Source organism: Convolutriloba macropyga, chromosome 12 (assembly GCF_964194025.1).
Source record: "Convolutriloba macropyga chromosome 12, txConMacr16.3, whole genome shotgun sequence".
Lineage (NCBI taxonomy): Eukaryota > Metazoa > Xenacoelomorpha > Acoela > Convolutidae > Convolutriloba > Convolutriloba macropyga.
In genome coordinates, this window is record NC_134479.1 from 56,907,152 (window position 1) to 57,051,330 (window position 144,179).

The window sequence follows — 144,179 nt, forward strand, 5'->3', positions numbered from 1 at the left end:
ATCTTATCTCTAGTTTCTTCAGTGTTTGATCCTCTTGGACTGTTTGCACCATTCAGTGTCCATATGAGACGACTCCTGAAGAGCATCTGGACCAAAAATGGACAATATTGGGACAACTCAGTAGAACCTAACGAAGAAGAAGAGTTTCTGAAGTGGAAGGCGCAGCTTCCAGAAGTAGCAGAAACCAGAATTGATAGAAGATACTTCAGCACAGCCAAGGACAAATGGGAACTTCATGTGTTTGCCGACGCATCTGAAGACACAATGTGCGCAGTGGCATACCTACGTTCAAAGCCCAAAGAATACTCAGCAGACTTAGCATTTGTAATCGGAAAGTGCCGAGCCGCACCGATGCGACACCTTTCCATACCACGCTTAGAACTACAAGCAGCAGTGATGGCGGTGAGACTTAAAGAACAGATAGTGAAGGAACACGAATCGAAGATTCAGAGTTGCAACTTTTGGTCAGACTCCACTACTGTTCTGCAATGGATTCATAGCTCCCACCGTACGCAACAGGTGTTTGTTGCAAACAGAGTGGCTGAGATTTTGGATACAACTAATGTTTCACAGTGGAATCATGTGAGTAGTATTAACAATCCAGCTGACATCGGGACACGAGCGATCAATGTTGACGAACTTAAGAGAAGTGAATGGCTCACTGGGCCGGCCTGGTTGAAGCAACGAGAGAACGAATGGCCTGAACAGTTGAATTTAACATTTGCTTCAGACGAACAAAACGACGAAATGGTCTTCTCAGCTAAGGTTGAAGAGAAGAAGCCGATGATTCAGTGGGAACGATTCAGCAATTACAATCGACTAGTAAATACAATGGCATACATAAAGCGTGTATTCAAAAAACACAAACCGGCAACAAAAACACTAAGTGTTGAAGAAAGAGAGGATGCACAAGCAAGCATCTTCAGACTACTGCAGCAAGAACAGTTTACTGAAGAGATGAAATCTCTCAGAGCTGAAAAGGAAATTCCAAAAAACAGCAAAATCCTCCAGTTTTCACCATTCATAGATCAGCAAGGACTTATTCGTGCTCAAGGCAGAATAGGTAAAAGTCATCTGAACTTCGAAACCAAGCATCCAATACTGTTACATTGGAAGCACCATGTAGTTGAATTATTCTTGCAAAATGAACATAAGAATAATCATCACGAAGGTACTGAACATGTCAGAAACATAGTCCAGCAAAAATTCTGGATCCTAGGCATACGAAATGCTTTGAGATCAATCAAAAACAAATGCATTAGATGTCGACAGGGAAAAGCCCAAACAAAGGCACCAGTAATGGCAAATCTACCTGAAGAACGATTAGTGGCATCAACAGTGTTCTCGAATGTGGGCGTAGACTATTTTGGACCATTCACAGTAAAGATTGGTCGAAGAAACGAAAAGCGTTGGTGTTGTCTATTCACATGCCTTACTGTACGTGCGGTACATATAGAGATTGTACCAAGATTAGACACTGATAGTTGTCTGAACGCAATCATGCGATTCATTGCACGAAGAGGCAAACCGGTCAAAATGATTAGCGATAACGGGACAAACTTCGTTGGAGCTGAAAAGGAACTGGCAGAGTATATAGCAGCATGGAACAAGGTGCGAATTGGAGAACATCTGATTCAACAAGGTATCAGATGGAAGTTCAACCCACCTGCAGCACCACACTTTGGAGGAGTGTGGGAAAGACTGGTTAGGAGTTGCAAGAAGGCAATGTACGCAGTGCTGGGCAATCGATCAGTCACGGAGGACGTTCTGTCAACCACGATGTGTATTGTTGAACAGACGCTGAATGCTAGACCGCTGACCCAGGTCAGTTCTGATGCTGCCGATTTAGAAGCTATTACTCCGAACCATTTCCTACTTGGCAACAAGAACCTTTGTTTACCGTATCTAGCAGGTGCAGAGCAATTTGTTGATCATAGAAAGCTCTTCCGACAAACACAAGCTTACGCAGACCTCATCTGGGACAGATTCCGTAAAGAATACTTGCCAACGTTGAACAGTCGTAAGAAATGGCAGACCACAACGGACAGAAGTCTTCAGCAGGGTGATCTTGTGTGGTTAGTGGAAGACAGTGACAAACGTGGATATTACAATCTGGGTCGAATAACCGAAACATTTGAAGGTTCCGATGGAGTGATTCGATCAGCGAAAATCCGAACAAAAGATGGATACTACAAGAGGCCCGTAGTGAAGCTCGCTCCAGTACTTCCAACTGACGATGATGTTTTCACGAAGGAAAACAGGGCCGGCGATGTTGGAGCTGAGCTTAAGGAATAACAAGCTTGCATAGGCGGGGAAAATAGAAACAAAACACTTTCTGATGTCTTAGTCATTTAATAGTTATAGTTATAGTTCTAGTTCTAGTTACAGTTTGTCACGTGAGAAAAAAGAGAAAAGGGGGAAATAACAAAAGGCAACACAAAGAACTCAACGTAGTAGCCGCAGAAAACGGCTGAAAGTATAACTCAGCAAAATATTGCAAAACAAATTGTCTTGAGCAGTGAATAACGTGTTACTGTGTCTTGAACTAGAAATATTCCTGAGCAGTAAATTGTTACTGTGTCTTGTATTCAAAATATTATTCTTGAGCAGTAAATTCTGTTACTGTGTCTTGCATCAACGAATTATTGGAGCTGAAATTCAACTGTTACAACCCCAACTTCTGGTATTCTCAACTTGTGAGTACAAACAGCAAAAGCCAACTTAAGTTTAAATTTAAATATTTTTGCACAAACAGGTCTTAGACATATATCTTTGTCTTCGATTTGTTTTTTCTATCGGATTGAACTGGTATACATAAAGAGATCCCGTATTGTGTGATCTGTAGCAATCCAGTTCAAATTGATAGTTGAAAAAACTAAGATCAACGAATAGTTACGAACTAAAATAGTTAATGCAACGGTAAGTACAGCAGAGCGGATATACAGTTACAAAAGCGAACTGCATAAACGAAGTATCCGGACAGATTTTGTAACCACTCAGAACGAACTGGGCGGTGTAAAACTTTCTTTGTGCAACACAAGGAGAGCAGCCGTTACATTGCGAGTTGCATGAACAACTGCTAAATTTTGCGATAAAAGTTGGAAAGTAATCCATGGCCGAAAAAAAATTTCTGGTACCTCACTATCAAACCCTAAGTGAGATTTTTTGTTAGGCTGAAAAACCTGAATAATGACAATAAACGTCAAAAAATTGCAAGTTTTTTTTTAAAAAAATGCTAAAATTCGTGGTATTGAAAACTTGAGAAACATTCAATTACATTTAGAACCTGTACAGAAACCTATGGTCCTCAACTCTTGAGGCGGCAGAAACCTAAAAACCGAAAAAAAATTTTCAAACGATTTGAAAAAAATTGAAAATTTTATTGAACAACTGTTAAAATTTGTGACAAAAAAAACTTAAAACTTTTCCATGGCCAAAAAAGTTTTACATAGACTTATTATTAAACCCTAAAGGAGGTTTTCTGGCCCCTGGGTCTGTAAAACTTGAACAATGAAAAATAAATGTCAAAAAAAAATTTGCGCGTTTTCTCAAAGAAATGCTAAAATTCGTGATGTTAAAAGGTTGAAACCATTCCACTACCACTAAAAACTATGCAGTGACCAATTATTAAAAACAAGAGGAAGTTCCTTGACACCTAAGGCTGAAAAACTCAAAAAATGACAAAAATTTTCAAAAAGCATGAAAAAATTGTTAAAATTAGTATAAAATTGCGTGTTTTTAGCGATCGGTTGTTCGAACGTAGCCACGGTGGGGGGGGGGGGGGTGCACAAGGGGGGCTGATGGAGAGGGAGGGTGGTGGGCAACAGGGGTGGGGGCAACAGCGCGGTGGGGTGGGGGCAATAAGGGCAGTGGGGTCAACAGTGGGGGTGTCTTCAACCTCTCTCCCGCCCTTCACAGCATAAGTATAAGTCTCCAAAACCCTTTTTAGCTGAAACAGAGCTGAAAATGAACACTTAATGCCCGCTGGGCGCTACCTGTTTATCCCGTTTTTGAGGACAAAACGTCAAAAGCGTCAGACAAAAAATCGGTCAAGCGAAAAATCGCATAAAAAAGACCGACAGGACTAATATAATTGCTACAAAGTTCGCTTGAGAGCAATTAAAAAGACCCCAAAATTTGCCTAGAAAATGAAACGCGTTCTTACTGGTTCGGCAAACTGTTTCAGGTTCAGAGAGGAGACTACTTGTGGACAATAGTTAGCATTACCACAGACATGAGATCCCATTAAAGGACCCAAATATAGAACATTCTGGATATTTGCCCTTGGCTAATTTCGCCCTCGTGGAAATCAGTTATATTAAATTGCGGAACTAAGGCTCAATCCTTTGTATCCGGAATTCCGAAAAAAAATTCCTTATTTTTGCGAAATTGCGTTACGTTCAGAAACAGATTCCGTTTGCCTAATCCGATATCTGAATTCCACAATTTGAATAATCAATTTCCATAATGTTAAAATTCAAATTATTTTTTACTGGATCTATTCTGTTTTGGACCCCCAGTTTAGTGAGCATAAATCTTTTAAGACCCCAGGCGCACGTGCTATTTTCTTACATAGTAACGTGCTATATAACAACACATAATTTGTAAATGGGGGTCATAAAAAACACTGGGGGGAAAACAGAATAGATCCGTTTTACTAAATTCCACAATTTTTTTTAGCTAATTATGCACTTAATTGAACTTAATTGTAATGGGATTAAATTGTCTCTTAACAATGGTCATTAAACTTGAGTTAAAATTTTGATGAGTTTTATTTTTTATTGATGCACTCCCTCCAGTTACAGAGCACGTGTCATTACATAGTAAACCATTCTGTAAAATTATGGCACGTTCCTCTGTGGTGCAAATAATATGCACCCACTAAGCTGGTGGAGGGGACAAAGCGAAAAGATCCTAAACTTAGTTCGCAGATTTCGGAGAAAGGAATTGCGTTACGTTCAAAACAAATTTCAAAATTCCAAATTTTGCGGACTTGGGTTTCTAAATTCCATTCAAAATAGCCTAGCTTGTGAATGTAACCCAATTCGGAGAGTTTATGTAAACACTGTGCATTAACATAGCAAAACAGAATTAAGTTACATCATCGGACAAATTTGACCGAGTTAACTCAGGCCAGCCTCTGCGGTCTAATGAAGAATCTTGATCAAGTCGATTGAAAAATTGGGGTCTTTCCTTTTATTGCCCCCCCCCCGTGAAAATATAGCCCCCCATTATGGCATATTTACCATGATTGGGGGGCTATAGGTTCCACTAAGCTCGGGGGGGGGCTATAATGGGAAAGACCCAGAGATTGATATTAAAAATCAAGAATCGAATATTAATATTGGACTTAAATGAAACCGCGATTGATATTAATTAACCCCGTGAATTTACAATTATTCTTTGTGTCAAGTTTAAATTCTTCCAGGGTAATGATAAAAAGCGGGGAAAAATGTTCGGATATTTCTTACCTTGTTTCGTTTATTTTTCATCAACCCGAAGAACGAGAGTCGTTTTTTCTTCTCCTTCGTGCCATATAAGGGGGTGGAGGGTGCTGACATCTCCATTCTCCTGTTTCCAGTATTGGTGGCCGTGGGGGGACCAGAGCCAGCTGGGATTGCCACAGAATGGGTACTGGTCGCACCCCTGGGTGTTGGGGTAGGGGTGGAGTAGTGGTTGTGTTGTTTACGTGCAGCATTTGGTGAGGAAGATAGGTGTGCTGAAAACAAACAAATTGTTTGTGTTTTCAAAAATCAAATAATATGGAGTCTTTGCATAAAGAATTTAGCTAGTAATTGAAATTTTGATAAAATTTTGATGAAAAAGTCAACTAGTCAAAAAGTTAATAACCAGTATAATAACTGAACTTTAATTCATGTTCGATTTAAAATTTTGTGTTTCTTGCTCTCTAACTTGTCTTGATTAAAAGCAGGGATAGTTTTTAATCAATCACAAAATCAGAACTTTAATTTCTCTCTTGGTCAAAAACAGAAGCTGATGTACTAATATCCTTGCAGAAAACATCTAATCTTGCACGATCATGCAAGATCTTGAAAGACAAATTTAATCTTTCAAGATCTTTCACGACAACGTTAATCTTGAAAGAATTTTGCGAAATTCTTGGAAAATTAACTTTTGTTTTCGACTCGAGTCTCTCCAATTTTTCCATCTTAAATGACCCGATGAAAAATTTTAACTCGCGCGATTTAGTACACAGTATGGAACCTTATTAACCTTGGTAAGGCCTTAGTATGATGCCTTTAACATCTTAATGTGGCCGTGTACGGCGCCATAGTAAACTTGACATGAACTTACTTCGGTTTTCTTCTAAGACTTTTGCGGTTCCGTACTACGGTCTTACCAAGTTTCCCAAGGTCGGTCAAGCTGGGGTTCCAAAAAATCTTGAAGTATTGAGGAAATGGTTGCTTACCCTGGCATACAACAAACGATTGCCCGACTGTCACAACCAGTCTGGTGTTATCAAGAATAGACTGGCTACTGGAAGCTACATTGGGAGGGTTCCCAGTAGCCAGTCTAATTTCCCTCTGGCTCCGGTCCAGTTTCTTGTTATGACACACTATGTTGAGCAGATCTCTGCATGTTAAAAGTGGACTAATCCGGATCACCATTTTGTTGTTCAGTTCTGGAATCGTAACGTCCACTTTCACCTGAACAAATTGGGAACAAGTTTCAGAAAATTGAAATAGTAAAGAAAAAATTTAAACTTATCGCATTCAGAAATTTCAAGAATCACTGTACGCCTCAAATTTAAATTTCTCTAAATTTTGATATCTACAATTATCTAAATATCTATTATCTAATTATCTAAAAGATGAATTCTTTCATTACTTTTACAAACTATCCTAAGACCGCGTCAGCTTTTTCAAGAACAGCTTGGAAAAAATCCATTTAGCCAGACTTAGCAGTCTATCTTTCGAAAACTGAACGACAGTATCGTGATCTCAACCCTATTTTGATCCTCTGAGCAGAATTTTTCGTGGTCCTCAAAAATGGTAAACTTGGATTATAATTTCAGATAAAGGTGTTCCGCAAGGTAAACCGCTGTAAAACATCCAGGTGTTCCTCAGGGAATAGAGATATAAAAGTTGTAACATTACCTGTTGAGGTGGTCCGCTAGGTTCACTCGGCACTTCACCACTTGACGCCCCTTTTGCATGTTTGGAGCTCTTCTCTGTTGAAAAACCATGCTGGTTGTTGTTCAGCTCCTGATGTTGAAGATGCTAAAAATCAACAGCCATAATTCTGACACTAAAAACCCGATTTTCTGCTTTTTCTCAAATAACATTTTTATATTTAGGCGCAGTGCAAGTCAAACCAGAAACAAAAACTTGAAAAAAAAATCGTCAAAGATTAAATAGTTACAAGTCCAGAAGTTAAATTTCCCGCATACTAATTGTAATCCATCTTCAAACTTAGTTATAGAGATCAAAGTACACTATATATTAGCTTATCTTGAATTAAAACAGTAATGTTAGCTCGAAATGCAACTTTATCGCAGCAGAAAAACTGATTGCTCGTGAACGTTAAAAAATAAGAACCAATTTCATTGCTTCAAACACTACTTCTGGTTATTGTTCCGACCCCTCTTGCAGGGGGAAGGAACTATATACTCATATGGGTTTTTTTTCAGACAATTTTGACCAATCGATATATTAATCGTACAGAGTTGTGAGTCAAATCATTAAGAAGCCCCTCCAGCGTAGAATATCAAAAATAAAATGTTTTCTTGAATTTCTTATTTTACAGGGAGTTACCGAGGTTTGAACTTTTGTGAATAATAGAGGGATTTCCGTTGTTTTTATTCACCTTTTCCGGAATTTCGCCTAAAATATCGTCAATATTGCGAAAAACTGCAAAAATTGTTAACAATAGTACTGTTGATTTTATTTTGAAAAACAAGAAAGTTTTCTTGTCTATTTTGACTTAATTTTTCTGGCTAAAATTTTTCTAAAAAATTTCAAAATTCAGCCTGTTTCATCAAAAAATGTCCGAAATAAGGTTTTTAGTTCACTTTGATCAAATTTGCCGGAAGTACACACCCAAAAACAACCAACACATTGTTTGCTAACTACAAAGGGAACTATTCCTATTTTCACTTTCATTGAGAGTAGTCGGGAATTAAAATTTTTTCGATTTTTGCTAACTATATTCTATGACTATCAAAAACACAGCATTGATTTTTGATCTTTTAAATAACAAACTATCTGGATCTAAAACAATCGAAGCAATTGAGTGTTTTTACTGGACAAACAGCAATAGCAAGGCTGGTGTTGGTCCAATCTTGTCTGCTACAACCCAAAAATAATTTAGATTTTAACCAGTCGGTCTTTAAAAAAAATTTTCTATCTTTTTTATGATAATTAAAGAACAGAACAATTCAAAATCCAAGCTCCATGTAGATAGTTCCAATTGGATTCTTAAACAGTTCCAGATTAGGGTATCTAGTCTCTTTACTCGAAAGATTATGGTAGCTTTGCCTTTTAAAAATGTTTGCTTTTTAAATAAACAATGGCTTATTGAGTTCTGCCACTATTTTTTTTAAATGTGTACCTCAAATTTAACTCAAATTTTAAAATTATTTGAGTTAAATTTTTACCCTCTTTGAGGTTTTACGCGTTAGGTAATGGTTTTCTGTCTTTGATACTACCAGATTTCACATTTTTTTTATTTTTAGGCATTTTGCGCGTTTTTCAAGTTTTTTTCTCATTTTGTCAAATTAATGCAATATTGAAAGTTCGCATATTACATTACTTACATTACTGACGTTCAAAATAATTGAACATAAAAATGTCTTTAAAGGCATAGACTATGGTTTTAACGGTTTCGACAATCCTTTCTTGAAGAAACTAATTGAACCTTTCTCATTTGTCTTTAAATGTAATTTTCACTGTGTCTTTTTAGACGTAAGAATTTTTCTGGATATTGAAAGGTCTCATTGGAAATTCACGAAGGATAAAATAAAATTTTATTCTGCTTTGAGTTGATAGCTCATGGCTTTCATGACTTTGAAAACAAATATTTTCAAAGATTAAAAAACTCTTTTTAACGTTTTTTAACTTCGCACTTTTGTTCGTTTTCGTTTATTTGTTACCTAGTCTCGTTGATGACAGGTCACAAATGATTGTGGTTATCAAGGGAAGATGCAAATGTGTAAAATGTAAATGTTTTTAAAGAATTCATTGCTAATTTACTGGCTTCGACACGGATATTTCGCACAAAAATTAAACTAATAGAGATTTATGTCTATAACTAACTTTCTTTTTGTAGACGTAAAACCTAATTTGAATAAATACAGGTCTCAAGTGCTTCCTTTCGACGAAGAGTCGAACCCATTTAATTATTTCATTTTGTAGCTAATGACTTTCATGACATTGAAAACAATTGTTTCCGAGCAAAAACTAAAGTATTAATTATTTTTTGCACTTTTTCTCTTTTTTGGTCAATTTGCTAACAATTTCAATAAAGCGGAGGCCTATAACAAATTTCTAGCGTTCGCGGAAATCTCATTTAAACATATCTTGAGGTGCCAAATATGGTTTTATGGTTTTAATTGAATTTTTTTGTTGTCTCTATTTGTTGTTCTTTTTGTAACCGCAAAAAAATTAATCAATGACAGGTCTAGATGCCCTCATATAGAGGCTTATGTGTTCATAAACACATTGGATGTTTTCAAATGCCATCTATAGAGGCTAATGTGATCATAAACATGTATTTCCTTACTTTGAAATGAATTGGTTTTAGAAATATAAGCCAATCTTTGCAGTTTTTTTGTTCTTTTTGTCCAATTGTTACCGAGCCATTTTATAGGTTGGTCCCATATCTTTTCTAGTGAATTACAAGTTATTTTGTTTAGTTTCAGTTTTATCCGACGCTTGTTAGTAAGTTTTTTAAAATGACATAAAGTTTTAGATGTAATTAATGTTTATTGTTATTGTTTATTGATTTTGTTGTCAGCCTTGACTTGCTTTCTCAAAAATTACTCATCTCATCAGTCCATTGCGGCATTTAATACTCTACTGAGTTATTTGCTTTGAAGGCAATCTTTGTTCTTTTTTAAAAAAAATTTTTAATTTAACTTAATATTTAAATTTAATTTAATTTAATATTCAATTAATATTACAATTTTTTTTTTAATATTAATTGAATTTTTTGGGTTTTCTATCTGCTCCTCATTTGGTAGACATTTATGCCAAAATGTGGATGAACAGGGTCGGATCTTTATGCGCGAACGCACATTAACGAGCCTCCTTGTTTGAAATTTAAAGAGTGACGCCTATGTAAATAAAGCTGTCAAAACGGCTGTGCATTTTTTTGCAAATAATGCCTTTTTGAGATTTCGCTGTTATAAGATTGAACAGAAACACCAAATGCAAGTTTTTTCTAGGTTTTTTCCATGTGAGAGTTAAGGTAAACGTTCACAAAGATATTAATCATTCGTCGCTTAATTTTTCAAGTCGTTTTAGCTATCTGCTCCTCGGAGATCATGTCACTATTTTGTCGCTAAATTTATATATTTGAATTTTAGCAACCGTTCAGAGCAACGTTTTAAAATAAAGTTTATCGAGGACAAATTTTCATAAAATCGTCCCTTGTTCCTCTCAAAGTTTGACAGCTGACTATGAAGGAAATGTTTGGTTCAATCCTGTTTTTTACTTTGATATTCGGCTGTTTTTTATTTGAACTAAGGGCAGAAAACAAAATAATTGCCACATAAGGATTGTTATTTTAAAATGACCTGCGCTTGAAAAGAGGCTTGAACAGTAAAAAAACTGATGCCCGTAAATAACCAATGAGAATGTAAGTCAATCTAGTCAATACAACATAATATCTTCAGAGTCCTTAAGATCTTTCTTAAATGGGTATTAAAATAAAATGTCGGCAGTTCTTGTCATCTTTGAAAGTTATTATATTGTTTTTGTAACATGTTGAACAACAAAAAAGTCTTGTTATTGGCTTTATCTGGCCGTTTCTGTGTTAAAAATTGTTTTATGTGCACTTTCAAAGTGTATCATAAATAATTCTTCAATATCATAAATTTCAATAACCATAAATTTAATCATGTTAATGGAGTGGACTTCATAAAAAAGTTCAATTCAGTATGCACTTTGAACGCAATAAATCTCCGGGTTAAGCAAGATTCTCCATGAAACAAATTTCACTGCATAGTAGATTTTGCTTTAATATTGCAATTCGGCTGAGATTAAAATTACAATACTTTTCTGATGGCATAGAATTTGCGAATAGTATTTTTTCACCGATCTTATCGTCATTTTACAAATAGTGTCATTTTAAACCTAAATGTGAATTAAGATTAATGAAACTTATAATATTTGTAGCAAAGCAAAACAACGAGCAGGCGACTACGGCAAGTTACAAAAAAAACTAAGTACAAAATCTTGAGAGATAGCAACATTTCTAGAAAAATTTTTACAAAGTCAGGAACCTGTTAGATTTAATTGTTTGTACGGTACAATGTACACCCTCGACAAAAAAATTAATGTGAAAATTCTAAACATAACACAGAGTTCAAAGTTTTATAGAAACGCAAAAACCTTACTGCAGTAATAGCAAAACGTGAATACATTTACATTTAGTGCAAAGACGAAAATGCAACTAGCAGACAAAAAAAAACTAGTCAACAAGCAGGAAATCTCAAATTTTTATTGAATCAATTATTTTGTTCAATTGAAACATGGAAACTACAGATATTTTATAACTTGCTTTTGCAAATCAAAAGAAATCCGTTATTGTGTTAGCAAGTAAAGTAAGTGAACGCGGGTGAACATATTTTTCATCAAATCTTGCATTATATGCACTATTGTACCAAAAAGCTACGTACAGCATGATTTCAGCTTTTAAAGCATGATTCGAAAAGCAAGTGTTCTCGGTCAAAATGGCGAATGAATGTGCTCAAGAAACCTTTCTATTCCTGGTAGAATCTTGTTTTTACTGATGAAACAAGGTTGCGCATCTCCAGCGACGGAATTGTTAGAGTTTCTCGAAGAGATGGAACGAGATTTCTTGAAAAAAATACAAAAAAATGAGTTCGGAAAAATGATCACCTATTTTGTGGGAAGCAATACAATTAGATGGATAGAAATTGCTTGTTAAGTGTCCAAAAAATTTAAAGCCTGTCGGTTATTTGGAAAGTTTTAAAAATTACGAAGAAAAATGCTTTTCTTGGACATTATTTTTCTACAACAGACTGCTCCTGTGCATAAATCGAAGATTATTCGCTATTTTTTCCGAGAAAACGAGTGGAAGGTACTGTAATGGCCAGCATACAGTCCAAATTTGAGTCCTACTAAAAATTTGTGGGAGATTTTGAAGCAACGATTCCGAAAGCAGACAGTTTTTTGGGAAAATTTAGAAAAAAAATTGTATGAAATTTGGAATGAAATTGACGCAGACGTCGTGAGAAACCTGTATAAAAGCTATACAAACCGTCTACTAGACGATAAAAAAGCAAAAGGTGTAATGACGCGTTATTAGAGAGCACGTTTGAACTCAAAATGTTATATTGTTTGATGTTTGTACGGCTTTTTTTTAAAATCTTCAGGTGTACGTAGCTTTTTCGTACCATAGTGTATTTTATTAAGATGAAGTGGAAATGTCGAGTAAAAGTTTGCGCAATTGTTTTTTTTCGAAATTTGAAAACTGAAATATAGGCTTGGCTTGGCTCTTTGATTGTCTTCAAATATTATATACGAGCTACTACTCGTCATTTTTTTCGAGCAAACGCTTTCAAAACTGAAAAATTATATAAATACACAATATTCTTTTTAATAACTACTCACAAATAAATTTAACTACTCACCCCAGATTTGAGTTTCATTTTCTGAGAGGGTTGAAATTGTCACTGTCAGTTTGAAAAATTGGGAGCTTTTCACATTTTATAATGAAATAAAGAATAGCCAACTCATTTTGAACCACAAACAACCCATTAACTAATTGCGTTTACCAACAACGTTAGTAATGAATCATCGCAAATATTTTTGTAAACAAAGTTATGATAACCGCCAAAGTTATAACCAGCTTTAGTTCATTATTACTAAATACAGTTTGAACAAACAAATTGTTTATCAACGAGATATCGGTAGATGAAAACAAAAGGTAATCATATTAAGGATCATAAAAGTCGCTTAAAAAGCTCAAAAATTTGAAAAACGAAACAACTTTTAACATTACATTAGCTAGATTAAGCTCAGTTTTGATCAAAATTTGACAGAAAAACGACAAAAGCTGCTGCAAAAATACAATTGAATAAAAGTAAATTAACAAATTTAAAAGAACAGAAGGTGATGATTTTTCTGTCAATATTTTTGAAAGATGAGAGAGTTTTTCTTTATTATTGACAAACATTACATGTATATATGTAATATGGATGCGTGTATGTGTTTATTTACACGAGAGTAGAAATGAAAAATATGCAGATAGATATTTGAACAGACCTTCTCGGTTGAAATTAATACGTTTTAATCCGATTAATGGTGTCTTAGCCGACTGTTTATCAAAAAAACTGTTTATTATTGAACGGTTTTCGCAACGATATTTCGTCGGATTTTTCTTAAAGCCATCATAAACCTGAATTTTATGCATTATAACGTTAACGGATTTTTCGAATTGAAATCTGAAATTGAATTTTGGTTAACAAAATGTCGAATTTTTTTTTAAAAAAATTGTAGCAATCCAAGCCGATATGATTATTTTATGGAGAAGCAAAGCAGCCGACAGTTGGGGGGACGGGGTAAGAGAGGGGGGGGGGGGGGGGGGTTGAATTAAACAGTAAAGTGAGATTTTGATAAAAAATTGATTAAGAGCCAAAGCTTATCAATTCAAGCATTTCAAATTTTTCGGCTAAATTCTATATCGGCTAAATTCTATATGAATTGACCAAACAGAAAAGGTGAACTGAAAATGTACATTTTATCTAAAGAAGTGTTTATCGATTTGATTACAGACAGAATAGAACAAACAGCTTTTGTTTTTTAACCGTGGTCTCGTTATTCGAGATTTTTAACATGGTTAATCAATAATAAACCGGTTTAACACAACACATAACCAGCCAGGTTACAACAAGAGAAAACCATAAACATTGGTATGAAAAAAAAAGATTTTGTAGGAAAATATTTTAGAAATGAACGAAGGTTCATTTCGAGTTGATTTTTCTTAAAAATGACCCAAGTTGCCCACCTTAAAAAAACTTCGAAAATGTACCAAAGAGTACAAGAGTACAGTCACCTCAAAAATCTATCAAACTTCAATCTTTCAAGACACCGTAATAAAAAAATTTGTTTGTTGATCTCAAAAATGGTAAAGTAAAATTCAGCAAATCTTTTTGGAGACTTTTCACCGCTTTTCATCGGTGGATACCAAAATCAGCTCGTAAAAATTACTAAACTTAGTAATAGGAACCACATGAGGGCTGAAGGCCGCGACAGATTCCAAGATTTCTAATTTAAATTTCTTCGAGATTATCACAGACTTTTTTCTTCAAAGAAATTATTACCAATTCAGATTATCTAAAATCATTCTAGTTTATTGCTTTCAACAGCAAATTGACATACATCAGTATTTTCATTCTGGCGTCTAGTCGCAAATTTTATAGTTGGTTTTTGTGTCTCAAAATAATCTCCAGTTCCAAAACAAATTTTGATGATTTTAGATATTTCCTCGGACAGGAAACAGTTTGATATTCAAAGTTGCCAAAAATAATTCTTGGTTCTTTGACTGTCTTGACCAACATAGAAGAGGAGAAGGCAACTTTGACAATGGTGTAAAAAGAAGTCCACTTGAATTTTTATTTATTTCGAGCCGCTACGTATTGGCCTGCGTTTAGAATCGCGGAAGGATAGAAAAAAGAGCAGGAAATTCCTAAAGAGAAAAAGAATTGAACTTCCGAAAGTGAATTAGGATCGGATTTCGCAAAACATAAGTTTAGTCAAATTGAGCCCACCTTGACTGAAAATTAAATGATTGATTGACAGAGCATCAATTTGAACTAATGTTTAAGCTGACAAACAAACAAGCTTTCTTAAATTTAATTTTAAATCGGAAAAACTGTTTTTGAATGCTGCGATCGTCTTTTGAACTTGTGAGTTAAAAAACTTAACATTGAAGGCTAAACAAACAACCAACCTAAAAATTTTATGATATTCTTTTTTAGAATAAATATTACAAACTTTGTGAAACAATACAGGACAAAAATTTAAACTATAACCATAGACGTGTAACTAGAGACCTTCTCCGTTATCGTCCCTCAAGACAAGAAAATCTATTAAAATAACTCCTCCCGCATTGAGTGTAGTATTGATAAACAGCACTAAAACAGGAAAAGGTTAAACAACTGAGGTAATTTCAAATTTGATTACTCTAAGACCTAATAAGCATGCAATAGTTACGGTGCATAATCTTTGCAATTTTGAAAATCGCTTTTGTGCAAAAACCCTAATAGACAAAAAAAAATTTGAGCCGCAATGAAAGCAGTAATAGACAAAAAAAATTGGATTGCAATGATTTCCAGTTTGAGTTGTTCATAAACTGATTTCGATATCAAAAGAAATGTGTGAGCCCAAACAGTTCAAGTTTTCTTGTAAAAATCACTTCCGACTACCTATTAGTATGAACAACTTAGTTCACAAAAGCAAATGCCAAAAACTTTTTAATATCTTAGCTATCCAATTCTCAACTGTCGAACAACAACACATGTTTTGAAGTAAAACCTAATAAAGGCCAAAAATAATGTGTACTTGTATATATATTTAAAAAATGAAACGAAATGAACAATTAAGATGGAGCTCGGTTTGGTTTAGTTTTGTTAAAGTTTTGGAAAAGTAACTTGTCTGGTGTAGAGGTTTAACACATGAAACTCATTTTCAAAAAAATTCATTTGAAGCCAGCGCGCCTACCAATTAAAGTGAACGGTTGATGTAAAGTGATGTAAAAGGCGCTTACGGTAAGGAAATGGCGCCAAACGAGCGATTTCACTAATAAGTAAAAAAAAAAACATTATAATGAGTTATACTATAAAAAAACATTATAATTACTGTTGTATTGGATTTTTTCCGTTTGTGCCCCCAGCTTAGTGGGTGCATATTATCTGCACTTCCCAGACGCACGTGCCATTTTTTGAAATAATGGCTTCATATGTAATGGCACGTGCTCTTTAACTGTGGGTAACCCAACTGGTGGTGGGAGAACAAACGGAAAAGATCCGTTATATTTCACAGTGCCTTTGTCTCAAAATTCATCAAAAACTGCAATATTAAGTTAGAGCCGTTAATTGGGCCTCTGGCTCGTAATGTCCCATATTTTAGCACGACAATCAGACATATGTTTTGAAATATATCGATAAAATTGCTTCCATTAACCTAAAATTTGATTAATTGTGTGTTTTTATCAAATTACTAAGCTACGAATCAGAATCCAAACTTCCTTAAGAGCCATCACATGAATGATTAAAAATCTGAAATTTGTCTCAAGCGATTAGTAAAATGAGGGGCGGTTATGCCATTTTTTAATCAATAAAACTTTCCTTCTTTTCTAGCTAATTGACACGTCTTTAGCTTCTATGGTTGAAAATAGTGGCAAAATTGAGTAAATTTCCTTGAGAAAATGTACGTTTTGCAGGGTAAGGAAAACCGTTTTTTAAGTATCTCTATCCTGCAAGCTCTGATAAAAACTTTTTGGATCTATTCTGTTTCGGCCCCCAGCTTAGTGGGCATATTACTTTTCAGCCCCCAGGCGCACGTTCAATTTTTCAAGTATTAACATGCACTGCAACAACAAATAATTTTAAAGTGCGGGTGAAACAAAACACTGGGGAAAACAGAATGGATCAAACTTTATAGTCTGGCCTTGAGGTTTGTGTTCATTTTAGAAAACAACTGACCTTTTGTGGGGCTGTGTTGTACTTGTGTTGAGAACTGCTGTTGCTTCTTTGATGGGCATTGGCCCTCTGTTTCCTGGGAAAAAAAGAAACTTCTTCAATCACTTGAATCGTAACTATGACAAAAATTTGAAAAATTTTGTTCACTTTAGAAACCTTGTATGATCAGGTTTGGTTTAAAAAAAGCTCAAAGAACTGCTTCTTGATACACATTGAAAAGAACCATGCTAAAACGTAGTAAATCTTGCCAAGATCTTGATATGGTACGAAAATATGAAAATATCAAATTGTACGAATTTGCAAGATATTTGTAATGGCCAAGAAACAAAGGAATTAAAATCTGTAAAAATTTTTACTTGAAGTGTTATTCTATCCCCGCAACTAATTTCAATCAAGCTTTGTTTCAGTGGCTGAGCAAATGTGACTGGCCTAATAATTTTTGTGCACGTTTGTGCCCTCCTCGCCGGCCACCTATTTGACAACTTTATCTATAATTGTCAACTTTACGATGCTATATACAATCTATATCAGCTACTAGTCCTATCTTTAGATAGGTTACACAACCCCACTGCAGAATTAAGTAGTATTCGTTTCTTCTCAAAAGTTTATATAAAAACTTTTGTTGACGGGGAAGAAAAATAAACGAATAAAAAAGAAAAAAAAGAAAAAGTTAGGAAAATTTGTCTCCAGGCTATCACATTTTTCCTGTTCTGACCCACCTGAATGACAACCGGATAGTACCATCGGGTGAAATATCAGCCAGAAGGACAGCTGCGGGGGGTAGTTCGTCTCCCTTGTGGGTTACCAGCACCCGAGTGGGGTCAAAATCATACTCACTCGCAAGTTTAGACACCACTTCGTACACTGAAGTGCTGAAACACAGGAGGAAAAAATAAAACTAAAGCCGTGTGAACATACAAACAATCGACTAATGTTGTCAAAAAGGTTGCCCAGTTTTCACCCCCAATTATCTTTACCCCTCTATCACTTCACCATGACTTCAGTTTATATCATTTATATATTATATAATTATATAAGATGTCATATTGTCAATCAAAATAAGAGAGTGGTAATAAAGTTTAGGAACCAACAATCAAAATTAGAGATTTTGAGGGTTAAGGGGAAAAAATTTGGGGTGAAAAGTTTGTCACGTGAAATAATATATGACATTATGAGGCAAATTATTCTTTTGATCGTGTAGATTTCCACAACCCCCTAGTCAAGAAGACCAAAAAAAACGAGGCAAGAAATGTTTGTTATGTTCAGATTTCCTCGTCAGAAACTGTTGGTATGTTCGGTTCGTTCGGAATGTTTGGTTTCGAACGTAAGAAATTGTCGGTATGTTCAGTTTCTTAGATTCAATATGTTTGTTTACAACATAGACATGATCTCTTCTATTTTTTCTCACCGTCACTGCTGGCTTACCAACAACATTCTCTAAGGCTGCACTATTTAATTTCCACGATAGTTAAAAAAGAGTCTATTACATCGAACTGAAATGAAACGTAATCACTGATTAATTTCTGATAAGTCCCTAAAGATAATTGCGAATCATGAAGCCAATTAGCGGTTTTTTTGCGACAAGTAAATTAAAGTTAAATATACGGTTAAATATACTTGAAACAAAAAATATTTCAAATCATTCAAACAAAATAAAATAATAATCAACAAATTTCTTAAGGAATCACAATATAAAATATAAAACTTTCTTCCTATTGTTTTCTTCCTAAAAATAAAATTAACTTTTAAAACAACCCATATCACGGATGAAAATAACAATCGAGTCTTGGGAGTTAATTTGCTCTCGAGTCATTAGTAAACAATTTAGAGAAAAAATATTTTTGGCTAATTGTTTATATAACTTCGGTCGTCAAAGTATAATAAGCGCATTTTTCAGTTCATATCTCATAGTAGAATGTTTTGCCATCAAATGGGATCATTTTTGCAGGAATTATATCAGAACATTGGTGTGATTATAAGGAAACGTTAATTCAAGTTACAGTCTACGGAAAGCGTGGGCAATTGGCAGCACACCTTGGAAAAGCTTGAACATCTTTTTTTAGTTTTGTTTGAACACACTAACTGTTCGTACACCAGTTCAGGAGTAAGAAAAAGATCTATCGACCACGGTGCAATTGGAAACACCGCAACATCCATTCAAATCAAAAAATGTATTGACCTCCATATGAAGTTGGCACAAAAATATATAGATATAATTTAATGAGACTTTATAATCAGAGCCATTAAAATAACAAAACGTTGAGAAAAACTGTTAAATAATTCTCCCGGGCCTTAAACAACCAAACCTTTAAAAAATGAAATTCTCTCCTAAAAATTCAAATTTTATTCTCTTTTATGTTTAGCTTTGTTTTTTAAGACAATCGCGCTCACGAAATTAAACAACTAATCAAACAGAATCATTTATCTTCCTAATATTAAAATTTTTTACGCGATTTTTCTTGCTTTTCTGCTACCGATGTTTATTACAAAATTTAGATTTATTACACAATTCGGACCAAGAATCCACTCACATTGAACCACATCCATTATTAACTGATTAGGTGGAAAAATGCGAAAAAGCAGTAACCCAAAAAGCAAAACAAACTTGGGACTTACAAACAAACTTACGAGCAAAATTCATTTAACTGTTAATGTAGTCATCTATCTCTCTATCAATTATTAGTTATTGTTACGGAAATCAGGTTCCAAAAACACCTTTATTTGAATGCAGAAATGACGTTCAAAACAGCTATCAATTTCATTTAGTGGTATTAATTTGTAAATTGGTAACAAGTTTTACTTTTTCTTTTTTGACTTTTCTATTTCCCTTATCGTTCAAACCTTTTGGGGTTTTTGCCCCAAAAGACAACAGTTTTTTCCTATAATCAACCAAATTGTCCAGATTTTATTGCTATGTTCTGGAAAAAATACAAAACTTCTTTCTAACTCTTTTGTTTATATTCAAATTTCATTAATATCAAATTTTATTGATATGAACCAGGAGAAACAATTGCAACAAAAATTGAAAATATTTTATTGAAGACGGACAATTAATTGAAGGAAAATTAACTCACTTTGAATGCTGATAAAACAGAACTACTTTATTTTTCTACCAGGGACGAATTAGAACCAAAAATTACTTTTTATGGAACTTTAATAAAATCTGCTGACAGTTGCCGTTATCCAGGAATACACCTTGTCTTGGCTCAAAATTGAATTTTGACGCAGATCTAAATGTAGTTTTTAAAAAAATGACGGCCACCATTCGCTGACTATATATGGTAAGGAACCATAAATCTTTGGAAGTAAGCTGCAAATTTTCAAACTTTTAGTCCTGTCTCATTTGTCATTCAGTGGAGTTTATTTACAAACATTGTCAGCAAAAAACATACAGCGTATACATTGACAGATTAATTGGGGCATAAAAGTGTGCTATATTCGTCGTCAATTCAATCATTGTCGTGATATACCTCGCAAATTGCATGTCCAACCAGCTGAATTAATTATTTCAAAGTTTAGTATATTGAAGCTTCACACAGACTTTAATCAGAGGATAGTATCAGAAACATTTTTAAAAAATGTGCAAACCGCCTACAGTTAAAACAGAACAAACGGAAAAAACAGCTGTTAAAAAACGCAAAATTATACTGAGCAGAGTAAAAGATCTTTGATTTTAACGAGCATACAAAAAAGGAATAAGTTACCCTTTAAAGTAAGAGCGGCGGAGAACAAAACTCTTTTCATAAGAACTTTAACAGAGTTTTTGAAACGTTCGCATGAAATTATTCCATTAGATAGACAGTTAGGATAATTCGTGTCTTATTTTTATATGTAGTGGAACAAACATCTTAATGGGTAACATCAATTATTAACCAGCAGATTAATGTATAATTTTGATTGTTTCAAAAAACAATCCTGATTATTCTGAAGGCATGTAAACTTTAACCTTAAAGGTGATAAAACACTCTTTCGGATGCTCAATTTAACTGATTCGAATGATATATAAAGCAAAGCAAAGTACAATCCAATAACGTATAAGCATCATTAACGTATTAAGATTACGACGATCATAGCAACAAGTGGTTTTTTAGACGGCAATTTTTGATGCTCATTTGGCCGGTATTTTGTCTAATAACGCATTAGTTCAATGCCAGTCACCATTTTGTACCAATGAATTCAAAAAGCCGAAAAATATTGAGCCGAATCATGTCTTATTTGATAGGTCTTATGATTAGATTTACTTGAAATTATGTTAATTGCACTTTTTCCGAGCTTTGTACGTAAATTAGAACGATTTCTATGCGTATTTAAATACTCGATTCTGATTGGTTAATAATCTCTCGCTTTAAATCTATTTAGTTACTAACATCCTCCGGCCCAGAAGAAAATGCTGGGAGAATTGGTACTAATTTTACAAGCGGACGAACGAGCGATCCGGAGGGCGTGCGCAATACGGCGGAGCGTGCGACGCTGTCGGAACCGTAACGAAGTTCAGTGATCCGAGCAGTTGGGTAGTAACCCCTCGGGTTGGTCTCTTCAACTACCCAGACCAAGTCGCCGGTCTTAAGGCGTTGCTCGGCAGGCGTCTGCCACTTGGAACGTCGGTTCAGCGCCGGTACGTATTCTTTGATCCAACGAGACCAAATAGCGTTAGCGTAAGACTGCGCGCGTGCGTAACGTTTACGATGATCAAACTCATCTACGCCGATGATGGACGGGAGACTACGTGCTTGGTTACCGAGGAGAAAGTGATTAGGTGTTAATGCGCCTAGGTCGGACGGGTCGGCGCTTACGGGCGTTATCGGACGTGAATTAAGTGCATGTTCGACCAGACAAAAAGTGGTACTTAAAACCTCATCTGTGAGGCGATGTGTTCCAAGGATTGTGTAAAGTACGCGCTTGAAGCTACGTACTAGCCTCTCCCAGATGCCACCTTGGTGTGGCGCACTGGGCGGGTTGAACCTCCACTTGATGCCTTTGTGGGCAAGTTCCACTGCGATGTTGATGGTGTTCCACTTTTCGATGTTCTCGCGTAGTTCTTTTTCCGCGCCAACAAAGTTAGTGCCATTGTCTGACCAAATAATGGCTGGTGTACCCCGACGGGAGACGAACCGCTCCACTCCCATTATACACGAACTGGCGTCCATGGACGGAACGATTTCAACATGAACGGCACGAGTAGTTAAGCATGTGAAGAGGAAACCCCACCTCTTCTCGGTAGTCCTACGTACAGTAACGTAAAACGGGCCGAAGTAGTCGACCCCGGTGTTCGTGAAGGGAGGAGACATGTATGCGAGTCTTTCTACTGGGAGGTCAGCCATGATGGGTTGAATAGTGGCAGCGCGGAACATCCTGCACGTAAGACAGTTAGATTTAATGGAACGTAGTGAGGAACGTAATTTAAGGATGGTATAACGTTCTTGTACTTTTGCCCGCAGGTAATCAATACCCTGATGATGATGTTTAACGTGCGTGTGCCTGAGGAACAACTTTACAAATGCATGGCGTGCGTCCAGAACGATAGGGTGTTTTACATCAAAGTCAACTTCGACCAACCGCTTGATGCGGCCTGCCGATCGGATTAGACGGTTTGGCCCAATAAAGGGAGAAAACGGGGCAATACGGCTACTCCGTTTAACGGGTTTGTTTTCGAGAAGATCTTTTCTATCTGCATTGAATGACTCCCCTTGCACAAGATACTGGAGATGACGCTCGGCTTCGTCAAGCTCCATGGGGTCTATGATGCTACCATCGACATTACGGTAACATTCGTGAGAAGGTAACAAGCGGAGTACGTACGCTGTTATCCGTAGCAACTTCTGATAAGAACTGTACTTATCGAAGGGAATTAGTTGCGGGGGCGGTTCCTTAGTTGACTTGGTTACGGATGCGGCCAACGATGTATTGGTTTCGTCAGTTTCCTTAGTTACTATACCGAGTTTGATGTTTTTAACTACTTCAGTGCTTGGTTCGAACGGGAATTGCTTGGTTCTTAAGAAATCTGGACCTCTCACCCAGCTACTTGATTGCAAAACCTCAGCGGACATACCACGAGTGCCAGCATCTGCCGGATTATCGCTTGAGGCAACGTGATTCCATTCGTCAACGCTAGTGTGTTCTAAGATTTCGCAAACACGGTTTGCAATAAATATTGGGTGCTTGGTTGCAGAGTTAAGCCATTGCAAGACAGTAGTGCTGTCGGTCCACATGAAAACCCTGTTGACGTTTACTGTGAGAGCTCGACAGATATCTTGTTTCAATCGAGCGGCCAGAAGCGCTGCCTGTAATTCCAGCTTTGGAACAGTCATGACCTTCATAGGTGCTACGCGAGCTTTACCCAGGACAAACGCAAGCTCCGTTTGGGGCCCACTCGAAGTAGTTACTTGAGCTCGGAGAAATGCAACGGCACTGAAAACTTCTTGTGAACTATCGCCAAACATGTGTAGTTCCAGGTGTTCAAAGTTTCCGGAAAAGTAGCTCCTTGGTATAGTGATTGCGGCAAGCTTGGGTAGTTCTACACTCCATTCGAGGAACCTTTCAACAGTGTCTTTTGGTAATTCTTCATCCCAGTGCTGCCCGCTGACACGCCAGATGTCCTTTAGTAACAATCGGGCACCAACAGTAAATGGTGCTACTAGGCCGATGGGATCAAACACCTTAGACACTAGGCTCAATACCAAGCGTTGTGTTAAAGACTTAGTTACTGTACTGGAGGTACCCCGACTCACAACTAGAGTATCATTGTTGTGATCCCATTTCAACCCAAGCACGTGCGAAGATTCCTCCTTAGATGAGGCAATTACTTTTGGTTCGGTGGACTGAGGTGACCCATCAATTCGATCAGCCAGATCTGGTACATTGCTTACAAACTTAGTAAGCTTGAACCCACCGAGATGGAGAAGATGCACCAACTCCTTCGATCTTTTGAGAGCCCTCTCAGGTGACTCCACCGAATCCAAGTAATCGTCCATGTAGAAGTTTTCTAGGACGGCTTTGGTTGCTTCCGGGTACTGATTGGCATTGTCTCGGGCCGTGCGTTGCAGTGCATAGTTAGCGCATGTGGGCGAGTCTTTAGCCCCGAATATATGGCGCGTGTATTGATACACTACAACATTTGTTGTGGGGTCCTCCCGCCACAAAAAACGCAGTGATGACTGGTCCCAATCAGGGACACCCACTTGGAGGAACATACCCTCGATATCTGCGGACACGGCAAACTGGTGCTGACGGAATCTAAGTAGTACGTGGATTAGGTTTTGGAGGAGGTCGGGCCCAGTGAGCAAAGATTTATTCAAAGAAGTACCGTGAAACTTTGCTGCACCATTTAATACCCTACGCACTTTCCCCGGTTTGTTCGGATTGATTACGGGATGATGTGGTAGGTACCACTCTCTATCCGACCGCTGCTCTACTTTGTGAGCATCAGGGACTGTGATCAAGTAACCTTTTTCCAAGTCTTCACGGATGGTATTAGCATAAGTTTCTTTCAATGATGTATCTCTCGATAGCCGCTTTTCGAGAGACTTGAGCTGTACTAGTGACGAAAAGTAGTTATTCGGGAGCTGGATGTTGTCATCAGCCCATAACATACCGACATCGTATCTTTGGCCGTTATGGAAAGTTGTTGCTTCAAGTATTTCCTGCGCGCGAGCATCCGCTGCGGATCGTGGGTCAACTTGCTTCAACGCGCCGTACGATTCCATATCGTACCAAGATTTAACCTGACAAGCTAATTCAAAATCCTGTTCAATATTGGCATTGAAACACACCGAGACTAAACTTGAACTTGACGGGAGTGGGCCACTTAAAACCCAACCTATGGGCAAGCGGACAGCGAACGGTGAGCACTTTTCGTCGGCTGAAAAATACTCTAACGGGCGGATGGCATGGTAGACATCCTGTCCAAGTATCATCTCAATTTCTCCATAGCTATATCTTACTGGATCCAGAACTGCCAAATGTGGGTAAATTTCTTGCATGGACTTGACGTCAATGATGTCGGAACCTACATTTAATGTTTCCCTCACGTAGGGACGCACAGTGAATGCTTCAAAGTCTTGATCTTTATGAGGCGTCACGGTCAATTGAACCACCTTTGTGTCTATGAGTTCTTCCGTGTTTATACCCTTGACTGTCAGTTTTAATGCGGTACCCTGCAAACCGAGTCTAGCTGCGAGACTATCGGACACCCAAGAGTTACTGCAAGCGGTATCGCATAAAACCAACGCCGTAGTACTAGTGCCAGAAGAATTAGTAAGTTTCAGCTCCGTGACCTGAAGGAGGCCTTTGACATCCGTCACGGAAGACAAAGTGGTTGTTTTGCTTGGTTGTTGTTGACCAGTAGATGGCCTACTTGTACCTGCGTTCGACTTCGAAGTATCGATGTTGTTGTTTGTTGAGGGTTTAGCTGGAAAAACCTTTTCAGCTCCATGAAGTAAGGTGTTATGGGAGCTGTTGCAACCATCTTTCCTACACTTACGGGGACTTGGGCATTGCCTAAACATGTGTTTATCACGCAAACAAGAGAAACAGAGCTTTGCCTCAGCCACGACCTTGGCTCTCTGTGTGGGGGTCTTTTCCTTAAAGACACGGCATTCCCACAGCCGGTGGCTGCCTTTGCATACAATACAACTAGAGATTGATGTTGACGGAGATCTCTGTTGCGGCTTGAAGTTACTCTTCTGTTGCGTATTTGCAGCAAATGCCTTTGAAGCAACTTTTGATCTGGTTACTGAGTTGTTGGTATCCTCAGTCCTTGCTTTAAGTGCGGTAGTCTTCATTAAATCGTGCGCTTCGGCCTTCTCTTTTAACCAATCGTTGAAATCAAGAAGAGTAGGTTTCACCCAATGCTTTTTGACCGTGAAGAGTGACCATGACTCCTTCATATTGGGTGGTAGCTTCTGTACGGCGGTGTTGAGAAGCGCAGCGCTCTTTAAATCCGAATCGTATGACAGCGATTTAAATACCCCGACAAGACTTGAAATGCACCCCGAGTAGTTAATGATGTTATCGCTATTGTGCATCTTCAATGGTGGAAAGCTGTTGAGTTTGTCCAAATGTGCACTTACGACCGCCTGTGGTTGGCCAAATTTACGTTCTAAGGTCCTCAGTGCGTCTTTGTACATTGCGCCGCAGTAGGCGAACTCAGCTATAGCTGTTTTAGCTTTACCTGTAACGAGGGTCTTAAGGTATGTCAGTTTTACATCATCAGTTAAGGACTGAGAGTCAATTGCGCTTTTAAATTGACCATACCATTCGTGCCACTGTAGGGGATCCCCATTGTATTGGGACAACTTCCATTCGGGTAGCGGGTCATTCCTCTTGCTAGTTAAGGCGTCAGTGAATGCCTTAATCAAGCTTGCATTTTCAGATACTGACGTTGGAGGCGTGGGATGCGGTGGACCACTCCAGCACAATGGTATTGGAGCAGTATGCCCGTATGTTGGATGTATAACCGGCGTGACGAAGGGTGGCACGATGTTAGTAGTTGTACTAAAGGGGTTAACAGGGATGCTACAGTTAGCTGCGTAGTTGCTTTTTGGATTATGTTGTGCACTCATTTGCAAGATGGGATGGCTGATGGTGGGGTTAGCTGTGCTTGGGGGTAGGTACGGTTGAACATTTTTGTAGGCGGTAGCATTATTTGTCGCCTGGTTTACGTTTGGGGGTTTATTCTGTGGAAAACTCCACAAGTTTAGATCAAGGTTACAGTTCTGGGGAGGTCTTTGTGCTGTAGGACACGGTACCAGGCGGTTTTGAGGTGAATGGACAATGTTTTGTTGTGGAATGTTGGGGATGGGTAAGTATGTTGCTGTGCTCGCTGGAATGGGCGACGGAATCACGGGAGGCTGAGGATTTAATAATTGTTGAGGCGGGATTACGGGTGGCGGGTTCACGAGTGGGTTTAGAGGTGGAGGGACATTATGCGGGGAATGGGCAATAGGGACTTGTGTTTGGTGTTGAATGTTACTTTGAGGTGGATTCTGTTGTTGCGGAACATGAGGCATTGACATATGTAATTGACAAGGCACACTGGAGCTTTTTGGACCCAAGAATTGATTTATTTGTGGGTTTGTTGAAAAATCAGGTACAAAGATGGCGTTCGTTGGTGCAATAGCGGGTGACGGTGGCCGGGGAGGTTGCATAGGTGGCTGAAGTGGTGGAAGTGCAACATTTTGTACGTCGACTGATACTTGGTTCACCTTACCACTGCCTGAGGGACTATGTGCCTGCTCGACTCTTTGATCAATGAGTGATTGCTGCAGTTGAGCCTGGAGATATTCCCGATATAAAGCTTCCTGCTGGGCAACAGAAATTGCAACTCCTGGCCGTGTGTACTGAGAAAGCATTTCAAGATGATGTAAGTTATCGGCAACATCACTTGGGTTTTCTGGAGGATTACTAGGGGAAGTATCTTTAACAGGAGGGTCGGCGGTTGCTGAACCAGGACGAGAAAAGTTTAACTCACTTGAATTACCTGCTGGAAACGAATTTACCCAATCCTGAACAAGTCCCTGACTTCTATCTGATCCCCTATCTTTAAACAAATTCAGTTCACTTGAGTGGTGACTAAACAATGAATGGTTATCCATTAAATCAGCCTCATCTAATTTAGCTGCTGCAACACGCTGGCGGTGGTCTTCCTCCAATTCTTCAAGTGCCATCTGTTCCATTTGTATTTCAAGCTCCTTTTTTCTCATGGCAATTTCGTGTTTTTGTTTAGCGAGGCGCATGGCAGCTTGTTCTTGTTTCTCGGCCTCTTCGCGTTTTAGTTTTGCCATGAGAAATTCATGTTTACGCTGGCTAGACATTGATGATGTTGTTCGGCGTGAACTTCTCTTAGATTGGCCTTGAAGATTAGCGCCCTCACATACGGTGTCTCGGTCAGCAACTGAGTCAATATAGCTTCTAGCCGCAAGCAAGAATTTATCGTTGTTCTTGGTTACATCATCCAACCATTGCTCAAGGACAGGGTAAATTGAATCTGGGTTCTCCGCTTTACTGGCTAAGTCAAATAGTTCTTCATTCTTATGCACCAGTTTACTGAAGACATCCTTTAACTTAGAAACCAAGCGTTCAACCTTAACCCTCCTGTCTTGACGATCTATGGCATCTGTGATGTCCTTGTGGATGTTATATAACTCAGATTCTAAATTAGATCTTGCATTAAAGAGCTTTTTCAATTTATGCTGTTGTTCGGCCATGATATTGAAATGGCTAGTTTATCAAGGTAGAGTAACCATCAACCAACCACGTGGAATGCGGGTTATACCGAACCCAAATGACGACGACTTGATAATCAAGACGTCGAAGAGCAGAAAAGAAGTTACCGAGTAATGAATTACTCGGCGAAAGTGAGTAAGAAATTATAGAGTGCGTCTAACGTGCTTGAAAGCAACGTGAGACTAAACAGGAACACAGGCAACCGGGTAAAGAGGACTGGGTGGACGAAGCACGACGAAACGGGAAACAAAGCGGACGGGGCGGGAAGGACGGGCGAACGGCGGGCAACGCAACAGGGAACGGAACGGAACTGGCGAAAACGCGGGTAGTAAACGGGCGACGCAACGGACGGGACGGAAACGCTGAACGAGCGACGCACGAAGAAACGGGAAACGAGACGGACAGAACGGAGGCGTTGAGCGAGTAGTACGCAACGAAACGGAAAGGCGGGTCGGAACGGGCGGGGGACGATTACGCAGCGAGCGGGGAGGTCGGGAACCACTATGCTAGCAGACCACAGCCACAAACTCAACCACACAAACTAGCCGTAACTCCAGAACAAACTTAAGTCACACCCTAGGAAGGAGGAGAGATGCTACTGCAAGAGACAAACTAGAACAAGTCATTATGGGGCTTAATATATACAAATAACGAACTAATTTACGGCAAAGCTGTAGTATACTAAATGGATGAAAAGAGCAAGAAATTTACTAGCCGTAACTCTAGAATAAACTTAAGTCACACCCTAGCAGTATTCAAACCTAAACAACCGATCAGCATACCAACAATATTAAACAAACTACAGCAAAAGTTAAGTAATATGCAGCGCTTTTGTAGTCTATGAAAGCTGGAAGAGTGAAGAAACTATCTAGCCGTAACTCCAGAATAAACTTAAGTCACACCCTAGAAGTCAAAATACCAAACCAACTAACAAGCATACGGTTACACGCAAACATACAGCATCAAAAATTAATGTACTACAACAGGAAGGCTAGTAAATTAGTAAAGTTGAAAAGTCAAAGGACAATCCAGCCGTAACTCGAGAATAAACTTAAGTCACACCCTAGAAAGCTATAGGACCTAAACAACAAACCAGCATACTAGCATACTCAACATACTACAGCAAAAACAACAATATACTTCATCACATATGACATACTACATAGAAAATCGGAAAAAATAGCGAAGAAAACGAAAAGCGACGTTTTGGGAGAGCGACGTTATTGAAAAAAAAAGTGGAACACGGACAATTGACGAGTGAAAGAACAAAAAGGACGCGTACGAAACGTTGCATAAAAGGGCGACGAGAAAAATTTCTTTGAATTGGAAAGTTTTTTTTTTTTTTTTTTTAGGCCGGAGGTTGTGGATTTTTTTCCACAAGTTTTCTGTGTGTATTGAGTTTCACTCAATTAGCGAACCTTCTACTTGAAAAACTAAAATTTTGACGAATTTGTCAAAAATTTATGCTTTTGTCCAAATTTTTCAAGTTTTGGTCAATTTTTTCTGCAAATTCTTGATTACGGAACGGTAATCCAGTGAACTGGACAAAAATACGGTTTATCAATATTCGGTATTGATTTTCTAATTTTTTTTTTGCCTCAAAATTGACCAAAAATTTTCAAATTTGAACAATTTAGCATTATGTTCTCACATTTTTCTCTTTATCTGAGGTAATTTTTTGATATACGGAACGACTTGATCTTTTTTTACAAGTTTTCGACAATTCGACCAAAAATTTTCAAAATCGATGTTTTTGCGTCTCAAAAATTATATTTGTGAGGTTAATGGTTACCGGTTACGAATATTTTTCACAGTAATTGTTTGATATTAATACCCCTGAATTATCGGGTTGGGTCTCTTGCCGTCTAAATCAATATTTACTTTAATTTACTGCCACAAAAATAGTTGTTTTGTTCTTACAGTTTTTGATACAGCGGAGTTTGCTTAATAGCAGTGTTTGAGACTGTTCCTACTTCCGCTATCACTCATTTGAATAATTTGCTGTTTGTGGAACCAGACTCCACAGTTCTTCGGGTTGATCTCAATGATTTCCTTGAAAAATTGGAATCCTTCATCCAGGTCACACTTCGACTCTCTTTCTTGCACACATGGCGCGGCTAATTGGATTACGTCCAGTATTGCAAACTCATCGTTTGTCCTTCAATCTGTTCACGTCGCAGATCCTGGGACATGCACGGCAAGAACGCAGCTCTCGTTTGCCCATGTCTAATTTTTGCTGCATAACTTCTGGATGTTGCAACATTGCGTTTGTGATGTAATTAAATACAAGAAATGGCGGTGCCAAATGTAAATTTCTTCCCACACGTTTCGAGGTGATGCCTCCGAGCACAAACTTAGCTTCTGACAGGACATGTCAATTCGTTTTGCGCTTCATATCGTAATTATTTTGCCCTAACGAACTTCATTCAACAAGCCGGGAGCGGCATCAAAATAAAGGTGATAAAACACTCTTTCGGATGCTCAATTTAACTGATTCGAATGATATATAAAGCAAAGCAAAGTACAATCCAATAACGTATAAGCATCATTAACGTATTAAGATTACGACGATCATAGCAACAAGTGGTTTTTTAGACGGCAATTTTTGATGCTCATTTGGCCGGTATTTTGTCTAATAACGCATTAGTTCAATGCCAGTCACCATTTTGTACCAATGAATTCAAAAAGCCGAAAAATATTGAGCCGAATCATGTCTTATTTGATAGGTCTTATGATTAGATTTACTTGAAATTATGTTAATTGCACTTTTTCCGAGCTTTGTACGTAAATTAGAACGATTTCTATGCGTATTTAAATACTCGATTCTGATTGGTTAATAATCTCTCGCTTTAAATCTATTTAGTTACTAACAAACCTTTTGGTTTGATTATTAATTTACATATTTGAAAAAAGTTTAGATGATTAAAAAAAAACTGTATTTTGCCAACGATTAATTATCAATTATTGGAAAAAATCTCAGTTTGCTTCTCGAACAAGTTGGCATCAATTTGTTATTCAGGAGCAGATAAGGTTTAATTAATACTTTTAACTTATGCAGTAAACTCTTTCCCACTATTTATTTCTCTGTTGAATCTTCCTATCGTGTTCTGGTAATGCAACAAGAAAAACAGATATATGTTTATATATATATATATATATATATATATATATATACATATATATATATATATATATATATATATATATATATATATACATAAATAATATATAAACGTATATATATATATATATATAAATATATATATACATAAATAATATATAAACGTATATATATATATATATATATATATATATATATATATATATATATATATATTTATATATATATAAATATATATATATATATATATATATAACACACAATTCTTTCATTCTGTACAGTTGCTTCTTGACCTTCATTTTTTAAACACTTTCTTATGCATTGCTAGTTTTAAACGTTAGCACAATAGTTCTTTTTAAGCAACAGATTCTGTAACATAGTTCTAATTGTAAATATCAATAATTGTAAATTACTCCTGTAAATATCCTCCTGTAATATATTCCAATCATGATGATGACTGCAGAAAAGTTTAATAGTTATTCAAAAGCGGATCTTTATAAAATTTATTGCGAACTTTATCAAAAATTAGAGGAGAAGGACAGTCTCATCGCCGAGCATGTGGTAACCGTGAGTGAATTCCTTAAAAAATCGACACAGGTAACAACTAATTCAGCTATTATAACACCAACGATTAACACGAGTGCAAAAAATGACGTTTTTATTCGAAAGTTTGAAACATTAGAGATCGAGGAGAAAACAGAAAATTTTTTAATTGGTAGTAGTATAATCAAACACCTGGCAAGAGATCGGACATTTCCTCAGGACTGCAGTATACATGCTTACCCAGGCTCGACAACAAAGGAGAAATTGCAATTATTACAGGGTTACGATCAAAAAAAGATGAAAACAGTTATTTTACAGGATGGGACCAATGCTATTCTAAAACAAAAAAGTGATCATTTAGAAACATTATTCTCAGATTACAAAGATCTTGTCTCTGCAATACAGGAAAAGTTCAGCCCAGAATCATTGGTATTGATGGAAGTGCCTCCTTTAAAAAAATTGCCGAAAAACGAACAGACAAACAACAAAATTTATGAATTCAATGAAAAACTGCGAGAGTATATTACACAAGAAAACACTGAAAAAATCAAAATACTTCCTGTGTGCAACATGTTGAGTCAAATGGCAAATTACAACGCTCTCTTTTACGATGACATACATTTTAATTTTCAGCAGGGAATTCCGTTTATTAAAAACGCAGTTTTAAGTCATTTTCTTTTAACTTCTTGTAATCTTGTTCGATTACAACCTTTGCAATATTCTCAAAGTGCATACGTGAGTAGGGCTAACACTTACAAACCATGGAGACAAACATATCGTTATACAAATGGATTTTAGCTGCAGTTTCTGTTGTTTTTAAGCTATTTTGCAACGTGTAATGATTTATAATCAGATATAACCAAAAATGGCAGGTATTCGACTCATAGTTATACTATGTGTACTACTCACATCCTCCGATAGTATTTCAGAATGTTTTTACAGTCTTCCTTATGCATCTCGAATACCTTCATTCAAAGGAATCTGTAACAGCAAACAATGTGCTTCACCATCCAAATTCAACTTTTCCTTTTTCTTGGTTGTTATATGGTATCTTCTACTAAAAAGTGGTGATATCGAAATAAACCCTGGACCAGTTCTGACATATGCACTTATGATGAAAAAGTTAAAATTATTTGATTCCAGAATAAAAATTCTACATCAAAACGCCAGAAGTTTAGCAGGACAACATCTGCTGTTGAAAGAACTCATTCAAGACATTGGTTACAACTGCATATATGCGTTTAGTGAAACATGGTTAACACAAAACCATCCGGAAGAATTTTGGCATATAGATAAGCAAAACTTTGACTGTTTTCGAAAAGATCGCATCCAAACAACAAAAACAAAAGGTGGTGGTATTATCATGTACATTCCAAAATTATTAAAACCTCGTCTCCGCGATGATCTCAACTGCTTTCCGGATACAATTTTTGAAAGTTTATGGGTTGAGTTGAGCATACAAAAAAAGAAATGCGTTTTGAATTTATCATACTGTCCGGAAAAAAAACTTGTTAAGATGTTTTTGGAAAAATTGGTCCTGGGAATTGATCTTGCTATGGCTGAAGGAAAATCTGTCATACTTGCTGGAGACTACAATTTAATCTATTTTGCAAAGCGCGACAGAAGTCTGCTGCAATCTGTAATTTCTCCATATGACCTTAAACCAACGAATAATGACACAGCTACAAGAATGATTAACTCTTCTTCAACACTTATCGATTATATCATAACAGACGATTTCGAAACTGGCATAGTAGCGGATACGATTTTGAAAACTGATCATTTTGCAACAGTCACAGTTCTTAAATCCGTGATGCTAAAATCAAAAACAACAAAGAAAAAGTTTTTTGACAAAAAAAAAATTCAGCCATAGCATTCCAAAATTTTATTAAAAATTCAGACTGGAGACACTTTTACGGTGCAGTGACAGGAGATATGATGTTATTAGAATTTCAAAGAATTATTGAAAGAGCATTAGCACTACATGCTCCAATTAAAACCTGTTATATTAGAACAGATAAACCAAAATTCTTGCTTCAAGAAAAATGGTTATGTGAGGAAACAAAAAGACAGTTTTCAAGAATTAGCGATGATGAAACTAAAAATGATTTAATCCGTCAAAAAGAAAAACAACTTCTTTCAAGTTTTATGGAGTTAAACAGTGAAAAAGTCAGATGGAAATTCATTCAAGATCTTCGTAATAAAGAAAAGACTCAAGCAAGAATTCAATCTTTATTAAACAGTTTTGGTGATAAGATAACAAAGCCCATGGAAATCGCAAATCTTCTAAATTACAAATTTTCGACTCTGGGAGAGTTTATTGGCTTGCAACAAACAAACAACATTCCTCCTAAAACTGCTCCGAGAAAGTGTTTCAATTTCCGATATATAACAACCAAGGAAACAAATGTGCTCATAGATTCTTTGAATACAAGTAAACCAGTCGGTCCTTCAAAAATACCAGCTTGGGCAATAAAAGATGCTAAAGCAGCGCTAGCGGAACCACTATGTTATCTCATTAATCAATTCATTACAGAAGGAAAATTTCCAGAAGATCTTAAAAAAGCTTGTGTAACTCCACTCTTCAAAAAAGGGAATCCCGAAGACCCACTCAATTATAGACCTATTTCTGTCACTTCTGCTTTGTCAAAAATTTTTGAAAAGGCGTTCAGTTCACAAATCACAAGTTTCCTCGAAAGAGAGCAATTATTGTCGGCTAGTCAATTTGGTTATAGAAAACAAATTTCAACAATTGATGCTATCCTGAAATCGACAGAACAAATAAGATTAGAACTCAACAAGAAAAAAAATGTTACAGGGGCGTTTTTAGATCTTTCAAAGGCTTTTGATTCTATAAACCACAAAATACTGTTACGGAGACTAGAAAATATAGGTTTCGATGAACATGCTACCAATTTAGTAGAGAATTATTTGAGTAAAAGAACGCAAAGAGTTGTTCTGAATGGAATTGAATCGGACTGGATAAATTTGAAGAGAGGAGTTCCACAAGGTACTATTTTAGGACCTCTATTATTTAACATTTACGTCAACGATTTAGCAAAGATTGTTGAAGAGGATTGCACGGTTGTACAGTACGCAGACGACACTTTTCTTTTTACATCCGACACTGATGAAATATCGGCAAAAACAAAACTTGAACATAACATCTCAAAAATTATTGATTTTTTTGCAAAGTCCCAGTTAGTAATGAACAAACAAAAAACAGAATATATTGTGTTCAGCACCAGGAAGAGGTTAACAAATACTGTTCTGAATGTTGACAATGAAAGAATAGCAGAATCAAATAGTGTGAAGTATCTTGGCGTAATTATAGACAGCAAACTAATATTTGATGGAGAAGTGAAAAAGATTCTTCAGAGAATGGCTTGTGGAATAAAAGTTTTGAATACACTAAGTAAAAGTTTACCACAGAAAACGAAAGTCTTATTACTTAATGCAATAGTAATAAGTCATCTACATTATTCCGCTCTAATTCTGATAGGGTTGCAAAAGTCATTAATCACAACTTTAGAAAAACAATTGAATTGGGGAATAAAATCCATTTTTAATAGGAGAAAATACGATCGGTCTACAGATCTCAAACTTCGCAACAAAATACTACCAGTTTCTTTTCTCTTGAAATATCGTTGCTCAAAATATTTTATTCGCTTACTCAGCAACGATCTTCCAGCGTATAAAATTGAACCTCTCTCTACCATGAGAATAAAACAACATGACAGGTCAAAAAAAGTAACTTTCGATATAAGAAAGAACAATAAGTTTTTAACTGATTCTTTTATTGCACAAGCCATTCCAATTTATAATAGTCTGCCTTCTAATATTAGACTGAAAACAACATCGAAAGCTTCCTTAAAAAAACAACTGGAAGAATATTTTTGGAAAGAATTTTTGAAGAAACCAAAAGTAACTGATATTAAAGATGATATTGAGAGCATTAGATTTCAATTTTAATTTTTAATCTTCACGATGTACATATAAAATTGTGAGAACATTTTATGTTCGCATTTTAGGCCATTTTTTAATAATGTAAGGTCAAATTTTTAGTTAAGTAATTTAATGATTTTATAATTTTACATAATGTTATATTCTTAACTTTACATTGCCTCTTTTACCATTTGCTTTTTATACTTATGTGTACCAGAGGAAATTAACAATGTTCTTTTTTTTTATATGCTTTTCTTGCATTCTTAAGAATCTGTCAAGCATTAGCAAAATGTTGATAATCTTCTTCAGAAATTAAAGTTAAGAAAATAAGCTTTTTTCAGTCGCCAGTTGTGCGAGTCAGCAAGGGTTTTACAAGTATTAAGCGGTCCTAGTCAAAAAATTGACCCGAAATAATGTACAACTAAAAGAAAAGTCAACAATATCAATTCTGACTTTTCTGATTTCCAATGTCGTACATGTTGTTAAGACAAATTTCACTACCAATTTGTATGACTCAATTTGTAGCGCTGAGAAAATCATTCGGTACAAAAGAACCCCAAATATTGATTTGATATTGCATTAAAATACCTTTCATACCCCCAGAAAAGGTTAACACTAGTCGCAAGGGCGAACCGATCACCCGTCCAAGATATTAACTACAAATACCTTATATTAAACCCACATGTCTGTACCCTCTATTAGAAACTCAAGGTGGGGGGATTAATCTACATATGCACCCCATAAAAGACGTGCGGTCGTACCCCTATAAAAGCAGTGTGGGGGGTATTACTCTATTATTTTGACGCTTTCTTGTCGGTAACAGTGGTTTAATAACAGACCCAAGTTGAGTTGCAATCAAAACGCGACAACACAACCCCCCTCCCCCTCCCCCCTGCCTTTATTCTTAACGTTCCCGGGTAAAAACAAACCTATTCCTTAGTAACATAAGTGACCATTTAGTCATATGAAACCTTTCTGGAAATAACATAGGACAGTTTAACTTTAATAAAAAAGGTTTTAGTCACTATCCTGGCACGTTTAGTGGTTTTACAGGCACTAATTTCGGATTTTGAACAATTGTTTGTGTTCTGAAACATGTTATGTTGTGGTTATATATCAATCAGTTGTTCAATAATACTGCGAAATTAGTTTTCCCGTATTTTAGTCTGAATAAATCACCTGTTCAGATTACTTCATAATGAAGAATAAGCAGGTTTTTCATGCTTTGCATATTTTGTTCACCCTAGATTCTTGATTAAATTTTTTCAATCATACCTGACATATAGAACATAATTCGACATATTAAATTAGACCCAATGTTTTGTAACTATCTCCGCTGCCTGAAATTTGCTCGAGCAAACTTTGTTATTAATTAGTTAAGTTTTGTTTAAGGAACCATATTTTTTGCAGGAGTCGAAATATGATTCAACGCCATCATGCTTTAACTCTCAATTAGTGATCCAAATGAATTTTATGCATTTAGTTACCAATTAGGTTTTCTTTCATTAATTTACCCTAGAAATTTTGTTTGCCGTATGTCGTGGTAAACAGCGTCAAGTCCAATAAATGTATAAAGTCAAATGACCCAAATGTCACCAAATGATTAATTAAACGTTAATTACGCAATTCAACAAAACTTGTAACACAAGTGGTCTGTACATAATTTGTGCGGAATTGATTTTTTTACCAGGAACCATTTGAAAAAAATGGGTCTTTCCCATTATAGCCCCCCCCCCCCCCAGCTTAGTGGTCAGATAACCTATAGCCCCCCCCCCCCCCCAATCATGGTAATTATACCATAATGGGGGGGCTATATTTTCATGGGGGGGCTATAATGGGAAAGACCCAAAAAAATATAAAAGGTTAAAATGGAAACTTAGTTCTGTTATTATTTTCTGAACGAATTTAGTATCCTGTTACTAACTGCAGCGTTCCATTGAATGAAAAAATGCTCACAAAGCTAGATAAACCTTGAAAACGTAACTAGGTCTTCCAGTAGTTTAAAGAGTGCGTTGAGTTTCTAACTTCAAAATTAACTCATTTAAAAAAAATGAGGGTCCTGATAAAACGATCAGAATAACACTACAGATCATTAGCCATTGCTGAGTTATCTGGTATCAAATTTCACGATGAGTTGGAAAATTTGATCTTAGGATTAAAAAAATCTAAGCAGCAAGATCAATTTATCTCCATAGCGAAACGCAGACTAGAAAAAAAACAAGATAGTTTAGTGCTGGTTCACCACATTTAATGAACCCTTGCCATGAAAGAATTGACGCAATCTTCTACATGACAAGATACTCAATTCCGTTTTATCCAATGCCATTATAATCAACCCTCCATTTTCCCCGTGTAATTAAAACCATTTGTACCCAACCTGTCATTTTACCTAATGCCAAATTACCCAATGCCATTTTACCCAATACTATTTTACCCCGCTGCCCTTTGATCTTTTTGCTCAATAACCTCATTACAAATTAGCAGTCGCTATTACAATGATGTTTCAACATACTTAAGCGGAAAACAAAATTCTAAGCTCGGTCGTGATAATTTCATATCAGGTTCCACGAACCATTTTATGCTAAATATTTGTTCTGAAAAATTTAACTATAGGATAAAACTAAGTTGGCATTGAATCTAATGGCAGATTGGGCATAATGGCTTTGCATGTAATTAAGTTGGCCAAATTGTTCTGACATCTCTGCACAAAGATAACAAAAGTAATTGTTTGGGAACAGTTAAAGAAAAAAATTTTATAATCTTCACATTTCCTGTTTTTGAGCAATTATTTTCTATTATAAGTATTAATATAATAGAGAATGACTAGAGAATATTCTTTTCAGGCTATGCAAATCCAAACACCATGCGTCTAGCAGAATTAAAATGAAAATAGTTTTAAACTTTCTGTGAAAAATACAATATCCTTCAAATCTCCATTTCATACATGATTCGTAATGTAAGTTAAACAGAAATAATTAGAAATATTATTATTATCATTATTATTATTATTATTATTATTATTATTATTATTATTATTATTATTTTTATTATTATTATTATTAATATTATTATTATTATTACTATTATTATTATTATTATTATTATTATTATTATTATTATTATTATTATTATTATTATTATAATTATTATTATTAATAATATTATTATTATCAATATTATTATTATTATTATTATTATTATTATTATTATTATTATTATTATTATTATTATTATTATTATTATTATTATTATTATTATTATTATTATTATTATTATTATTATTATTGGTTTAAGCACTATTTAAAATCTCAACAGTGCATGAAAATTAAAACAGATATGTTTTGAGTTTTCGCCTGAACAAAATTTTAGATGGTATCAGTTTCAAATAAAATAAGAGTTTATTCCACTCAACAGCGACAGCATGCAAGAACGAACACCTTCCAAAGTTAGAGCGAAATTAGGGAACAAGTAAATTGTAAAAAATATTGAGAAGTCGTAACCATTGTGTTTCGTTTCATTAGTTCCGATAAATATAGTGGGAGTTTGCCAGGTTGATGTATAAGAAATAATATAACGGTTTAGTGTGAAAACGATGTCAAATGCAGTTCAACTACCCGTACCGAACTCCAGGTGTAAATCAGTACTGGGCAATTGTAAATGCAAGTCTCCCATATTTTGCTCGCTTTCTCGAAATTTGCTTCTTTCAAGAGTATATTACGGCGCAAAAGACAATCTCTCAACAGTAATTGTGGCGTAGTACGAGCATCTGAGGCACGGGAGAGCGAGGGTTCATTTTTTTTTACACATGGCCCAAGTCTGAACATTGTAAAACCAGACTGAACGCAAGTCTAAAAAGTCAAAAAAGTGACGTAAATCAGTCTCTGATTCAATAATAGTGAGGAATTGCATTTATATTGGCCCAGTACTGAAACGCACTTGGAGTTAGGTACGGGTAGATGATACAAGTGTTTTAGATTTCTTCTTAATTTATCTAACAAATTGCAGTTATGGAAGAGTTCTATAAAATCAAGAGTCTGTCTATTTCAAAAAAGGTTAATAATTATATTGAAATAATTTTGCTCTTCTCTTGGCGTAATGTCTATGTTATGATAAGATTCATTATAAACGAAAAAGAAGCTCTCAAAATTTAGTAACAGAATATTTAACTAAAAAGAGAACTAATTTTTTGTCACATCTTTCGGCTACAAAATTTGCTCTTGCGATTTCTCAAAATAACAACTTAAGATCTAATTCAGATACTACCTGCCGAAAAATTTCTAAATATGCTTAATATCTCTTAGCGTTAATCTGCTATTCGACCTTTCTTCCCAAAATTATTAATACATTGGAGCTTCCTAAACTTTACGAAGAGAACAAATATTGTGGGTGTATGTATGTATATGTTTGTATGTGCGCGGGTGTGTAATTTGTATTTGTGTGTGTGGGTGTGTGTGTGAGTGCGCGTGGGTGTATGTTGTGTGTAGGTGTGTGTCTGGGTGTATGTGTGTGTGTCTGTCTGTGTGTGTGTGTCAGTGTGTGCATGCGTGTGGGGGCGTGCGCGGGTGTGTGTATATATGCTTGTAGGTGCGTGCGTGTTTATGTGTATGTGTGCGCGTGTGCGGGCGTGCGTGTGCACGTGTGTGTGTGTGTGTGTGTGTAAGTGTGTGTGTGTCTGTGTGTATTTGTAAGTGTGTGGTTCAGTGTGTATGTGTGTGTTTGTGCGCGTGAATGCGTGATTGAGTGTGGGTGAGTGTGTGTATGTATGTATGTGAGTGCGTGAGTGAGTGTGAGTGATTGTGTGTATGTATGCTTGTATGTGAGCCTTTGGTTGTGATTACGTGTTAGCCAAATGACGATATTCCGTATATTTGATCATAAACTAGATTGCAACAGTTGGCGTGCTTTTTTCCACAATTATTATAACATTGGAGCTTCTTGAGCTTTCCAAATAGAACAAATATGGTGGGTGTATGTGCGAATATGTTTTTATGTGCGCGTGTGTGTGATATGTTTACGTGTATGTCAGTTTGTGTGTTGGTGTGTGTGTGTGTGCGTGCGTGCTTGTGTGTGTATATATGAATGTGCGTGTGCGTGCGTGCGTGGGTGTGGGTGCATGTGCCTGTGTGTGTGCGTGTGTGTGTCTAATTGTGTGCAATCGTGCGTGGGTGCGTATGCGCACGCTGGCGTGTATTTATGTATGTGCGTGCGCGCGTGCGTGCGTGTTTATGCGTATGTGTGCACGTATGCGAGCGTGCATGTGTATGTGTTTGTGTTTGTCTGTGTGTATGTGTAAGTGTGCTTGTCTGTGTGTGTGTTTATGTGTGTGTGTGTGTGTCTGTGTATATGTGTGAGTGAGTTTGTGTGTGTTTGTATGTGTGTATGTGTTTGTCTGTGTGTATGTGTTAGTGTGTGGGTCTGTGTGTATGTGTGTGTTTGTGTGCGTGCATGGGTGAATGCGTGAGTGAGTGTGGGTGAGTGTGTGTGAGTGTATATATATGTAAACATTTGATTGTGATTGCGTGTTAGCCAAATGATGATAATCCGTATATTTGATCAAAAACTAGATTGCAACAGTCGGCATGCTTTTTTCCACAATTATTAATACAATGGAGCTTCTTAAATTTTCCAAATAGAACAAATATGGTGTGTGTATGTTTGGATATGTTTGTGTGTGCGCGTGTGTGCGATTTGTTTACGTGTGTGTGTGTGTTTGCGCGCGTGTGTGTGTGTTTGTGTGTGTGGTGTGGGTGTGTGTGTGTGCTGTGTGTGTGTGTGGTGTGTGTGTGTGTGTGTGTGTGTGTGTGTGTGTGTGCGCGCGTGTGTGTGTGCGAGTGTGTGTATGTGTATATGTATGTGTGTGATTGTGTGTGTGTATATATGTATGTGTGTGTATATGTGTGTGTGCGTGTGTGTGTGTATGTATGAGTGTGTTTGTTTGTGACTGCGTGTTAGCCAAATGATGATAGTCTGCACATTTGATCAAAAAGTAGATTTCAACAACAGTTACCATGTTTTTCACATAATACACCTGTTCCCCTGATTGCTATCATTCTTAAGGACTGATAAGAAACAGTTTATATTGTGAATGTATTTTTCAGACAATAAAAAGGCCAAACTCTATCTGCTTTTTACAATTTGTCCTTTCTTTAAAACTCAAAACTAACGCAAAATAAAATGAGACCTACTTGTTAGGGAAAGATCTAGAAATCAACTGTCCACTAGGCAATGCAATACGAAATGTTTTCGGCAGTTCCATAACCGGTGTGAAATCCTGATCCAGGCGTGAAAAGAATACATTTCTGTAATTTGGGTAAAGTGCTGCCAAGGGTTCACTTTTGTCGTGCTTTCCATGTTTTCCTCGCCCTGTTAGTGTTGGAGTGTCGAAATAGTTGATTTCCGCCCCCTTGTCACCTTTGGACCTGAAATTAAAAAAATTGTTTGCGCTAACTTGACTTTAATTCTTGACTCTACTTTTTGACGCAATTTTAAATTTCTTAGTGCAATTAATATATCATTTTTAAAATATCTATTTTCGTAATTAAGATTTCGGGAAAAATAATCTTTCGATAAGGAATGATCTTAGTGGACTTCGAAAGCAGTAACTGTTTGCTTTTACTCTATCGGGTGACTGGCGGCCATCAACTCTCAGCAATCACAGCCAAAATTTTAAGACAGTGGCAATAAGGGCCTTTTCCGCTTTCATTCCCCCCGTACGGTATGCACCCCCTCCCACAGTTAAAGAGCACGTGCCATTATATAATGAATCATAATGTAAAAATATAGCACGTGCGTCTAGAGGATGTAAACTATATGAACCCACTAACAAGGGAGGGGGGGGCAAAATCGGAAAAGATCCTTTAACAACATAGCTAGTTGGTTGAAAACATCAGATTCAATTGAGTTTATGTGTTACTAATGAAGCTCTGCTTCGACGCTTTATGGTTTATGTATACGTTCAGATTCCGAACAGAAACAAACTTGACGAGATGAAAAAAATAAGACTTGGTACACGTGGTACATGCTGGTTGCCATATTTGTTTAAATAGTTATGGCCTTAAAACTTTTTTGGCCTTGAACAGAAGTGGTTCACAATTAAAAAAAACTATTTATTGCTGTTAGAAAATTAACAAAAACTGTTTGATACAACTTTAAACTGGATCAATTCTGTACCTCTTCCCAACCCTCTGGGTGGGAATATTCTTTTTAAGCCCCCGGGAGGACGTGCTATATTTACATAGTATTGAGCTACATAAAAACACTTAAAATGTAACGAAGGTGGCAAAACAGAATCTTGCAAACCTTGATCAATTATTGCAGGGCGTTTAAAAGCTGACTTTTAAGAATATCGCAGATCAAGTATCATAGCGCTTTTCTTAATTTGATCTTGGCATCGAATCCAGGAGATCAAATTTGACACATGTCTAAAGTTCAATAGAAAAGGTATGACAGCATGTCGCAACGAAATGGCGTCCAATTTCAAAAAATCGGGACATCAAAAACTTTTTGCGTCATAACAAATTAATTAAGCTGTCCAAACTTTTCACTTTTGAAAAAGATTTTAGAATACCCAAAATACATACAACAGATTTGAGTTGTCGGAAAATTTGTTCCGAAACTGTATTAAAAATTGGGATCTTTTCCGTTTGTGCCCCCCCCCCCAGCTTAGTGGGCGCATATTATTTGCACCCCCCAGACGCACGTGCAATTTTTTTACATAATGATTTACTATGTAATGGCACGTGCTCTGTAACGTGGGGGCGCACAACGTACTGGGGGGGGGGCACAAACGGAAAAGATCCAAAAATTTCAAGTAAAAATGAAAAGATCTATTATTTCTGTCCGTTTACTGACATAACAATGAGATCCCTATTTTTTCCGACTAACATAAGCTCTCACCGTAGAACTCAAATTTTGTCGATCTCCATGGCATTTCTAACTCTTTCTACAATTTCATGTATAATGAAAAGCATTTTTTGTTACGTTAAAATTTTCGCCAAAATTATAACTTTATTAGTTTTTTGTAAAACATAGGCATATCGACTGAAAAATTTTATAATTCATGTTTTCAAACTGCCAAGAATCAGAAGAATGAAAACGTCTCAATTCTCAATCCTGCGTGTCAGCTTGTTGGATATACTAGCGGTTTTACAAAGACTCAGTGCAAAAAAATAAGAAAAATTAAGGAACTATTACCAAAGAGTTAAATAAAAACAAAGAGTGATAATGCGTTTTCGCGGGCCAGGATTCGCTTGATTGCAATACGCAAATTGAGTAACATTAATTTTTTTTTGTTAGATCAAACAACGGTTATTTTTCAGAAACTTTTGACAGATGTTCAAGTTGTATTATAAAAGATCTCTATACTATCTATTTCGTTCGTTTTCAGTTAAATGAACAGTGATAGTGGAACAGAACGCACGCAAGAACGAGAGTTTAGCTTGATTGTCTTTTCATTGGAACAGCAATTGCGAAATAACTATTTTTTACCTAGACCATTCTTTTCTTCGTAGGAAATTTGTAGGAGTTCTATATATTTTGTGTTACTAGCATTTCGGCCTCATGTTTCAACCTTTCATTAACCTTTTTTTTTCGTTTTTTTCACGATGCATTTATTTTCCTGCCGATAATTGGAATATGGACAAGTAGAGTTTTATGTTTTCTCAAGTTCTACTTGTGTTCTCAAACTCTTCAGCCCCTTAAGCATTTTTTGGATTTAATCATGGCCTGGTGGAGACCAATTGGTTAACTTGCAAGAACTCTCAATTTTTGCAGACTCTTACAGAGCGATCCATGCCCTAAACTTGTCGCAAAATCTTACAAGCCAACCCCTCGACCTCTATGTTCTTACATAACAGTTATTTGTCTTACAATGAATTTAAAAGATACCCGTTCGCCTGACTAGCTACTATTGAAAAAAAATCGACACATTTCTGATTGAAAACTTGTAAGTCATTCAAATAAGAATACGAGAAAAAACGTAACCTCCAAATTATCATTTTTTCTAAATAAAAGCAGCAGCCAATTGTATTTTACAGTTGGGGTGAAAAACTTGGAATTTTACAGGAATATGTTTGCGTTGGTTGACAACCATATGGCTTCCGGCAAAAATCGGAGTACAATTTTTGATCAGCTAATAGGCTCCAATTTCATGTTCTGAACCGTAAATCTGACAAGATATTACCAAATCTGAAAAACCTACGCATTGTCATTTCTTGGAATATGAAAGATGATGTTCAACACAGACATTGATGCAAAAGAGTTTTTTTAGCTCACAGAGACTAGGAAAGCAATTTTCGACAGATTATAGTGCTTAAAACTTTACGCGTAACACGCCGATAAAGCTTGATGATTAGCTTAAGAGATTAGGCAAACTAGAAACAAAAATTAAAGGTTTCTCAATTTGGTGAATTCTCACACCTATTTCGAGTATGCTATACCAGTTAAATCCTTAACAATCACTGTTAATAAGATTCTACTTCAAAAAGGACATCAGCTAGAAGCTGATGGGAAACCATCAATACTAAAAGTTGAAGTTCAGTCAATTTTTTGTGATTTTTGCAGGAAGTTTTATTCTTAAATGCCTTCTCTCTTATCGTATAACTGTGTAAACAATTTTGTAGAAGTTCAATCGCACCGAACATAAAACCTCAAGGACAATATTTTCAAAGCCACCGTGAGAAATTGAAGAAAACACAAGAAAATGAATTTTTCTTAACTGAATTGCCCAATATAAAATGCTGGCGGTGGATCTAATGGGTTATCACATTGATCAAATTCTGAGCGCGACAATATAAAAAAAATCCAGTGACGACTACGTATGCATCAGCAAAGAAGACGGAAACAGAGCTGGAAAATACTTTTTTGTCTTATTCCGTATATTTTTTCTTCTTTTAACAAACATTGCATACTTAGTTAGTAACATATTTGAAATTCTACCTAAATGTAACTGAAAGCAGCAACTGTTTGCGTTTTTGTAAATAATTAAGCAGAACAATTTTAATTTTTTGACACAATTAGAAGAATTATGACTGCCTCTACTATTTGAAGAGAAAAGTTATATTAGGCCTCTGTAGTGTTTCGCCTTTTGTTCAAGTGATCACGAGTAGTTTAGATTTGAATATCCCCTAAGGGATAGCATTTGATGATTGATAGTCATATAAAATATGCCATATCCCTTAGTAATGCAGAAAACCTGGTTTTCATGCTTAGCTTGAACTTCCTCAGAAACTCACAGGAATACTTTTTTCTAATTCCTTTTATTTTTAATTATTTTCTTCTGTTTTGAAGATCAAAATTACAAGATGATCCTATAACAGTTTGTTTCGCTGACACCGTTTCCTATCATCAATAAGTCGAAAAACTAAAAAAAAAATGTTACAGTCTCTTCCTCAGGAAAGTTGCAATTTTTTGAATTAAAAAGTGAACTACTTTCATAACCAGTCTGTTGAAGTTTCTACGTCAATTATAATATATACATTCTATTTCTCTAGTAAACTTTTGATATCAAAATTAAGGGTTTCTTGTTGCGTTAAATATAAAATATAATAAAATACTCACAAGCACATTTGAAAATGCCGAAAATCTACAATGCCGGAAGTTAAAAAGCCAGAAGTTCCAATGTAGACAGAAGTTGACTTCCGTTCAATTTAATCATTTTAAAACGTGTGCATTTCGTGTTTAAAGCAATGGTTAAGTGACGCTGTTTAAAGTCACTGAGAAGTTCTGGCGTTTATCGAGAACCGCGAAGTGGTTCGAGATATTAAGTCAGAATTTCGAACTAACTTCTGCAGAGTCACTTAACCATGCTTAAAACACGAAACGCGCACGTTCTAAAATGACGAAAAACATCGAAATTCAACTTCTGGCTATGTAGCAACTTCTGGCATTTTGACTTCTAGCACTGCAGACTTTCGGCATTTTAAAATGTGCCGTGTGTTTTAAGCATGGTTACGTGATTCTGCAGAAGTCACTTCGAAATTCTGACTTCGAAATATCTCGAACCGCTTCGCTGCTCTCGATAATCGCCGGAAGTTTCCACTGACTTCAAGCAGAGTAGCGTAACCAAAACTTAAAAAATAAAAATAATTTCTACAAAATTTCCGTCCAGTATCACTTCGTTGTATTGTGAATCAGTTACATGAAATAATTATACGTCGTCTATTGATTAGTGAGGGTATTTTTGAAATCGTCAAAACTGGTAAATAAATTTTTGATGTTCAATTAAGATCACTTACCTTTTAACCAGGCGCCTGAAGAATGCCATTTTCGATTCTGATTGTAGAACTGGTATTAGCTGGTTATAACTGATAATAACTGACAAACACACTTCCCCCTAGTTATTACTTAACATGAGGTTATTAGCACCGTTAATGTAATTAAGTAAAACGCTTACAATAAAATACAAAAACTGAAAAACATAACTTCTACAAAATGATACAAAATAATGAATAATGATTATTTAAAAGCAAGAATGTTGAAATTGGTAACTAAAGGAATGTAATATTGCGAACAGGAAATCTTAAACTGAACCAAAATTATTCGAATAAAAATTAAATTGTAACCGAATAAATTACTTATTTGCCGTCGTTAAAATCGTTTTTGTTGTTAAAAACGATACAAGTTATCAGAATGTTGTGAATTCGATATCAAGTTATTTCGTCAATTTCTGCAAATTTTTGGTTTTTGTGACATTAAATTGGCGTTAAAATTGCACCGTTTCTTTGAAAGACTTAGCAAACAATTTGAAATCTCGTTTATTGTTGCAAAAGAGATTGAACGGCAGACTTCTTGAATGAACGAAATTGAATTTTGGTTTCAAAATCGGGTAAAGTTTGGAGCCTAAAGGAATTAGCGATCGGTTTAAAATTGGGTCGCCGAAGTTTTCGGTCTGAGATTGTGGGTTTAAAGAATTAGGGTTTCATTTAGGTAGCTTCTAATCCGGTTAGAAGGTTTGAACAATATACATGTATTTCAAATAATAGTTTTAGTTTAACTGAATCAAATTAGTTAAACTGAGAAGCTGAACAAAGAAATGATTTTGATCTGAATAAGTTCAAAATTAACAGATGGTCAAGTACGTAAATCCTATTTTTCAAACGATTTGATATCCGGAACTTTGACAGCCCCCCCCCCCCCCCCCACTTACACACACATACGAACAAACACACAGGCATACACACACACACACAGTCACACACACACACACACACACACACACACACAGTCACACACACACACACAGTCACACACACACACACACACAGTCACACACACACACACACACACACACACACACACACACACACACACACACACACACACACACACACACACAAACACAAATATATATTCATCTGTATACTATCAGAAAAATGTTTACAAAAAAGTTTTGCAAATTTGTGAGGAGTAGCTGAAAAGATTTATGATTTTGAGAAATCGCAGGGGGAATTTGAAACAAAGCTTTTACAGTTGTTTTTCTGCTCAGTGTTTGCCCAGACAAAACGTCACGTCTCAATCAGAAATTAATCACTAAAGCTGAACAACTTTAATCAATACAGAATCAAAGTTCTCTGATCATGTCAGTTTTACTAAGTGACATGTTTGAAACCTAGCAAATTCATCGGATATGAAGTCGCAAACCGTGAGTCAAGTCTCAGCAAATCTTTAATGAGATTCTAAACTTTGTCTTCGATCGTCAATTTATGTGTACAAAAAATTTTCTTGGGCTGTTTAACAAATAGCGAAAGCTAACAATTGTTTGCATTGAGACGCCAAAAAACGAAGATAACAGCTCGTGAAAAGTAAAAACTTGTCTGAGATTTATCAAAAATTTGGACTCGGTAACAATTTTCATTAGGTGGCCAATATCCTAAATCGAGTACTCGATTTTTTCGAGGGTTTTGACGACGCAAGTTTTAAGATCAAAGTTCTAAGCGTGTGTCGTAACGAGTTACATGCTCAAAATGGTGAACATTTATCCGTGAAAACTTGTGAAAAAATGTAAGCGCTTTTCCACGTTTCGCGCAACTAAATTCCATCGTTGAAAATATGTGAATGGTGAAAAGTGGAGAAAAGTAAGAACATGCAATTGTTACATGCAAAAGATGCTCAATTTATAAGATTCCACAAAACGCCCGATTTACTGAAAAATGCTTTTTTAGACATTGACCACGTAATAGACAGTAGACTCCCTTGAAAAACTTATTTAGAAGAAAATTGTAATCTAGAGCTAGAATTTTCCGAAAACCAGTTATAAATTAAAGCTTATGTAACGCGGGGATTCGAGGCATGGACCTCCCGATCCCTCAAGAAAAGCAATGCCCACTCGGCTATCTGGCCCTCATTTAAAACGAAAGCGTGAAAAATTCACTTGAGATGTCAAAGAATGCTCTAGAAGAAAAGCGCAAAAACGGTCAAGCAAAAAAAATGCATAAAAAAAGACCAACACGTTTACAGTAATTAGATCAGTTATGAGATTATGAGATTCTGTAATGAGTTTTAAATCTGGCTATGACTCCTCTTGTTCTAACTCAGGGTTGAACTTAGGTGCTAAGTGGTGAAATATTCCAATTCTCTTGAAAGGTTGCGGAATCCAAAACCGAGCTGTAATAAACGACAAAACTCTTTTAAAGATGTGATTCATAGCTGCTAGACAAAAATTTTGGTGGCTACGCACAACACCATTGCAGTTTTTCGTAAGACATCTAAAAATAGCAAAAAAAGAGAAACATTAAGAATAATGTTTGAAAAATTTATCAATACGTACATGTTTTTTAAAACTGTAATTTGAGGTCATATGTGACAAATCATAAGAGCGATGACAGATCAAAAGTGTTCTCTAATTACTTTGTTAAGTTTTTGTTAAACACATTTCTACCGTCTGAAAACCGCCATATATTTTGTATTTAATACAAGGTGAAAAATTTGTTATAAATATCTTTAATTAAAGTCGTTGCACAATTAAAAGGACAAGTGAGTAGTACTAAAGTTTTTCTAGACCAATGTCGGAAGAATTGCTCACAAATTACAGGCGAGGCAATTTAATCAGCAGCTGTAGCCTAGATAAATTTTTTTTATATGTGCAAGATTTGTTGACCACGCCGGGATTCGAAGCATGGACCTCCCGATACCTCAAGAAAAGCAAAGCCCGCTCATCTATCTGGCCCTTATTTAGAACGAAAGCGTGAAAAATTCACTTGAGATGTCAAAGAATGCTCTAGAAGAAAAGTGCAAAAACGGTCAAGCAAAAAATTTGCTTAAAAAAGACCAACACGTTTACAGTACTCTACAGTAATTACAAACTTCGTTCGAGAGCAATTAATAAAAACTGAACTATACTAATATCCCATATGGGCTCACGTTCACATTTGATTTGGCTTAATTGGTTTCTTCTTTTTGAGCTAAATTTATATTATCAATAAAAAAAATATCAGCTTGAAAGTATTTTGCAATATAACAAATTTGTTGAAGCAACAGTTAAGGGAGAGCTTAGCGACAAATCTCCGATTTTTTCAGATTTTCTTTTTAACGTATGAGCAATAAAAACTACTAGGCCAACATAAGTTTGTACTATTTTTTTGGAAAACATTTTTGTAATTCATTGGTAGAATAAGCGGTTTCAGTCATGATTGATTTTTTTACACTTCGCGATGAACAGAGTGAGCGAAAGATCCAAAAAAATTGGCACGTTTATTGAGCCATATTAAATTTAATTAATGATCGCTTGATACCATTTCGCAAAAATTCAAAAACAAGCAAAAAAGTACGCACAAAAGATAAAAAATAGAAAAATTTTTAACAACATGTTTCATCAACAACCCGATCAAATTAAGACAACGAAACGAAAAGTAGAAAGACAATTTCTATCAACATGAATGAGAAAAACCACAAAATCTCGAGTGAAAACAAATTTGTCTTGAGAATTTCAATCTTTATTAATACATGATCTATTTTTGTAAACTATAGACCTAGAAACAGTTATTAAATTGGTTTTTGTCTAATAGCGACAGCTCCTATGAAGGTGCAATTTTTGCAAACCACTATAAATAATCAGGACAATGAGATAAAGACAGAATAAGGTATGAAAAGAATATTAAATCTCATTTCGAGGTAAACTTCCGGAGAACTTGAAAATGTCTGAAACGAATAAAGTTCAGTCAAAGAATGAAATTTGAAAATTTGATAGCGAAAACCTGGCTCACATTAAGCAAGCCGTAAGTTTCCGAACGGTAGGTAAGTTAATCTCAAGCAATGTTTCAACTTGAAGTTTTATGCCTATAATGGTAAAGCGTTTTAGACCAGGTTTATAATAAGTCTGTTAACTAAAGCGGGTTTTGTATTAACTCACAATCAACAAGAATTTAAAAGCTTGAACAACAAAATTAACCAGATTTCTGTTTATTCTCAGACAACTTTTAAACGAAAGCCTCCATTGCCGTGAAACTTAAAGACACGAGATAAGAGTTATAACTTTCTTATAACCAGTAATAACTGGATAGCTTAAGACACTTTTATGCACCTCAATTCTCAACAGGTAATTCCTGGATAGACATATCGCCCAAACTCAGGGAACAATTCCGGTGTGGGGGGAGGGGGGGGGGGGTACTCAAAATAATACCAGAATATGTATCGTAAAATATAAGGGATATTTCACATAAATAATAACTGTACTCTCAAAAGTACGTTTAATAAAAACAAGTATGAACTAAGTATTCGAAATCTTACTTAGAACAGTTGGGAGGCGCGCGGGGGAGGGGGGGGGGGGAGGGGGGGGGGGGGGTTGGGTTCGTGGGTTTCAGTTTTTATTATATAATAAATGGCTGCTCTTTGATTGAAACTTTGGGTGAATTGGGCAAACTTTAGGTGGGGTGCTGGGGTGCTTGGGAGGGGGGGGGGGGGGGGGGGGGTGGTTATAGGTAATATCAATGATTGGAGAGATTTAAAACACAAAAGTTAGGTTGGAAGTTACAGCTGCTGTATTTGAGTTAAATTTCTCAAACTTAGCTTGACATTCAAACTTTTGGTGTCTTTACCTGGGCTGTGGTTTAAACTCAGCTAACTTATAAATACCGAACCTGGTTATAAGGATTGGTTAGTAGCTGCGTATGGTTAGATCCTAAGGAAAGCGGGTAATAGCAAAGTGTAAGTTATAAATAGTTATGAGTTATAACTTCGGAGACCAGGTGTTTTAAACAGCGTGTTAATCTAGCAGCTTCGCTACATGTGAGTTATAATAACAATTATAAATTGTTCCTAAATTTTGGGAGCGCTTCTTTATATATTATCTCAAAATTTACATGACAATGTTACAAAATGAAATATAGAGATATTATATCTAAATTAACTTGGTTTAAAATAATGTTTAACTTTAATAAAGCTTCATCTAATAATTGCGATGGCTCAATTTTTAATATTTTAAAATCTTTGATGTTAATTCTTTACAAAATTTGGAAATTTTTTAATTGACAATTGAAATAATTTTAATCAAATAATTTCATAAAACGTTAATTTTTGAAAGAGAAACATTAATTGAAAAGTCGACTGTTCGAATTTTCGGTTTCAACAAAAAAACAAGAGAAAACTTTAAGAAAAATTTCTGGAAAAAATTATTTGTCACAATGATACGTCGGTTAATTGGGCTGAAATCATTTCAAGCACAGATTGCTACAGCCCAGGTGAGTTTGGGGGGCTTGTATTCCCCACACGTGTCAGTTTAGCATTTGTTTTGGGTAAACAAAAGGAGAAAACCCACCACAACCAAACCCAAATTCGAGCTAAAATCCAACTTTGAATTGAAACCCGAGTTTCCATTGGCATAGCAGTCACTTGAAGTATTAACTATTTAACTATTTATAACTAAACTGTACTTTTTCTGTTTCAGAGTAAATACCTTATAACCAGTGAGACGACGGCGTATTAAATAGATTATTAAAATAGCCAAATTAAATTTAGAGAACTTTTTTCTATTTATTTATATATTTATATTCTACCTAAAATACTTGAATATACTTATGTAAATAAAGATCATGGGTTCATTTTCTTGAGTAACTTTCGAAGAAAAAGATTTCTGTAAAGTTTGAAAAATTTTTAAAGTTCCTGAAAGAAAAAAGAACTGAAATCATTGTATTTTTAAACAAAATTTGTTGAAATATAACTAAATTTTTTCTTCATTTTTCATATGAAAAATACTTCCAATTTTTTCAATTTTCTGCTAATTGATAAGTATGCTTGAAATGAACCATCGTTACACCTTGCAATTAACACTACAACAGAAGAACCGACGCTCGCTTAATTGGCCGACAGGGAGTTAAGCCGACCATCAAAAAATAAGAACTTAAGCCGACAACCCGACCGCACTTTGTGTAATCATTGGACAAACTAGCCGTACTTTGACCATAATCAGATTTTTCCGCCAATCAGAATTGTTGTCGGCCAAATTTCTGTTTTTTTTTTACTTATCGGAATTTTTCATTTTTTTCCTTTATGTCGGCTAAACATCTTGTCGGCCAATACCCCTAGCACCATTACAAAACACGTGAACTTTGGGCTAAGCGTGAACTAACGAACAGAAGAGCGAGGGGTGATCAAACTGAGAATTTAGTGTATGATTTCACCCCCTAATCACAATCACCTGTAAACGAATACATGAAATGAACAGGAGCTGAAAACTTTGGTCACCTTATGGTCAGCGGGTATTAAGGGTGAAATTTATGCACCATTAGAAAACCATAAGAACAGTCAATAAATATTGGTTGGAAATTTTCCTGAATATCAAAAAAAGGTTGATTAGAAATTAGTCACAAAAATTTTAAAGCGGGCGGCTTGAAAACAGACAATTTTTTTGAAAAAAAAATTAATTAAAAATTGTCTCGAAATTCAGTTCAAAGGCTGATAGAAAATTAGTCTCAAATTTCAGACAAGTAATTGAAAATTAATTTTGTGAAAATTCTATCAATTGACGTATAGTTACTTTTTTGATGGAGTGATGAAATAACATGATCAGATCTAAGTTAGTTGAAAGAAGAATTATATCAAAATTTTAGCATGCTGAATGAAACAAACATGAGGCAAAAATTAGACGGAAGTCAGATAGGGGGAAATCACGGGCAGTTCGTGAACAATTCAATAATTCACCCCTTCATCAATTGGGTCAAAGCTCTTCAAAAACTGCTTCAATTGTTGTTCGATCTCATCAGAAATTTCTGATGGTCGAAAATATCAATTTTTCATAGAAAAAATGCGATGACAAAAACCAAATGTTTCTCGTTTAACAATTTGGTTGAATTATTTACAAACAAGATAAAACTGAGATCGAAAAACATATCTGTATGAAGCCAGAACGGGTCGCTGAGAGGTATGTCGCGGGGTGAAAACTTTTGCATTCTGGAACAACATTTAGCCCTAAAAAGCACTCTAGGATCGTTGGTTGGATCGTTGACCGTTTTTCTGAAAAAATGAAGATTTTGATCAAATGAAATTCTCTGTCATCTCTGTAATCGTTGGTTGTCTAATGCGTCGTATCTTTTTTCGTTATCGGATTCCTTTTTCGTCATATTCTTTCAAACATTTTCTCAGATTCGGATAGTCTATTGGTTCTATATTATTACATAAAACTTGTTTTTGAAATGTTGGAAACATTTGCTTCTGCTATCGGTTTGCAAGTAGCCAAGCTCTCAGTTTTTGAACATTTCTGTCCTCGCATACTGTTCTTTACCCAGATAAAAAGGGCCTCAAAATTTGGGGGTTGCGGGATGCCAAAAAGTTAGATGCCAACTCTTTAAAAAAGCAAAGCTAATTACTTGCTCATTTCGTGGCAGAACCTGCCAAAACTGTTCTTTTTCTGCACTTTGTGCACAAATAGCAATTTGACCCTTATTTTTATTTCTTCCGTAAAACGTATCTTCAAACGAAATTTGATTAAATAAAATTATAAATTTTGATCCACTGCCATTGAATTTAAAAACAGTCCTGAAATAGCTATCTATTCCGTAACTTAAGGTAAGTTCCGCGACCAGTGTAGTTGTGATTATCATTCCTGGCCACTACCATAATCATATTACCAAAAAAAACTTTTCCTCCGAGAACAGCAGACAATTTTTGTTTTTAAAAAATCAGTTCAACAATTAGGGCTTTAATAAACTTCATTTTATGGCTCCTAAAACATATATTAAACACATGCACTTCAAATTTTTCCACGCAATGAACAATTTCCAGTAATATTTCGACAGGTTGAAATCTACAAATATTTATGTTGAGTAATTATTCTGGTGTAATTTTGTATTGCGATAGATGGCGCAATGAAGTTCTCAAGCTGAGCAGATGTGGCCTGCTTCATCTGCAATTGCTTTGATTCCTTCTCATTTTTTATAAAATTAGGTTTTACAGACTTACTCTCATCTGATACTGTTGTCCAATTCACCATTATTTCTTGACCTAATCGTTTTGCACAAATTGCTTTTTCTCATAATTATGAATGTTTCATGTAATGGATTGTGATTATCCGTTGTTAGTATGTTAATAGAAAACTCAAAATTAAAAAAGGAGTCTAAATTTGACAAAAATTGACAGCAGATATTCTTTTGATTAAACATTTGCAGTAAAAATTTTTTAATTCTCTTACTTTTTAGAAAATAACATTCAATTTGAATAGCCATCCTTTCCTTCATTTCTTATATCAGTGATCCTCTTATATAGAAGTTCTTGTATTTGTTCTGTTAAGCTTCCGTTCTACCTCGTTGACTAATTTCCCCGAAAAACAAATAAATTAAATATTTTTTTCTATTATAAAAATGTGGGGAGAAAACGCGAATTGCGAAACGGCTGAAAGTTAGAAAAATGCTAGCCCGTATGAAGTGCGGAGCAGAAAACCGCAGTCTAAATATTAATAAATATTTTTTGATTTGTAAAAAAAAACAGTTTCAGAAAAAAAATTGTTTCAGCCTGATGCATTCAGACGACATGGCAACTATACCGTCTTCAATTCGGTTTCAAAACCCGTCATTTCCAAAATTTAACAATCAAACCGATCAAAAACAATCAAAAATGATGGTTGACTAAAATTATCGTTCAAAACCGCTCAAAACCTATCATAAACTGTCAGTTCCTACAAATTCTGACCGTTTTTATTCGGCTGGTCAACAGAGGAGGTTTATCATTTTTGCAGTGGGATGCAATTTTTTGATGCCCGTTGGGCGGTTTTGTTGAACATATCGAAATAATTGTATTTTATTTTTTATCTCCAATTTGTCGACTATTTTTCCGTTGAAAATTTTAAGATTTCTTATTTTGAAGTTGATGCTCAATTAAGTTTCATAACTTTTCTGCGTAATTCAATAGAATTGGTTTTGCTCCTGAGTTTAAGCTTCACAAAAAAAATTTTTTTGCTTAAATCATTTCTCTGACCTTACGAACACGGCTGGACTTTAAAATGGCGGAGTCAAAAAAAGATTTGCAAAAGCCACATTGCCGAATCTCCTTGTTAGACTTTGACCTTATAAGTGTGAAAAATGTGCTGGTCAAACTAAGAAAGGATATCAGCAATTTGGTGACAAAATTATGGGCGTATACAGCGTTCTTCTCTTTATAATGTTTTGCCCACGTTTGCGCATCGCAATATTTGAAACCGTCAGTAGGAAATAAATCTTGAAAGCATAATGATTCAGACATTCTATAATGCGAGTCCTTCTCTCGTGAAGGTCAACAGTGTGCTCATGAAAGTTTAGATATAAAATGTATCTTGAGCCTACTATGGTCTCGGTCAATTTCTTTTTTAGTAATCACTACAAAAATCCTGCTAAGTTTTCGCCAGAGGGCTGAAATTATTGATATTTTTTCCAATTAAAAGTTCCATTTACTGCTTAGAGGTTTTCATTTCAGCTTCTTGAATTTTTTGAAATGCCACATTTTTAAGAATTAGAAATTGATATGTCTTAAACGTGCCAAAAATTTGATTTTTTTTTCAACAAGCAACATGTGTCGTTCTAATTTAAGAGCGAAAGCAGAAGTTCAAACAACAAAATAGGCTAGTTTACAGTGAAGTGGTGGTACTGTTAGTCTGCAAGACACAATTACTGTGTTAGGTACCAAAAAATTGGTTTTGAATCAACATTTATAAACTGTCAAAGTCATTGTGCCACAGAATTAAACCAACTGCTCTGCTGGGACCTATGAAATTTCCTCCTCAATTATAACGCCCTTTTCCCGCTCCTCAATGCTACATTTTTAAATGAACCTTAATAAATAAAAATTGGGTCTTAAAAAAACAAGAAAAAGCTGATAAAATAATAAATCAATTAACTTCTTTGAGAAAAAACCCATTGTATCGTTTCTTTTGCAGAAAAGGTCAATCAGCATTAGTTTTTGATTTCAATATGCCCTTGAGGTCACAAAAGTTGTCAAAACACATTCAGATTTAATCCAAGAAACAAAAATCTGAAAAAATATTATAAATCAAATGACTAGTAATTTTGCTCTCAAAATTACCAAACCTCACTTTAGCGCTAATTGAATTGTTTTCAACATATGGGCACAACAAATGGAGAAAATGAATTATATAGCAAAACCATCATGCCTAACTAGTTAAATGCTAAACATAGATAGATTCGATAAAACTTTTGTCGTCCTCGAGATTGTTTTTTCAGGACATTAAAATCAAAAACAAACAAACTATTCGAAAATCAGCCTTTTAGAAAACCTCTCACGGGCACAACCAGTGCATTTAGTCTTAGTCGAGAAAAATTTGAAATCTACAAAGTCTTAAAAAATACCAACAGGGCAACCGCACTCTTTGGATGAAAAAAAATCCATCTGAAAAAACGTTTGAAGAAAAATTGCATTTCTGACAACAGAGTTTTCAGATAGTTTCAAAAACTGCTTGTGATTCATTTAGAGGGAAAATGTTGAGAATATAAGGGCACTATTAGAACCGCCATTTGGTTAAATTTTGCTGACCTCAAATATCTTTTTCTCAAAATTATAAGTTTTATGATGAATTTTAATTATTCGCTGTTAGTATGTCAATAAAAACTAAAAATTGTTGAGGGTCTAAAATTGGCAAAAACAACAGCAGATATTCTTATTGATAGAACACTTGCACTAGCAACTTTTTTGTACTTGTCCTAATGAACATTCATTTTAATAATCTCGTCCTTTCCTACATTTGGTATCTCAATGATCCCATTGTATAGAAATTCTGGTAATTTTGGATTTTTGTAAGCTTACGTTCTGTTTATTGATATCTAATTTCCCAGAAAGACAAACAAAATAATTTATTTTTTCGATTGGAAAAATGTGACAAGAAAATGCAAACTGAGAAACGGCTGAAAAATAAGAAAAAGCTACCCTAGGTGAAGTTGGGACCAGATAAACCCCTGGCTAATTATTAAGAAATATTTCTTGTTGCTACAGAAAAAAAAATCAGCTTTAGGCCTCCAGAGAACATAACAACTATAACGTCTTTAGTCCGGTTTCTTCTTGATTTTTGCAATAAACTTCCCAAACGAACAATCAAGAAATACAGCCTCCTAAAAAGCGTTCAATAACGGCAGTATACTGAAAAATGATCAAAAACGATCGAAAACTGTCAGAAACGATTATTTCCTAAAATCACCGGTCAAAAACGGTCAGAACTGGTCAAAAACGGTCATTTCCCACTATATTTTGACCGTTTTTGACCGGTCTGTTCAATAAGGGCGAGGTTTATCAATTTTGTAGTGGGGTGCAATTTTTGGTGCGCTTTGTATGGAATTGTTAATTATCTTATCAAACATTGCGAAATACTTGTATATTATAATTTTATCAACAATTTGTCCAACATTTGATCACTAAAATTTCCAGCACTTCTTATTTTGAATTTTATGCTCAAATTTTGGTAGTTTCGTAATTTTTGCCAGTTATTTAAATAGACGTGGTTTTAGCTTCACAAAAAATTTTCTTGCTAAAAATCTTTCTCCCTAACCCTACGGACCCGGCTGGACTATAAAATGGGAGGGTCAAATTTATATTTGCAAACCGACATTGCAGAGGATCCTTGCCAAACTTTGACTTAAAGCGTGAAAACTTTAAATGCTCAAAATAACTTTAAATGCCAAGGATTATAAGTTCGGCAAAATAATAAATGTATGAAATTTAATGAACAATTTTGGATAAGCGAACTAATACAATAATTTTCAATGAATTTTGAGTTTGGGCAACAAGGTACGGCAGTTTAAAACTCTAGACACAATCAATCTAAAATTACTTTTGATTAACTGGAGGTCATTTACAAACTTTAAAACCCGATGGGACATATGCCCAAAATTGGCCCAAAATTTGCCCAATTATTAACAACCAATTAAGAATTTGACAGACTGAAGAGCAAATATACCCCCATTATCATTGTCTCTCTCTAGAAAGTAATCACAAAAGTGGTAGTTATGATTTGCGAACTTAACTACAAAGTTTCGAAATTGATGCTTGATGCAACTATGAAACATCTGAATTCTATATCATAACATCAGTTATCTTTCCATTGTTACCGGCGCCTAGGGCATTTATAAACTGATAATAACAAAATCATACCCAGCAAGTTATAACCAATGTTGCTGAATAACAAGAAGTTTACTAATAAATGCCTAAATTAGAATTCAATGCAACAAATTCGTCCATTCTCGGTTATAAAGTACTGCCGGTTAGTGAGGATATAACTGATAAGTTTAAACAAAACTCGAAATTTGAGTATTTAGAACAATGCATCTTTTTATTACAAGTTGTCGCCATTATAAACTGATAATGGGCTGTTTGGATCGTCATTTTGATCCCATCATTTAGGTCGCTGGTGCCCTATCGTCATAACTATTGAACAAAACCAGCTTTGACTACGTCCGGTGTGATCAAGTTTCAAAAGGATTAATTCTATTGTTAATATGTCTAAAACAGCGGAAGTCCATTAAGAGGAGAAATGTTTTTCAAATTAAAAGTTCGTGATGAAACAAATCGTTCAGGCGCGAATAAAGATTTTTGATTGTGAATATTTTCACACAAAAACATAGCCGGAAGAATTCCGGAAGCGACTCGCAGTCGTAATGCCCGAAAAAACTAACTTTTCAAATAGCTAATATTTATTTGCAGAACGCATCAATGCAGAGAAAACAGCAGTGTTAAATCAAACAACACAATAAAATTTCGCCAAAATAAATTAACATGAAAAACTATGAAAACTCAATTTTCTTTTCATATAGTGCAAAAACAAAAACAAACGGAAAACGTTGATTCATGCAATGAAAACAAAAACTGACAATCTAACCATAAAACATCGGTCAAGCCTCAATGAGCTAACAAACATATCTATTTTTGAAGAAGAGGAGAAAAAATAAAAAAAACTGTGTAAAATTTCTCAATTTTTTCGTCAAATTTCATAGAAAGAGACAACCTTATAGCAAAAGAAACTTGTATCCTGTGTAGTAAACAGAAACTAGAGGCACGAGGCCTGACTCATTTACCCCAAAACCAAAAGCTTCGAAAAGAAGCAGGTGAACAAAAAATTCACTTGATTAGCGAAAATTTTTTTCACAACTACATTTCTTGCTCTCTTTCAAAAGAAGGTAGGTACAAAGTAACCACACGCTTTCTTCTCCGCTCTTTGAATTTGATCACTGAAAAAAATTTCAAACATTACTCACTCCCTGCACTTCCAGTTTATTTGCTTGTTCACTTATTTAAAAAAAGCACATAATCATAACGCCTCTTCGAGTCGTAAAAAAAGATGCAACAACAATTCTACTCGGTGTACTTGGTGAGTATATAAGCTTCACTGATCGTGGAATTAAGAATGGGAGTATTGTCCAGCAAGATGAAGAAAATCCGTTTATTTGGAAGAAGGAGTATTGATTGAATATGAGTATCCATCAGTTGGTTTTCTTTAAGGTTTTTTTGTTAAAAGTTGAAACGATTACTTTGTGTTGTTGATTTTTATATTTAAAATGAACAAGGCTGTCAAATGTAATAGAGTGCTGATGAAAATGTTATTGTTTTTGTCAAACCTTAAGATAAAGAGTTATGGCAGCTTGAGTATATTACCACATTAGTTTATTCAATGAAACGAGTTAGCTTAAGTGTATTGGTCCTAGTCCTATTAGCCATGACAAAACTTTGGCGATTTTCAGTTTCTTTTCCCTTTCAAAGTTATGAGCTAACTTTTTTTAAAGTTACTGCAGATTTTTAAGGGATTTGTTGTTGTTCTGAATCGCAAAAGATGAAGAAGCTACATGCTGACTACGTTATATGCAATATTGCACGTAAAATTTTAATGGCAAAAAAGCAGACTTATGAAAAGACCAATGATGGACCCATAAGAAGTCTTTAACTTAACTTTGTTTCCAAACATTTTATCGAGCCTAAGTCCAGCCAAAATTTTGGGTCGAACCAGAGTCTTTTGTAAAATTTTGGATCCATCTAATGTCTTTTGTAAAAAATCTGAGTCGAGCTAAATTCCAGAATGTCCTAAAGTCCAGATAAAATCTTTCCATAGCTCAAATCTTTGAGTTTGGTCTTTTTATAGTAAATTATGGTCGAGCATTGTCTTTCCATATGTCCGTACCTAGACCTGGGGACTTGTTTTGTCATTGTATTGAATTACTCAGTTTAAAGTTATTAATTACTCGGTTTCGCCATGGAGTTTGATAACTTCTCTACCGCGATAGGAATTATGGGGTAAAATTCAATACTGCCGTCAGCGCATGCAGTCCAAGTAAAGAAGAGAGCGCTTTGCGATAAAATCGTTTTTCACCAATTGAAATCATTCAATTGAAAACTTTAACAACGGTACGAAATCTTCTAGTACCTGTAAACAAAAATACCTTGCCGAGTTACCCAAGAAACGGATTGCATCAACGAGTAAACGTACGACTCGGTCAAATTCGGGATCGATCAAGAGTTTTAAAAAAACTGCATTATAGACGGGCCAATTCCACAAGATAGACGAAAAGCATTATGCATAACCTTATAATTTTCCTCTGGTAACAGATTTTCTCGTTCTCAATTGTCTTCTGAGCCAAATTTTCTATGGTTGGTGGCAATTTTTCTGAGTGAATTGGCATTGAAAGACCTAATGTACTTTCTTCTTGAAATCTTCAGTTTCAAGTTCCAGCGTATTTCGTAACTATGATTCTTGATTATTTGTAATTGTAAACATGAGCATTGCTGAGACTGTTCAAGACGGGTTAACAATACAACAATCTGCCCTTTCTATTGAAAAAAAGACCTTGTATTTCTCTTTTGTTTTTAATCTCAAAGAACAGCTTCCAAATCAAGCAAGTTTTTTTTTTTCATAACGTTTTTGCTGTATTCGATACAAAAGTATCGTGCCTCAATTCACCCAACAAATTTTATCCAAGAATTACTCCAATCATTTTTCATTACAATGCCATTTTTAGTGTAAATTCAAATTCATTTTTCTTTGACGACTTACTACAAAAAGAGCAGAGTACTGGAGTTTTTTTGATGTCAAACTGCATTCTATTTTCTACACATGGCATTGCATTTCACATAGCATACGAACGTCTATCTGTGCCAAATTTAACATACTTACAAAGAAATCAATTTAAAACCTATTGCGTTATAAAGCAAAATCAATTGCAGTCCACATTTTGAATAAGTTAGTTTATCTTTTCGCCTCAACAAAGGATCAGAAATCAAAAAAGGGAAAAAATGGATGGTACAAAGTTGTTCAGGCTATATTTCGGCAAACTGTAAATTGTGTCATACGCCAGATAAATTCCTTTACATTGACCTTCTGCTTTCTTATACGGTAAGTTTTAAAAAAGCATTGAATTCTGTTATTTTTCTTAAAAATTTTTTGATCTCTTCCCATACTGGTTAAAAAATAAAATAGGTTTTTAAATGAAAAAAGTTTTTATGAGAGCTAAGCGGATTGAATTTTTGTCAGCTGTTTGTTGGCCTGCATTTTCTCAAACAAACAGAAATATGATGTGTTTGCTGTATTGCAAACTATCTCAGAACTGTTTGTTTCAATTTCAGCTGCTGCCTCATTTGCAGTTTTGCTCCTTTTGAAAAATAGAACTCATTTGTGCAAAAGAGTTCTAATGTATAAAATTAAGTTTCAATGCATTTTGAATGCATGACAAACTTGTTATCAGTCAAAATGTGAAGTCAAAATTTTCATTAGAAAAGAATTTTCTTTGTACGCCCTTAGTCAAAATATTTTGTTCACGTGAAAAAGTCTTGTTGCTTCATCAGTAGAACCTTTTTTTGTTTTATCGGAAAATGTATAGCTGGGTATTTTACACTGATATCATTTCTGATTGTAAGTAAGGAGGAAGGCATTGATTACGTGTAACCCCACCAAATCATCGAAATCTCCAAATATCGTCTTAAAACAACATACTGAGTAATTATAATTTTGCTGCTCTCTGATTTGCGTAATTTATATGAAAGTTTTTATCAAAATTGTTAGAATCAGTTATACCTGTTTCTTGGTTTTCTGCATGATTAGCAGAGTCTATATTTTAGGTTTTTGATGCATTTTGCGGTTGCTCTTCTGTTTTTCGTCGTAAAATATTTAGATTGTGGCTTTGCGAATTTTTATAATTTTTGCGAATGATGTTGAGGAACGATAGTTATTTTGAATTTGCGGAGAAAGGCTTTTTGTTGCCATTCTAATTGATCCTTTTGCTCTGTTTCTTGTTACAAGAATGTTGTCGTGGATATTTTTCCAGCTCATATTAAATCTGCAATGTGTTTTGTTCCCATTCCTAATATTACCTCTAAATCTTAAAAATTTCGAAGTGCTCTTCCTATTGTACTGTTAGATACTACATATTCGATTGAAATTTTTTCTCGTTTTTGTGGCATGGTTAAATGTATAATTACAGTATTGAAGTTCATGAATTGTACAATGCTCTTCAAATTAGCGTATGTCGAGATATTTTGTCCTGACTTAGAACGCTTTCTATAGAAACTTGAAAAAAGTGATGTTTATGTGATATTTTTGTTAGCTTGAATAGCATTTTTGTTTAACAGAATTACAAGCAAAAAACAAATTCCATTGATTTGAAGTTATCTACTGCAAGATTACTATACTATTAAACATATGTTATCAACTCCTAAATGATGAAATTTTTAGTTGTTTAATATCAATGAACATCTGCTTAGTGATATCTTATTGTTGGTTTTTTTTTCAACCAGCTGTAAAAGAGATCATGTCTTGCAATACCACAAATTTGCTTTAAGAAAATCTTATGCTCTGTGAGCAAGTTGTTATGTCCCGTAACTTTGTGTTGCATTGCAACAAAAATAAATTTGCAAGTATATGCTATAATGGACTATCAACTTTCTTCAGACCTGCGCAAACAATTCGCCGATATTTTTTTTGTCATGGTAAAACTGAATACCAATGTTGGGCTGGACCAATTATAGCAATTTTTGTATTGTTACTAAAACATTAAAAGTCAATAAAACATTAATAAAAAATGGTCAACCCGCAATATTTTTCCATGTTTGCTGTCGGGTCATTTACAGGAGCTGTTGCAGTATATATGGCGTCAGTACCATCCAGTTGCCGTAAGGAATGGTTCATAGGAACTCATCCTTCTATGTAAGGATGCTTTAGATGAAGGTTATTTCTTCTGACAACTAAAGAAATACTTTTTGTTCTTGCAGCTCAATTGTAGAACGGAGGGCATACACTTATTTCTGGTGGTTCACTTTGCTATTGAGTCCTACAATTGTAAAAACCAGTTTTTTTTCGTGAGTTCCGCATTTTGTGAAGAAATAGTTTTTTTTGGTTTGTTTAGTGTTTACTGCGTATAACTAGCGATTGAAATTGAAAATGTACTGAAATTTTAAGCTAACCCTCGGCAAGGACGCGCTTATATTTGGCGAACTTGAGGGAAGATATTTAAATCTTGATTCTATCGAGTCAACGGTTACCCTGCTGAGTTAATTGCTTGTGCTGAAAAAGAATTTTAAAAAAAATGCATTTTTAAATGAAAAGCGCAACAACTTCATGAATCTAATGAGCTCTCATTGAAATAAAATTAGTTTAATCAGTAACAGCGGCGATAAAAGAGTGTGATAAACTCGTCGTCTAAAGACGAAGCAAATTTCGTAGCGTTAATTGGGCGTTAGGGTGTCATTTCACCCGTAAGTTAGGCAGCTGTTGTCATCGCAATGAGAGTTGAATAAAAACATCATCACACGCTTGTTATTACCCTCTGGAAGTTATTAATTATTCGGTTTCGCCTTGGGGTGTGATAACTTCTCGATCGCGATAAGAATCTTGGGGCAAAATTTATTACAACCCCAGCGCATTCAGTCTGCATGAAGAAGCAACCACTTTGCGAAAATATTGTCTTAGAAATTTTTCCGATTAAACATCGGACCGTATGTTCTAGTTACTGTAAAAAAAGTTCCTTAGTGAGTTACCCACAAAACGGGTTGCATCAACGAGTCAACGAACGATTCGATTCGCGATCGATCAAGAGTAAAAAAAGTCTGCATTATGGACGGGCCAATTCCACATGATAGACAAAAAGAATTATGCATATCACTATAACTTTCTTCTGGTACCAAACTAAACATACATACATAGATTTTCTTGTTCTTAATTATATACTGCAAGCCAAATTTGCATTGAAATACTTAATTTGTTTTCTTAAAATCTTTAGTTTCAAAATCCAGCGTATTTCGTAACAAATATTCTAGATTATTTGCAATAGCAAAAATGAGCATGGTTGAGATTGTTCAACACGCGTTAACAATACAAATGATCTGCCGTATCCATTTAAAAAAGACCTGGTGTTTCTGTACCCTATCTAATCCAATCGAAAACAGTTCTCAAAACAATATTTTTGTTCAAAGCTTTTGCTGTGTTCGAGACGAAAGTATAAAGCTTCAAGTTGCCCCATAAATTTCAGTCCCGAACTACTGCGTTCACCAGCACAATTTTTAGAGTAAATTCTTTTTTTTGGTGACTAACTTCGAAGAGAGCATAACACTTCTTTTAAATGTTAAATGCATTCTGTTTTCTGCATATAACATTGAATTTCGCAAAGCATTACGAACGTCTATCGGTACAAAATTTAACATATCTACATAGAAGATGACTCCGTAATGTGCAATTGCGCATAATTTTCTGACCCCTCTCATCCACATTTTTGTCTTAATTGTCATTGTCTACCAAAAGAAGAACAGATAGAAAACTCTCGAAATTCAAATTTTATTCAAAAATAATTGGTATGAACAGAAAAGTGCTCGAATCACAACTCAAATCACCTAGTAAAGTAAATAATTCCACATATGATACCTGCCATTAAGACCATGAGACAAGAGAAACAAATTTATATAAGAACACCATCACTTTACAAAAAATCCCCTTTTTTACAAGGTCAACTTTATTGAAACAACAAACTTAGTAAAAGATTCGAAATAGCATCAAACACAAGCTTAACTAAACAAAATAATATGTACTTCACTAGAAAAAAAATATTAAACCAGTCCTTAATCAGACTCGGCAACAAGTAGAGAAAAGAAAGAAAACGACAAACTTAAAAATTATAAAAACAAATAATTTCAAATAGAAAAAGACCATTATATGTCAACTAAAAATAAAATCTGTGTCGAAGTCATTCAAAGTCATGAGCACAAAGTTAGCTATTAACTGAAATCAGTAAACAGATTTCTTTGTTTATCCATAAGATGCCACCTAGACCTGCAGCAATCCATAATTCTTCAAACGACTACAAAAAGAGCAAGTAAAGACCAAAATAAATAAGTCTATTCAATTCTGCTAGAAGACAGTGTTAAAGCCGCTAAAATTATTATGTACACTGAAATTCTGTTTGTCCAATTGTGCTTTCTTTTTAAACGCATAAAATCTAATATCTGACCTGTCACAATAATGTCGCAAGACAAAAAGAACCTCAATGATGTGATAACGTCCAAAAATCAAAAATAAATTGTGAAACTAAAACTAGCCTCGCTATTGCTGTTCGTTCATTAGTAACATGCTATTGTTTTAAATAATATGAAAATTTGGAAGTCAATATATCAAAAAAATGATGCATTTTGGATAATTATCGAGTTAAATTAGCGAAAAACCTGCAAAAGTTTTATATAAGAACACTCTCTAAGGAAGCCCGAATAAACCAGCCCTCTTTTGATATAGCGAAAAGAGTTAATCTGGCAAAGTTAAACAAAGTGGACTAGAAAAAATTATTTGCCAGTTTTGATAAGAAGGCCGAATTTTGAAAAAAAGCTGTATTATTAACTAAGCTACTGTTAAAGTCCATTGTTCGAAAGCAGAAATCAACAAAAGCAAAAAGGTAAGTGGGTTTGGGGTATGTCAGATAGGAAGGGCGGAATACTTGAGGTAACCTTTTCACCTTGAATATTACCAAAGTTCCAAATTTTTATATATTAGAAACAAAGCTACAGTTAAATTTCAACGTTCTAAACAAAGTCAAAGTTCTAAAACAGAAGTCAACGATCTAAAAACAGAAGCCAATGTTCGAAAACAACATCAAAAGTTCAAGTCATAAACAAGGCTGGAACAGCTTAAAAAAACCTGTATAATCTCAATACTTGTCTTCGAGTCGTAAAAAGACCAACACATTTACAATAGTACTTGAACCTTTGTTCAAAATCAATTAAAAATCAAAATAACGGCTAGTGCCCTCCCCGTTTTAATCAGGTAACGAAGTAACAATTTAGTCTGAAAAGTCTCAGCAGTTATTCTCAGAAGTATATCTGCCTGACTATTTGCATAGCAAATTACTTCTCAAAGTTAGTGAAGTTTGTGAGTTATCAGTGTTGAATACATTCATTTTCACAAAAAATTAAGACCAGGAAAGTTTGAATTTGAATTAAAGTCTACGGATTTTATGTAACAGAAATATCGAAAATCAGAACAGAGAAAAAGATAAGAAATTACATAATTACAATATATACATTTTATTCAATTTCTGAAAAAAGGTTTTCTGAAATGACGAAATTAACTTTATAAAGGCGAACAGTTCTGATTACAAAAACATGGAATATAGCATTGATTGAAAAGCATACTCACTGACAACAAGCAGTAACACGGTTGATCAAAAAGCTTAAGAGCACCAAATTAACTTAACGATATCTATATAGATCTATTATGTTTTACCAACACCAACCCCCCCCCCCCCCCACTTGGCATTCTGTGATAATGGGTACAAAAAACGATGTTCTCCGATAGTGAACTATCTCAATTTTTTATGACATCGAGAAAGTTGAGTATGCATCCAACTATTATGCCGCGGTGGTTATTAGGGGGGGGGGGGGGAGGGGGGACATAAAACACATAGTGAGACAGCACTGTAAATTAAAACACTGAACTAAAACAGTGAGATAGACTTTAAAAATCATAATACGAATTTTGATTCAAGAAAGTATAGATACTTAACACTTCAAAATTGGATCTTTTCCGTTTGTGCCCCCCCCCAAAAAAAAAAATACGTTATGCACCCCCAGTTACACCGCTATGCACCCCCAGTTACAAAGCACGTGTCATTACATAAATCATTATCAAAAACACGGCACGTGCGTCTGGGGGTGCAAATAATAAGCACCCACTAAGCTGGGGGGCACAAACGGAAAATATCCTTGGATTCGGTAAAAACTGAAATTGACATTGAACAATAACCATATAATAATCAACAGGATCTATTCTATTTTGCCCCCCCCCCCCCCCCCCAGCTTAGTGAGTTTATATTTTTAAACCCCCCCCCCCAGGCGCACGTGTTTTTTTAATAGTAGCGTGCTATATAAAAACATATAATTTGTAACGGGGGGGGGGGGGGGGGGTCGAAACAAAATAAATCCAATCAACAATTAAAAGAAATCTATGAAATATTAGACATAGATTGATAGAATGGAGAACTGGTCAATATCAAAATAATAATTTGACATTAACACATGCATAGGTTACTCTCTCTGATGACGTCACAGATAAAACGTGGCAAGGATCGGGTAGCGGTTTGAGATTTCGAGTTGACTTCAGTAATCAAGTAACCTTTAATGAGACATTCAGTTATGGACGCTGGAATCCGGCACTGCAGACATCTGACATTTGAGAACTTGCACGCGAGTGTTTCAATTTTCGGATCTTTTCCGTTTGTGCCCCCCCCCCCCCCCAGTACGTTATGCGCCCCCCAGTTACAGAGCACGTGCCATTACATAGTAAATTACTATGTAAAAATATTGCACGTGCGTCTGGGGGGTGCAAATAAAATGCGCCCACTAAGCTGGGGGGGGGGGGCACAAACGGAAAAGATCCCAATTTTCTTTAAACGATAGAAAAAATTGCAAAACATTTTTTTGGTCAAAATTGAAGAATTTTGGAGCTAGAACGAATAATAAATTGCTTCAAACTTCTCATGTATAGTTTCTGAAAAGATTATTTAGTATTTTTTTTTAAAATGTCATTATTCACTAAATAAAAAACTCAATTTAATTTGCATAAAGCTTTGACAGGCCATTTTATGTCACCTAATTATGCTCAGCGAACTTTTAATGTACTAATGCTAGAATTTGTTCGAAGTAATGAAAATTTCTAGCCCCGACCAAAATTGTCACATTCTATTGTTTACGGATGTATGGGTTCTCGATCACTCAAAAATATCGCGTAATAGCGTTTTCGGAATTATAATCTCGCAGTTTCTGTAAACTCCTGTGCCACTTTCGACCAAAGCGTCCACATACACTTTAGAATTGTCGTGATGCTCTTTTTGTTTGACCAACACAAGTTCGCCCTTCATAATTTCAGTGAGACGGTCGCGTTCGACATTTGCAAAGAAACCCGCTTGCAAGAAGGCGATAGATTTGTAAGTATGTCTGTCCAATGAGTCATTCTTAATCATTAAACCCTCTTGCAGAGACAGAATTAATCGAGTCTTAATAGCAGGAAACGAAGTTTCGAGGCTGTGTTGCCTAAAATGATTCACGAGGGCTGGAATGGAGGCAAAAAACTGCTGCTTTGAGATGTAGAACTGTTTGCGAGTCTTGTCAAAATAGATTTTCAGATTTTGCACACCGTTGTACTTTATCATTATTGCTCCACCCTCAGGATCTTCTAAACATGGAAAACATTATTAGAACATAGTTGAGAGATTGCTAAAAAAGAGCTGTAATAGCTTTACAGATATGCAGTCCCAAAAAATCTCTTTTTAATAATTGCCGAGAAGTTATATTTTTATTGAGAATCTGTAAAACTTCAAAATGCCTCTATTAGACACTCTCAAATAATTTTCAAAGAGTGTAACATACACTCAATTGAGTGTGCTCCTTGCATTAAAGCAAGGCAAAGTCATTTTGGAAGTGAGGAAAAAGTCACGTGACCAAACCTTAAAAACGCGAATGATCAAAAAACTTACTCAACAAGATAAAAAAAATGACGTCACGTACGCAACTCAAACAAAATTGCATGGATGGATAAACAAAAACCATATTCAAACTGATCATGACACCATATGTTCGTAGCAAAAATCTTGCAGAAATAAAAAACAGCCGGCAAAATTAGCCGGAGGAATTGGCATCCGCAGTAACCTATCGATTATTGAAATACGTGATGGAAAACCTAAATCGAATGAGCACTCATTTCATTTTCCAAACCTTAGCTGAACATAAAACATAATTATAAAAAAAGACCGACTAAGATCAGACACACTGCTCACGAACAACAGGCGGGGCCATTTAATAAAAAGGATGTAGCCTAGATAAATTTCTGGTTATGGATGCAAAAAACATCCAGCTAGGGTAGTATTCAAATCTGCGACCTCCAGAGTCACTTATAAAGCCATTCAACCCTCGACTATTAGGTCATGCTACTTGCTTGTGCTACAATCGTTTTTAATTTAGCAACAACAAACTTTACTTCGGAGTGATAGCAATTGTGATCACTCAAAAATGAAGAAGAGAAACATGACAATGTCAATTCAGAAGCCAACGAATGTTCTAGAACAAAAGCGCAAAAACTGTCTAGCAAGCCTTTTGCATAAAAAAGACCAACACGTTTCCAATAATTTCTTCCAACTTCGTTAGAGAGCAATTAAAAATATCCCTTCAAATTGAAAGGGAAAATTTTGAGACCGCATAAAATGTCATTATCGTACCCGTACAATTTCGTAACCATGAAAAATGAACTAAAAATAAAATGGTCTCAAACTGAGAAACTCGATCCGCACACCAGTCTATTAATTCTCGCGAAAGAAAAACAGTTTAAACTTTATATTATTATAATTTGAACCGCGACATTAAAAGACAAATAGGAAAAATATTGTAAAGAAGACTTAGACATTGAACTGAAATTATACAAAAGTTGAAACTGAAAAAAGTATGTATCACAGAGAACAAAACTTCCTGAATTTGGCAACAACATTTAAAACAATTTAAAGATGGTTTCTCTATTTTCAGAAAACTTTGATGAAATAAGCTTTAATTCTCTTGCAACAACGAATTTTTAAACCAAAGTGAAAAAAATAGCTGAAGTTCAAAAACTACAAAATCCCTCAACAGAAAAATTTAGCCCCGAGAAGCTTCTCAGAAAATGATGTCAGATTTGATATCAGATTCTCAGAAAACACAAAGTAAGTAAAATCAACAAATAGAGAAATTGAAAAAATGAAAAGGCGAAAAATTTGAGAAAAAAATGAACACTGATTAAAATAGAGCAGAAAAGCACAACCTATTGTAGATATTCAACAGAAAAAGTTCCTGGAAATGTTTCTGTTAAACAAATGTTTCTGTTAAAGCTCCCCAGACATCAGTCTCGCCAGCTCAAAGAGAAATTAACGTCAACTGGCGCACGGAGTAGGAATTAGGCTCAGATCATCTAACAAGGTTTTACCATCACTTGTCACCTCACACAATCAACACCACCAAAAGCGCTAAAAAAATTTCGACATAGCTGATTGGAAAAGTTTTTAAGGACGACAATGAACTAAAACTGAAGAAACAAGAAAAGACAACAAATTCCTACCTCGAAGAAAAGACCACAAGGAAAGCTAACAATGGCACGGCTGGCAGTCATATACCACATGGACGAATTATATATTTCTGAATTGAGATAGAACTCGAAAAATCTCCAGGAAACCCAAAATTACACAACTAAATCATGAAATAATTAAACTTGTGCAAAGTCAAAAGCGCAAAAAAGCCTTCGAATTTGTACGAATACTTAACAACATAGGTAACTGCTCTAAACTCTGGAGCGCAGTAAAAGGACTCTCATCAGGTAACGCTAAAACATCTGCAAATAGAGAAATCTACTATGACGAGAAGAAAGACAATACACTCCAAGCCCAAAGCAAAATCAAACAAAGAAAAAATACTAAGAACAACACGGAAATTGGAAGTGGAGGGCAGAATAATTAGGAGTCACACAGTGAAAGAAGATAAAAGAGACAATGACAAGTAAGACGACAGGCCCAGACAGAATAGCGCCTATCCATCTACACCATGTAGGCAACATAGCACTTGGATACCTCACTGACACTATAAACCGTTCTGCAAAGTGCAGAAATCCCAAACATCTTGACAGTTCGTCTGCTAATACTCCTGCAAGAGCCAGAAAAACCCATAGACAAATCTATAAGCTTCAAGCCAGTTGCACTTCTCTCGACCATTGCAAAACTAACAGAAATCTCTCACATGAACCTACAGAATATCGACTAAAATAACAGCACGGCTTTGAACCTAAGCACGGCTTTTAACAACAGCTCGCAATATTGTCAACAGAGAAATCCAATAAGGCCTTAATCGAAAGATACCTTGCAACCGTACTCTATTAGTAGCCTTAGATCTCATTACGGCCGCTAAGAACATGATTGATTAGAACTTCCTACAGAAACGTGGTTGCGAGGACGCTACCGAATATCAGAAAATACTGGGTGGCTTCATACTTACAGGGTATGCTTTCTTAAGTGGACTATAAACAAATTAAAGAGGAGAAAAGTCAATTAGGATATCCAGCCAATGTCGTTCATTATCGCCAATGCTCTTCAATATGTACCTGAGCATGCTGCCTCTGACTATAAGGTATAACAATTACGTTTACCTTGGTGATATACCTTTAACAATTAAATGTTGGCCTTTGCGAATCACCACATTCACAGAGATATCTTTGTGTAAAAGCAGAACACTGATAAAATGAGATGAAATATTAAAACAATGAAAAATTTTACGCGAAAGAAAAATTCAAAATTGTAATTACGAATCAATTTTTCATTGAGAGCGAAACATTAGACGCCAAAAATAACCGAATAGTCAAACACTTGAACTTCAAATTATTGACATGGCACGAAAATGCTTATTCCTTTAAACCAAACCAAAATCCATAGATAGACTCAAAAAAGGGACAATACTGCGCAAAATTGATTTCGTATGTACACAGAATGAATACTTCAATTCAAAAATCGAGCAAGGGATTGTATGAGCTCAAAGTGCGTTAACAATAATCACAAGAAATTCCGCTCAATTTTAAAAGTGGTTGATTTGGTCTGTAGATTCTTCTTATTCGGTTAGATTATTCTGAAATTACGCTTACTTCAGCCTCTAAACAAAAGGCTTTTAAGCATAATACTGATACTAGCTAGCAATCACTTTAATGAACTTTGATAACCTAATGTACGAAGACATAATGACAGGGCTTTACATGTTTATCCCGCTTCTTTTGATTTCGCTCTTGACCTTAACCGTATTCACTACATTACGCAATTCAATACGTGATACATAACAAAATCCAGTCAGTTGAAACAATGAGAGAAGTAAGTCAGAAGTCAAGCAACCGTGAAAATTGTGATTTATACAAAACGAAAAACTTGATCAAAATGTAAAGCGAATTAAAAAACAAAGCAGGACAATTCCTGACGTACAATTCAAAGAATTTTCATTGACTAAACAAACAACTAGACCTAGAATAGACTATGAGTGAATTGAGAGAAAAATCTCCAAAAAATTAGATAAAAAAGTTTTTTAAATAGAAAATCAATATCAAATGCCGCATGTCAACAAAAAACCACTAGCGAGAAAATGAAATTTTGGTTCAAGCAATAACTTAGGCCTAGAGTGAACTCTGAATGGATTGGGAAAACCATTTAGAAAAAATCCAATCCGCAAAAAAATCGAAAAAAGTAAACATCAAGGTGAAATTGCCGCATGTGAACAGAAAATTGTGATTTATACAAAACGAAAAACTTGATCAAAATGTAAAGCGAATTAAAAAACAAAGCAGGACAATTCCTGACGTACAATTCAAAGAATTTTCATTGACTAAACAAACAACTAGACCTAGAATAGACTATGAGTGAATTGAGAGAAAAATCTCCAAAAAATTAGATAAAAAAGTTTTTTAAATAGAAAATCAATATCAAATGCCGCATGTCAAGAAAAAACCACTAGCGAGAAAATGAAATTTTGGTTCAAGCAATAACTTAGGCCTAGAGTGAACTCTGAATGGATTGGGAAAACCATTTAGAAAAAATCCAATCCGCAAAAAAATCGAAAAAAGTAAACATCACGGTGAAATTGCCGCATGTGAACAAAAAACCACTAGCGAGAAAGCGAATTTTCGCTCAGACGCCGTTTTCTCTCTTTACATCAAAATTAGAGTTAAATAATTTACGCCGCAAAACCACTCGCTTTTTCGCTCCACTTCCTGTTTCCAAAATCACTACTCCAAATTGACTTCAAAAATCATGAAAATGTGTGAACAGGTCTTAAAAAAAAGACAGCGCCTCATAAAATTCAAATTTTTTGAATTGTAAAAATTCTTTGAATTGTAAAAAAAAGGGAGAGCGACTAAATAATAGCCATTGAGAGGTTATTAAACAACGTAAGTGATCTATAGATACAACATATGTTTTTGTCACGGCGGAACTTCTGGCTGCCATTTCACTTAGGGTGAAGCCAGGGGAGGAGAAGGAGGAAGAATCATTTGCTCGATTGTGTTTTTACTGTCTAAGAATTGAAGAATTGGGTTGTATCAGAGGGCAGCCTTGTCTTTTTTTCGATGGGGGGATTGTACTCAGGACTTGTTAAAAGTTTAAAAATTGTTAAGAGAGTAGTTTAACAGTTGTTGACACTAACGCTCACTCCGCCTGACAAGGAAGGTGTTGTCGGGTAATTGGCTGCAGATTCGATACGAGGCATTTCGATTGGCCACGGAGGAGAACCAATCATATCTTGACAAAGCTTCACTTGATATATGAGGCAGAGATACCTTCCGTCGACCTGTTTGAATATTAGCCAAATCTAAAAAACAGAAACATAACCCGCCACAGCTATTCTTTGGTTGCGAGGTTATATTTTCCGGTAATCGCTTAAATTATAGAAAACAAATTGTCGGTTATTATGGTTATTGCTACCTTTAAATTATTTAAATATTGAAGTTTCGGGTCTTTCACATTATAGCTCCCCCCATTATAGTATATTTACTGTAATTGGAGAGGGTAAATGTTATATGACTACTAAGCCGGGGTAGGGGGAGGGGGTGGTAATGGAAAAGACCCGAACTTTCTTCGATTCATTGCTCTTTAACGAGTGAACGGTTTTTTTAGCAATATTATGCCAGCATTGGAAAGAAACTCAGACGTGGAAGCGTAACAATAAGTTCAGACCTATAGTTCAGGCAAAAAAATGCATTGGTAAGAAAAAAGATGGGGGTCAGGTAAAAAAGTTTCACGCCTGATTTTCTCGTTCACTCGTCAAACAGCAACGAGTCCAAGAAAGTTCGGGTCTTTCCCACGGGTTATAATTCACCCGCCCTCATCCAAATATTCGCAACCAACGAAGATTTATTCAGCATTTGGATAATAAATTTTGATAGGCTTTGCAAACGGGCATTGGATTCAGTAGAGCTACAAGCAATCAATTTCAGGAAACGCTCATTAACAAATTCTATTCTAAGACAGTTGAGCGCTCTTGGTTACGGGTGGAACAATGTGCAGGGAGTGAGGATTGAGAGGTAAAACGGCGAGAGGAGTAGTATATAGAGGGACCGAGCTGCCCGGGGGGGGGGGGGGGGGTAGCGACCCACATGTATTAAGATTGGTTATAGCAACTTATTTAGGTCATCTTTGAATTAGTGAGACAATGTACAAAGATAGGTAATAGATTTTACAAGTATTAACATTAGAGTTATTGGAACAACGTATAAAGATAGGTTATAGATTTTACATGTATTAAGATTTCATTTTTGACAGTAATGTATAAAGATAGGTAATAGATTTTACATGTATTAACATTAGAGTTAAGAGAACAACCTATAAAGATATGTAATAGATTTTACATGTATTAAGATTGGATTTTTGACAATAATGTATAAAGATAGGTAATCGATTTTACATGTATCAGGATTGATTACATATTACCAATTTGCTAATGAATCATCGATACTTTTAATATTGACATTTGTTATCTAACTGTAGGCGAACATAAATAGAGATTATTTCTAACTATTTCATAGCGTTCAGTACATTATCTGATTGATATTCTACATTGTTATATTGTACCAATGTACGAAGATAGCTAATAGGTTACAAGTAACTGGAGTAGTACTTGGCACACGTAATATGACTGATAAAGACGACCAGTCTTCTAGTCGCTGATGAGTCATCGAATCTTGTTATAACATGTTAAGATTTTCAACTGTGGTTATTATTGTGTATCATATCTGGTTATGGTGGGATAGGAAAATGGTATAAAAACGCCCTAATTATAGATATTATTAGGCATTAAGATTTTTGGTTTAACTAGTTCAAGAACTTCAATTTCCTCGTACTTACAATTAATGACGTCAATATAAATTTTGGGTCCCTAGCAGCACATGAAAAGAGGAAAATATCATACCGATAGGATGATGCCTTTTGCTAACAGAAAATCAAATTAGGCAATCTGAACTCTGGGGCAACGAGAAGTAAAATGAATCAGAGCAGACTTCTAAAGGTTCGGCAAGATCATAGTTTATAATTGATTTCCTTAAAAGGAAATTTCGTGCATCTAGCCAGAAAATAATGCTAAAAAGGAAACGGGAAAGATGCTTGTCCAATCAGATTGCTAGAGCAAAATGTTAAGAATTCCGAGAATGTTCCAGGTTACGGTTACTGTTTATCAGCGGGAAAGTGTTGAATAACAAAGACGCTTATTCATTATCTAGGGTTTACACCGAACTCTCCCAAGAAATTGAGGAATCTGCTTAGAAAGAACTATGCTAGCTCAACTCCGAAAAAAAGACTAAAATTATGCTGAAAATCTGCTGTTATTTCTATCTATTAGTTTCAACGAAAACAACGACTGGGACTAATTATACAATACACTTACTAGGTTGACAAATTAATATCACAATCTTATCAAGTGTTCAAAAGAGATCAATTTAGATAGATTAAAAGTTCTGGAAGCAAATAGATTGTCAGTTTAGATCAGTAAAGGTTTTGTGTGAATTCCATCTCTATCCACAATTCGTTTCGGGTAGAAAAATGAAAGTCCCCTTTTAGTCTGTTCATAGGTGAAAACCCGATGATTTACGGTTTTGAACCCTCTGTTAGTTGAGGATACATTTACTGCATCATCCAGGACTCTTCTGTACTTCTGTAACGGTCCATTACTGTTTTCTTCCAGAACATTCTTGTTGAGTCCTTTGCTGCTGAACTTAGTTTTGTTCGTTAATGAATTATAACAGCAATATGTCTTGCTGCCTATACACGGAAACTCTTCCTTGAATAAACCAGGTTCACGCTTGTCATGCTTCACATGTTCATGACAGCAAGTTCTTGGAAAAAAATTGCACGTACTGTCAGCGCGAAAAGTTTCTGTACAGTCATCTCTTCTTATCTCGTTCCAAATGCTTCTCATTTCGGGTCGAATGCAGTCATATAGATTTTCATGAGCCAGCGCCAGATACAAGGAAGCGGTGTCCATTTCAAGCTCTTCAAATTTCTGAAAATCACAGAACTTGTCAAAAAAGTTATAGTAAAGCTCCAACATTCTCAATTTTGCGTACTGCAAGATGAAAAATCCCACAATTATCGGCTCACGATGTTCAACAGTACTCTTCACTAGCTCAACCTCATATATACCTCTCCCGACATTGTTCAATCTCCTGAAAAGACGGTTATTGATAGCTTTGTGAGTATTTTCATCGCTGAGATAAAGTGTTTGCGTATGTCGGCTTCGATCCATGATCTGATAACCATAAGAGCTATTTCCAAGTAATTTCATAGTTTCAGCAACAACGGTAGAGTCCGGATTTTCATCACCTTCTCGTCTTGCATCAACGACAGATTGTACGAAACCGTTGAAACATTTTTGCGGGGTATACTAAACGAATCTGTGGATTTTGGTACAGCGTAGACCCAGCTTCAAATAAAACTTTAATAATGGCGTTATGACTATTCCATTGTTTAAATTGTAACTCGAAATCAACATTCGTTGTGGTTTTAACAATAACGCGTTTTTTCAGCATATTCCAGCATGAATTTACCAATATTCTCTCTTCCAACATCACAGTTTTTGAAAATTGGAGGAAAGTTTGCAAATCGTTCACGAAGCTCCTCGGGAACTTCTAAATCGCATTGAACATATCCGAATAATTTATCTTCGTGTATCCGCGTCAACAGCGTCTCACTGCTCAAAGGTAACTTGTAGGGAAAATTTTTTCGAACATGATCTTTCAAAATAGAGCTCTTCTGAACCTGATCCCACCATTCACATTCTCTCATCTCAACAATTTTATATCCTTTCTTTTCCAGATGAAGTCTTCGTAAGATATCAGACTCACGCTTCCGGATACCATTTTCAAATTCGTCTTTATGAAGAATTGGTTGAGTTTCTCTACAGGGACAGAAGTGGTAGTAGCATCCGAGAGCTTCAAAAATTGTTTGAAAATGACCACAAAAGCCATCCACACTAAAGGAATCAATTTTTTCTGTTTTCCAGTTGTATAGATACTTTCAATAGTATATTCGGGTCTGTTTGCTTGATAGAAAGACATTACCATGTTCTCAAACTTCCTGATTTTGTTTTGACGAGCTTTGAACTTTTGAAGATTGGTATCAAACTCCCATCTAGTGTAGAGTCCAGTTGGCATCGCTTGACACATGGAGAAAGGATATAATTTGCTAGCATCTATTCCAACTATTGTTTTACAGACATTGTTTGACCTCCGGATGAATGTTACGTCTACAACAGCTTTCCTCGTAAACACTATTGATGGACCACCAGTCATTTCACTTCGTATTTTCTCATGCAAGTCCTTGTCAGCTTCAATGAAAGGGTAAAACTTTCTATCCATCGATTTATGAAGACAGATATTTGCTAAATTGGTTAGCGTGCACCCGAGCTTTAACATGTCAACTTTCTGACCATGATAAAACTCCATCATTTTCACCATTGCCTTCAACGTTGATACAACATCTTTGTTATTATACCAACGAAGGAAATCTCGAAAAGTTTTCATTTTCTCCATCTTCCACAAATCTTCTAGGAGAGCATAGTTTTCTATTCCAATTCTAGGCTTTTCTTTCAGTCCCATTTCCCGGAGAACTACCGACTGCTCTTTTCCAGATTGAATCAACTTTTCGAACTGAGTGAAATCTTTTTCCAGTGGATTCAAGTTTTTCAGTTTGCTGAAGAAGGAATCGTAAGGTGGAAGATGGCTACAGTCATATTTCGATGGCGAATCAAACCATTCATATGGGAAATAACCTTTTGTTTCTTTCGATTGATATGCTTTCAGAAAGGAGTCCAGAGTTGTTGCTCCACCGAGAAAATTTACAATATCCAGAAATTGAATATCCTTAAATTAATTTGAAGGAGATGAACTGATTTGTCTTCTTGATTACCGTAGGTGTAATAGCTTTGTCGTTAAGGAGATGAGGAATGAGATAGCTTTTGATCAAATTCAGATCAAACTTTCCACTGTTGAATCCAAAAACTGGTAGAGTGTCAAAATAATTATTGAAATGACACTGGAGATCAAGGAGCTGCTTTTGTTGGTATCGTAAAAAATTCTTAGAAGCATTACTATCTTCTGCTTTGATACTATTTTCCAACTGACTTTCGGAAATAATCTCCAGTCTAGAGGAAATATCACTCAACCTGGTTTCGATCTCAGCTTCCACCTCCAAGAACTTGGGTCTCAAATCCGCTTTGTTTTTTGCTGATAAGGTTTCAAGTTGCGCTACAAACGATATGATGAGACGATTGGGATCCTTTTCGCATAAGAAAATTGGTTCTTTCAACAGATTTGAAGAAATTGATACCGATACAGGTACATGAGTACCAATCCACGATGTTGTAGCTGTGTTACTGATATCCACTGAATGAACACATATTGCTTCGAAGTCGAAGACGGCTAAATTATTGAAGAGGGTATAATCTTCTGGATACGCGATTGAGGAGTTGTCAAGCTTCTCAAATAGTGTTTCCCGCAAAGAATAAACACCTCGCGGATAGACATTTTTCACTCGTTCTTTACAAGTTTTCAAGTGACGGTTGAAATGACCCGAATGGTTGAAAAAGACATCACAGCTGGGACAACGAAAATTCTTGAAGAATTTGTTGATATCATTAACATAACATATATGGTTGTTGTATCGAAGCAGTTTAATGTTTTCGTCATATCGTTCAACGCTGCGACGAACAAGTTCACCACTAATTTCACCGTCTCCAATGTCAAAATCATAGATGAAAATGTTTTGTTTGATTAGTTCTTCAATTATTGGAATTTGATCAAAGGAAACACCTGTAAAACTTTCAGGGTCGCAACCACTTCCAGTAACAAAACTGTGAAAAATTTTTGTTGCATTTGGTTCAACATCTACTGATCCAAATAAATGAATAGCAATTGCACGGAATAAACACAAATTATCGTTATATGGTTCATTGTGTCCAATTGAAACGAGACAATTTACTTCAGGATTCCTTAACAATGGCTCTGGAAGAGGAGAATCAGTACAACCCATAGGTATATTCGTAAGAAGCGCTACAAGAACGGTAACATTTGTAATTACTGTGAATCGCCATTTTGAGTTTTGACGTTCTTTTGTACATGTTTCAATCAAGTCAAGTTTCTCAATTTCGTTCTGCAGGTTCAATAAATCCTTTTTATTGCTTAGCAGAAAAGCTCGATCCAGGAGTAAGTTATTTTCATGCGGATAATAATATCAGTATTCGTTTGTCTCTAAATTTTGCAAAATAAACCCAATGCGAGGTTAACTTTTGCTGCACATTTCAGGTTTGCAAAAACTTGATCGAGTTTTTCATTGATCTTTTTGGTGTCCAAATTCGATAAACTGAAGTTGAAAACTTCAAGTAAATGCTGACACGCTGCTAGTTCTTCTTTCAATGACTCGCTATCGTTATCAACTTTCTCCATAATCTCACGAACACGGATTGTGCTTGAGGACCCAATTTTTGTGCTAGCTTGATGTACTTTTCTGCGATGAAGTTGAAGTGAGTAGAAACTTGGGAACTGTTTCTGACAGACAACACACTTGTTCAGTGCATTACGAACTTTTGCACCGTGAGCCTTCGCAATATGGTATGACAATTCTGCAGAATTTTTTGTAGCAAAATTACAATTCCTTTTCTTACAGTAAAGCGTGCCCATCATACATGTCTTCCGGTGGCGAGCAATATTGTATTTTGCAGTAGATTATCCACATTTTTCACAGTTAACGGGTAGGTTTCGATCTTTTGCAGGCATTTCGTTATAACTGGGTAAGTTAACTATGGAATGAGCAAAGAGATTTTTTATTTTTGTAAGGAATTGTCAACTGAGCCGTAAAATATGAATAAACAAATGTCTCTCAAGTTCTGCAGAAATTCAAGGTGTATTCATGACTACATGCGAACAATGAAGTTGAAATTTCTTTGTTACTAAAAGTAGATTTTATTTCGAGTCGTCAACCAATCACAGCAAAGTTTGCAAAACTTCGGGAAATTGCGACAGCCATTATTCGTGTACACAACTTCGACCACCCTGATTTGTTTACTTAATGTCTAGACAGAATTTGTTCACAAGCAATGAAAACAACCAAAGTTTACCACAGGTTTAAGATCGTAGAACTACGGGAAAATTCGACAGCTTTGATTTAATTGCGGTGCTTTGGAAAAACCAGACAGCCTTGATTTGTTTACTTATTGTCTAGACAGAATTTGTTTACTAATAGTTTTGTAGTACAAATGCTTGTTGTCAATTGTTGACATTGGTGTACCGGCTGTAGCGAAACCGTTTCGGAACACTGTAATCTCACGCAGCCCAAATTTTCGATAGTTGAAGGGATTTACTGTGTTAGTTCCAATGAAAGCATCACCAGCACACAATGCAATTATAAGTCGTCTTATGGGTTCTTTTGTAAAAATATCTTTGTGCTTCCAACTTTGCTGCCCCGTTGTTGCAAGAAAAGTTTTTGTTATCACTTCATTGTATCGATATATTGCAGGTGTTCTCAAAAGTGTTTTCTCAATGGCTCCGACTACGTTGTCTGATACAGTCATCTTTCTAACAAAAAGATTGGCTTCGTCAATTTTTACTTTGTAGTTTTTGCCAGCTGCTTCACTTATAGTGGCAAAATCATCTTGTGACCTTCGGAAAGAAACTCTCAGGGTAACTCCGCTTACTAATTGTTTTTCGCACGAGAAAAAATCAACAGCTAGTTTTCCATAAAAAGTAATTTGAGCTGATTCTCTCGCAGCCTGCTTTCTTGCATCTTTTAGTGCATTAGCAATTGCGCTAGGGTTTGCTTCATCCTCATAACCTTGACACTTTAACCAAGTCTTCTTTGCATCTGTCCCGTGCGAGAATTCTGTTTCTATGAAACTTTTGTGAGCATAGTGTCCATTGGCAGAAGAGATTTTTATTCCATTTGCAGAAACAGTGCAGTCAGCAAATAGGGAATGAAGGACATTCTTCACAAAAAATGCGGCATCAGTATTAGCGGGATCACCTGCGTCATATCGTAAATCAGTTCCATCGACATTTTGTATTCGGCATTTGATTTCCAAATAAATTTTTTGCAAGTCTATGAAATTGTTGCGATCACCTACCACTTCAAATTCAAGTGATGATCCGGAGGGAGAATAAAGTGGCCCAGTTTTTTGTTCAAATGATTGATCAAAGGTAACAAGCAAAGGCGGTTTTTCAAATAAGTCTAATGAGCTGTGAGTGGCTTCGGAAGGTATTACAATATTAGTTCGCATTTCTGACTCGAGAGAAAAAATCCAGTCGACTCCTTCTTGGCTTTGGTTTTCGAGAAATGATTTTTTTAGTGGAACGTTTTTTGTACTGTCGAGGTTTAGCAAAGTGTTGTCTTCGACGTCTAATAGCTTGCCGGCCTCGTGTTATGCGTGAATGGAGAGAACCACCAATTTGTTTGCGGGCTGTTTTTACAACCGTGCTTTTCAACGCCTGCTTTGCTGACTTTCGTTTCGTTACTACTTCTACCAACTCAGGTGCACCCTCGACCAATTCTTTTGGCAGCGGGCCATATAGACTTTCTTGCCAGTGGTAGAGCAACTCTTCCAATACCTGCAGCGAGGGCTCCAAAGCCACTACCTCTTTGACGATAATGACAGGAGAAATGTGGCATTGACTGTGATGCTTGGTTGCTGTAGTAAGCTTCCATTTCACTTGATTTTTTGAAACTTTAAGCTTACTATCACTTTTCCTGTTCCAGTAAATGGAATGAGTTTTCCGGCTTCGTTCCTCAACTCCACTTTAATGTTTTGAATATTGTTAGAAAGTATGGGCTTGTAATCCAGAATTGTAAATGACTTGTGATGGATGGGTGTAACGATGTTTATGCTGCCGTTTCTCAAACGTCTTTCAGACTCAATGATTTTAATTACAGGAGCTCTCACGTCACCTATATTCTGATAATCTATGATGTCTATGTAGACAAATATTAATTGTGAGCCACAGGTTATATCGACTGGGAAATCGTCTGCTTTGTATCCAATATGAATGTATCCATCATGCGAGTTGTCTTTTATACCCTTGAAGCCGAGAATACTTGGAACTTCTTTGTTTTCAAATGATAAACCCTCATTTGCTCCGAATTGCAAAACCAGTTTATGAGTAATTTTGTCGAAAGTAAAATCAAACTGTTTCAAATGAGCAGTTCGCCTAAGTTCATCCATGAGTTGATCCAAACTAGTGTAAATGCCTTTGCGAATTTTTCTAAGGTGTCCACTTCGATTATTTGAGGCATCGAGTTCGGCTCCCGAGTTTACATAAACGACCAACAGGTTTGAATTGACGTTGTTAATGTTTGATGGGAAGGATATTGAAGATAAAGCTACTTGCCATTCTCCTTCCAACATAAGTGGTTGAGCTAACTGGTTACGAAAATTTGCCATTGTGTTTTCACCGAAAATTTCCATTGATGCGTTGGATATTAAGTCGATTGTGAATTCTTTAGCGGCATTCATTTTATTCGTCTAACACGTTTACTTTCGTCTGTATTTCGTGTAGGGGGCTTTCGACTGAAGATAGCGAACAATTTTACCTCTGGTATGGCCACTAGCCTTCTTTAAATTAGCAATACTACCAAATGCAGCACTGCCTTTAGTGTACAACTTGTCTAACTGTTTAACTTGGTAGGAAGTAATTTTCCCAGAAGCTGGTTGGTTTGATTTCTTCTTCTGCTTCTTCAAAGCTTCCCTTGTCCTTGTCAGAAGCTTTTGCTTTTTTCTGCGGGATTTTGAAGCAACTTCCTTGTCTGACTCATATTCCAAAAATTGCAGCTTCTCTTCAGATGATAAATTTAGAAACTTTTTGGCGTATGTGTTACAAGTCAAATGTGAACCAATATCGAGAAGTGCTAATATACTAAATTGTTCAAAAGATAGTTTACAAGTGGTTTGCTGTAGATTGTAAAGAAATGTAGCAGCAAGAACTTCCGTATTTGAACCTTTGATAAGCAATCTTTTTGATGAGTCCAAGGACACAGAATCGGATTCCTCTATTATCTCCAGTATTTTATTCGCTCTTCCAAATTTTATCCCTTTCAAGATTTTAATATCATTCAACACTCCTTGTCTGATAGCTAATGTGTTGTCTGTCATAAATGATTTTTCCATAGACTCGTTTATTGCACTTCTATCATCCACTGAAGCGTCAGTTTGTTGCTCTGTATCCTGTTGCGAGACAGAGGGAGCTGATGGTGACTTGTTTTTTTGGAGAAGCGATAACTGCTTGGCTGGGTTGTGAACATCTTTGTTGCTGAGTAATTGAGATATATAGGGTTGTTCTCTCGTATACATTTGTTTAGGTATTAACACAAACTCTTCAGTATGCATTTTGTTCCAGATACTCTATGCAGGGTATTGCTATGAGTTGGATGAGACTGATACCTGAGGGAGATTTAATCAGTTTTAATCGTTCCGTTTTCCCAACTTTTCTGTTCGAAAGTTGACGCAGAGTTTTTCAGTTCTTTTTTGTTGACTGGTACAACTCCAGAGAGTACGTTCATCACACAATCACTCAGAAACCAAATGAAGTCACTGTCACTAAATAATCTGAAATCAATGTTGGAGTTTTTGTTTGTACTATTTGCCCATTGCTTGAGCATAAGCAAGTGTCTCTTTTTCATTCGTAATTGGTGTAATCACTGCTTCTTGTGCAGGAATGTAAAAAATTGAAGGATCAGGTCCAATAATTTGTGATGCAAATCGTTAACCCTGACTTGTTTTTGGATCCAGATCAATGATTAAATGTCCGTATGGCTCAGCTGTTGCTAATTTGTATGCGTTCTTGAGTAATTGGAGACAGTTCAACTGTTTTCCAGGGTATTCAATCTGTTGAATGTCACGCAGTGATTTGAATAAAATTATATGAGTGGTGTTTAGGTCAATTGTTCTCGACCATTTGCTTTGATGAAACAAATTATGCTTCACATATATAACATGAAGTTTACGATGGCGTCCAGACGTAGCTATTTTTACAAACTCTTTGTCAATAAAAATTTCCTCGCATGAGTCGTCAAATATAAGAAGACATTTCGAAAGATTTTTCGTTATCTCCAATCCTGAATATTTGATGAATTCAATGCGTGCTATACTACCTCGCATTTCCCTGAACAGTGGTTGGAACTCCTTGTAAAAGTAATAAATTTTCTCAAAGCGCGGAACTGTTCCCCTGCAGCATGTGAAACATCAGCTCAGTTTTACCGGAACCGCTGGGTCCAACAATTGACATGAATATCCTGTCATGTGTCAGAATCACTTTGTTCATAGTTTTGGATTTGGTAAAATATAACCAACTAAGCTTGACAACAATGCAATCCAAATTGATTTTTCTTCACAACTTTCTGACAAAAGAAAGAGTATAGTGAAGCAAAGGATGATCATTAGAACTATGATACTGATTTGAACAAAAAATATTACTTCAGACCGTGGCACCGATGAGTTGGAACAGCAACGCCATGGAGGTCTCTCTTTGTTGTTTACATCAAACACTAAATTGCTGACACCCGCATCAGCCTCGTCTCTTTGATGCATTTGAAATAATTTTTTGCCTCAAAAGTTAATTGCAACAAGAACGATACAAAATATCAGATATGTAATTTATTCATTGTTTTCAATGGGCAACTGTTTCATATACCAGAATTCAAACAAATTGAAACCTTTTATGTGACTTTTTATTTCTAGTTTATAACAAACAGTTGATGAGTCATTTTCTTTATACGATGGTTGACCGAAGACTTTCTCAACTTCGGGATGCTCCAAGACATAAACTCGCAACTCATTTGGCATCTCTTTCAGAGTTAGCTCACGTTCCGGTAGTAATTTTTTCAACCTAAAGGGAGGAAATTTTCTGTCCGCCCATTGTTTCCAACGAGGGATTCGCTGCTCTTTTGGTGCCAGCGGTGGCTTCTCGGTTGTTTTGTTTGTAGCCATAATTGAATTGATTCTGCAGTTCGCGAGCTCTCTGTTTATTTTTCACATACAATTGGAAATTATAGAAGTTATCAATCACAGGGAGGAAAGCTCTGAAGCTGTCTAGTTCTTCTGGAGATAGCGTAATTGTTGCGAAGTAACGTTTTGCTGTTGTGCTATACAGCGGGTTGTAGCGGGGTTGTTGTGCAACGCCGGGTCTGCTGTTGAAAAAATTTTCTCGCTTCTGTTGATCACCTGAATAATTGTTCTGTATTGGTACACAGGATCTTGAACTCTGTTGAATATTACTATCGGCTGATTGTCAAGAGGAGTCAAGCAAGTAAATATCTTCAAATTGTCTGACAGATAGGTGGTCAGTGTTGCCGTCTCTTCTCTGTGCATCACTTTGTGTGCACTGTGAAAATCTGTGAAAATATTCTGGCTTTACGTTCTGCACAATGATTGAATACTTGACAGTTTGCTGTAAAATTATTGGAATGTAGACTGCAAGAAGCAACTGTTTCCTCTGGAAGTATTTCTGAAATGCGGGGACAATTTAAATCTTCTAGATTGTAAACTTTTTTCTGTAACAACTTGCTGAGGACCTCACACTTTTCGGTGCCTTTTGCAAAAAAAATTTTCCGGGTAAATCGGAAAATGAAACTTAAGCAAACTGCTTTCAGGTCACTGTAAGGTGTATCGCCATCGTCTCAATCGAGGCCGTGCAGGTTGTGTGTCAACCAAATAACAGTTTGTTGATCGTGTGCCGGTAATTCTGCATAGCTAACTGGAGGTTTGAAAAATATTGTATCGTAGTAACTGCAACACAAGCAGAGTTCTTTGATAATGCATCCAATTGACTTCAGTTTGAAACCTTCGAGATCGAGAACAACCATATTTGCGGACTTGCTTCCAAAATTTTTTAGCATTCCAGCTCACGGAATAATTGAGAATGGAACATTTTCACTGATAGCACAAACAGTATTCCTGTCAAATATCCAAAAAGACAATTATTTATTGGTGAATAACGGAAAGCGTATACATATCCAGGACCTTTGTTTCTACAATCTTTTACGAATCCAGCTGCACCGTGTAAGGCCGCATGAAGTCGTAAAACTTTGCTATATTTCAGTAAAAGATCTAGTCGTGAATTATCAGCTCCTATTAAACCACCATAAGGTCTGAATTTAAGTGCTATTTCTCCGTCAATTTCTGGATCTAATAATGCGCAGGCTGCAACAAAATATAACTGACGATGTGATATGTGACTAAAAATTTGATTACCTCTCAGTGATACAGTTTTTTCGTGAATCAACTTTATGTCTTCTATTCCAATTGTATTCATTACTAAGAGTATACTGAACGCATGGTCTTGCAGCTAGAAAGTTTTATTTATTCAATTATGATTGGCTGTCAACTTGAACTAAATCCTCTGTTCTGATTGGTCGGTTTTGTTTCTCAAACTCTTAAGTGTTTCTCACACTGAACATGTTTGAACACGATCTTTTCTTTCTCTGCTTACTCCATTCTCGAGTATATCATTTATTAGTTTAAACATCCACAAACAGGTGAGTCGAATTATCTTTGTTTTAGTCTATAATATGTACTCATTTGTGAACATAAATTTGCATGACCACAAGTGAGTACATACTTATACAAGAAATTGTTTGCTTTTTCCGCCCAAGGTTGAAGTACATGTGTGAATTTGTGTGTGTATGTGTGTTTGTGTGTGTGTGTTTGTGTGCGTGTGTATTTATGTATGTATGTATGTATTTATGTATGTATGTATGTATGTATGCATGTATGTATTTATGTATGTATGTATGTATGTATGTATGTATGCATGTATGTATAGGGTAAAAATTTTTTCCGGCAACTTTTCTTACTCAAAGAACATGTTTCACACAAATTCACATTGATTCAAACCAAAAAATCGCAAAAAAAAAATTTTCAACCCCATTTTTCAAAATTTTTTACAAGTTCTGATCCTCCTATAGGGTTAAAATTTCAATTTTTGAAAAAAATTTTTCCGACAATTTTTTCTACTCAAAAAACATGTTTCACACAATTTCACATTGATTGAAGCCGAAAAAACGCAAAAAAAAATTTTTCAACCCCATTTTTCGAAAGTTCTGATCACCCTATAGGGTAAAAATTTCAAAATTTGAAAAAAATTTTTCCGACAACTTTTTTAGTCACAAAACATGTTTCAAACATTTTTACGTTGATTAAAGCCGAAAAAACGCAAAAAAATTTTTCGACCCCATTTTTCAAAAATTTTTACAAGTTCTGATATCCCTATAGGGCAGAAATTTCAAAATTTGAAAAAAATTTTTCCGATAACTTCTTTTAGTCACAAAACATGCTTCAAACACTTTTACGTTGATTAAAGCCAAAAGAACGCAAAAAAAATTTTTCGACCCCATTTTTCAAAAATTTTTACAAGTTCGGATCCCCTAAAGGGTAAAAATTTCAACTTTTGAAAAAATTTTTTCCGACAACTTTTTTTATTCACAAAACATGTTTCACACATTAGCGGTAAATTCTCAAATATGAAAAACTAGATCTGAATACTTTTACCATACACAAATTATGTAATCGGAATGCTAGCAATAGCAGTGCTTAATTTATATCACTGTTCTAAACAAACAAACAGACGCCACAGCAAACAATTAGTCGTAACAAAAACTGGGTCATGCTTGTAAACAAATTGAACCAAGTTACAATCAGCCGAAAGGTAAAATAGAAGAATTTTTTCGAAAAAAAAAATTCGGAGCTGAGCAGAACCTCAACGGGGGGGGACACTATGTATTAAGATAAGGAATGCAGAAATTGTCCCCCTAGGGGGACGCTTAGGGGGACATTTAGTGCGAATTGCATTAAATGTCCCCCTAAGTGTCCCCCTAGGGGGGACAATTTCTGCATTCCCTATCTTAATACATAGTGTCCCCCCGTTGAGGTTCTAGTCAGCTTCTTCTACTACTGAGAGGGTCTAAAGTGGGGGATGAAGGGGGTGAATTGTGTGTATAAGTGAGTGTTCGTGTCAGTGTACGTGTGTTTGTGTGTGTGAGTGTATGTGTGTGTCTTTGTGTGTGTGTGTATGTATGTGAGAGTGTGTGTATGTGTGTGTGTTTGTGTGTGCGTGTGTTTGTGTATGTGTATGTGTGTGTGTGTTTGTGTGTGAGAGTGTATGTGTGTTTTTGTGTGTGTGAGTGTATGTGTGTGTCTTTGTGTGTGTGGTGTTTGTTTGTGTGTGTGTGTGAGTGAGTGTGTGTATGCGTGTGAGTGTGTGTGTGAGAGTGTGTTTGTATGCGTGTGTGTGTGTGAGTGTGTTTGTGTGTGTGTGTGTGTGTGTGAGTATGTTTGTAAATGTGTGTGAGTTTCTGTGTGTGTGTGAGTGTGTTTGTATGTGTGTGTGTGTTTGTGTGTGTGAGTGTATGTGTGTTTGTGTGTGTGAGTGTATGTGTGTGTCTTTGTGTGTGTGGTGTTTGTGTGTGTGTGAGTGTGTGTTTGTGTATGCGTGTGAGTGTGTGTGTGAGAGTGTGTTTGTATGCGTGTGTGTGTGAGTGTGTTTGTGTGTGTATGTGTGTGTGTGTATGTGTGTGTGCGTGTGTGTGTTTGCTTTAATAAGGGTCTAACTGACAATTAGTTTTTGTGTTAATAATCCAGAATTAGTCTATTGAATCAAAAAAATTTGTAAACATCTGTTTGTTAAGCCTAAAGTTATACAGAATTAACATATTTTCTGTTTTGCAAAATGGATGCACGTTTTGGCTCAAAAGACCTGTTAACATTATGCCAAAAGAGTAGCAGCATATGAACTCTGAAACCATTTCATAAATTGGAAAAATTGTAATCCATCAGAGTTAAAATTCGGAAAAATGCACTTTAAAACCAAAATGATGTCATTAGGCTCAGTTAAAAAAGTTTTAACGTCCTCTAGCAGCACCTCCTAGCATTGGGCTCTCATTCAACAGGGTAAAAAAAGCAGGTTTGTGAAAAAAAATTGAAAAATTGAAAAAAATTTTTTTTGATAGATGACCTCTGACCTTTGACCCTAAAAATTAGGGCTTCAAAAAACACTTGGGATGACACTGATGGTGCAGAGGTCCTCAGCACACTGTCCTACAAAACATCTCATCACGCTCGTCAAATTTAACTTAATCGTTACGGAGATAATTAGTGCCTAATTAACGGCTAATTAGTGACTAATTAACATAAATGCTAACTAATGAAAAAGAAAGTTGGAATTTTTTACGGCAATGTCTTTGTGGGAACATGCTGGATGTTTTTGGTCATAAGCATCATGGCCGAAAAATGGCTCCTTCACTGATTTCCAAAACATGGCTCCTTCACCGGGATCAAACTCTAAAACCGCCCTTTACGCCGTAAACTTATGTCTCCCAAAGAGTTTCGGAAATCGCATTCTTAAAACCTAAAGGCTCTAACAGAACTTGTTGCCTTGCGTGCATCACCTATTTTTCGTTTTTGATGACGAAAAGTCAAACAAAAATTCATTCAGGCAAAAAATTGCATTAAAAAGACCACAGGAATATATTGTAATTGCTAAAAATCTTCTGAACAATTAAACATAACTCAGCCTATTCATGAATACAAGAAAAGTTTTAAAAGATATTTACCAAAGTAAAATTGTAAAATTGCTTGTCTTCAGCCCCATGATTCCTGAAAAACAATTTTTCTCCATAAATTCCTTACCAGAACAGTTTATAACACGAAGAAGCAGATGTAAAATGAACAACAGTGAACTCAAATAATCGGAACAAAACAGTCTCAAATATCACTCAGATCATCTACCAAAAATTATGTAAAATGGAGAACATCAAAATCTTTGGTTATCAAACACGAAAAAGCAGATGAGAATGAACACTGAAAATATAGTTCATGTCCCAATATTGTGTGAGGATTTCAATGAAAATCGCCTTCAATTTTAAGAAAGGCCCTGTCAGCAGTTTTTAGGACAACTTACTTGACAAACACGAAGGAAATCTCATTATTATTTAAAAAAGCATCTTTATACCTCAAATATATCGAGCGGCCAAATCTGAATGAGCAAAAAATTGAGTTCGTGAGAAACAATAGGCTCCAGCAAAAAACTTTAGTCAACAAAGACTAAGAAGCAAAACGAATGCGAACATTAAAAAGCCTATATGCATTAGACAAAGAACTATTAGCAGAACAACAATTTCCTGCAATGGTTAAAAAAAACGAAAAAAAAAACGAATTTTGAAAGGAATATCGTTTTTCAGTCTCAGCTAATCCACTAATTCTCTTGTTTTACTAAAAGCAGAAAAAACTTTACTTTTCTAAGGTAATTCTTTACAATCTGGCTCGCTTAAATAACGATCTGTCATTATTATCAGTTATTGATTTAATCCTACAGTTAATATATTCTCTTTTTCAATCATTCTAATTCTTCTCTTCAACAATTCAAATCTTTCTAGTACTTCACTACTACAAATCAAATTCTTCGTGGCTTAACTTTAAATCCAATCAAGGTTTGGACATTACTGTCTTTCGATATCTCAGCGCAACTAACTTTTCTATTGGAACTTATGTTTACTTTTTTATAATTATTTTGTCTCGTGAATGTTTTGTTTTAAGCTCCCAAGTTTAAAATAAAAAAACACTAGCAGACACCAGGGTTGCACGTCTTGTGGACTAGAATAGTCAATATGCGGTTTCGGAAAACAACCCATGGAAAAAAACCCGCACTTAATTTTAGATAGGAAATAAACCACCACGGAAATAAATCCCATCCTGACTTTTAACGAACTTCGCATTTAGCGCGTTTGGCCATGCCTTGTAGGCCGTGTCTATGCCTTAGCGGCCCGTGGAACTTGATATGAAACTATCACAACCAAACAAATTATCACGACCAAACTCAAGTTTAAAATGGGAGTTTATTTCCGTGGCGGTTTATTTCCGTGGCGGTTTATTTCCTATCTAAAATTATTTGGGGTTTTTCCGAGGAGGTTTATTTACTATACCCGTTTTTACAAATTTCAACTTAATCAAGCTCTTTGATAATATATATATTGCTCAAACATAAGTTTTTGAATGTTAATACTTAATTTTTCTTATGCGGCTTAATCGAAACTTCACTTTTAATCGCGTTTTCGAGGACGAATAGTCAAAAGTCAGCCAAATTAATTAGACGCAAAGTCAGTATTACATAACAAAATCATTAAAAAGACCAACAGAAGATTGACATAATTGCTTATTTTTTCATTGAAACATTTCTGTCAAAATATCAACTCAGATGACAAGGTGTTAATGGTCAACCTTTAAAAGGTAAATGACCGGTATGGCTAAAAATTGAAATCTTGGAGTTAAAAGTGATTTTATAGTTACTAATCAGCGCCCACTGCTGCAGTTCTAAGAGACTGTGTTCAAACACATCTGTATGTTTGTGTCCCATTTTCTACTGCTAATCAATTGGTCGCATTATGATGGGTTTTATCCTTTTCAGCAAGCGCATTTCATCAATATTGGTTGTTGAAATTTTAAAAATTGCTGTCAAGTTTTAACCAAACTATGCTATGCGTTGATAGTCAAATTAAAAATTTACCTTTAAAAATAACCTTTAGCCTAAATGTTTAGCCTAAACTTATTAAATAGTCTCCAATTAAAACCGGCAGGCTAGTTAATTGTATTAATTGTATTTTCAGCTTTGTCCTGAATAGTTATTGCATAATGATAGAGGCCGGATTTCCATTGGGTAGCCCCGCTTATAGAGGATTTTAGATTCCGGCGCAGGATTTGAAAGTTATCTTTGTTCATCATCAATTTGTTTAAAATAGACGAATGTGAACTGCTCGCGTCCTTCGTCGAAATAACCCAATAGTATTTATTTTTGGCGCCAGCTGTCTATACCAAGCCATCAAAAAATCTCCGAGCTGGTTGAAAAAGAAAATTCAGATATCAACTACTGCTAGACCAGGTCTCAATTTCAATACTTATACCGTCTTACCGCACAAAAACCTACAGCATTTGATATTACGTGGAAATCTTGAGCGAAGAAAAGATTCTATGTTATGGCATGATGCGTTAAGCAATTCACTAAGTGGGCATCGAAGGAATAATTTTTCAACACAGACTGTTGCACAATAATTGGAAACATTGACATTTTTTGGATAGCATTTTCGAGCGATTGTGTACAACCGACGAATTGGAAATCCAGATATTTTAAAAAAAAACTGTGTAACGCAAAAGAGAGTTTAATAATTTCAGTAAAGAAACACCTATTATCAAGGCGCAAACAGAAAATAACCTTGTTCAAAAACGAACTACGTAAAGTGCATCCAGACGTTAATATAGAATTGAATTTTTTGTCGATTGTTAATTATCACGAAAAAGACTTACGGCAATTAACTTTGAAGAGATCAAAAATCACAAAAAAACGGAAATCAAAAACTAATAGGTTAAAAAAAAGACGGCCGAAGGCGACTTGGAGACACGTCAGTAATATACAGTTGCACCATCTCTTCAGCAAATTCTTTGTAAGTTTATCCGATCGGTAGCATTTGAGATTAACTTGGTGCGATCTGAGAAGTGAAATTTGCAGGGAGCTGCCTCAATCTGTATATTTCTCTAAGTGCGAGATCTTTGATTCTCTGTTCTGCTTTTTTCCTCATTTTGTACATCTTTGACCTCTATCAAACAATGCATTTTAATAATCCTCAACATATCAAGATTTTCAGCTTTTTTTCAAAAAAAGAACAACGACGTCCTTAATCATGCTCACACGGAATCGTTCACTGTAGATAAGGAATCTGATAAAGATGGAATCCCTACTCTTAAATATCAAGGCCAAACTCCTTTGAATAAGCCAAATAACAAACCTGGCTGCAAAGTTCCAAGCCCGGCCGTTAACGCTTTCAACGACGTAGATGTCACCCAAGCAATTGAAAGCGGTAGCAAATTTGATTTCAACCATAGTCCAAAGTATACAATCGGAGCTCCGATCAATCATTAACGAAATTGTCAAAGACAAGTTGAAGCAAATGAAAGAAAATGCAGCTGCGAAACGATTTTGAAAAAAAAACTCGAAATAATAGCGCTATCTGAAGCCGAAGTTCTCAAAAATTACAACAGAGAAAACGTCAAAACTCTGGATTTGCCAGAAAGCCATCAGAGCGGACAAAGTGAGTCTTGCCAGTAAACAACAGCGGCTCTCATAAATTTAGCGAAAAGACTAAACGTATCGGTAAGAGAAAACGACATTTCAAATGCACACCGGCTTCCTCCTTCAACTAGAACACAAAAAAAGACCAGTCATAGTCAAAACGTTTGACGTATGACAAAAATTGAAGTTCTTAAAAACAAGAAAAACCAGTCCCACGTTCGTATTTGTCAAGATATAACAAAAGCAAGGCCTAATTTTCTGAGAACGATTTAAAGTTATGTGCGAGTCAAATCAGCTTGGACACGAGAGGGTACAATTTTTTATATGGAAGGAAGATGGCTTAATCTATAAAAACAGTAATCTTTACCGGGTACCAGGGTGGTATAGATTTTAAATACGGTTTGAGAGACGTGTTGGAAAGCTTCAGAACATTTTCGCATCAGTTTAATTCATTTCAAGAGAATGGACTAGCTTCCGGGCCATTTCGGAATGACGATGGTTCCTAAAACAACTAATACTACTCAAGTTCAACATCATAAAGCTAAAAACCAAAAATACACATGCATACAGGTGCTTCATTCAAAAGTGAGATCTTCAACGAAACATTTCGGTGAAATAGAAACTTTAATTCACGGACTCGAAAAACTGCCAGACGTTTGGTGTTTGAGCGAAACTTGGTTGAACAGCGGCGATGACGCAAATAGTTTACTTGTGTTATGATACAGTTGAAAAACGATTGTGATTTGATAAGAATTCACAAAAATCCTCCCAACGAAGCTGCTGGTATAGAAATTATTGCTAATAGTTTACGGTTCTTTGTAGCGGTCATATACAATAAACCTAGCAAGCCCAAAAAGGACTTCTGAAAGGTTTTTGATGAATTCTAGGAGTCATGAAGCAGCAATACAAAACCTTTTATTATCTGCGGTAAATTCAAAATCAAAATTTTTGCGCATAATCATTATGTTAACAACTATATGAACATAAGCGCTTCAAATGGTCTTGTTTTCTGAGTAAAGGAACCTACTAGAGTAACGCATAGTACTTCAACATGCTTAGATCACTTTATTTATCGATATGTTCATACTTGTGAAACGGAGGTCCTGTCACATCAAAGCTTCTCAGATCATTACCCGATTCAATTCAGTTGCAGAGTTGTAACAAAAACAAATAAAGACTTGTTACTTTTTAGAGATAATAAGTTTGCAAAATCTCTAGAAAAAATAACGCTTTCTGGATGAACAAAAAAAGAGTTAGCATTAATTAAAGAAAAATTAACAAAGTGTACCAATCCTTCAAACACGTTTGATACCCTTAGTAGTTTGTTTATGGATGTTACAGAGAGATTTGCTACAGAGAGACGGAAGTCATGATATTATTTGGTTAGAAAAGTTCAAAAGATTAAGATTAAGCTTTGAAAAACAGTGTTTTGCAGCCAAAAGAGATTTCTATTTAATTTAAATCTTGCTTCGGTAATAAAAGACAGGTTTATAAATTATTAAAGGAATTAAGTGGGAAAGTAATGAACAGTTCCACGGTTCCTCTTCTAGAAAGTGTGCCTAACAGTATTAGTCAGCCGAATGATCAAGATAACGCAATAGCCTTTAGTAGTTATTTTGCCAATGTTGGGTTTGAAAACAGCAAGCATCTGGATGCTTAAAATGGACCGGAAATTCCAAGGCGTCAACAGTCGATGTATCTTTTTCAAAGTTAAAACGGAGGAAGTTAGAGTCGTAACATCAAATTTGGGTAATAAATCATCCTTTGTCGAGGATTCTGTTAATATTCTTTTGGTAAAAAATGTCAGCGCCTGTAACTACTGAATACATTACGTTTTTAATAAATCTTTCGTTCAACAGGAGCGAATTCCCACAGGAGCTCAAAAAAGTTTTTCCTTTACACAAATCTGGTTCAAAGTTAGATGAAAACAATTACAGCCCTATTTCACTACTTATTGTTTGGAGCCAGGTTTTTGAAAAAAAAAGTTATGTTTAATCGGGTGTACTCTAAATTTGAAAGATTTTCTTTGCTTTATCATCGACAATTCGGATTCCGAATAAAACACAGTGCAATTACTGCTCTTGTTGAGGTTACGGAAAACTTGAAATCTGTTTTTAAAAGAAGAAACGTGTTCAGTATTTTCTTAGATCTGAGGAAAGATTTTGGTACAATTGATCGCAAAATGATGATTAAGAAGCTAGAATGAAAGTTGGATCAGATGAAAAGTATTAAAATGGTTTGAATCATATCTCGAGCATAGAGTGGAGCGTGTTCATTTGAACGTAGTTATTTCTAGATGGCAAGAACTTAAAGGTGGTGTACCACAGAGATCAATTCTTGGGCCTCTTTTATTCACTATCTACTAAAATGATTTCCCTTTAGTTTGCAAAAAGCTTGATCTTATTCTGTTTGCAGACGAAAAAATTATAACTGCTGTAGGAGTGCAGGGAATTGAAGTTGAACAAGAAATAAGGAATATTAGCAAGCGGCTCAATTCAAATAAACTGGTGCTCAATTTAGATAAAACGGTACAGATGGCTGTCACTTTAGCAGATAAAACGTCAGACTGTTTCCGTTTCAACTCGAGGGAAAAAAGGAACCAGTTTGCAAACATCTAGGACTACTTGTTGATTCCAAGCGTTCTTTGGGAAGCCATATTGGAGAAGTTAAAAGGAAGTAAAGTAATCAATGCGGTATTATCGCAAAGCTGAGACATTTCGTGCCTAGGAAGCTGTTGATACAGTATTACGAGTCAAACGTTAGGCCTATTGTTCAATATGGAGTCTTAGTCAAAGTCCGCTATAGTTACTCTTTGGTTCTGCCTATTTATTTTTTACAGGAAAATTTAAAGTTCATTTATTTCAAAAAAGAATCTATTCATGTGAGGACACATTCCAGAAACACTCCATATTGACTGTTTACGACCTGCACGCTCATGAATTGATTTAATTTTCTCTAAAAGCAATCAGTGTTCTGCATCGTGGACATTTTTGTAATTACTTGTTAGTACATTATACAATAGAAAGAGAAACTAGGGGATCGGCAAGTAAGATACACAAACAACCTTTATGTAAAAGAAAAATAGAGCGCTGTTCAATCAAATTCCGTGCAACAAAGTTATACAATAAATTAAAAAGGCTAGAAATCGTTCCGGTAGACTTTGAAGCGAAGATATCAGTCGAAATAGCTAGTTTTCGTCATATGTTGAAGTGTTCATTTTTAGTTTGCAATCACGGACTCGCGCAAGATTTGTATTTGATTTTCAATTTTTGTCACATTGCCTATCTGTCAAACAGTTAATTTGTATGATTTTTTCTTTTCGAATTATAGTAATTGTTGTTCTATTTATACTCAACTCTGGGGTAGACTGAAAAGTGGGCGTCTATAGCCCCGTTCTCTGTCCTCTCCAATGCAATATATTGTGCAGTAATTTGTATATTTTTCATTGGAGAAATTAATTCTTTCTTTTCAAAGCAATCAATGAATTCTTATGAAAAGTTATAGATGAAAATACCTGACTTACCTTGGTTCGGGACAACCGACTCCGTTAAGTTGCGTCTCGGCATATCCGGAGGCTCGTAATTTTGCCACTGTGGTCGCTCATAATTACTGGCCTCCGAAACTCGGCGACCTCCACCGACGGCTCCCATGGCCCCGAGAGCCTGCAAGTCTGCGGTCGACCCCGAGACGGCCAGGGGATCGATGTAGGATGCTGCCACTCTGTCTACGGATGGCGTACTTTTGCATTCTACATTTATATGCAGTTCTTTCAAACAGGACACGTGTATAGCCTTTTTGCAATTTCGCTGGCAACGCAGGCCCTGATTTTGTGATCCTTTTAAGATTTTGCCACAATGATCGCAATCTGTGACTTCTTTGAACGTATTCAAAGCAAACTTGTGCTGACCTTTTTCTCCACTCAGACAGGCCGATACCAATGAGAGCATATCCTCCCACTCCTTGCAGAGGAAAGAGTTCTTCATCGCAATTTTAACAGTGGAACTTCTAACAAACTCAATCCTTATATAAGGTTTATCCTTCTGTTTTTCCTCAAGTCGGTATATGAATCTGTGATTTGCAAACGAAAGATATCGGGTATTTTGGGCTGTGAAAACAATGCCCCGTTGAAAGAGATACACTTTGACCTCGTTCGTCCAGGTGTCCTTATCAATCTTGATTTTATGAAACACCGACTCTTTGAGGAACTTTCCCAAAGAATTAGGGTCTGAACACAAGGGTTCGATGCTGAGATCGCCCACGAAAGTATTCTTGACGAACTCTAAGCATTCCATATCCCTTTTACATTCATTGAGATGAGACCCAATGTCTCGAACAATTTCCAGGGTCTTCTGCACTTCCTCTAAATCGACCCGACGTTCATTTTCAGCCTCCTCTTTCAGCCTTTCGATAAACAGATGATACTTCAGCACGTGCTGAAAGGGAATATGCATAACAGACCTCAGGTCAAACTGACTACAGGGCGATTGAGAATCCGCGTTTTGTTTTATTCGCTCAAACTCTTTTACAAAAATCTGATTAGCATTCAACAGCTCGTCAAGTTTGGCGATGGCCCCGTTAAATTCTACAAAATACCGTCCGTAAACTTGAGCTATTGTCTTTCTGTGAGTCTGAAAAGCTGTGCAAACAGCAGCATATTCGCTTTGGAAAGTCACTGAGCAAATATCCGTCACAAGTTGTATGTGGAGGTCTTTCATATCCTCAAAAAGATTCCCACAAAACACAGGCATAAAATGTTCTCTTAAAAAATCATTTGCAGTAAGTTTATCTTTGTAAAGAGTGATGACATCACAAACTAATCGTGCGAAGGCTTTCTCTTTGTTCACCAACTCTTTAACTGCCGGATTTTTGAGTGACCAGCCGAGATGGTCCAGGTCCACTTCGTTCGGGATTGCGTAGTTCGGGGTACTTTGAAGATATTTATTAACCATACTTCCGTAGATCTCTTCAGCCTCGACGTTGTTCGATTCCATGGGAACGTACGCACTTCCGATATAGGGATCGTACCCGCCATCTGTGGAATCGTACACACAACTGCCGTTTTGAGGATATGTCCTGGTAATTCGTTGCGAAGGGTTCAATTCATGAGGTGTGCGCCGAGATTCCTGCATTGAAAGTTTATATCTTCTTGTTTGACTGAGCGCTCGCAAAGTGCTGATAATCTGAAATTTAAAGAAGTCCATTTAATGACACAGATCACCTCCCTCCCCCCCCCCCCCCCCCTCGTCCTGCTCACGCACAAAAACCGTTTATTAGCTCCGCGTTCCAAAAATTTCTGGCTAGCACATAACTAGGTACTCAAAGTTCACCGCCATATAAACTTGTATAGCTTTTAACGTCAATTAAGGTTTTTATGCAAAAGTAACAACCATACACTCGTCATGACGACTTAACTATGATTATTAAGGATGTAACTGACTTTAAAATCCCTCAATTTGTCTGTACACAAAAATATATGTAGCTATAGAATATTTAACGTATCGTATAGTTGTTTATGATTATTTGAGTTATTGAATACTTTTAGACATATAAATCTGTAAATAAATTCATTAGACTACTACTACTTTTTGGCAATAGTTGTTTCACTCGAGCTATCGTTTTTTTTAATCAATTAATAACTAGATACGTCAAAAAGCAGTAGTCTAATATTCACTTATGTGCCATATATGGTCCGTTTTATGGATAGTAGGTTTGGGCTAGTGGGTAAAGTACGCGATTTTTGGGTCCTTTGAAGAAACAGTAGGGCAAAACAATACTGCCCAGTAAATAATCTATCTAACAACACCATCTAATAACATATCGAAAACGACACCGGAAACTAAAATCAGGTATTCATGTTAATAAAGAACATTAATCACACATGCTTGTCAATAACATTAAAACACTCACGTGCACATTTTAAAATGCCGAAAGTCTGCAGTGCCAGAGGTTAAAATGCCTGAAGTTGCTACTTAGCCAGAAGTTGACTTTCGTCATTTTAAAACGTGCGCGTTTCGTGTTTTAAGCATGGTTAAGTGACTCTGCAGAAGTCAATTCGAAATTCTAACTTATTATGTCGAACCGCTTCGCAGTTCTCGATAAACACCAGACGTTCTCAGTGACTTCAAGCAGAGTCACGTAACCATTACTTAGACCACTGCTTTCGATACTCTTCATTGATGGCTTTACTCGGCGTTCGGCATAAAGTCAATACATCGAAAACAATCAGTCCAAAATACACTTGAATAATAGACCCCTACACTCGGCTTTTCACAAGATGGCCAGATAAGAGAATCGGAACATAGATTTGAGTCTAGACATCAAAATAGCAAGTAAGGACAAGAAAGCTGCCTAAATGCAAAAAAAAAGAAAAACTTTGATGATCAGATAAAATGAGAAACTTAAAAATGAGACATTCAATTAAGCTTCCTAATATTAAGAGAGACATAGTCATTTAGATCAAGCAAAACGCAAGAAGTCACATATGAACAAATCACTTGAGAGCAAAATCACCCAAGCGAAAGAGAAAACATTCCAACCAAAAATTTGCATAAGAAAATTCACACGGCAACATTAAGAGCTCCAAATTTCGTACGGGAGCATTTAATCAGAATCATTGACACTGGAACTTACTATTATTAAAAATATGACAACTGCTCAAACTCTGGAAAAATGTGGGGAAATTAGACTTCTAAACCCATTGGCAAGTTCAAACTTTAATGTCACTTGAGCAGAGGGGTCGAGTTTTATTGAACTATCTGTTGTGAAAAAAAGAGCTGACAAATGCTGAAAAAATGACCGCTTAAAATTGAAAATCTTGTCAACCGCTTCCAATATAGTTTAAGATTGCAGAACAGTGAAATCAAAGAACTTGTGTTCAAGTAACATGTTTCTTTTTTTATGGGGGGTTTCATAAAGATACAAGGATATCGCCAAACGTCCACTCTTGTAAGTTTACATAAAATTATTATGATTAATCCGTTTCGTTTTAATCATTTAAATGGGAGAAACTCAATTAATTCATTCATTCATTCAAACTTTTTTCTTTTTCTTTTTTTAAAGTTAATATTCGCTCTCACCACACTTTTGATTATTTCTTTGTATTGACCAACTAAGTTTTCTAACACCATGGTTTGCAAGTTTTGAAGTGGATCATAAAACTGAATAGAGTTTCTGATCAGGAAGCAAAACAACATTGAAGAATTAAAAAAAATAGCTGACTCTGCACAGAACGCGCTGCTCAAAAGTTTGCAAAAATATCTTGCACTTTGAGCAAGTGCAGTAAAAAAACAATAGAGACTACCAAGCAACCAGTATCTCTGTTACTCGTCACATGGATCTATTGACAATGAATCTGTCAACAATTATCTTTGCTATTTTCACCTCGGAAACGGCGATAACAAATCATTGAACTGTGGGCACCTCGCCGCTGCCCACGCGTATGCAGACAAGACAAAAAATGCTACTTTCATTGGAGAAATGCAACAGAAACTGTGAAAAAATGCATGCAAGAAGTGTAAAATTTTTAGGTGTGCATTTTTCACGACCGTAGTATCTGCAGTAAAGCATTGTATGTTCTAACGTTTCAAACCTTAAAAATGACTTCAAAGTGCAAACTTTTGAAAAAAACCAAAAACCCTAGGCTATTTTTGATACCCAATAGCTGATAGCTTTTAATTTATTACCTTTTAGAACAATTCCTTTTACAAAAATTTTCTAAAGGTTTTTGTAAGAAGAGGCGACGAAGATTCATTTTTAAGTTTTAAATTGCGTCTTTAAGCTGTGAATTCTTTGCGAAATTGTTAGCTTTTTTTCGTTTTCTCCTAAAGGAGAAGAACATCAACCCTCTATTTTGTTCAGCCAAAAAAACTTTTCAAAATAGCTTCCCATTGAGAGAAAAATGTACCCCCCCCCCCTCCGAACATTGAGTTTTACAATATCTGTAAAAAATCACTTGTTAACGGTTTGGCGGGAACTTGCAAAAAAGTGGGGAGAAATTGTCTCTCAAAATGACCAAACTTGGAAAGAAATTTGATCATGAAAAACGAACATTATTATTGAAGCCAATAAGGGTTTCGCTTCACTTGGTTTTGCGGCCCATAAAAGGCAAACTTGTTTGAAATTTGTCAATGTTGTAAATTGGCAGTTTGAAAAAGAAGGTTAATCAACCTCAAAAAATTGTCCCAGTTGTTGCCTTATTTATCTGTGACAACTAATAAAATCTTTCTTTATTCTTAAAACACTGATGCTTTGCAAAGTAGAATATAATTATTATAATTTCAAGCAATTTTCCAAAATAATGCCGACCTTTTCTAAGTTTGTTCGGTTATAGAGGTCCTCAGCCTGGAACAAGTGTCTGCTTTCCACATCAAAATATGTGAAGCACGATTCCAGGAAAACTTGAGCATTCCGGAGGCTTCTCGACTCTGAGTTGACGCAATCCGGGGACACCTGGAAAACAATCACAGACAATCGAGCAAAAAATGATACAGATATTTGTACAAGTATCTTACAATTAATAGGCAACATACAGGTTCAAAAAATTACCGATAAAGTGTTTCAAAACAAAAAAATTAGCTAATATTGACGCACACACACAGCCTATATTGAACTGTCCCAGTAAATTTCAGGGCCAAGACAGCCCAGGTAGGAGCCAAACAGATTTGGTTCGCAAACGGGGGGGTGGGGCAGGACCTGCGATCACAAGTAATGTATACAATCATTAGGATGTAAAAATTAAAATTAACAAAGATGGTCATTTTCTGCTTGTTTGTGAAGTTTTTGTTTTTCTTGTTGTATTTTATTAACTTCTTTTTCAACCTAGACAACTCCAACAATTGTAGAATTTATGCAATTCATCTATAACTGACTGATAATTAAGTTTCGAATGACCAACTGTCTGAGCAAATTCTATGTATAAATCGATAAAAACAACTCTCATCTAGCCCCTATTTTTAGTCAGTTTTCAGGTCACTGAGTTTGAAGGTCCAAAATTCATAATACACGGCGCCTTGATTCCAGAAAAACCTGTCCAGTTTAAAATTTGAAAAAATGTTCCAGCTGTTATCATTAATTGCTACTCAATTGTTCGTTTTGTTTCTCTACATGAAAACGCTCATTCACAGAATTAAATTTTCTAAAGCATTATATATTTCCAAAGACATCGAGAATAAACAAATAGTTTGCTTGCAAAACAAGAATTTTCAGTTTTTATCTTCTTTTGTGAATACCGTGCAGAATTCCCACTTGATGGGTGAGCGAACTATATTTTCAACTGAGGTTATTTATTTTCAGTCAATTTTGGCCGATAAGTATATGTGTCGCAGAGAGTAGTGATTGGTATCACTACATCGCCTGTCAAGCGTGGAGTGTGAAAAAAAATATTCAAAATTTAGAGAAGTTACCGAGATTTAGAATTTCTGTTAACAATTCACTTTTCAAATTTTTTGCCAAATGAAATGTTTTTGCCCAAAAGGTTACCATTTTCAACAATTTCGGTTTTTAGTAAACCTTCAGCGATATTGAGGCTATTCTCTATCCCATCGTGATTATTTGGAAAAAGACAGATAGAGATTTGAAATTCAGACTTTTAGGTTTAGATACAATTTTTGTTCTTATTGTGGCCATTTGACTTCTGTTTAACTTTTTTTAAAAATTTTCGTGACCTTCTGGTGAGGTATACAAATTGCGACGCAGTTGTTTTAATGGTGAATATACGCGTTTTTTTGAATTGATAAGTAGGAAACTAATGATTTAGTTGACTTTGCAACTATCAATTTTCGAAAAAATTTTGTGAACTTCGCCCATTTTTTGTTTTTCCTTATGTTTTGTAACTGAGTCCAAACACTGAAAGGTTGCATTTAAGCTCTAACAAGCTCTAAATGAACCAAATACTGTTTTCATTTGATAGTATATCGCATTGATTACTTTGAACTATTTGTTTTTAAAAAAAATTTAGTAAGTTTAAAGTTTTGAATATGAATGTATTTTCTGTAGTTTTGCCAAAGTATCAATATTGAAAGCTCTTAAAAATCGACCCCACTTAAATTCGTTAACAATTAGAGAATTTTTGAGTTTTTATATACTTGGTTTAGCACACATTTAGACTTCTGGTTAAATTTGATTCTTTTTAATTGAGCTTTTCATTTTTTCGGATTTCACACAATAATATCTTTTTTTCTACGTAAGCTTAATTGAAACTTCTGTATGTGTCCATTTCACAACAAATGCTTCTAAATTTGACATGTGGAAAAAAAACGTTGCCAATCCATATTGGTTTGTCGATTTGTAAATTTTACTCTTTTTCAAGAGATTCTAGCGGCTTTCAAAATTTATTTGTTTGCTCGTTCACAGAAGCTTTACTTGTTCAGGGTGAATAAGTTCGGCTGTGCAACGATAGGTTTGAGAACGCCATTTTGATTCTTTACTTAAAACGCAATCTCAAACGAAACTACGAAAACATATGTGTGTGATTCCAAAAAAGAAGGCTTGTTAATGTATATTTGCACCTAAATTTCAGACCCCTATATATGAATAACGGCTCGATATTTAGGTGCAAAGGCACATTAACAAGACTTGGAATCGCACAAATATTTCATAGTTTCATTTGTGATTGAATTCTACGCAAGGATGTCTCACAGGGCCAAAAGAATTGTCTTCGCACGCAAACAACGAAGCATCCTATTGATATCAGAGGTAAATTTGGCCAACAAAATCTTCTGTCATCGAAATAACATGATATGCGCACGCACATAACAAAATTTTTTAACACAAGCGTTTAAGTTTTTCAACAAACTTTTTTTGCATTAAAAGAATCAGAAATTATTTAATAGTGAACACGACAAGAATTTATCCCTATTTTGTCAATTATGCGAAATTTCAATGAAATCAAATTTCAGATGAAATATGGTAGGTATGCTTGAGTTTTAGACATAGATGCCCAGATTTTTTCAAAAGTAAGTTTTTGTTAACAATTAACTTTTCATATTTTTAATTTAACAATTAAATATTTTTTCAATTATGTTATCATTCTCAACAAATTTGGGTTTTCTTTAACCTTCAACGATATGGAGGCTATTTTCTATACCATTGTGTTTCGTTGACTTCTGTTTTAGATTTTTTTTAAATTTTCGTGACTCTCCGGTGAAATAAACTAAATGTGATGCATTTGTTTTAACGGTGCAAATACGCGTTTGTTTGAATTGATAAGTGGAAAACTAATGATTTAGATGACTTTGAAACTAACAGTTTTATTGCGGCTGAGCTTAACAACTCAGAAATCAAATTGAATAGCGCTTCAAGGTCATTTCAAGCCTTAAAGCTAGAATAGTGTGACAAGCGAAATTTAATGCTACATTCTATCGAAGCCAAACGGATTTGGTAATTTGTTCAACATTTATATTTAGCAACTATTATTAGTACACAATCGTCATTCCTGAAGTAAAGCTCAAACTCGAACTACCTCAACCACCAGCAAAACAAAACTACGACTTAACAGTATTGCATCAGACTCTTTGCGATTGGATTGCGAATCAACCTGTTATTGATACAGAATATTGCGAGTGAAATACAGAGCGAAAGTTGCGAGTGCAATTCACAAAACACGTTGAAGAATTAACCTCGCTTAAAAGGAACAAGCAAAGCAAAAGGCAACCAGGCAATCCCTGCACAACCAGCAGAGAGGAGCTTCAATCAGCAGCTCAAAGGTACGACAAGAAATTCCAAGATTTATTGGAAGAAGTCAACACTAAAACAGCGATTGGCTACAAAATAATTGAAGACTCAGATCGACCCAACAAACTAGAGGTCCTCTACCAACAGACTGTTCACCTTCTAGAGGAAGAAATACCCAAGCAACTTCAGCGTCGAAACAAGCTTGTGCCCTATCAAGCTAATTTCGTTGAAGAGCATCTGAAAGAAGCAAGGAAGCGCAAAGCAAGTTTGGACAATCATTGGCTTTCATATATACGCAAAGGCACGCAACCAGCAATGAATGAAGAGCAAAGCAACGCAACCCAAGCAGTGAACGACAGCGAGAGCAATAACAACTACCCAATGGACAGCCCAGCTGCTCAAACAGTGCAAAATGGAGCAACAGCAGGTGGCCAAGAGACGGAGAATGTTTAGGAAACATCTTGAGCAAAGCAAAGGCGAGAGGAAAGGATGAAGAAATTCGATATCGAAATCGAAACCAAGATGCGACTCGAACAAGCACGGTTTGAGCGGAGGTGGCTAGAGCTGGAAATGCAAATGAAGGAACTGGAAACCAAGCATCAACTGCTGGAGGAAGAGCGTGAGCTAGAGCGCAAAGTGAAGAGAACAGCATTAGAGAACGATGATGCTCGTTCCCAATCAACTGGTGCTCGAGACAAATCACCCTTCAACTGGACCCCAAAAGAGAGAGATGTCTCAGACTGGGCCAGCAGGATCGACAACCTTCTAACACCAGAACGACCAACAGCTCGCTTCGAAGTAACCCCTGAAGTGAACAGGTACAGTCACTTCTCACAATATCGCAGTTCACGAGACCGATCCTCAAGTGTTGAAGACCGAGACGTTTCCCCCAGAGCTGGTCTAATACGATACAACACTGGCTATTCAGGTAGTAGTAGCCTACCAAAGCTGAAGTTGAACAACTTCGACGGAAACCCTCTCGAATGGCCGGAGTGGGCTAGTATGTTCATTGCTACAGTGGATCAACGACCAATACCAGACTCAGAGAAGATGAGCCATCTGAAGACTCGACTGACAGGCAAGGCAAGGTCAGCAATCTCTGGAATGGGATATTCTGGACAATTCTATGGTGTTGCATGGAGCATTCTGGAGAGGAAATTTGGGAGGCCCCATGTGATCATTGATGCACAACTGGAGAGTCTTCGCAAAGCAAGTCAGGTTAAACCTCACGACTCATCAGGTCTGATCAGTTTCTCAGTTATTGTTTCGAACTTTGTGAAAGTGCTCAAAGAGTACAAGCAGATTGGTGATCTGCAATCAAGCTCGACACTGTATATGGCAGTAGATAAGCTACCCCAAGTTCTCAAAGAGAAGTGGTGGTTCTATGTTGATGATAAAGATGAAGATTGGCCTGATCTGATTATGTTTGAAAAATGGCTATCAAAGATAGCATTAGCATTCGTGCACGAAGGGTTTTCAGCTTTCAAGGGAGAGCGAAGAGAAGAATACCGAAGAAGCACAAATAGAGACGAACGGTTCTCGAAAACATCGAACTTCAGTGCAAGTTCGAACGTGAAAGAAACGAAGCAAACGCATAGTAATCACTGTCCGCTAGCTGATGGCACTCATAAAATATGGAACTGTCCACTATTCAGGAACATGAGTGTGAATGATCAGTACGCAGCAGTGAGAAAGCAACGCTTATGTTACGGATGTCTAGGCAAAGGACATGCAATCAAAGATTGTAAAGTCAATGCGTGCGGCATCAATGGATGCATCAAGAAGCACAACCAATTGCTACACTCAGAAAACCAAATGGACGAGGGCAATCATGCAGTCAACGTAAGCGCAGCAACAATCAACCAGAGTAACGAAGTTACTAGCTTTCTTCAGATAGTTCCTGTCTCAATACAGAGCGGTGGCAACAGGCTGAACACATATGCTTTCCTCGATAGTGGATCAACGGTTTCATTCATCGATCAAAGTGTGCAAGAGAAGTTACGGGTCCAAGGCACCGGTATGACGCTCAACATAGCTGGCATACACGGAACGAAGGATCTGAAGACAGAAAGGGTTCCTCTCAAAATAAAGGGACTACATTCAAAGGTGCATTCAATCGAAGCGTTTGCACACCCGTCAATCTCCTTGGGAAACACAAACTACAACTACAACAAGCTGAAGCAAAGCTTCAACCACTTGAGTGTTTTACCAAACAAAAGCTTCAACTTGATGGAAGTTGGCATCATCCTCGGTCAAGATGCTTAAGAGCTACAACGCCCATTGGACTATAAGATAGGAACACGAAGTGAACCTTTCGCCGTTCTAACAGAGCTAGGATGGGTAGTCAGTGGACCCATGACGGGCAAAAGAAGACAAAATTTTTGTCATTTCGGCTTCACAGAAGATGTGAAAGTGGCTGAGAATATCCAAACCTGGTGGGACATAGAAACCTATGCTTCCAAAATCAACGTCGTCAGTCAGTCAAAGAAGGAACTGCGGGCACAAAAGATGCTAGAAAGTACGACAAAGTTCACAGGCGAGCGGTACGAAGTGGGAATGCTGTGGAGTGAACCAGAGCCAAACCTACCGAACAACTACAGCTCAGCCTTGGGTCAGCTTTACTCACTGGAGCGAAGATTCCAAAGGGACCCAAACCTGAAGAATTTGTATCAACAGTCAATAGATACAGACGTAGAAAAAGGATTTGTAAAGATATTGGACGAAGTGAAAGGCACCTTCGGGAAAGAATGGTATTTGCCACATAATCCAGTGCTAAACCCGAACAAGCCGGGCAAAGTAAGACGTGTTTGCAACGCTGCCTCCAAGCACAAAGAAGTATGCCTAAACGATAAGGTACTAGCAGGACCTGATCTGCTACATGGGTTGATTGGAACAATATTCAGATTCCGTGAAGGACCAATAGCACTGACAGCTGACATCGAATCGATGTTTCTACAAGTGCAAGTTCCCGAACAGGATAGAAGTTGCTTCAGGTTCTTATGGCGTCCAAGAACAAATGAACCTGTTCAGGTATACGAGTATCAGCGTCACGTGTTTGGGGCAAATAGTTCTCCAACTTGTGCAAACTATGCTCTCAACCGAGTGGGACTGGATAACGAAAGAGAGTATCCGATTGCAGCCAAGGCAATACAAAACAACTTCTACATGGACGATTTCATCAAATCAGTAGAAACCCCTGAAGAAGCAATTGAAGTCTTCAAGCAACTACAACCTCTTCTCTCTCGACATGGGTTTGAATTGAAGAAGTGGATAAGCAATAACGATGCAGTTACCAAAGCAATCACAGAAGACTTGAAGTCAATCAGCAATACGAAGCAAGTCGAAGTGGAACCCAATACGGAGGGATCCTCAGTGCTAGGACTACAACGGACCGTTATTGATGACAGTCTTCAAGTGTGTAGAGGTACCAACAAGGAAGTGGAAACCCCTATAACCCAGAGGAAGATTCTGTCACTGGTATCTTCGGTATTCGACCCGATCGCATTGTTTGCTCCGTTCAGTGTTCATATGAGACGACTTCTGAAAGGCATCTGGACTAAGAATGGACAACATTAGGACAACGAAGTGGAGCCTAGTGAAGAAGAAGAATTCCTGAGATGGAAAGAACTTCCAATAGTGGCTGAAAGAAGCATCGATAGAAGGTATTTCAACAAAGAGAGGGATAAAACCGAGCTTCATGTGTTTGCTGACGCATCTGAAGACACGATGTGTGCAGCAGCCTATCTACGTTCACAACAAAAAGAATACTCAGCTGACTTAGCATTTGTCATTAGAAAATGCAGAGTGGTACCGATGAGGCATCTTTCAAAACCGCGATTGGAATTGCAAGCGGCAGTCATGGCAGTGAGGTTGAAAGAACAGATAATCAAGGAACATGAAATGAAGATAAATAGTTGCAGTTTTTGGTCAGACTCGACTACAGTATTGCAGTGGATACACAGTTCCCATCGCAAGCAACAAAAGTTTGTGGCCAATCGAGTGGCTGAGATACTAGATACAACTGACGTTTCACAGTGGAAACATGTGAGCGGTATCAACAACCCAGCGGACATTGGCACCAGAGTAATCAACATTGGAGAACTCAAGAGAAGTGAGTGGCTCACTGGGCCGGCCTGGTTGAAACGACCAGAAAGTGAATGGCCAGAGCAAGTGAACCTAATCTTTGCGTCAGATGAAGAGAATGTACCCTCATCAGTCTTCATGATACAGGCTGAAGAAAAGAAAGCTGTTATTCAGTGGGAACGATTCAGTAACTTCAACAGACTAGTAAATACAGTGGCATACGTACAGCGAGCATTGAACAAAGACAAACCTGCAACACTCGTAGTCAGCATTGAAGAAAGAGAAGAAGCAAAAGCAACAATCTTCAAGTTACTACAACAAGAACAGTTTGGTGAAGAGATGAAATCTCTCAAAGCTGAAAAGGAAATTCCAAAAGTCAGCAAAATTCTACAATTCTCCCCCTTCCTGGATGAAGAAGGACTTATTCGAGCCAAAGGCAGAATAGGCAAAAGTCAGTTGGACTTCAATGCAAAGCATCCATTTTTGCTACATTGGAAACATCATGCGGTTGAATTATTCTTGCGAAACGAGCACAAGGAAAATCAACACGAGGGCACTGAGCATGTAAGAAACATTGTTCAGCAGAAGATGTGGATCCTAGGCATAAGGAACGCCTTAAGATCAATCAAGAACAAGTGCATTACCTGCAGAAAAGGCAGAGCACAAACGATAGCACCAGTAATGGCAGGTCTACCCGAAGAGCGGTTAGATGCTTCAACAGCTTTTACAAATATTGGAGTCGACTACTTTGGCCCTTTCATTGTGAAGATTGGGCGAAGAAATGAAAAGCGACGGTGTTGTCTCTTTACTTGTCTAACTATGAGAGCGGTGCATATAGAAGTGGTACCTAAGTTGGACACTGATAGTTGTCTCAATGCAATAATGAGATTTATTGCTCGAAGAGGCAAACCGAATACGATCATCAGCGACAACGGGACAAATTTTGTTGGAGCTGAAAGAGAGTTTGCAGAGTACGTTGCGGCATGGAACAAAGAAGGGATCGAAGAACATCTAATTCAACGAGGGATCAGATGGAAGTTCAACCCACCCACAGCACCTCACTTTGGAGGAGTATGGGAGCGGTTGGTGAGAAGTTGCAAGAAAGCAATGTATGCAGTGTTGGGGAACAGATCAGTCACCGAGGACGTTCTTTCAACAACGATGTGCATCGTTGAGCAGACTTTGAATGCGAGACCTTTGACTCCAGTCAGTTCAGATGTTAATGACTTAGAAGCATTGACTCCCAATCACTTCTTGCTTGGCAACAGGAAGGTTTGCTTACCCTATCTACCATGCGCGGAGGAATTTGTTGATCATCGAAAGCTCTTTCGACAAAGTCAAGCCTATGCAAATCTCATATGGGACAGATTTCGTAAAGAATATCTGCCAACTCTGAATAATCGGCAAAAATGGCGATCTACGGCGAACGAAGCCCTTAGAGAAGGCGATCTCGTTTGGTTGATCGAAGACAGTGATAAGCGTGGATATTACAATCTAGATCGAGTTGCGGAGACCATCGATGGGTCTGACGGTGTGATCCGATCAGCTATAGTTCGAACGAACGACGGAGTGTACAAGAGACCAGTAGTGAAGCTCGCCCCAGTACTACCTGGAAAAGATGTTTTCGCGATGGAAAACAGGGCCGGCGATATTGCGGCTGAGCTGAACAACTCAGATATCAAATTGAATAGCGCTTCAAGGTCATTTCAAGCCTTAAAGCTAGAATAGTGTGACAAGCGAAATTTAATGCTACATTCTATTGAAGCCAAACGGATTTGGTCATTTGTTCAACATTTATATTTAGCAACTATTATTAGTACACAATCGTCATTCCTGAATAAAAGCTCAAAGTCGAAGTACCTCAACCACCAGCAAAACAAAACTACGACTTAGCAGTATTGCATCAGATTCTTTGCGATTGGATTGCGAATCAACCTGTTATTGATACAGAATATTCGACAAAACTTCTACATGGTTAACAAATTTCCCATGACATCAAATTTACACTGAAAAAGTGACGTTATGGAAAAGTGTTCACATTCTGTCGACATTATTATCTACAACCAATCAACAGTTGAATTTGACTTGTAAATCCACGTGACTAGCAGCATAAAAGGAGCTTGAAAAACTACCAAGAATCAGATGAAATTTGCAATTTTGGTTATATTAAACTGACATACAGTGCGTATTGAAGCACACTTTCTTGAGCAGTAAATTACTTGTTATCGTGTCTTGTTTCTGTAGATCATATTAGTGATTGTACAGTTTTAACCTTACTTTGACTTGTGAAAAGAGAATTAACTTTGATATTCTCAAAACTTTCTTTCTGGGGAACGAAGTTCCTAAGTAAGAGAAACTTTGTGCAAAGCATAAAGTCAGTTTCTCTTACTGGCTTTAACGAAGCCTACTCTAGTTCAACATTGGTGTTATTGAAACCAATAGAGAGACTTGCTAACATTAAAGTTAGAAAATTATTATTATTGTCAGATTTCCAACTGGTAAGACTTACCGTTTTACAACTGCTAACTGCAGAAGATTGAAACTTTGTATAGTTATAGCCAAGTTATAGGGCTACAATCTGTAGGAACGGGAATTCCTATATTCGGTTTTTAACTTGAGTTATTAACAAAGAACTCAACAAAAATTTAATTCTTTCAATTTGAATTATTTTGTTATTCTGAGAGAAACAAGTTTGTTATAACAGCAAAGCTGTATAATTGGTTATCAAGAGTAATTGAGCAACAAGTAATGCAACGGTATTCTACAGTATAGCAGATAATACAGTTCACAAAAGTTAACTGCAAAAATACAATATCCGGACAGATTTGAAACCGCTGAAACGAACTGGGCGGTGTAAAGTTTTCCTTGACTTTGATAGGAGAGCAGCCGTTACAGTTTTCATTAAAAATTTTTTGAACTACGTCCATTTTTTGTTTTTCATATTGTTTTAAAACACTTGAGTCCAAACACTTAGAAGTCCCATTTAAGTTCTAACAAGCCCTAAAGGAATCAAATACTGTTTTCAGTTGATAGTTTATTGCATTGATTACTAACTATTTGATTTCGAAAAGAACTCAGTAATTTTTTAAGTTTTGAATATGAATGCATTTTCTGTAGTTTTGTAAAAGTATGAGTATTGAAAGGTCTCAATAATCAGCAGTGGCGTAAAAGAAGGTTATCATTATGTTCAGTTCATAGCTAATGGTTTCTATAGCTACTCATCGATATAAAATTGATGCCGTTAAAATTCGTTGACAATTGGAGAATTTTTGAGTTTTGTCTATTCTTGGTTTTGCACACATTTGGATTTTTGGTTAAACTTGGTTGATTTCAATTGAACTCATCAATTTTTCTGATTGCTTACAAAACCATCTTTTTTCCACGGAAGCTTAATTGAAACTTCTGAATGTGTTCTTTTGACTTTGTTTCGAAAATGATGACAATCACGAGGAAAAATTTGCCATTCCATATTGGTTTTGTAAGTTATTCTATTTTTCAAGAGATTCTAGCTGCTTTATACTTATATCTCTTTGCTTGCTCATAGAAGCTTTGCTTGAAGGTGGATAATTTGGGCTGCGGAACGGTAGGTTTGAGAACGCCATTTTGAATCTTTGCTTAAAACGAAACTATGAAAACATACGTACGTGATTCCAAAGAAGGAGGCTTGTTAATGAGCATTTGCACCTAAATTTCCGACCCCTATAAAAGAATCATGGTCGGAAATTGAGGTGCAAATGCACATTAACAAGCCTTCTTCTTTGGAATCACTCATATGTTTCATAGTTTTGTTTGTGATTGAATTCTACGCAAACATGTCTCACAGGGCCAGGAGAATTGTCTTCGCACGCAAACAACGAAACATCCTATAACTATCAGTGGTAAATTTTGCCAGCAAACTTTACTTTGATTGGAACAACATATGCGCACGCACATAACAAACTTTTTTGAAACACAAGCGTTTAAGTTTTACAACAAACTTTTTTTTGCATTAAAAGAGTCAGAAGTTCCTTTGCAGTCAACACGACAGGCAATTATTTGGTTAACTTTTGTGAAATTTCAATCAAATCAATTTACAGATGAGATATGGGAGGCAGTCTTGAGGTTTAGCGCAGATGCTCACAGAATTTTACAAAAATAAGATATTTTCTTTTAAAAAATCTCTCTAAATATAGACACAAAATTAGTCAAATATTATTTACCAATTGCAGATCCAATGACCTGACGTCTATGAAGTTTAGCAGGTAACAGAGCTGAGAACCATCTCTGACGAAATCCTGAGGAAGAAACAAGCCATGTTTCAACTACTGTTTCCAAATGACCAAAACAAACAGAATCTTTGATAACAATCAATCTGCGTCTATCAGGATTTGGAAACAAGATGAGAAATAATTTTTGTCCTAGGAATAATGTATTCTAAAATTCCGATTGAGGAAAAGAAGCAAACATAAAGTTTCATGAACTATGCCTGTATTATGTCTGAAATATGCCTGTAATTGAAATCCAAACTGCTTTTTTAATAACGTGAAAAAAATATTATCAAAATTTACAATTATGTTTAACTACCCCCACATAATCATAAACGAAATAATTTGTGATTTTGCGTTCACAATTGTTTCGTATAGCCTAATAAAAAATGGCATATCATATTAAAATCTTTAAGCATTATTTATATTAGAGAGATTGAATTCAAAGAACACTTGATTAAAAAAAATTTTAGTTTCTCGTAAAAACTAAACACGAATTTCATATCCATTAGATCCAATAAATTTTGCTCCCATATTTGCCACGAATCCGTTGTCAAAATTTAGTAAAATTTGGAATGGAAGAGTTTCTTTCTAGAGAAAAATTTGCAAACGAATTTAGGTACCGTTTTAAAAACAAATATGGGCAACATACATGGCTCGAAATTACAGAAATTGCAGCGCAAAAAAACTAAACCATGTTTCAGCATATTTTTTTCATTCCATAAAAGATTTCAAATCAATAATAGATGAAAAGTCCACAAAAAGTGAGAAAGTAAGTTTCTCAGATAAGTTTTATAGATTTTTTGGCAAGATTCTTAAAAAAAAGGAGGAAATCTATAACACTAAACCATGTGTACCTCACTCAAGGAACCCTGCTACACCTTTAATAAATTCAACATCATACATAAATAATATGAAAAATAAAAAGAAAGAAATTAAGTTTACAAATGATACTTGTATAAAAACTAAAACGAATGATGCGTTGGAGAAAAATACCAAAAACCTGAGAACAGTTTTCCAAAAGATATGTTTTGATCAGCAATACGAAGCTAATCGTTGACAAAAGTGAAGCCGAGAAGAAACTTGAACAGGGATAAGAAAAGAGCTAGTTCAAAATAGAATTAAACAAAATTCTGAAAATAAAACATGAAACAATAGGAAATAAAAAATTTACAGATACCAAAATTGGGACTGGGACAATCACAGTGAAGGCAAATTGTGAATACCTAGGAGTCTATATCGATTACAGCTGGAATTTTAGCTCACATTTGAACACCCTAATCATCAAAACGGCTCAAAGTATTCAATCCCTGTTCCAAATTATAAACTCAGTCCAGCTAAGTACACGAGTCATACTCTCTAAATCTCTAGTTTTCTCAATTAAAAGACAGTGGTCCTTTGCATTCCTCTTTACCCAAAAAACAGACAAAAAATCAACCGTTAATAAATTGAGGAAAAAGGTTAACTTTATGAGAAAAAGTATATTTCAAGCCGAGATTCGCTTCTTTGTAACCAAATCTGACCGCGTGAACTACATGTTTACAAAAACAATTTGAGTTTCCTGCACAAACTACTGAATGGTCGTGTACATGAATTTAAACATAGCTGGCAGATTGCCAGAAAATAGCCGCAATAGCTTCGTACATCTGCAGTCTAAAAAAAACAGTAAAAAGACAGACCAAAAAAATTCGTCTTTTCATTGAAGGCTGATATGTTATATTTTGATTAAAAATCTGTACAAGTTTTTGCTGCGTCTATTAGCTGCTCTCTAATAAACTTCATTTAGAGTGACACACACCAATTTGACCTTATCTCTATGAATTAAAGCAAATAAAATTCAATTTCAAAGTGAGGAAGTCATTTTTGTGAGTGAGGTAAGTCAAGTATGACCAAAAATTTAATCACGCGAATGAACAAAAAAACTCGCTCCACTAAGAGCAAAAAATGACGTCACGCACGCAATTCAGTTGAAATTGCATGAACGAATGAACAAAACGCAGATTTGAATTGGTTGTGACGGCATATGATCGTAACAAAAATCGCGACGAAATAAAAAACATAGCAGGACAAGTCCTGACGTACAATTCAAAGAATTTTCAATGACTTAACAAACAACTAGACCTAGAACGGACAATGAGTGAATTGGAAAAATCATTTCTAAAAATAAGATGAAAAAAAAACAAAAAAAAACAGAAAATCAATGTCAAAATGTTGCTAGGGAGAACAAAAAACCACTAGTGAGATATGTAATTTTGATTCTAACAAAAAATTAGGTCCAGAATGAGCTGTGAATGGATTGGGAAAACTATTTAGAAAAAAATCCGATCCAAAAAATCGAAAAAAAAGTAAAAATCAGAGTGAAATTGCCGCATGTGAACAAAAAACCACTACCGAGAAACCGATTTTTTGTTCAAACACCGTTTTCTCACTCTACTTTAAAATTAAAGCAAAAAAATTCACGCCACAAAACCACTCGCTTTTTCGCTCCATTTCCTGTTTCGGCGTGACCAAAATCACTACTCCAATTTGACTTGAAAAATCATTGAAATGTGTGAACAGATCTTAAAAGAACAAAAACGACAGCGCCCCAATACAATTCAAATTCTTTGAATTGTAAAAAAAACCAAGAGAAGGCCAATAATAGCCCCAGCTATCGCTGTGCGGCTATTAAAAAAAAACAAAATGAGAGGACTAGAAAACCTTTTTTTGTTATTTGTCCATGTAGACCATTAAACAGTGAGAACACTCGATTTTGCTAATTTATTGCACAGAATAAACTTCATTTTTGCAATAAATTAGCCAAAAAAACTTGAACAGGGATAAGAAAAAAGCGCAAGTTCAAAAAAGAGTTAAACAAAACTCTGAAAATAAAACATGAAACAATACAACTAAACAAAAATGTTAAATTTTTATTATTAAGTTTTTTTAAAAAAAAATTGAATTCGTTTACCAAATTTAGTTGAATGATGATTATTACAAATAATCAAAATATTCACCTATTAACTTAAATTTATTTAACTGTTTATGAGTTGCAACTGGTTATATTATTATCAAAATTTGATTTGAAAAATTTGAATAAACACTTTTGACCAAAAAATATTAAGATATGAAAGTACCAAATGAAAAAAATGCGATCCAAAGCGCTGTTAATCTGGGCATATATCCACATTTAACTCTTAACACTTTACATCAACGATTGCACCACAATACGAAATGCTGTTTTGGATCGTTTCTTGAACCGAAAAAACTTAAAAAGGTCTAAAAATATCATCAAAAACACGCACATCCAAATTTAAAAATGGCGAAATTCTGCATCGTCAGAAGTTAACTGGCCGAAATTTTCTTATAGATGTTCACGCCAGTTAAAAAACATTTTATAACAAAAAAGGCAGACATTGAAATCATCTTAATCGGACATGATGATATTCGGCATAATTAGACATTCGAATGATGAAGACTTTCTTTGAAAATGCTGTTACGAAAGGAAACAGTAGCTTTGCCTGAAAACCCTCATCGTGAAACAAAGGGTTGAATAATGTGTGCTGGTGTAGAACGTGGAATCCGATATTTTGGAACCATTCAACACAGTCCTCTGGTTTAGACATCCTGCAAATGGTCTGTTGATTTCTGATTATGTCTTTCTAATAGATCTATCTACATTCAATATCTAAAACAAAAAAATATATATAATATAATAAATTTAAAATTTATACAAGAGCACTCATAACGTTTGAGGGAAGCATAGCCGGAAATATAGCTGGCTGATCGTCAGAAATTAGCTGCGACAGCTTCTTGGATTCTAGTCTCAAAATATTAAATAAAAATAACACACAAAAAAGTGAGAAGGAAAAAGTAAAGTTTTTTATGTCGTAACCTACAAACTCTTGAACTTATTTATAGTTAACGTTATTTCTGAAAGCTGCCCCCAGAAGACCGTCAATTGGAAATAAGTACCTTCGTTTGGCCTTAATGCTTCAATTGAAGCAAACATAACTTTTAACAAAGAGGAAAAGTCATTTTAAAAGTGAGGTAAGTCATGCGTGAACTTTAACTTATTAGTTAGGTACCTTCATTGTTCCGACCCCACTTGTGGGGGGAGGAACTATATACTCAAATTCTTTTTGTTCAGACAATTTTGGCCGACCCATATATTCATCGTAGAGAAATGTGAGTGGTATCATTAAAAAGCTCGTCCAGCGTAGAATTCGAAGCTAAAAATATTTTTTGAATTTTGTTTTTTTTCGAGGAGTTATCGAGGATTGAAGTTTTGTATGAACACGTGATATTTGACATGATTTTATTCACTTTTAATGTAATTTTTCTTCAAATTGAGACATTTTTATGAAAATATTGATTCAAAATTACATTTCACGCCACAAAAAAAAATCAATTTTGAATTCCTGACAGACGAAAGGCAATAAAAGGACTAGTTCTGGTCTCATAGGGAAGTTTACTATCAAAAAAATTAGAATTCCATTTGAGAGCTCTTTTTTTTAGAAAACTTTTCAAATTTTTTTGTTTTGTTAAATCACATAGAGACCAGCCACATTTCATACCGAGGTTCCGTTAATGAAAAACCTGATTTACAGTCTAATGAAGCCAATGAACAAAAAATTCCTTTTCAAGGAATTGCTCGTGTTTTTTTGGCTTTGACTCTGAGTTTTCGTAATTTTAAATGAAATTTTCCTTCTCTTTTTGAGATTTTACTAAATTTCTGGAGTTCTATGGCATAGACTCGTTAATGAGCATAAGGTGAACCTGTCTAGAACTCTGAGTGGACAGCTAATGGCTGTTAAGACCTAAAAATGATTTTTCGAGAAATTTTAACCGATCATAAACTTATTTTCGTGAATTTTAAGTCAGTCTCAGTAATGACAGGAACCCTATACTTTCTACTGCACCAAAATTAACCTGGTTAGCGGTTTTACCTTCATACTATTTGTCACATGACTTCAATGCCACAAGATTTCAAAATTTTCTTAAAAAATTTAGGATATTGTCTTATTATTGGTCCCTCTTGAAATCTTGTCACAATAACCTGATAATGATATCTCCCATTGGCTTAGAGAAGATGTTCAATGGATCGTGGATAATATTTTTAGAGAAAATCGTATGGTTTAATGGGCTTCGAATTTCTTCGCGCACTTTTACACGGAATTTTCGGTTTTTGCCTGTATTTGTTGTTTCCATAGTCATAAGACTTATTGCGATGTCTTATTGATTACCTATGCATGCAAAATATCCTTGTCCTCTAATCGAGGAATAACTGAGCGTATTTAGTGACTTCCGTTAAATGATATTGAATTTAATGGCTGTTAAGACTTTAGAAACTTTTCGAGAAATTTTTTCAACATTAAACGATCTTAACATTACTTCGTAAACTGTAGGTCAGTCTCAGTAATGACCGGACCCTTCCTTTCTACTTCAACCATAATTAGTCTAATTAGCGGTTTATGCTCTAAATATTGGTTTTATGACTTCGATGCACGAGTTATAATTTTTTAAAAATTTTTGGATAATTTTTGGTAGTAATTTTGGTTCCTTTTGGAATCTTAATTCATTATCCTAAAATTGATAGATGCATTGGCTTAGAGCAGACGTTCAATGGATCATACAGAGTTTTCAGAGAAAAGCTAATAGTTTAAATGGCTTCGATACTTTCTTTTTGCACTTTGCTCTTTTTTTTGGATTTGGCATGCGTTTGTTGTTGTTTTCATAGTCAGTGACTTTTTGTAATGTCCTATTGATGAGTTATGAATAGCAAACATCCTCGTCGTCTCATTAGGCAAACTTCAGCGTATTTATTAGCTTCCGTTGAAAGTCATTGAATTTAATGTCGTTAATACTAGGGGTTTTCTTAAAAAATTTTGTTGTTTTAATGTATTTGTTCATGTTTGTTGATTCATTGGAGTGAAATTGTTTAAAAAAAGAATCCCATTTATGTTAAAAAAATTAATTGAAAGAAGGAAAATTTTTACTGAAAAGTTCACTTTTAATGGTTTCGACACTTTTCTCGCACAATTTTTGAATTTGCTGTGTTAGCCTGTTTTTTTTATTCTTTAGGTAGCCGTAAAATGCTGACCGGTCTCATGAGCTTGAAGGTGAGAATTGATTAAATAATGTTACCCGAAGCATTCAGTTTATAGCGATTAGTCTTAAAAAATATAATATTATACATTATTAGATTTTAAGGATTTTTCAGTGTTTGTTGTTATTCTCAACTTGTAACTTTATCTCATCATTGAGAGGTCCCATACAATTCTCTGTAATTTAAAACTTAACATGTTTACTGTTATTATGACGTAACTGGTGTTTTGTTTGTTGGACAATATGCGTTTTTATAAAAAGTTATTTGAGTGGTGTATTTGGGTTTCTTTTTCTCCTGCTTTAGCGCAATCGCGCAACAAGAGATCCCAAATAATTTCAATTGTGGCTCAATTTAAGCTATTTATTCATTCAGTGTAACTTTAGCTGAATAGTATACATAGAAATTGAAATAAAAATAAATAATATTCATTAATTTTCAAATAATATGGATAATAGCTAATGATTTTAATGGCTTCATCAATTTGTGTTTTTAAAATGTTTTTAATTTGTTGTTCGTAATTGTTTGAGTTCTTCTGTATCCATAGTCCATTCCTATGGCTTAGTCTAACCAAAATACAGATCCTATTGGTTTCACTATGGCTTTTTAGTAAATTTATCAAGAATTATTTCGTAAAAAGCTAATGATTTTTAAGACTTTAAATTATTTGGTTTAAAAAAAATTGATTTTGAATTTCGCGTTACCTAGTCCCATTGAAGAAAAATCACATCTGCTGTGTAGTTAGGAAAAATTAAATTCATGTAGTTAGTATTTTGTCTGATTTTTTTTTGCTTTTCTGTTTTTGTTTTTTTTCTCGTAGTCTTTTCAATGCAGATCTCATTGTAATGAAGCATGGCATTATTTAATTCAATTATTAGTTTGGTTGTGTAACGATTTTTTTTAAAACTCAAACATCTATTTTGGATTATCTCTGTCAAAAATGTAAGTCTAAAGACAGTCAAGTCAAAAATGTAGATGAGCGCGGGTCGGAGCATCATGTGCAAACGCACCTTAACGAGCCTACTTGTTTGGCCTTAACTCTTCAATTTAAAACAAAAATAATATTCGAGAGAGAGAGAGAGAGAGTGAAGTCATTTTGAGAGTGAGGTAAGTCGTGGTTATTCACTCGCATCAAAAAGTGACTGATTCTAATTAGAGCGAAAAATGATAACAGGCACATAGAAAATGAGCCAGAGAGCGTGCATTTGTAACTTCAAATTCTTAGCCGTATCAGAACATTTAAAGAGTAAGAATGCAAAAAAAAAGAATTTTTTTCAAATGTTTTCAAAATGTTCCAGTTGAATGTACTTTACAAAAAAACGCACAGAATGGTCTCGAGACTGTAATCTAAACAACTATTTTTAGCGGCAAAGCAGTAAGCTGAACGCAGATATAAAACGGTAATTTGGTTTTTGTACTTGTTTCGTCGTCTGCTGGTTATCTAACATTTTTTTCAATAATCACAGAGGTCAAGAAAACAATGATCAAGCGATATTGTTCAGCTGCTGTTATGTTTGACGACATTTGTAACCCTCTCCAGAAGTATTTTTAGCCGCATTGCGATTAAATTTTGATCAGACATGACGTTCCTGACAAATCTAAATGAGTAACAACAAATAACGTGATTTAATGTTTTTCTAAACCCTTCGCCAAGTCCGAAGTAACTAAAACGACTTTGAATTTAATTAAAAAAATAGTATTTATATTAAAAAACATATTATATTATAAGTTTTGATAGCAAAAATAATTCTAACAAGCCGTATAAAGAAAAGCTTGCTTGAAAGTCAACAACTTCAAAACTGAGCAATTTCAGAGTACGGCACAGTTCGTATTTTGTAGAGCTAGTAGCACTTTCAGGTTATATCATTTAACGTCGTTTTTGAAAAGGTCATTTGAAAAGGTCCAACAAAAACCTTCGCATGAAATATTGTATCAACATGACAAAATTGACACACCTGAAAGGATCAAACTTCGGTTGACATCGCACAGAGTGTTATGATCAATTATAAAACATTTACAAGTTTCAGATAAGTATTGGTATCGTGTTGCAATTTTATTTTCAATTTGACACCATTCTAATTCAAAACATAGCCGGCACATTGCCGAAAAATAGCCACCGTTGACCTCACTGACCGCCTTTCGGACTGAAACTGTCAGGAAAAAGAGAAAAATTGACGACAGTTTAAAATTTTCTAAGTTTTAAAAAGTGTTCGTCTGCAGTTTCATCAGATTAGATAAATCTGGTGTATTCTTTTGTTAAAGTGGAGAACACTAAGTTTAATACAAACGCCTGTTAGCAGTATATACTCGAAGGAACTTTATTAACTTGACACACGAAAAAAGTTGACGACAGCCTATTATTCTTTTAGGTGTCAAAAAAGTTCTAATTTGGTCCGCAATTTCACCCGATTCAATAAAATTTGGCGAGTTCAGCTTAAATATTGGAAAACAACAAGGTGAATACAAATACCGATTAGCAGCATTCTCTACGGAACTTTGATAACGTAACTCACTAAGTCTGTAAACATTAATTCTTAATGCCCGGGCTTTATTGGTTTACGTCGTTTCTTTTGATTTCTTGATATTGCCTTCTGACCTTGAAAGTATGTGAGTAAAGTTGATGAATAAATTTTAAAGTCCATTCAATTGAAACAGAGAGTGAGATAAGTTGGTGGAGGTAAGAGTGGTGACTTGTAAAACACAAAATGTAAAGCAAAATTAAAAAAGGAGAGCACCTGAAAATTTGAAGTATAATTGAAATAATTGTTTCATTCAGTTCAAACAAATAAACGAAATTGTCTCCAAACTGTTGATGTATCGGCTCAACTTTTAATATCACAATCAGAAGCAGGCGGACCGTACAGAACTTCACATTGAACTTTTTAAAAGTAGCCTGACTGATTAAAATATAAATTTGCAACATAAAAGTTTCTTACAAAAAATTTTAGGCCATTTTAGCATTCAATTCTAAATTCTCAATTTTAATCCTGCTTTGATCTGAAGTACGTTCATTGTATCAATGTGAAAAAAGTTTAAAACTTTGAGCTTCAATTTTTCCTCAAAAAATGAAACATAGCCGGCAGATTACCGGAAATAGCCGCCGTTGAATCCCACAACCAAGATGGGGATTGAAAGAAGAGAAAAATAATGAAAAAAAAAACATAATTTTTGTACACAAAGTGCGAACTATTTTGATGTCATTTTGGAGCTGAACATACCCCTGTTTCGCAGTGAGAAAACACAGGGGCTAGTATCAATACTACTAGCCGAGCATCTAAAATTGGATTTTATGGGTTTATCCCGTTTCTATTTCTGATTTCGTTTCTTGATACTGACTCTGTCCATTTTGACTTCCTTTGCTGAGCTACTGCCGTCTAAAAAACACTTTCAGCAAAATGAGAAGAGTAAAACTAGCCTAGAGATGTCAAAAAGATTTCACGCGAAAGGTTGAAAAAGCTGTGAACTAAGGTAAAGCAAAAAAATTTGTTGTTCGACGAAGTAAAAAACATAGGAGCGCTATAATAGCCGGCTGAAAAGATGTTTGAAAACGCTCTCTCAAGATTGATGCAAATTTTGAAGATCTTTTCAAAAGTACCACTTTTGAATCTCTCCTCAAGAGATATCGATCGGGCAAAATTGACTCAACGAAAAAAGCCAGGGTAGCGATAAATTTCAAGCGGGTAGGAGCAAAAATTGAACGCATTTTCGGTTTACTTTGGTTGAGAATTGAAGTCGGACACAATTTAGCATGAAAAATCAAAACAAATTCGGTGGAAATAAAATGACAGAGCGACAGATTCAAACAGTCTCGGAGCAACTTCGACCACGCCTGACATCTGAGATCTACATAAAATACAAATTATTATTGTAAAAATTCTAATCAAACTTTCAGGAAAATCAGCCTCCAGATGGAACATATGTTGAGCTACTTATATCCATAGCCAATTTTTCAGTTTTAAAAATAGAGCTTTATTTGCCGTAACATCTTGGTTATTTTCCCCAACTGAATAATTTGAATCGTGGTTTCTTATTGTTCAATTCAATTTCATGTTCATTCCTGTTTTCAGGTACCTGTTGGCCTTCAAAGGACGCATCAAAAGGCACAATATCAGAACTGTGCATTTCACTACTTTCAAGCGACCTTCTAACAACCCCGATTCTTTTAGTCTTAGCCGAATGCTGATGCATTTTTTGTTTTGAATTTGAGCTCGCGTGACGCTTTGAGCCCCGACGGTTCAAATTTGGGTTGTTTGGCTCAATGACTGGGTATGTTTTACGAGCTGTGCTTCTGTTCGATCTGTGACTTAGCAGAGGACTTTGACTAGTGTCGAATTCTAAGCCACATCTGGAACAATTTGACCTTTCCGTGTTTATCGCGCTAGAGTTGTCCTGAAAAGAAATCGACATTTTTATACATAGAGTAACGAACAGCTTAATGGGTAACATTAATCAATAAACAGAAGATTAATATATAATTTTGATTACTTCAATAAATATTCCTGATTATTCTGAAGGCATGTAAACTTTAAGCTTTCAGTTATACAATTACTTTACATGGAAAAAACATCAATAAGGTTCATTGGAAATTATTAGAAATTTTACTTAAAAAATTGTATTTTTAAATATGTATAATAAGGCTGGCAGATTGCCCGACAATAGTCCTTAAAAAAATCCCAAGACGAAAGACCAATAATGCGAAAAATATGAGATTGCGATTGCAAAATCTGTCCTAAAAGCTACTGACCTAAAATATACTGAACGGCAGAAAAAAGTTAGCACCAATATTTTCACGAAGTAAAAATTCTCTTTTTCAAGCAAAATTACTCCAACTTGAAATTATCCTTCAAAGACAGTTTTTACACCATTGATACCCTTCACTAGTCGTGTTGTTGTTATTGTAGCCGTCGCACAGAGCTGCGAATCGCAGAGAGTTTTGGCGGGATACCGGCACTTATTGCCGATTCAAACTGGTACCTTTTTTTAGTTGCATTTGTATCATAAAAAAATAGATATATTAGTAGTAGTTTGACTCTGCCCATTCACCACTTCCTTGTGGTGCGGCCACATTTCTGCATCTAAGCCATGGTGAACCACATGCGGTCCCCGAGTTAGGGGGGCCAGGAGGGCATCGTCAACATCGAGGGAAAAGGGGCCAGAAAGCGGATTATTCTGTGCAATAAGATCGTGTTGGACTGATGGTATTTAGTCCAGCCAGTTAGCTACCTCTACTGGTCTTTCCCACAGGTCAATCACTTTCAGGTCCGTGATTTTCTTTCTGCGGTTGAAAATGTGATTTACGTCATGTGGTGCTACTTGACAATTGGAACAGCGGTTATCAACATTGCTACAGATCCTACTCAAGTAGGAGTTTAGTAGGTGGCAGTATCCAGTTCTCAGTTGTGCTAATCGGATACATGCAATTCGCGGCAGCGTTTGTTCTGCTAACTTTGGTGGAGGTGTGCTTTGTTGCCTGCTGTCTTTTTTCAACTGAGTATGGACCGTGTGTCGGTTGATACCTTTTTTTCTAGCACATTTTTCTATTCTTTGTGATTCAATTGCTCTTTTTTGTTTGTGAGTTGTTTCACGCGGTCCCTACAAGTGTTCGTCTCATGGGACAAAAACTGGTCGAGGAAGTTGTTTTATGATCAGCACGTTGGCTCTGATAACTGCCGGCTAGAAATTGCTCTGCTAACATTTCTGTGTGCGCTTTAAAAGGCAGCATTTCACCCTCATTGTGTAATTCATTGATGTCAGACATTTTTACACAGCCATTAATTGTGCGAGGCAAGTGGTTTCAGTCTGCATTGCTGATTGTGGAAGCTCAAATGGGTTCACCGTAGTTCAAGAGGCTCCCAACGATATCTTTGTAAGTCAATCGGAGTCTCTTTTGTGTAGCCCCAGTCAGCCCCAGCAATCCTTTCATTCACTAGTCGTCTCACCTACCTATGAAATGCAGACAAAGCGCAACGTTCACTTACGAGAAATCCAAAGTAAAGGTCACAAACTTCGTCCCCGTTTCTCATCGAAAAGAAAGCTACCACAAGATCGCAATTTATTCGCATCTTTCCTATCTCCCTCTCACTCGCTCTCTCTCTCTCTCTCTCTCTCTCTCTCTCTCTCTAATGATTATAACAAGTGAAAACTTAAACATAGCTTCTTAAACCTAAAAGTACAACTGAACATCTTGTGTCAACTTTTTGTACTGTTAAACATCTCTGAAACCTCTTTTGGGATTTAAGGTAATTGAAAGTTGCGCTTTGTCTGAATTTTACAGGTAGGTGAGACGACTAGTGAAGAGCATAACCGGTTCAAAAGTGTCTTCGATGGATAATTTCAAGTTGGCGTAAAATAGCTACAACAATTGAACTTTAACTTTGCAAAAATAGGTGGTGCCAACTTTTTTGCCGTACACAAGCAAATTCAGCTCCCGCGTTGTGGAAGTCACCCAAAAATTTCTGCGACTTCGGTCGCGTGATCAAATGGTCGTACCAAAAAGCGAAAAAGAAATTTAAAAAATAGACAAAAACTCCAGAATCGAATTGAAGCTAAACCTCTTTTACTTTATTATCTCTAAACAATTCGAAGAAAAAAGGAGGTTTAAAATTAAGAAAGCATACAAAAGCAAAATTTGATAATTGCAAAACATTATTTCCAGCTAAATTGGGAATACCGTTGTCACGTACTAACTTTTAGAGTGCTCCTTGTGGTGTTATTGAGGTTTATATTTGGAGTAAGCAGCTTGAGTAATTGTACGAGGATTTATTATAATTGTTTCATAGTGCAATTTTTAGCAGAAATAATTTTAATAAAGTTAGCTAGTAATAGCTTTTTTTGAGCGGTTCAGATGCGTGAGATATCCACTAGTTGCCTTGTATTTTAAGAGTCTTTTACGGAGTTTTTGTAGCTAAAAGGAAGCCTGTTATAACTTAGAGTTTTATAAAAAATTCTCAAGTTCAATCTTTATTTATTTTAACGAAATTAATAAACATTATTCAACAAAAAGATTTAGAAGTTTCAGTGAAGTTTCGAGAGATTGTTGTCAATTGGTTATCAGGCCATTTCTCCAGTGTTCTGGTTATCGTGGGTTCCGCAGGGCTGTACCTTGAGTTCTATTGGGCAATTTCTGGTTTTTGTAAGTCTCTTGATGTTGGATAAGTACATATACAATTTCCGTATTAGCACCTACTTTATCAGAATAATTACTTCATCAAGTACACATTTTCTCATGCAGTTGTTTACCAAATATGCGAATTCATCGTTATGGAACTCAAAAAAGTAAATACTGAGGTTTTTGAGTACTTGATTAGTTTATCAGTAAACTATCAATCTGCGGCTGTTTTTAGTAAACAAAAACAAATAAGGGGTTCCAGGCCTAGATGGAAATACTGGCTAGATACGGCTTTGAGATCTATATGAATATGAACTAAATAAAAGCACTATTTAGGGATATTTAAAGGAAAATCATCAGGTAACTATGAGGCACGAAATAGGGGCGTGACAACCGTTTATTAGGAATCAATAATAATATGACAAACAATAAAACGAAGATACATACGCAGAAATCGAAGAAAACGGGGAAAAGATACAAAGACAAATTCAAAATCTTTAAACAATTTTAAAAAATTGTTCTCTATAACCTTCAAGTTCCAACAATGGCTCAACAAAAACCTTAGAAAATCTTTCCTGTTTTGAAACTGACAAACCACGGGACATACATCACACTAAGTATAAATACAAACCTTAATAGCAAAAGAAAACAAAAACATTTTGATAATAAAAATATTTCACCTATTAACCCCATGATTGCCTTCTATTAGTAAAGATACCCATATAATATTTATGATGAAGCAATTGAATGAAAAAAATCAAGAATTGTTCAAAACAACAGCAATAGGCAAAATCTTTGAAAGTAGACAAAAACGTGCCACGGTTTGACATTTATTCAATTTCTTGGACATAAACAGTTAAAAATTGCTACAAATCAAATCAACAGTAAATCAAAAACATAATACTAATACTAATAGAAACCATAAAAACTAATTGCAACAAAAAAAGTTTCCGTTGACAGTAAAAATTCGAACAAGACACAAAAGGCGAAAAAACGTTTAAAACGTATATTTATTTGAAGTTGCGCTCAATCTGGCGCGTCAACGGGGGCGGGGTTGAGCGAGCTGGGTTTCGGAATGAGCGAAGTGCAGGAGGTTGCGAGGGGGGGTCGTGCGGGTAGGGATGAAGTGAGGGGGGTAGTGGGGTAGGGGTGAAGTGGGGGTGTCCAACTCTACGAAACTTTCACCATGAATTTATGTCTGCAAAACAATTTCGAAATCGCATATTTTAAGTGTAGTAAACCTAAAGGCCCTAACAGAACTTAATGCCCACCGCACGTTACCTTTGAGGACGAAAAGTCAAAGGGTCAGACGAAAAATGCGACGGTCAAGCAAAAATCGCATTAAAAAGACCATAGGACTAATATAATTGCTAAAAACATCGTTCGAGAGCAATTAAAAAAACATAAAAAGACAGAAACCAAATTGCCGCACGTGAACAGAGATCTATCGAGAAACTAAACGTTTCTTCAAACACCGTTTTTTCCTTCTGGGCCATAAGCGAGAGGGTCCAAATCACCTAAAATTGGCCTTACAAGGTGAATGTGCGCCTATATAGCACAGTTCGGTGGGAGAGGGGGCAGTTGCAGGGAGGGAGACAAGGCTCTTAGAGCACGGTTCAGTAACTTAAGCGATAGCGATTTGTCTATACCAGTTTAGCCCATTTCTCAGGACAAAAGTCGCGCTATTTCGTCCCTCAGATGCAAAACGGTCAGGCAAAACGAAAAAATTGCATAATTAAGACCAATAGGACTAATGGGATCTTTTCCGTTTGTGCCCCCCCCCCTTTAGCTTAGTGGGTGCATGTTATTTGCACCCACCGCCCCACCAGCCGCACGTGCCATATTTTTATATAAGGATTTACTATGTAAGGGCACGTGCTCTGTAACTGAGGGTGCATAACGTACTGGCCCGGGGGGGGGGGGGGAGGACACAAACGGAAACGATCCGACTAATGCAATTGCTTCATCAAACTTCAAATGCAAATTAGGGAAGGTCATCATCTGCAGGTGAGAAACAATACCAAAAATAGTAACCCTAGATTCGACTAAATGTCCTTCGTGTGAAGTGTTTGCAATTGCGTAGTCGAAGTCTGTCGAGGTAGTTGAGAAACTGTAAGAGCCCCTCGGGTACAAATGCTCTGTAGGGTAGCGCATTCTCCTTCGGTGTTGAATTCTAGAACATTCTGCAGCCATAGCTATATCGAATTGTAAATGATTGGTTTCTGAATTTACAAATATCTCGTGAAAATTTACAAATCCGTCTTCAAAATAGTAACACTGGCAATTGAAGACTACACGACAGCAATAAAGAACCCATACATTAATACTTCTCTAAACCTCCAAACTTTCAGGCTTTTGGGCCAAAAATTATCGGCGCAGCTAGATACATCCAAACAAAATTTAGAGAATGTAATTACGACTGTGATCATAACTAAAACCTCAGTAATTTGTTGAAAAAACTGGACAGGTACTTAAAATCAATACCGATAGATGACAGGGAAACATTTAAATTTACAAATTGCTTAGCCGATTTCAACTGTTGTTTGTTTCACAGAAATTCCCGGCTGCAATGTTTATCTCATCAATTTCACGAAAATGCTAATGCTATCTCACTGATGCTAATGTGCTGACCAATAATGAATGTAATTTTAACGAAACGCTTCAAAACTTCTAACGGCGGCTCTCGGGTTCCTGGCGACACTGTATCTGCGCAACACTCTGGATCTGAACAACAGCTGCTGCAGTAGAAGCAGGTACCACCCCGTTCATCTGGCATACAGTCCGGGTAATTGTAATTTGGGTTGTAATTTGGACAGCTAGGGTCGTAGCAAATGGAATCGGTAACACTCAGAACACTGGTCGAACACACATCGTCGTCATATCTAGATAACAAACTCTATCTATGCAATTATAGCCCCCATAAGATATATGGATTGTTCCTGTTTATCCCCCCCCCCCCTTAGCTTAATGGGTGCATATTATTTGCACTCCCAGCAGACGGACGTGCCATATAATTGCAATTCTTTGGCCGGTATTGGGTACATTAATAATTTTCACATTTTGTAACTAGGCGCCCATAAGTTGCCGAACACGGATCTATTCTGCCTCCCCCCCCCCCCCCGTGTTCTTCATGCCCTCTTTTACAATTTACGTGTTGTTATACAGCACGTTACTATGCCAACAATTAGTACGTGCGCCTGGGGGGGGGGGGGGGTCAGAATAGTTCCCTCTTCCGTTAGAGCCCCCTAAGCTTATTGGGTGAATTTTATATGAACCCCCAGACACAAGTGCCATATTTTTACAATTATTTACGATGTAATGACACTTGCTCTGTATGTGGGGTGGGGGTCAGCATAACATACCGGAAGGTAAAAAATGAAGGATCTATTCTGTTTTGCCCCCCCCCCCCCCAGCTTAGTGAGCATGAATTTTTTATGACCCCCAGCCGCACGTGCTATTTTCTTACATAGTAACGTGCTTTATAACAACATAGAATTTGCAACTGGAGGTCATAAAAACACTGGGGGGGGGGGGGGGCAGAATAGATCCAAAACGAAAAGATCCAAGCTTTATTTACCTATTACAGTGGAGAGGACAATTGATAGAATGCGAGGCGGACATGGAACTTGAATTGATTTCTCGACTGGACTGGAACCCAACATCGCCATAACTGCCTTCATCGCGCGAATAGTAGAAAGAACCATCGTCATAATAGCCCAAGTCTTCTGGGAAAATTTCACATCCGCAGTCTCCCATTTCGGCTCTTCTAATTGGTCGGCCATAACTAGCATTGATGCTGACGAGAAAATTTCACAGAGATATTAAATTTCTTAAAATTAATCGAAAAATTTTTAGTAAAACATGCAACAAGGAATGATATCTTACATGAGGCATGTTAGTTTAGAATATTTTCCGTTTCTGCCCCTCCCCCCCCCCCTCCGCTTAAAGCCGTTGTCTAATTTGCGACCCCCTTCCCGCCTATGTAAAAGCATATGTTATATAAAGGTAATTGGGGGGGGGGGGGGGATAATGGCACCGGAAAAGATCCAAAGATTCTTATGAATAATTGTTGTTTCATTGTTTTTGGATATCATTAAAAAGCGATCCTATTATTGAGCATTAGAATGATCCCAATAAATACAGCGAATAAATATCTCGAGAGTACTACTACTAGTTTTCTTAGCGTTTCCATAGGAAAACTACATTTAATACAATTGACTTACAGTCCTGATCATCAACTAGGAAAACATTTTGAAGAACAGAATTAGGACAGCATAAAATTGTTGAGATCAAATTTTGTAAAGCTTTGAAAAACAACCGCAATTAACATTACTGGGAGTTCTTATGCTGTATTTTTTTCTTGATAAAGGCATGCATCTAATAGCTCTAGACGTTAGACTAAATAATTTAACAAAAATTAGACTTAATGAACATAGTTCCTTTCTGATTATCACTATTAAATATTATCCCTGTTTTGGTCTTGGCGATCAACTGGCTCGTGCATGGAACAGAAGTGATCACAGTAGACTCCGTCATTATCATCATAGTTGGCGTCAATGCCATTTTCATAATTGCTCCTGCAAATTCAAGCGCACCCGTTGTGTTATTTTTTTATATCCCGAAACTATGCTTTGTAATAAGCTACTCATATCCTTAGATAATTGAGATCAATTGCAAAAAGCAAAAATCAGTGCCCCCCCCCCCGTGTTTTTATGCCCCCATTACAAACTATGTATTGTCATACAGCACGATACTATGTTAACAAATAGCAGGTGCTCCAAGGGGCGTAAAGGATATATGCCCACTAAACTGGGGGACCGAAACAGAATAGATCCGAAAAAATTATCCCACAGTTGACCTAAAAACCTCATACAACGGAGTAACGAATGAGGTCACGCATACAAATTCATCTGCTGAGTTGAATTCACTGAAAAAACCTGCCTCCGACTTCTTGTGGCGTGATCAAACTGTTGCAACAGAAAATGACTAGGAAAAAACAAAGTATAGACAGAAATCTTTCAAAATGAGCCGAGAGTTCGAATTATCTGAAAAACTTGAACAACCCTTAGTCTTCGGAAAATTAACGATCTATTTGGGCATTTAGGTTTATAGAAATAATCAAAAATGATGTCAAACAGAGAAAAAAGAAATTTTTGAAAAACAATTAAGTATTGAAAACAATGTCCCATTACAGCTCTGCTCAACTGACCTTCAACCAGATTGACCTTTTATCCTCAATTTTATCCTATTATATATGGAAGGCGTCTTTTTATGTTAAGTGGTCACGATTGATTTAAAATAATTAATTTTGCTTTAACATCAAAGGTCTGCACAATAAAGAAAACATAACCGACTAAGGTCGAGCGAATTGCTCTCAAAAGACTGGTAAACGGTTAGCTTTGTTAGCTGCGCGTTAGGAAAGTCAGCTTAAACGTGGGGGAGCCGGGACTAGTTGAGCAGAGTGGGGTTGAAAGTGCGGGGTTGCGAGAGGAATTAGGTGGCGGAGGGTGGAGGAGGAAGATGGTGGTGAGTAGGGGAGTGTGAAGGGGGGGGGCAAGATCAAACTCCTTAAGAAACACCCTTACACATTGAATTTATATCGCCTGAACAGTTTCGGTTAATGTTATACTAGGAGACCAGTGATGCGTACGTCTCTACGAGAACTGCACAGCTACTTAAGGCCCTCCGAAGTCTATCTTTTAATCCCTTTTGTGAGGACCAAAAGTCACAAATAGTCCGACAAAAAAATCTATCCCACAAAAAGTCGGTAGTAAAAGAAATTGCACGAAATTACAATTTGTTAATATAATTGGTACAAACTTTGTTTGAGAGCATTTAAAAACGAAGAAAATCCAAACTGACCAAAAAAGAAGCCTCAATTTTGGTCATAAAAATCCACGATGGATCAATAATAGTAAAAAACACGTTAAAGCCTCGCTACCGCCTCCGTGCTACTAAAAACAAGTTGTTGAACATGAGCTAGCAGTGATAGTGAAGCCACGTTAATAAATTAACTAATAGGGGTCAACACACAACTGAACAGAATGACTTCGCTTAAAAAAACACAAACCAATATTGCTAAAACATAGTTAATAACGCGCTATTCCAGCTACCCGAAAACAAAAGTGAAAACGATTGGACCCAATGCCTTCAGTTGACAATCCTGAGGCTCCATTCTGCGGTAGCCTGCTCCATACGAGTGTTAGCGTGGGTTATTGGTCCACGTTGTTTCTGTGTAAATCTTTGTTCAGCAACAAAATTATTTCCTTTTTTCTTTCATTAGCGGGGGATGGAGCAATAGATCGCCAAAAGGTTTCAAACGATGCCATTGTAAACCATCGCCAATTGAGTTCAGCTGCATAAAACTGCGAGAGAAAATAATTCAGATCACGCAAAACTGAAAAAATCAAAGAGCGAAAAAGTCAATCGAAAAGTCAAATTGTTCAACACACTCGAGACTACAATAATCACTTCAAACTTCGTTACAGAGCAATTAATTAGTTGCTAGCTGACCTTAAAACTAAATCGAACTAATTTAATGGGGCAGATTTAGATTTCTGCGTTTTCTCTCAAGAGTACGGTTACCCTTTACTGCTTTCTAAAACTTTCTTAACTTAAACATGGCTCCAACCTAGACTTGTTCCAACATTTAAACCTAGACTTGTTAATTGAAAAAAAAAAACAGGTGTGCTTTCATTTCGCTGCTCGGATCCAGGCAGAGTCCAGACATTGCCAAAGAGCACGAAGTGGGGTGATCGCCAGCTGGTAGCCTGGATTGTCTCCGAATGTCCCTTAGGTCACCGCGATGGTAGTCTACGGAGTCCACGTAAACTGAGTTGTCGTCCTGTTCAGCTCCTGTCGCTCTGTCTGTTGATGATATTACGTTATCGTCCGTCTAAATTTAAGAAGACTAATACCTTAAAGAGAAACCAGTCCAATTTGAAGAGAACTACAATGTTACATGTACGAAGTTTCTCGACGTCAATTATAGTCCGTACCAACAGAAACAATATCAGATCAAACAACATTTATCAGAAGCTTGTTGAATATGCTAAAATTAGATAATGTAATTATAATGAGTTCAAATGGCTACAAAAAAGCAAACTGGCATGTGTATAATCTTTCATCACAATTTGAAGAATTTGAATTTTATCACAAAAATTGATACAGTTAAATAATTATTTAGACTCTCACAACTTTTGTTCAAATTTAACATAAGCAAAAACAGACTAACGTTGGATGAATAGCTCCAATGGTGCAAAAACTTATGACAAGTGGGGGGTTCGAACCCGCAACCTCTCGGAGGAGTATAAAATCGAAAGAATTTTCTTAAACAAAACGTTCAATCAAAAATTTTGAATAAAAAAGACACACGTTTACAATAACTGCTTCAAACTCGACTAGAGAGCGATTAATAAAGACTAAAAGGCTTCAGACAATATTTACGAGGTTTTGGTTCATAGGAAGAGTAGATGTCTTGAGTGATGAGTTGCCTTCTCTCAATTTAGACCCCACTCTCGTCTGTCTCGCCCTCTCGTGGCTGTCTCGCTCATTGGTGTCATAAGAACATGAGAAAGTTGGACTCGTCAATTCGTATCCTTAAATCAAGAACTTGATGTAAACTTTAAGCTTGATCTATACAATTGACGTAACCTCCCTCCTCCCTCCTCCCACCCCACCCCCCCCCCCACCCACCCCTCCTCCCTCCCTCGGCTCTAATAAGTTCTCACATTTCTGGGCACGTTTTTAATTAAAATTTAAAAATCACCCTTCCACTAATCGTATTTAAAATTTGAATTTTACATGTATTAGTTCTATTGATAAATTGATAGTTCCGGCTGTTGTTGATATTTCGGATCTATTCTGTCCCCCCCCCCCCAAGTTTAGTGAGCACAAACTTTTTGTGACCCCCAGGCGCACGCGCTATTTTCTTACATAGTAACGTGCTATATAACAACATATAATTTGTAACTGGGGGTCATAAAAAACACTGGGGGTGCCGAAACAGAACAGATCCGATATTTCTGATCGTGCCTTTTTTTATCACCACAAGTTTATTTCCGTTTGGATTCAAAAAATTATAGCTAAAAAGACGTTGAAACTGAACTTAAAACACTCACGTGCACATTTCAAAATGCCGAAAGTCTGCAGTGCCAGAAGTTCCTATTCAGCCAGAAGTTGACTTTGGTCATTTTAAAACGTGCGCGTTCCGTATTTTAACTATTGGTTACGTGACTCTGCAGAAGTCACTTCGAAATTCTGACTTAATATCTCGAACCGCTTCGTGCTTCTCGATAAACGCCAGAAGTTCTCAGCGACTTCGAGCAGAGTCACTAGTACTTCATTATTAATCAAAAATAATGCAATGAACTTGTATTCATCTGTCTTTCCAACCTTGAGGGGGTATTTTCAGCTCCCTCTTTGCACTGTGGAACTCTTGGACTGAATTGGGATCCAAATCAACTTTTGAGGCCAGGAGTCTTCTTAACGAGTTGCTTCTGCGGACCCATCAATTCTGTTACCACTTTTTTAATTCCCCTTAACTAAAATGAGCTCAAAAAACGGTATTGTACTTCAGGGACCCCCCACCGCCCCCTTTCTAGCCCCCTGAAATGTCACGAGACCAGCTCACATCTCATTCGATCTTTTGATTGTGTGCTAATCGAGTTGTAATATAATTGAAAGTAGCAAATATTTCAAAATTGACCGAGAGAGTTCAAAGGTCAAAATTCAAGTTTGAAACCTCTAGATAAATACGGTGTCAGTACAACTTACCCAGCCTGCCATTTTACCCAATGCCAACTTTGTTTTACCCTAAAGTTGAAATTACCAGAACAACTATTTAGCAAAAAATGGCCCTTGGGACTTGATAAGAATGTATCACAACCAAACATGGGATTATACAGACTGCTTAATTTTGTTTAAACATACATGTAATAGAGACTGCTAATTTGTAATCGGATTACTGTCGAAAAATCAAAAGGCATTGGGTAAATTGACTTTAGGTAAAATGGAATTGGGAAAATTGTCTCGTAACCGATAGAACATATGACTTCGTTTTCGGGGGGGGGGGGGGGGGGGTTCTGCGTTGACCCAAATAACCATGATTCAAATAACCATATCCATGCTCAATTGATTTTCCGGCGTTTTTCAAACATTCTATTACAAAGTTATGGACGAACTATGTTTCACTCGAAATCTGCACGCATCATAAAAAAATAATTCCAATCAACTATGTTTAGTTCTCTCAAATAAACAACAGGGGTGAAAATGGGCATCAAATTGAATCTTTTTAATCTTTTCCCCGAATGAGAGCGAAATATGGGACGAAACAGAAACCAGAATTGAAAACAATTATTTAAAACATAGCAGGCAGATTGCCGGAAAATAGCCGCGATAGACGCTTGTGGCCAACCATGAATTGAAACAACTAAAGAAATAAGATAGAGATTGACCAGACTCTAATACTCAAGAATTAGGGCATATAAGTTTGGCACTACTTAGATGCACACTATTGATTTTTAACTAGTAAATGTTCATCAAATTCAAAGTTCCATAAGTGAGTTCAGAAGTCATTTTTTGAGTGAGGTACGACACGCAATTGACCTAAAAGCAGAACAAATGACGTCACGCATACAAATTTTAAATGCAAAGCAGTAGAAGTCAGTGAAGTCATTGAAAAAGTCAATTCCAAGAAGTCAGGGTAAGACGAAACAAAAATCTGTTAGACGATTAAAAAAAATTTGGAGCGCAATAATAACCGCCTGGAATTGGTGACGCGGATATTAAACATAAATTGACCATACTCACCACACAAAAATAAGATACATGTTCCTCCTGTGGTTTATAAAGTAATCGCATCGATGGTAATTGTATGAAATCAATTTTTCCATATGATATTGTATGAAAAACAACCTTCCATAAATTCAAAGACGGGGCTCAATGAAATACGTTCCATGAATCTTTAATAACATTTTTTTCGCGAGATAAAACCCTCATTAAGATATTGATCACAATAACTAAAACCAGTGTGCAAATGCGAGTTATTCGGCAGTAACAGAATGAATGCCTGGGCGCAATGTTATTGTAGCTCTCACTATCGGAGAACCCGTCCGAACTGGTCTGCGAGGCATAGTCGTCCTCAGACTGATCAACTCCCTGAGTTGCGTGAGTAGTTTTCTCACTGTGAGGCACTTTGTCTGTTCTGATTCTGTTTTCACTGTCTTCAGAGTAGTACTCATAGAGGCCCTCCATTGGGGTTACGTAACCGCCAGGTGTGTTACTGCTTTCATGGTGACTTGATTCCTGTTCACAACAATTGTAATTAACTTTTAAAAATTATGAAATAAATAAAAAAATATTAAATAAATAAACATAGCTGGCAGATTGCCGGAAAATAGCCGCCGTTGATTCCCATAATTCTATTGGGATTGAAAGAAAAGAAAATATCAACAAAAATTAATTTTTGTATAAAAAACATTTTTAAGTGCGATTTATTTTGATGTCATTTCGTAATTGAAAAAACTCCTGTCTCTCACTGAGAGGCTACTAAAACTTATGAGAACAAAGTTCAAGTACCGGACATCTAAAAATGGGTTTTATGGGTTTATCCCGTTTCTATTTCCGACATTGATTTTTTATACTGACTCTCTTCATTTTGGATTGCTTTGCTGAGCAGCTGTTGTTTAAAAGGACTTTGAGCAGAATGACAGAAGAGTGAAACTAGCCTAGAGAAGTCAAAAAGATTTCACGCAGAATGTCGAAAAAGCGGCAAAATAGGTAAAGCGAAAAAAAAGTTCGACGAAGTAAAAAAAATAGGAGCGCTATGATAGCCGGCTGAGAAGATGAGGGCGGCTATTAATAATAAATAAAAATTAAAAAATAATAAATTTTAAAATTAAAAATTGATAAATAATAAATAAATAGAAATAAAATAATAAATAAATATTAAAAATAAATAAATTTTAAAAATTAATAAAAAATAAATAAAAAGTAAAAAATAATTTAAAAATTTTTTTTAAAAAAATGAAATAAATAAAGAGTATGAAATAAATAAAAATAAATAAATAAATAATAATAATAACAAATAAAAATTAAAAATAATAAATGAAAACAAAAACAATATAATAAAAATTAGAAAAATTATGAAATAAATGAAGAGTATGAAATAAATAAAGTATGAAAAAAAAGAGTAACAAATAAATATACATGCAGAGAGGAAAAAGATAAAGAAGATAGAGAGAAGAGTTGAAGCTTCTGAGGCGAAAAATGTGAACAAATATTTAAAGAATGAGGTTTGAATACTATTAGATCATTTCAAATTTACTTTTCTTTACAGAAATAAAAATGATGAAAGAAAGAAAAATTAAACAACTTCTAAGAATTTATGCAAAGCTGTCTGTATAGTTTCAATAGAAAAAAAATCGGAAAAAATGTTATATTACCATGATCCAAGAATAACGGGCACAAGAAAACGCCAGAATTGTAGTGAAAGAAGAAAACTATTACTAAAAAATGTATATTCTACTTTTATAACTTTGTATATTCTAACATTTATCACATTGCCCCACGCTGACGCAAAATTCCAGATATTTGGATGTCTGGAAAAACTTTGACCCGCTAAAGTAAAGTCGCTTCAGATAAACGTTTTGCAACACGTCAGAACTAATAAATCTAGTCGCCAGATTGCAAAAAAAAGGTACAATAGCTTTGCAGACTCAAATAGAAAAAATCAGAGAGAAGACCAGTAAATTCAGTTTTATTCATACTAATTGCTGAGATGTCATATGCTTGATTTAAAAAATTTTCAAATTCAGAGTTGTTTCTATTAGTTTCCCGTCAGAAAACTTTAATTAGAGCAATATATACTCAGTTGACCTTAACTCTTTGAATTAAAGTAAGCAAAATCTCGTTCAGATGGACTAAAATTTAAGTCATATTTGAGAATATAGTAAGAAACGTAATACCAAAAAAAATTAATAACACGATTGAATAAAAACACTGGCTACACGAAGATTGGAACATGACGCAATTCCGTATAAATTGCATAAATGAATGAACAAAAAAGGTTTGGAATGAGTCTTATGTCTTGTAGTCGTAAAAATATCTTAACGAAATAAGAAAAACAGCCAAAAGAATCCAGGAAAAGATAACATCTTCGGTAATTGAACTTATAGTACAAATATATTGCAGTAACAGCAGTGACAAAACAAAATTTAGTTGGACAACATCATTGGTCTGAAAACATTTTGAACATAAAATATGGATTGCCGTCCGAAGCTGGAGACAAAATAAACAAAAATTATTTTCAGAATCAAAAAAATTAACAGCTTTGAAAGGACTAGAACGAATTTGTGCCCTCCTCAAAATCAATTTAATATGACAAAATTGCAAACGTATACGATTGCTTACCGTTACCATCACTGCACTAACGATAGCTGGAAATGAACATTCAGAAAACAATAACAAAAACACATCTAGAGAAAAACAGAAAGACGTAACAAGCCAAAAGCTTAAGAAATGACTACTTAGTTTCAGAAAGGAAAATTTAAAGTTATAGTTTAAAACATACTGAGGGAGAATTCTCATTTTACGCATGGATGAATTGACCAAAATCTTTAATTGCAATTAATAGCTCTATTAAAAAAAATTAAAAAATAATGAATTACAACAAAACAGTTAATGGAAAAGATTTAATTTTTATGTATTCTAACGAAAGGCAATCACAATAAAGTTGAAAAGTTTCTTGAAAATAACCGAAAACAACCGTGCCACAGATGTAAAGCAAGAACAAAATCTTACGAAGCTCGCAACAACTGTAAAATGCTAATTACTAAAATTCAATAAAAATTAACCTTTTAGTTGGAATTTTATGTAAATGGTGGACATCACAGCAAAAACCGAAACATATACAAAAAGTTTGTCACGAGACTTTTTTAAATCGTGAGAAGAATTATGCGTGAGATCGTAAATCATAACTCAATATGAAATTAGAGCAGAAATGAAATTCCAAGTAAACTAGACATTAAAGCAATTGAAGTTTGAAAAGTTCTTTAGAAAAAAACGTCGAACAATGTGTTCAAACGGTTAAACATACCCGGCAGATTGCCGGAAAATAGCCGCCGTTGATTCCAAAAAAGATTTTTTTAAGTCCGATTTATTTTGATGGCATTTCGTAGTTGACCATAACGTACTTCTGTTTCTTAAAGAGAGGCTACAGGGGCTACTATCAATACCAATAAGCATTAGAGATGGTAACTAAGACTTATAGGAACGACGTTCAAACAGCGGGCATCTAAATTTGGGCTTTATGGGTTTATCCCGTTTCTAATTCTGACTTCAATTTTTTATACTGACTCCGTTCATTTTGAATTGCTTTGCTGAGCAACTGATGTTCAAAATCACTTTTAGCAGAATGCGAGAAGAGAGAAACTAGCCTAGAGAAGTCAAAAAGATATCACGCAAAATGTTGAAAAAGCGGCAAAATGAGGTAAAGCGAAACATTTTTTTATTCGACGAAGTAAAAAAAAATAGGAGCGCTATATTAGCCGGCTGAGAAGACGAGGGCGGCTATAAAAAAAACGCAACAGTTCATAACCAAAAAACGCAACAGTTCATTACCAACAGTTCAGAAACAGGCATCATAATGCTAAAACAAAAACTTCGATTGCCAACAGAATTCATATTTAATGAAGTTTAATGAATCGGCTCTAACTAATAGAAGATATCTATATTATAAACTACATAAAGCGTTGGCCTCTTATGGTTGCTCAAAAAGTTTACACGAAATTGTAGAGATAGCTTAAGAATTTAAAAAAAAACGTTCCAATACCCAGAAAAAGCTGAAAAATTTTATTCGAAAAAACTCTTTGGGATGAAAGCTCGAAAATTAAGAGCCATATTGAAAGGAACAGTCCTCACCGGTAAATTATTTGTTCGCAAAAACCATTCCTAAACGCAAATTTTAAAAATTAATTTGTTAAAAACTTGAATTATTGTTATGAGTTCAATTAGGAATTTGAAATTTGAGCTCCGAGTGCCCAATAGCAATTTCGTTACCATTATCACAAAATGAGAGCTCTTGGGGGCCTCTAAAAAGATTATTTCAATAAACGAAACCAACATCGAGAGAAACGATTCAACAAAAACTAGTTAAAAACTCCGAAATCGTATTACTATATGTAAAAATTTCATAAAAGTAACCCAAATTAAGTCGAACAGTCTTCAATTGAATGCAATTGAAAATTTGAGAAAAATAGTGTAAACATTGGTAAGAAAAATTGTCTTAAGGATACAAAATACATATACTACTCAAAAAGTCAAAAATCTACTAAAAAATTGAAAATGCGAAACTATTTTGCACCTACTTTAAGCACATTATTGGACCCTCAGAAACAACGTAATACCAACTGCAAAGATTTACAAATTACTGCCACCTCAATCGAAGAACATTTTTCAACTGAAAATCTAATGACAGGCAAAAATAAATTCGCCAAGTGGACAAAAAATGGCTAAAAAAGGTCAGGTTAACGTTCTATTCTGTCGAAAAAAAACAGATGAAAGTCAAAAAGTAATGGTCTCCAAGCGATGCATGAACAAAAAATGTCTCTATCTTGGCAACAATATGCCCACTTTCGATTTAAGGTCAAGATGCTGTAAAAAAATCAAGAAAATCAATGCTCCTCCCATTCGCGTCACAATAAAACCAAGAGACAAGTTCAATAATAGATCGTTATCTCAGCTTTTAATAATTCATTTAATTGTAAATACAAAACATACCCGGCAGATTGCCGGAAAAAAGCCGCCGCTGATTCCAATAAGCATTATTGGGATTGAAAGAATAGAAGATATTGAAAAAAAGATTTTTGTACAAAATTATTCTTTAAGTCCGATTTCTTTTGATGGCTTTTCGTAGTTGAACATACTTCTGTTTCTGAGAGAGAGGCTACAGGGGCTACTATCAATACCAATAAGCATAAGATATGGTAACTAAGATTTATAGGAACGACGTTCAAATAGCGGGCATCTAAAATTGGGCTTTATGGGTTTATCCCGTTTCTATTTCTGACTTCAATTTTTTATACTGCCTCTATTCATTTTGAATTGCCTTGCTGAGCAACTGATGTTCAAAATCACTTTTAGCAGAATGAGAGAAGAGAGAAACTAGCCTAGAGAAGTCAAAAAGATTTCACGCAAAATGTCGGAAAAGCGGCAAAATGGTAAAGCGAAAAAAAGTTCGAAGAAGTAAAAAACATACCCGGCAGATTTCCGGAAAATAGCCGCCGTTGATTCCAATAAGCATGATTGGGATTGAAGGAATAGATGATATTGAAAAAAAAATTTGTACAAAAACATTTTTTAAGTCCGATTTATTTTGATGGCATTTCGTAGTTGAACATAACGTACTTCTGTTTCTTAGAGAGCGGCTACAGGGGCTACTATCAATACCAATAAGCATAAGAGATGGTAACTAAGACTTATAGGAACGGCATTCAAATAGCGGGCACCTAAAATTGGGCTTTATGGGTTTATCCCGTTTCTACTTCTGACTTCAATTTTTTATACTGACTCTGTTCATTTTGAATTGCTTTGCTGAGCAACTGATGTTCAAAATCACTTTTAGCAGAATGAGAGAAGAGAGAAACTAGCCTAGAGAAGTCAAAAAGATATCACGCAAAATGTTGAAAAAGCGGCAAAATGAGGTAAATCAAAACATTTTTTTATTCGACAAAAGAAAATAGGAGCGCTATAATAGCCGGCTGAGAAGAAGAGGGCGGCTATTAAAAATAGGAGAGCTATAATAGCCGGCTGAGAAGATGAGGGCGGCTATTAAACACTCCGCACTTTCCGTTTAATTTTCAGAAGTAAACGGCCGCAAATTGATCTCAGTAGCCTAATTGTGAAAAAACAATTCAGATCACGCAGCAAAACTCAAGAAGATAAGGACGTAACAGTTATTCGAAAACGGTGAAGCAAAAATTATGCATGAAAAGACATACGCTACTACAATAACTGTTCGAGAGAACTTCAGAAGCGACTCACATTTGGTTCTCCCAGATCACCACCATCGTTCTGTACAATTGGGAAGTCATCATATTGTTCACTGTAAAAATCGGTTCCAGAATTTCCCGATTTGTTATCTTGATTCCTAGATTCCAAAAACTCCATTGCAGTAATGTAGGAGTCATCGGTCGGATGTCGCTTAGAATTC

General features: G+C 35.9%; 3 protein-coding genes across 6 annotated transcripts in view; all 3 read right to left on the reverse strand.

The window, feature by feature from the left end:
• Positions 1-47,428, reverse strand: part of LOC142350556 (uncharacterized) — a gene marked incomplete at its 3' end in the record, with an annotated part of 69,675 nt that extends 22,247 nt beyond the window's left edge. The window contains exons 1-7 of the mRNA XM_075402406.1: positions 46,976-47,428; positions 41,927-42,160; positions 17,629-17,781; positions 16,913-16,985; positions 7,119-7,241; positions 6,431-6,668; positions 5,472-5,719 (exon numbers count right to left, since the gene is read on the reverse strand). Coding sequence (XP_075258521.1) covers positions 5,472-5,719; positions 6,431-6,668; positions 7,119-7,241; positions 16,913-16,985; positions 17,629-17,781; positions 41,927-42,160; positions 46,976-47,004 — 1,098 coding nt within the window. The remainder of the gene's footprint in view (positions 1-5,471; positions 5,720-6,430; positions 6,669-7,118; positions 7,242-16,912; positions 16,986-17,628; positions 17,782-41,926; positions 42,161-46,975) is intronic.
• Positions 47,429-69,186: 21,758 nt separating this feature from the next.
• LOC142350433 (proto-oncogene vav-like) lies at positions 69,187-118,440 on the reverse strand. Its single transcript, XM_075402280.1, has 6 exons — positions 118,277-118,440; positions 114,732-114,806; positions 103,084-103,227; positions 98,303-99,959; positions 74,844-75,008; positions 69,187-69,831 (listed from the first exon to the last, which is right to left on the reverse strand). Exons 1-6 carry the CDS (start codon positions 118,379-118,381, stop codon positions 69,368-69,370), a joined length of 2,610 nt encoding a protein of 869 aa, XP_075258395.1. The 5' UTR covers positions 118,382-118,440; the 3' UTR covers positions 69,187-69,367.
• A 6,372-nt stretch (positions 118,441-124,812) lies between these two features.
• LOC142350910 (uncharacterized) overlaps positions 124,813-144,179 on the reverse strand; it is a 62,517-nt gene continuing 43,150 nt past the window's right edge. For all 4 annotated transcript variants that reach the window (XM_075402923.1, XM_075402922.1, XM_075402924.1 and 1 more), the window contains 10 exons: positions 144,011-144,179; positions 138,039-138,274; positions 136,364-136,467; positions 135,416-135,567; positions 134,663-134,864; positions 132,439-132,544; positions 131,547-131,765; positions 130,645-130,851; positions 130,004-130,142; positions 124,813-125,250 (listed from right to left, as the gene is read on the reverse strand). The exon at positions 144,011-144,179 is cut by the window's right edge and continues 871 nt beyond it. In XM_075402923.1, the coding sequence (XP_075259038.1) occupies positions 124,852-125,250; positions 130,004-130,142; positions 130,645-130,851; positions 131,547-131,765; positions 132,439-132,544; positions 134,663-134,864; positions 135,416-135,567; positions 136,364-136,467; positions 138,039-138,274; positions 144,011-144,179 (1,933 nt within the window). In that variant the 3' untranslated portion in view covers positions 124,813-124,851. The remainder of the gene's footprint in view (positions 125,251-130,003; positions 130,143-130,644; positions 130,852-131,546; positions 131,766-132,438; positions 132,545-134,662; positions 134,865-135,415; positions 135,568-136,363; positions 136,468-138,038; positions 138,275-144,010) is intronic.

What these genes read in the sequence shown, in the direction of transcription:
- LOC142350433 (XM_075402280.1), bottom strand. Translation starts at nt 118,381, where the DNA reads ATGTCTAAACCAGAGGACTGTGTTGAATGGTTCCAAAATATCGGATTC. An exon ending in GGTCATTGGATCTGCAATTG is followed by an intron (nt 103,228 to 114,731) that starts GTAAATAATATT and finishes ATTGTTTTCCAG; the next exon opens with GTGTCCCCGGATTGCGTCAA. An exon ending in CCTTGTCAGGCGGAGTGAGC is followed by an intron (nt 69,832 to 74,843) that starts GTTAGTGTCAAC and finishes TTCCATGTTTAG; the next exon opens with AAGATCCTGAGGGTGGAGCA.